Source organism: Microcebus murinus, chromosome 10, assembly GCF_040939455.1.
Source record: "Microcebus murinus isolate Inina chromosome 10, M.murinus_Inina_mat1.0, whole genome shotgun sequence".
In the NCBI taxonomy this organism is placed as follows: Eukaryota; Metazoa; Chordata; class Mammalia; order Primates; family Cheirogaleidae; genus Microcebus; species Microcebus murinus.
In genome coordinates this window covers 85,706,704-85,850,882 of record NC_134113.1, presented here as the reverse complement: position 1 = coordinate 85,850,882, position 144,179 = coordinate 85,706,704, and the positions used below count along the sequence as shown (strand labels likewise).

Here is a 144,179-nt window from a genome sequence, read left to right as displayed (position 1 = left end):
CCCAAATAGCCAAAACAATCTTAAGCATGAGAACAAAGCTAAAGGCTTCACACTTTCTAATTTCAATTCATATTAAAAATCTATAGTAATCAAAATAGTATAGTAATGGTATAAACATAGACACATAGACCAATGGAACAGAATAGAGATCCCAGAAATGACCCACACATATGTGATCAATTAATTAACAGTGGCACCAAGAATACACAATAGGCAAAGTATAGCTTTTTCAATAAATAGTGCTGGGAAAACCAGATATCTAAAGACAAAAAAAAAAAATGAAATTAGATTCTTATACACAAAAATCAATTCAAAATGAATGAAACTACTAAACATTAGACCTAAAACTATAAAATTCCTAGAGGACAAAAAGGGGTAAATTTCCATGATATTAGTTCTGGCAATGATTTTTTTGGATATAACACAAAAAGCATAGGCAATAAAAGCAAAAATAAACAAGTGAGACTACATCAAACAAAACAGTTTTTTCACAGCAGCGGTAGCAATCATCAAAATAAAAAGGCAACCTGTGAAATAGGAGAAAATATTTGCCAACCATATATTTGATAAAGGATTACTATCCAAAAAAATAAGGAAATCATACAACTTGATAGAATAATAATAATAATTTTAATCATATCTTGATTTAAAAAATGGGCCAAGGGTCTAAATACATATTTTTCCAAAGAAGATATAAAAATGACACAACAGGTATATGAAAAGGCACTTGGTATCACTGACCATTAAGGAAACACAAATCAAAACCACAATGAAATATCAGCTCACACTTGTTGGGAGGGCTATTATCAAAAGGTCAAAAGATAAATGTTTGCTAGGATGTGGAGAAAAGTGAATTCTTACACATCTTTGGAGGGAATGTAAATTAGTATAACTGTTATGAAAAGCAGTATGAAGTTTTCGCAGTGAATTAAAAATAGAACTACCATTTGGCCCAGCAATCCCACTTCTGGGTATATATCCAAAGGAAATGAAATCCCTATCTCAATGAGATATGTACACTCCCATCTTTTGCAGCACTATTCACAATAGCTAGGATTTGGAAACAACCTAAGTGTCTACCAACAGATGAATAAATAAACTATTTTATGCATTATCGACACACAATGGAATACTATTCAGCCTTTAAAAAGGAAAATCCATCATTTGCAACAATATGAATGAACCTGTAGGACTTTATATTAATTAGAATAAGACAGACACAGAAGGACAAGTACTGCATAATGTCACTTACATGTGGATTCCAAAAGAATTGAGCTCACACAAACAGAGAGTTGTGGTTAATAGGGTAGAGGAAATAAGGAGATGTTGATCAAAGGGTACAAACCCTAAATTATAAGGTTTAAGTTCCACAGACCTAATTCACAGCAATGATGACTATAGTTAGTAATAATGTATTATATACTTGAAATTTGCAAATAGAATAGATATTAAGTATTCTAATCACACACATGCACACAAAAAGGGTAACTATTATGTGAAGTGACAGATATATATGTTAATTGATTTGATTTTGGTAATCATTTCAGAATGTGTGTGTGTGTGTATACTTTTATACATACATACATATATACACACATAAACATCATATTGCATACTTTGAATATATATAATTTTTATTTCTCAGTTATGACTCAATAAAGCTGAAAAAAATTTACAGGATAGAAGAGAGAAATGCACAGTTCTACAATAGTTGGATACTGTAATATCCAATTAAAAAAATTTTAAAAACCCAGAAGTTTAATGAAAAGTAAAAGACTTGAACAATAGTATAAACCAATTGGAATTAACAGACATATACATTGACCCAACAACAGCAGACTATATATTCTTAAGTGGACATAAAACTTTCATTAGAATAGATCATGTCTTAGTCCACGAAGTAAGTCTTAATCATTTTCAAAAGTTTGAAATTATACAAAACATATTTTATAACAACATTGGAAAAAAAACAACAGATCAATAAAGAATGAAAACTAGAAAATTCACAAATATGTGGAAATTAAACAACATGTTCCTAAACTACAAGTGGGTTAAAGAATAAATCACAAGGGAAATTAGAAAATATCTTGAGATCAATGGAAATAAAACCACAACATGACAAAACTTATGAGATACAGTAAAAGCGCAGCTCACAGGAAAATGTATAGATATAAACAACTACATTTGAAAATAAAAAAAATTCAAATCAATAACTTTACACCATAAGGAAGTAGAAAAACTGGAGAAAACTAAATCTGAAGCTAGCAGAAGGAAGCAAATAATAAAGATTAGTGCATATATTAATAAAATATAGAGTAGAAAAGCAATAGTGGGAATAAATAAACTAAGTTGGATTCCTTGGAAAGATTAACAATATTGGCAAATCATTGACTACATTGACTGAGAAAAAAGAGAGAAAATTCAAATTACCAAAATCATAAATGAGATTAGAGATATTGCTATCAACTTTATAGAAATATAAATGATTATGGAATACTATGAACAATTGTATACCCACAAATTAGGTAACCTGGATGAAATGAACAAATTGTTAGAAATACACAAGCTACCAAAATGAGTCAAGAAGAAAGAAAAAATATTAATGAGAATAGACATAATAAACAAAGAGATTGAATCATTAATCAAAATCCTCTCAACAAAGAAAGGTTTATGATCAAATGGCCACATTAACTGGTGATTGTACATAACACTTAAGGAAGAATTAACATCATTCCATCTCAAACTCTTCTAATAAAACTGATGAAGAAATACTTCCTAACATGTTTCTGATAATAGCATTATCCTGACACCAAAACCAGACAAAGACAGTAAAAGAAAACTACAGACCAATAAACCTTATAAATACACAAACAAAAATTATCAGCAAAATACTATCAAAAGACTAGCAGCAATGCTGTATAATCAAGGGATTAGACACTATTACCAAGTAAGATTTATGCCAGGCATGCAAGGGTGGTCCAACGTACCAAATTAATCAATGTAATATACTACATTAGTACAGTGAAGGACTACATGATTATTTTAATTGATGCATAAAAAGTATTGGATAAAATCCAGCACATTTTCTTGATGAAAGCATTTAATAAGTTAGGAATAGAATAACTCTCTCAACATAACAAAGACCATATATGAAAAACCCACAGTTAATATCATGCTCAATGGTGAAAGATCGAAAGCTTTTCCCTTAATATCAGGACAAGGATGCCACTTCTATTCCATAGAGTACTGAAAGTTATAGCTGAGTAACTAGGCAAGACAAAGAAATAAAAGGCATCTATATTGGAAAGGGAGAAATTAATGTAAAATTATCTCTGTTTGTAGATCACACGATCTTATGTCTAGAAAGCTCTAAAAACCCCGCAAAACCATTAAAATTAACAGAAGACTTTGAAATGATGCAAGATACAAGACAAAATATACAAATTAGTTGTATTCCTTTATAGTTGTAAAAATTATCCAAAAAGGAAATTAAGAGAATCTCATTTATAAAAGCATGATAAATGAGATATTTAGGAATAAATTTAACCAAAGATGTATAAGACATATACACTGAAAAAACTACTTTCTTTTTTTCTCTTTTTCTGAAAAAACTTTCTTTTTTTTTTGCTGAAAGAAATTGAAGGGTACTTAAGTAAATGGAAAGACATTCTGTGTTCATGGATTGAAGGACTTAATACTGTTAAGATGACAATACAATCTAAAGTGATCTACAGATTCAATGCAATCCCCATCAAAATCCCAGTAGCAGTTTTTGCAGTAATAGAAACATTCATCCTAAAAATCATATAAAAGTCCAAGGGACCTGAAATAGCCAAAACAATATTGAAAAAAGAAAAAGCATTGGAAAAGTCACATTCCCAATTTTACAACCTACTACAAAGCTACAATAATCAAAATAGTATGGTAGTGGCATAAGTATAGACACATAGACCAAATGAAATAGAATTGAGATTTTAGAACTTAGTCCTCACATATATAGTCAATCACTTTGCAACAAGGGGAGCAAGACCATTCAACAAGGGAGAGAAAGAATAGTCTCTTCAACAAATAATTCAAGGACAGCTGACTATCCCCTTAGAAAGGAATGAAGTTAGAACCTTACCTTGCATGATATACAAAAATTAACTCAAAATTAATGAAAGACTCAAATTTAAGGACTAAAAGTATATGACTATTAGAAGAAAAAACACAGTCACATCTTTATGACCTTTGGTTTTATAATATTTTTTGAAATATGACACAAAAGCATGGACAGCAAAAGAAATAAATTAGATTTAATCAAAATTTAAAGTTTTTATGCATCAAAGGACATTACTGAGAGAGTGAAAAGACAACCTACAGAATGGGAGAAAATATTTGCAAAAATATATATTGGATAAAGGCTTAATATCCAGAATAAATAGTGAACTCCTACAACTCAATAACAAAAAGACAAACATTCCAGTTAAAAAATAGGCAAACAACTTGAATAGACTTTTATTCAAAGAGGAAATATACATGTCCAATAAACACATGAAAAGATGCTAAGCGTTTGTTAGGATAAGCAAATCAAAACCAAAATGGGATATCACTTGGCATCTACTAGGAAGGCTATCACAACAATGAAACAGAAAATAACTAGTGTCAGTTAGATGTAGAGAAATTGAAGTCCTCATGAATTACTGGTGGGAATACAAAATGGTGCAGGCACTGTGGAACACATTTTGGCAGTTCCTTAAATAATAGAGCAATTCCATTCCCAGGTATTATTCACAAAAGTTAACAGCAAAGTCTGGAATGGATATTTTTACACAAAAGTTCATAGCAGCATTATTCACCATAGCCAAAAGGTAGAAATAATGAAAGTATTCATCAACAAATAAATGGATAAATATATAATATGTATATGAAACATATACATATAATAGAATATTATTCATTCATTAAAAGGAATGAAGTTCTTATTATACGTGTTGCAACACGGATGAAACTTGAAAATGCGATGCTGAGTGAAATAAGCCAGACACAAAAAGACAAATGTTGTATGACTCCACTTATATGTAATATATAGAATATGCAAATTTGTGAAGATGGTTACCAGGGCCTAAGAAGAGCAGGGAATGGTGAGTTATTGCTTAATTGGTAAGGTGTCTGTGTTTGTGATGATGTAAAACTTCTGGAAATGGATAATGGTGATGGGTGTACAACACTGTGAAGGTACCTAATGCTGTTGAATTATATATTTAAAAAATGGTTAAAATAGTAAAGGTTTAACACAAAAATTTTTAAAAATATTATATAATTTATATAATTATAATTATTCTTATATCTATGAATATTTAAAAGTTTTTTGCTTAATTGCAAAATTTAAAGGCTTTTCTGAATATATTTTTGATATATATATATTTTTTTTATTTAGTCATGTTTTGGTCAAAGAACAAACTCTGTATGATTTAAACTCTGTTATATTTATTAAGAATTATTTTATGTCTTAGTATCTGATCTATCTTGACTATTGTTCCATGGCCAATTGGAAAAGATATTCTTGCAATGTTGAATATAGTGTTATATAATCTTCTACAAATTTAACTTTTTTTTTGATGACTATTCCTTCTATGAATTATGTGAGTTAATATCTCCAACTCTTATTGTACATTTGATTACTGTCACCTTTACTCTATTGATGTCTGCTTCATGTATTGTGAAGTTTCATAATTAAGCTAATTCATTTAAGATTGTTGATTTTTAATGAATTGACCCTATTTTGATTATGACATGACCACTTTATCTTTGATAATACTCTTGTTTTGAAAACCACTTGAATATAGACATACCAACCCTTTTATGATTATCATTTATATGGCATATTTATATTCATCTTTTTGCTTAAATAATGTCTATATCTAAAGTGTGTTTGTTGTAAACAGCATAGAGTTGAATCTTGTTTATTTATTTATTTTTTTAATCTTGCCTGTAAATCTCTGCTTTTTAACTGAAATGTTTAGGCATTTTATATTCAATGTGATTATTGAGATGACTGGGTTTAAGTGTATCCTATTGCTATTTGTTTTCTGTTTGTCGTATATGACCTTATTTTCTCTATTCTTTCTTGAAGGTGATTACTTTTTTAAAATTTAAAAATTTTAGGAAGTTTATTAATGAAAAATATTTGCTGTAATTAAAAATATTAGCAGTAGTAAATTGTTTTAAAATTTAGGATACTATGGGGGTACAAACATTTTGGTAACATGAAATACATTTGCCTCACTCAAGCCAGGGCCACAAGCATGTCCTTCCCCCATACAGTGTGCCTCATTTCCATTAGCTGTGGGTTTACCCACCCCAACCGCTCTGCCTACTCTCCACCTCCCACCCCCTACCTGACTACACTCAGTGAGTATTACTATTATGTGAGCACCTTAGTGTTGATCAATTAGTACCAGTTTGATGGCTAGTACATGTAGTGCATGTTTTTCTATCCATGTGATACCTCACTTCAAAGGATGGGCTCAATCTCTATCCAGGATAATAATAGTGTAATTACTTTTTAATATTTCATTTTTTTCTCCTCTACTGACTTCTTAGCTACACATCTTTGTGTTAATTTTTTAATTATTAGTCTAAAGATTAAAAGTTATAAATGCAAAGGAAAAGTGCCTGGAATATATAAAAGTTTTACTCCATGAACACATGAATGATAATAAAGCAAAACAGTTGAAGTGGAGAAAGTTTTAGAGGTTGAGATAAAAAATCAAACCAGCTACAACATTCCCTAAACCAAAGCCTAATCCAGAACAAAGCCATGACTTTCTTCAATTCTGTGAAGGCTTAGAGAAGTGAGGAAGCTGCAGAAAAAAATCTAGGAGCTAGCAAAGGTTGGTTCTTGAGGTTTAAGGAAAGAAGTCATTTCCATAACATGAAAATGGAAGGTGAGGCAGCAAGTGCTGTCGTAGAAGCTGCAGCAAGTTATCCAGAAGATCTAGCTAAGATCACTGACGAAGGTGGCTGCACTAAACAAATTTTAACATAGATAAAACAGTCTTCTATTGGAAGAAGATGCCATCTAGGACATTGATAGCTAGAGAGGAGAAGTTAAGGGTTGGCTTCAAAGCCTCAAAGGACTGCTTGCCTCTCTTCTTAGGAGCTAATGCAGCTGGTGACTTTAAGTTGAAGCCAATGCTCATGTACCATTCTGAAAATTCTAGAGCCCTTAAGAATTATGTTAACTCTATTCTTCCTGTGCTCTGTAAATGAACAACAAAGCTTAGATGACAGCACATCTGTTTATGGCATGATTTACTGAATATTTTAAGCCCATTATGAAGACCTACTGCTTAGAAAAAAAGATTTCTTTTAAAACACTACTGCCCATTGACAATGCACCTTGTCACTCAAGAGCTTTGATGGATATATACAAGGAGATTAATGTTATTTTCATACGCGTTAATACAACATCCATTCTTTAGCCCATGCATGGATCGAGGAGTAATTTTGACTTTTCAGTCTTATTCTTTAAGAAATACATTTTGTAAGGCTATAGCTGCCATACATTATGATTCCTCCGTTGGATTGGGGCAAAGTAAATTGAAAATGTTCCTGAAAAAATTCACCATTCTGGACACCATTAAGAACATTCCTTATTCATGGGAGGATGTCAAAATATCAACATTAACAGGAGTATGGAAGATGTTGACTCCAATCCTCATGGGTGACTTTGAGAGGTTCAAGACTTCAGCGTAGCAAACAACTGCAGACATGGTGTAAATCACAAGATAACCAGAATTATCAATGGAGCCTAAAGATGTGACTGAATTGCCGTGATCTCATAATAAAACTTTAACAGATGAGGAGTTGCTTCTTATGGATGAACAAAGAAAGTGGTTTCTTCAAATGCAGTCTACTCTTGGTGAAGATACTATGCACATTGTTGGAATGACCACAAAGGTTTTAGAATATTATATAAACTTAGTTAATAAAGCAGTAGCAGGGTTGGAGAGGATTGACTCCAATTTTGAAAGAAGTTCTACTTTGGGTAAAAGACTATCAAACAGCATCATATGCTACAGAAAAATCATTTGTGAAAGGAAGAGTCAATGAATGTGACAAACTTCATTGTTGCCTTATTTTAAGAAATCATCACAACCATCCCAACTTTCAGCAACCACTACCCTAATCAGTCAGCAGCCATGAACATGGAGGCAAGACACTCCACCAGCAAAAAGATTACAACTTGCTAAAGGCTCAGATGATCATTACCATTTCTTAGCAATAAAGTATTTTAAAATTAAAGTCTGTACAATGTTTTTTTAGACATAATGCTATTGTACAATTAATGGACTACAGTATAGTGTAAGCATAATTTTTATATGCACTGGGAAACCAAAAAAATCATGTGACTTGCTTTATTGTAATATTTGCTTTATTGCAGTGGTCTGGAACCAAGCCTGCAAGGGTATGCTTGTATAAAGCAAATAAGTGAGAATATTATAAACGTTTAAGGTTTTTAAATACAAACTGTCATATATATCTTCTGGTTAGGGCTAAACCATGTGAATAAGGTGATTAGAAGGTACAGGGAAAACGAAAATAATAGAAAAAGAATAAGGGAAACTACATAATACACATGAAACATTGTATAGTATTATGAACAAAAATAAATAGATTACAGAGAGATAATTCTATGTGACAAAGACTTGTGGTAAAGCATTAGTTTGGGACAGTGACAAATACAATTTTGAATCATGCCACTGCCATCTTGGAATTAATCCTGTTTGAGCTCCCCTTTTTTTTAACCTCTTAATAATAATATAAAAAAACTCATAAGATCTCTATTTTGGTGAATAACAAGAGAACATTTTAAGTGCTTCGAATAAATGAAAAGGATAAGGATGTAATAATAAGGGAGAAAGTTTAAACTTTATTTGATGGTGGAAAATGAAGAGAATTTGTTTACAGGACTCTTGTCTTCTCCCATTTTAATTTCTTTATTGTTTTGGTAATTGGTTAGTTACTAGCGCTCTCTAGAAATTCAAAGAATAATCTCAGGATTGGAAGCTAAGCCTCAATATTTACAAAGGTAATGAGTCTGTCAGCCATGGGAAGTCAAGTGCTCTTACTGTTTGGTGTTGCTCACCTCAAACCTAACCTAAAGGGACACCTTTCTTGGGGAATAACAGTTCATTTGTCTTCATGCTAACTCTATCAAGGAATTTTCCTGTGCAGAAAACAGCTAGTTTCACTAAGCTCTGTATGTGCAGTGTTTTTTATGTAGTGTACTGACAGCCAGTAACCGAACCTAATCCGTCAAACTCATATCACCTAAGACCTCAAGTATAACTCCAATTCTGATCCTTAAGGTAAAGGTGTCACTGAAGTACTTAGTTCCTGACCTTTTGCTTTTGGACACATAGTAGTCTGGAGTTTGGAGTAGAAGAAGTGTATTTCTCTTTGTAGTGAGAAATATAGTTGTTATTATTATTTTTGGGTGTTGCATATAAGTGTATTATGCTTGCCCTATAATTTGCCTATAATAGCTGCAACTCTGATCAAACAGCCTTTGATAGAGTCATTCTTTTGCACTAGTAGGTTTACAGCTTAGTAAGCTGAATGATTTTTATTTATTTTTTCATTTAATGAAAATGAATCTTTAAAAAATACTACATTATTCTTGGTAAGATTTAAAAATCTGGTATTTTAATTTTGTCTAAGTTTCAGAAGCTAACAATAATAAGTTGAGTGTATAGTATTGATCTTAAAAAGAAATCCAGCACTTCTGGACGGACATGGTGGCTCATGCTTGTAATCCTAGCACTCTGGGAGGCCAAGGCGGAGGACTGTTGAGTTTAGAAGTTTGAGACCAGCCTGAGCAAGAACCCATCTCTGCAAACAATAGAAAAAATTAGCCAGGTGTGGTGGTGCTCACTTGTAGTCCCAGCTACTCGGGAGGCTGAGGCAGAAGGATTCCTTGAGCCCGGGAGTTTGAGGTTGCTGTGAGCTATGCTGACACCATGGCACTTGCCTGGACAACAGAGACAGTGGAGCAAAGATTCCATATTGGCCCCAAATGTCTTGTTTACCTCTAGCTATGGCCCTTACGTTTCTCATTCACAAATTCCTCTTTTGTGGGTTGAAGCCATGATCCTCTGAGAACTATCTTTTATCAAGTACCTACCTGTAGGAATTTAGTTCAATTTAGAAACAGAATTTAGTAGTCACTCTGTTTCAAAAAAAAAAAAAAAAAAATCCAGCACTTCTAATTGTGCCATGTATTTTTAAAGCACTTTTTGTGCAATAGATGCATTTTAATACTTGACCAATATTATTTATGCCAGCTCTTCAATAATTCTTATTATTGAGAAGGCACTAAAACAGGCATTTGAGAACTATTTCTGCTCCACAAAATGGCTGGTGTTTTCTGAAGAAGGGGAACCATTTATACATGTAGGAAGATATTCAGTAATATTAAGAAATCATTAAAATCTAAGCATTATGTCTATCAGTAAGTTAGTCAAGCTTATTCTGCTGTTAATGAGCCTACTTCGGTAAGAACAGTAAGACTCTTACTATATGACACACCATTATTGTATGTGGGGAGTTATTATTAACTCCAACTTCAAAAGAAAACTTAAAGCTTTTGGTGTGTCTTAATTTTTAAAGCATTGTATTACCACAAAATATTTACTTTTATTAGTTTTGCTTTTGATACTCAAAACCACATGATGAACCAACTTTGACACTCAAAATTAGTCTAATATTGCTTCAAAGAAATAAGAACAGCAAACATTCCTAGATTCAAACAATTTTTAGAATTTTCTTTCAAAAAAAGACATGATTGTAACTAGCACAAATCATGTTGTAAAATGCTGTCTACTTAAATTTTGGGATTTGTAAGGGAAACAAGGTATTTTATTTAAAGTTCATGAAAGAAGAGAGTATTTTCATTTCGTGATAATGCTTAAATCTCTAAAAAAATAATTTTATGTGGGTATCAATACTTTGGCATAATGAATATAAGAAGTAATTCCTAAGACAACATTTGATCACAGTCATAACTTTTCTAACCAAGTTACATTACAATTATTACTTGTATCATCAAATTTCAATTAGAATTTTCATAAAATATCATTGATACATTGGAAATAAGCATTTGCAAAAAGTCAAATTTGAATTATGAATATGTGAACTCTTACCACATTCTAGCATTTCTGAATTTAAGTGTCTCATTTACGGTAGGCTTAAAGATAATAAAAGCATATATTATTTTTCTTCAATATGTGGGCTAATTTGGAAAATGTAAGAGGTTTATTTTAAGTATACATCCACTGTTTAATGAAGCACATGAGATTAAAACATCAAAAATCTTTGAACACAATTATTTACTTTTGGAGGCCCAAAAGATAGTAACATTTGCAATTCAGCCTTAGCAAAGAAGATGGAAAAAGTTTTCACTATGTTAAATCACTTTGAAAAGTCCCCCCAAATCATAGCTCAGTACAATATTTCTTGCCTTAAATACATAAGGCAAAAAATTCCACGTCTATAATTATTCAAATTCCATGTCTATAATTATTATTCTCTCCCACTGCCCCTGGATAACTTCATTTTACTGTACTGATCACTACATCACAAGAAAATAAAAGCATTTCCCTCCCTAAATAATAAAATTAGGCTTTGGTTCCTTGTTGGCTTCTCATGGGAGTTAAAAAAATAATTCAAATCAATTAGTTGGTTCTTCCTCTTAATTACAATAAAATATCACTTTAAATGATTTTTTACAGACGAACAGAATATTATTTTGATTGAACACACCCATTATTTTGGCATCATGTTAAACATAGCCTAAGAGTTCTTTACTTAAAAAACAAATCTGTACTTTTAAACTCCTTCTTAGGATACTAGTTTTCTAAATGTCAGGTTTAAAATTTTTTTCCCTATCTTTCTTTTTCACTGTGGTTTTGACTGGCTAGTTACAGTCTTGACTTTTACTTCTAATCAACCTCATTCATAAACTGACTAAATAATCCTCTCGGATATTTGGAAGACAGTAGAGAAAATATTCCATTGACCCAAAATGTCTTGTTTACCTCTAGCTATGGCCCTTATGTTTCTCATTCACAAATTTCTCTTTTGTGGGTCGAAGCCATGATCCTCTGAGAACTATGTTTTATCATTACCTACCTGCAGGAATTTAGTTCAGTCAATAAACATGTGTTGAGAGCCTTTTTGTATGTGTATGTGTGTGGCAAACACAGAACTCTGGGGAAATAAAGAATGACAGTTTCTGCCCTTAAAGCTCTCATAGCATAACGAAGAAGACAGATCTTTAAGTGAATCATTTAAACATTTGCCCATGTACTAAAAGAACACAGAGGAAACCAACTTACTACAGTCTGGGGCTGGAGACAGAATTGGGAAAGATAGTAGTTGTGAACATTACATAGGTTCTTAAAGAGAGTGCAGAAGCCAGCCTGGTGTCAGGATGTGTGTGTGTGTGTGTGTGTGTGTGTGTGTGTGTGTGTGTGTGTGTGTGTGTGTATGTTGGGGGGACAGGTTGGACTGATGGATAGTAAGGGAATGAAAGTTATTCCAGGCAAATTCATGTAACATATATTAACATGCTTTGAAAAGACATGAAATAATATTGTATATTAGGGATTGGATTAAAACATCAGTTGTGAGAAGAATAGTAGAAAAAGAAACCAGGGAAGTAGTTGTGGTCTTTATATTCCAGGGCTTTATATTCCATTTTAAGGATACTGGCCTTTATTCTGTAGGTGGTAGAGTAACATAAAAGCAGAATAATGACAAGGTTAGATTTGTAGCTTGGAGAAGGAGAAGTCATTTTAGCAACAATGTGGAGGAATGGACTTAGAGGAGGGCAAGTCCCAAGCATGGCAGGTATCAGGGAGGAGGCATTGGCAACAGTCCATCCTTGATTAAGGGCAGTGGTAAATGCAAGGTGAGAAGATGATAGATTTGAGAGGAAAAAAGCAAAATATGCCTTTTATTCCCACCATTAACCTTTTAATGTAAATTGATTTGTTATATTAGAGGAGCACAGGACATGGAGAAGGAAACTAGTGTGCATATGGTGGAATAATGTTGAAGATTCAATGAGTTAATGCACATGGAAAGTGCTATAAAGTGTTTGCTATTATTATTATCAGAGGGCAAGGAAAAATGCAAATTAGAATGATTTACTGACATCAACAGGCATCAGTGGTGAGCTGTACTCACGGTCAGACACCTGGGGACGTGGATTTTTTAGAGGAACGTGCACAGAGAAGGAAAAGCATGCAAGAGAGAGAGTCTCAGTAGCTTTGGACATATGGAACTGCCTTGCAAGATAGACCAATGCACCATGAGAACACAGCAGACATAGGGTGTGTTCTGAGTCACTTTGTATAGAAAAAAGATGTTCGAATTGGCCTCAGCTTCTGCTGTCCCTAAATAGCAGTAGGATACCTTCAGAATCCCCTGAAAATAAGTGTCATTGCATTCTTTCTTATCCTACCATTCTCTGAAAGTACCCTGGGAAGATGCAAAAGCATGTGGATAGAAATCCATGGAAGTGCCACATGTACATTCCATCAGCATTTTGCTTTGCTCAAGGATTTTTGTTGGACCTAAAAAAACTCTGATCTGTTTGGAAAGAGGATTTGCATTTGCAAATAGATTTGCAGGCAGATTCAACAAGCAGCACTTTGCCATTTTCAAATCCACTTGAAACATCTGGGTTGGGTTCCTGGCTAGTCCTAAAATTCTTATATAAATGGACAACCCTAAGATCATAGTTTGGACATGATTTTAAAAAATCAAGATAAATGCTAAGTAACTTGCATAATTTTGTTGGTTTTGAAAGCACAACCTATTTTGTTAACAAAATAAAAGAACACAGAGAAGCTAATCTTTTTCTGTTAACGGAGATTTAAATAAGTGAAATCAATAAAAAAAAAAAAAAACAACAATAAAAGCACCCTGACTTTGTTATCTGGGGAAAGGATGTGTGACATTTCAGTGAAACCAAGCTTGTTAATAAAGAGTTTTAATTTAGACTTAAATTCTACCTATTCTCCTATTGGTAAAAATAATTTTTACCAAACTGTATTCATGACTTATTTGTTGTGGATCTGAAGATATATTCTCTATGCAACTTTTTTATCTAAAAAAGTAAATCAATAAGGTTCTCTTCTAATACTAAAAAGCATTATAATATAGCCAATATAAGATTTACTTAGGCTAAATTTATACTGTACCAGTAGACTATAAGAATTCCATTAATGCTCCATTGATATCATCAATGAAGAAAAAGGCAAAATGGATGCATTGCTTCTGCTCCACTGGGTCTGTAATGAAGCGGCATTATAGCAGCTGCTGTCTTTTTAAAAAGCTTTGTTTTGTTTTTTTTTCCTTCCCCCAAGCCATCACTTGGTATATTGCAAGATTCTCCAGAAAAATATCTTTTGACCTTGTGGCCCTTTCCTTCTATTATTTGTATATTTTTCAAGAACCATGGCCTTCCATTTGCCACTGTGGTGCTATGTGGTGATTTGAACTGTACAATGGAAATTTCAAATAGAAGAGAAGAATTTGAGATTGATGCTGCGCAAAGCATTTGTGCCAGAGAATCCTGAAATTTCAGGAATGTTGGCCATTTGAAAGTCTCCTGCCCTTTAGTGATACGATGGCGTACCCGCTGAAGGAATGGAAATCTCTATCATTATTTTTTTCTTTTTCTAAGCTTAAAAACATATGGAGCTTCCTACGAAGGCAAAATTAATACTTTGCCAGACTTTAAAACTATGGCGATGAGCTGCATTCCTGTCCAGTTAACCTGTTCATTTCAGCTGTTGCCATGATACTGATTGTCATTGCCAAATCTGTCATGCAGCAATCCATGCTCATTGCTAAGGTGGTCTAAATGAACGACTAGGTCTGTTGAGTTTAGTTCAGTGTGTGTGTGTGTGTGTGTGTGTGTGTGTGTGACATTTGGCAACTTCTATACATCCACCTCAAAGAATAGAAGATAGTTCAAGTCTAAAACTTTTAAATGAGGGAACTTACACTTTTGAAATTGTGATGTTCTGGGCATCTATATTAATAAGAAGGGCAATATATATAAAAAAACAAAAGAAAAATATAGTGAATGCACTAAAATTAGCTGCAAAGAGGTAATGAAAGCAGTTCTTGAATAATAACACTAGAGCCACCTTTCTAAACTCCAAAAGCTGAAGTTCTGTGTTTCCGATGATCTAAAAATATCTGACACACTGTAGATATTTGAAACATACTCTCATGGTTTTCTAGCCACAATTGCCCTGAATTCCCAAATTTCACATTGATTACTTATGGGATATTACTCTTAGAAAATACAGCTTGGAATTAAGATGTCTAATAATGATTCTTCCTTCCTCTTTCATGCACTGAAACTCCTGTCTCTCTCCCATTTGAACTCTGCCGATAAAGATATACTTTTTCAGTGAATGGTACTGCCATTTATCTATTGCTGACACCAGCCACTTGGATGCCAGCCTGGATTTCTTCTTCATATTCTGTATCAAATCAAGTCATCTTGACTTATTAATTTTTCAACTGACACAGCTCTGAATTCCATTCCTTATTCCTCACTATCCTGTCGCCCTCTCAGCATTTTTCCTTTTGATTACTAATTATTCCATTTGATTATACTTCAAAAGTTTACCTTTCTTAGTCTTCCTCATTTCTTTCTAATTCATTTTCTATGCCATTACCAGTAATCTTTCTAAAATGGCACATCAGTATGTCATTCATCTACTTTAAAAGGTGCTAATGGTTTACCCTGCTGTTAAGGATGAAATCAGAACTCTTTTGCTCATGCAAGTCCCCTCATGGTCTGCCTTCTCACTCACCCCCAGTGTTACCTTTTTCTCTATCCTTATTGGTTCCATATCCAACTTTTCGCAGTCTCCCACATGTGCCATACTTTTTGTTTATTCTTTGCATTTGCATATACTATTCCCTATGTATGGAATGTTCTTTGTCTTCCTTTTCCTCATGATCGGTTCCTACATTTCCCTTCATACAAGCCATTGCATCCTTTATGGCATATTCCCTGATCTCCATGCTCTAGGGTTTGGTTTCCACATGACAACCAGTGTATAACTTTGGCCTAGCACTCACCATACAGCTTATTTACTTGTTTCTTCCACTAGACTGTGAGCTTCTTGATAGTGAGGATTTTGTCTTGAACCTCTACCTCTAGCAGCTATTGTTTATGCTTGACTTGTTGAATTCACTCATTCAACAAATATTCATGGAGTAGGTATTAGCTGTCAGGACTTCTTCAAGTCACTGGAATCGGCAATGAGCAAAACAAAGCTCCTGTTTTATAAGTAGAATTGTGTCTCCCAACGCTTGAGTAAGCTTCCTTGGTTGGCAATACTCCATATGTATTGTCACAAATCATTTCTGGGAGTAGATAGAGTCTCGCATGCACCACTGGGAGAGGGCATGGCTGGACGATCTGCACGTGGAACTCTCCTAGACTCTGCCCCTTGCATCTCTTCCCTTGGCTGGTTAAAGTCCATATCCTTTTGCTGCAATAAACTATAACCATTAGTATGGCAACTTTCAGTCAGTTCTGCTAATTCTTTTAGCAAATCATTGAACTTGAGGGTAATCTTGGGAACTCTCAACCCTGCAGGTGTTGTCAGAAGTGAGAGTGGCCCTGCAAATTCTCTAACTTTTCAGAGGCTAAGAAATGGGGCACAGTAAATATTTGGGAACATCACTGTGCCTGCTATAATCCTCCACAGTCTATTTTCCAACTAGCAGTGAGAGAAATCCTTTAAAAATGAAGTCATTTTACCTCTCTGCTCAAAACTCTCCAGTGATTTTCCAGTTAGAGAATGAAATCCAAATTTGTTAATATGGATTACAAAGGACATATATAATGCAGCCTTTTGCAAACTGTCTGATCTCACAGCCAACTGTTTTCCCTGACAACGTACCAGCTATAGCCCAACTGGCATTCCTTGAACATGCCAAGTGTGCATCTGTCTTAGGGATTTTGGACTTGCTGTTCCCTTTGCCCTTAATATTTTTTTTGCTGTTTTCCTCATGTATCATTTCCCCAATACCTTCTGTAATACCTCCTACTTTAATGTGCCCCAGAAATTCCCATAGTGATGTCCACAGGGCCATGCCCCATACCAACATCCCTTTTGTGATGCAGTTTTCTATTGTCCATCTGCCTAACCATATGGCCAAACCATTGGCCACCACTCATGAGTCAGTAAAAACCCAAACATACTGGGCTTTTATCATCATTCAATTCTTTCATCGCCACAAGGAAAACAGCATGCATATCAACTCATTGAACTGATTTGTTCTTATCGTCTTCAATCAGTTTTCCTATTTACTGGTTTGAGTGCAGGAGTCTTCCAAACAGGGTGCTGTTTTCCACCTCAGCAATGCCATCTGTAAATCAAGCATCTCTTTGTTGGTCAATAGACAGCTGTTCATAAGGCACTGCTCATGTGATCATAGGATCCATTAGGTACTCAGGTGTTTCCAAACCTATGGGGAAAAAGGCCACCTACTCATGAACATCATGACTACTTTCTTGCATTCTCTCAGTAGCATGCTTCTGCACAAACTATCACTATTTTATTAAGGAGTTCTTCTGGGCACTTCTCTGTTCATAAGAACATAAGAACATTTCTCCAAATCATTATGGGTATCTCAATTTTTAAGATTATCTTACATCCTTCAGTCATAGGGCTGGTTTCAATTAGTGTCCAATAGCAACCGATGTATTTGTTATATAAACAACTATACTGCATAGTTATGTAATTATACAAAGAGGAAAATGGTCTTTTAGAAAAAATAAGAGACTTATTCTAGACAGAGGGGTCTAAGAAGGTTTTCCTAAGAAAGTGAAATCTATGCTATTGTCAGATTATTTTGGCCAGCTGAAGAAGGCTGTTTCAGGCAGAAGAAGTACAGTGTGCAGAGGCCCTGAGCTAAGAAAAAAGAACATGTAAGGACTTGAAATAATAGCTCCAGTATAGTGAAAGTGGGAAAGTGGCTAAAGACATACAAAGGCTGAATGTTTTTAGACCTTCATTGTTACTGCTATTTTTTTTTAATATCAGCAACCTATTTTTATGTGCATTATAATCAATTCCAAAAAATATATATGCTTTTTAATAGAGTGAAATAGTATTTCTTATCTTACTTATCTTCTCCATAGCAGACATATTTCTACATAACCCTGATCAGTGAGCTAGATCAGAGAGCTAGAGAGAGAAGGGAATTTTGCAACACCAAGAATATTGCAGATTCTCCTAGTGGTTGGCATGACTCAAGACACTTTGTAGAATCTGGGAAGAGCTTTCTTCTTCAAATTTCAAGCTAGGAGGCATCTTTCAAGTGTTCTCAAAGGAAAAGGAAAATCTGAAGACTGAAACGTGATGCAAAATGTGTCAAATGGGTTTAATGCCTCTACTCTTCCTTTGAACTTCCCCGTGAATGAAGATACAAAGGGAAAAAATAGGTAATAAAAGATGCTAGGTATACTCCAACTTTGCAAATCTTATCTTCGCTCTATACACTTCACCTTCAGCTATTATAATATGCATCAATCAAAATGAGTCGTCTGTGAAAAAGAATACAAAAAGATTATCACTATTTAAGCCAATCTGATAAACTTATTCTATAATAGATATTGGGTTAAGTATCATACTGTTTCCCCAAAAATAAGACAGGGTCTTATATTTATTTTTCCTCAAGAAGACACTGTAGGGCTTATTTTCAGGGGATGTGTTATTTTTTTTAAGTACAGTACAACAATCTACATTTATTCAAATATAGTTAAGTCATCTTCTTCTGTAACATCATCATAACTCTCCAAACCCTGAATTCCATCCTGAATTTCTTGCGACTCTATTTCCTTTAGAACCATTGGCCTCAATCTCTCATGTCGAGCAATAGAGCTCTCATGGGGCAGATGAGAAGGACTGCTCGTCTTCTTTACTGCTCCTCGACAAAATGCATGGGTTGTGCCAATAAGCTGTGTAGCCACGCCCATCACTAGGTCTTATTTTGAGGGTAGGGTTTATATTGTGCAAATGCTTAGAAATCCTGCTAGGGCTTATTTTATGGGTAGGTCTTATTTTCAGGGAAACACGGTACTTGAAGCAAAGCAAAATTCTCTAAAATTATAGCCTTGAAAATATGTATCTCTTTTGCTCGATTACCTCAGCAAGTCCATGGGTGTTTTCCAAACATAAACATAATTCCCCTAATCCATAAACATGGATTTCCCTAATAAACATAATTACCCTAATCCAATTTCTTTAATTAATTATGCATCCTTAATTACTTTCCCTCTAATTAGCTATTTAATATATATGTGGCATGTAGATTAGATTCTTTACATCCTTTCCCTTAAAAAGTAGAAATATTACTAAAGTAAAACAACAAAAAACATTATATTATCTACCTAAAAATGGGGGATTATAGAACAGGGTGAACAACAAAAAGGAAGAAAATAAAAAATGAAGCTGTTTTTAGATGTATTACAATAAATAATCAAAAAGTTATTTGTATATCCTTAGCGTAAATGTGTTTATTCATTAAATGAGTGTTTATTGAAAAACTACTATCAGCCAGATACTGATCTAGGCACTTGGGTTAAGTCAGAGACCAATAAACAAAGATTACTGCCTTTGTGGAGGGTACCTTCTGGTGGGCAGAGATAGCCAATCGATAACAGATATATTTAAAAAGTAAATTATATAAGTATGTTATAAAGTGATAAGATAAGATAAGTTAAATTCTATGGGAATAAAAGTAGACAAGGCTACAGGGATACGTAATGTCAGACAGGGACCCTGTCAGGTAGAGTTTAAATACTTGGTAAGGACAGAATACATTGAGAGGGTGACATTGGAGCAAACACTTGAAGGAGGGAGAAGTCAGTCCTGTTCACATCTTGGGGGAAGAATATTTCAAGCAGTAAGAATAAATAGCTCAAAGGCCCTAAAATGGGAATACGTCTGGTATGACAGTGATGTGAAGAGCTATGGGGAAATGTGAAACAGAAAACTATGATATGGCTTATATCTTAAAGAATCTCTTTGGCTGCTATGTTGGAAATAGACTATGGGGAGTAGAACACAGGGAAAATCAAGGGGACCAGTTAGGAGGTGTGATGGCTGGTCTTGCGTGTAAACTTGGCTAGGCTATGGCACCAACTTAGGGATTCAACTAATCTTCTAGGTGTTGCTGTGAAGGCATTTTTGTAGATGTGGTTAACACCTACAATCAGTTGAATTTAATTAAAGGAGACTATCTTTAGTAATGTGAATGGGCTTCATCTAATATAGTGTGTGTGTATATATATTAATATGTTTATCTATGCATATGTGCATATGTGTTTATATATGCACACCTATGTATATTCAGGCATATGTGTTTATAATGTATATATATGCACATACATATGTGCATACTCTATTGGTTCTGTTTCTTTGGACAATCCTGTCTGACAAAGGGGGCTATGGCAGTAATTCTCATGAGAGAGAACAGTGGCTGGGTGTAGGATTGCAGTGGATGTAGGTAGTGAGGATCATTTGATTCTGGATTTATTTACCTCGGAATTTCCAGACAGGTGGAGTATGAAATATGAGAGAAATAGAGAACTCAAGGAGGGTTACAAAGTTATCTGCCTGAGAAAACTCTATCTCTAAGTTCGAGGACATCAGGAAATGACCGATTTAGATGTGACTGTCATAATTTATTTGATTGATTTGAAAAATATCTATTTGGATATAATTAAGGAAAACATCCTTGTGCTCAATCATAGAACAAAGAGAACTTGGACTAATTAAGTATAAGGCTTAGTTTTTTCATTTGAAAAGTAGACACAATAATGGCTCATAGAGTGATGGCTCATAGACCTAGAATGATAATTTAATCTGTGCAAGTTTTTTTAGTGCAGAGCCTGGCACTTAATATGTTCTCAATAAACATTTTAAAAATATATTGTATTCATCCATTGCTGAATATCAAACTATACCATGTACACACAACACTGGGCAATTAAAAGTTAACACAAAATAGTGTCCATTTAGTCACCAGATGCGGGAGGTCCCAGGGAGGGGGAGCACGACCTTTGGCGAGGCAGCCCCTTCAGTTAGAGAGCAAGTCTGAGAGTGGGATGTGATGGTTAATTTTATGTGTCAACTTGGATGACAGGGATGCCCAGATAGCTAATAAACCATTATTTCTGAGGGTGTTTCTGAAAGTGATTGGCATCGGCATTTCTATGCTGAGTAAAGAAGACCGACTACACCAATGTGAGTGGGCATCACCAATCCATGAGAGTCCAAGTAGAACAAAAAGACAGAGGACGGGGGAATTCACTCTCTCTGTTTGAGCTAGGGCATCTGTCTTCCTCTGCATTTGAACATCAGGGATCCTGGCTTTCAGGCCTTCGGACTGTGACCAGGACTTACATGCTAGGCCCCCATAGTCACCAAGCCCCATTTCTCAAGCCTTTGGACTAAGAGTAAGTTACCCCATAGGCTTTCCTTGTTCTCCATCTCGAAGACAGCAGGTCTAGGACTTCTCAGCTTCCATGATCATGTGAGCCAGTTCCTATACTAAATCTATCTACCCATCCATCCATTCATCCATCCATCCATCCATCCATCTTACTGCTCTATCCCTCTTGAGACTCCTGGCTATTACAGGAAGGTAGCTGTGGGCAATCTTTAGCCAACACTTTCAAAATCTGGGCTAACAATTTTCCTGGACTAAAGAAGTTCCTGTGGGTGGTGCCCCACCATATCCATTATACTGTGTGAACTGCTATGCTCACCTTTAACAGGTCAGGCTCTTTTAAATCAATTGCTGAAGGCAAACATTTAGAGTCCCTTATTGCTCCACTTATGCCCTGGGTAAACAGGGAAGCAGAACAAAAATTCCATTGTCTTTTTAAAGTTAATCTTGTGCTGGACATTTGATTTGAGGCTAATTAGATCATTCTCCCATGACCATGAGGAAAAAGGGCTTATCAATGGTTACAATTGGTTTTGTTAAGTATAAAATTTATTAATATATTGTATTCCATTTTACTGGACAGCTGAAGCCTTCTTGGGGATAATTTGTATTAATTGTACATAAATACACTGCTCATAAAGCAGACAGAATTTAGGAAAAGTCAGAATTGGCACAAATTACCAAGGCCCCAATGAAGTCCTTATTTAGATGATTCAATAGCTTATTCTAAGATCTAGTTACTAAAAAGGAAGTTAAAATGTTCAAATGCAGATAGGTTTATTTTTGAATTTAAGATCTATTTAATAACAGTGTAAACGAGAGTCAGAGTTATTAGAAAGAGTCAGGAGATGGTAAGAAATATCCAAAGAACTCTTTCATTTATTATATTTACCAAGACATGGGACTGATATCTGCAGAAAATACTCTAAGACTCATCTGTGGAAGTAATCCAACTGAAGTCTAGGAATAATTTACTATGACACAGCAATTCCACCCTTTTTTTCCTGTAGGGTGAATGTTAAGACAGTCTGAGCGCTTTCTAGACGGTAATTTGAAAGGCCCTCGGCATCCACACAGAACTGTTCGTCTTCCCCCAACCCCCTGCCACTGCTGCGTGAAAGGAAAGGGAGGGGCTGAAGGTATAACCTAAGAGTGTCAACTGTTACTTATTGAACAAGAACCTGCATACACGATGTCAGTGATGTGATTAATCATTCTCTGGTCCAAAACGAAGGTCGTTCATGTTGAAATTTTGATTTATGTGTGCTCTTGCATTATCTCCTAAACCCTAGCCACTTGCTAGCATGCACACTGTAATGAGTTTGGCATTTGTGTAGGACTTTAGAAACGTTAAATAATGAATCCCTCTAGAACATCTCCTTGTATTACTATATCCCACTCAGTTTTTAAGTGGAGAAAATAGAGATAGTGTATAATTTCACTAAATCCTCATATCAAGTTGGTAAAGTAAAGGAGTAGGGATAATTAAATGTGTTCAAACATTATATTATGGAATCATTAAACATGGCTCAAAGAGTCCAACCGGACACCATAGATCTAAAAAACTGATAATTCCACATTTATCAAGGAAATCAGGAGGATAGGCTGATCTTCAAAGGGGGTTTTCTTTTGCATTTTCTAGTGTTAATATTTACTAATATTTCTTCTGGCTTACCATCACCCTCCAGTTAGTATCATAGTCACTCAAAAATCGACTACTTTTTAAGGAATCATAACATGCAGGTACATTTTGACTCCATTCTTTAAAACGCTAAAGTGCTAAATTTTAGAATATTTTTTGTTGTTTTTAAAAAATGTATCTTTGATACAGAGTTAAAATTCTTTGCTCTGCAGGTGTGTATAAATGCCTTGTAGCTGTTGTGTTTGACTTTGATCACCAAATACTAGTAGACATATGTGTGTGTCTGAAAACTTCTCAAAGTTATGTTGTAAACCAAAATGTCTTACTGATAATCTATGTGAAGATGGTAGCTGCTGAGACAATAAAATAGATTTTCTTGAAGAAAGGAACAGGTTCTTTCAAACTACTAAAGTACCTTATAGTTCAGAGAAAAGAAATTTACATATTCATAGACTACTAGTATAAAGATGAGATTTTTCATGGTGGAATATATATATATTTCTCCATTACATTATATATGTATTTCTCCATTATATCTCTCTCTCTATATATATGTGTGTATATCTATATCTATCTATTCATCTGTTTATCTATCTATTTATTTATGTTCCTAGGGCATATGCTATCTAGTCCAACTTGGGCTTTGATTTTCACTACTTTGGTTTGGCGGTGAACAGATTTCAAGGTAACTAGGGGCAAAACAAAACAAAAACAAATAAAAGAAAACCAACATAACTGTCTTTGAAGATGATTACAAAAATGATGGAGATAACTTTGCACTAAATAGAGTAGAAGAAAAAAACTTCTAAATATTCCAAAGAGGTTTTGATTATGGGCTGGCCCTGTCGTGGGTTTGTAGCCTTGTTCACATCAGCTAAGGGTCAAGCCTTGATTTGTGGTGCTCCTAGGTTGGTAGTGCTCCCTAGCGCCCAACAGAGGGTTTGCATTTGCAAACCTAGTAAGGTTCTGTATTTTAGTTCTAAAAATATCTTTTCAAAAAACTTCATGAGAGCAGTAATAATGCAAAACAAACAAAGAAACAAAAACTAAAAAAAACTAATTACGTATCAAAAATATAAAGCATCCGAATGAGTAACTGGGAAACCAAACTTGAAAAGATATTTATTCCAGATTTTGGAAGTATCAGATATAAATAAGCATTTAAAAATTATAATGTTTAAAGAAGAAAAAGATAAGATTTACAATATCATCAGGGTACATGAAAGAACAAAAACTATATAGTAGAGTTGGAAAATAAATATAATTTCTAGAGATGAAAAGAAAAATAATTCAAATTAAAATTTCTATAAATGTAATTGCAACAGGTAAAGCATAGCTAAAGAGATAATTAGTAACTTGGAAGATGGGAAATGGCTTCCAGAATATGGAACAGAAAACAAACAGTCAAAAAATGGAAACCATCATGACTAATGTATCACTAATGATCACTAATCTATCAATCCAGATTTAAGAATTCAACAAATCCACAGCAGAATAAATAAAGAGAAATCCATACTAGACATATTGTATTAGAGAACATTAAGGCAAATAAAATGAAATTAAAAACGGCTAGAGAAAAAGGGAATATACATTCCAAAGACTAAAGACTAACTTCTCAACAGATAATGGAAGCTGGAAGACAGGAGAGTAGTATTGTCAACATGTTAAGGAAAAGAAAAATATGGAGTAATAACATCAATCAATGCAAAAGAAGGAAAGGAAGGAGACAAGAAGAAACAGAGATCGGGTGGAACATATAAAAATGAAAAATTAGAGCCAGTAGTTACATTACACTTAAAGAAACCCAGTTTCTACTTTAAAAATGAGGATTGCATGATGGGATTAAAAGAGATTGCAAGATATTCACAAGAGTCACATCTAAAACATATGGAAAGAATAAAAGAAAAAGGATAAAGAATATAGAGCAAGTAAATACTAATTAAATAATTAGTATTAGACCTTTGATATCAGAACTAAATAGACTTTAGGTAAAAGATTTTTGATTGACAAGATATAATAAATGCTAATTGTGAAAATATGTGAGGTAAACATAACAGATATATAAAGAAATAGAATAATATTTTTAAATTACTTCTCTCAATAAATAGGAAAATAGTCACAAATAATTCAAGATATAGGAAATTTGATTTAAAAACCATATCATAAACTTGATATTGCTATCATTGTATCTATATAGATGCATATCCATAAATAATGTACATACATAGTATGTACACACAAGTATTTGTGTGTATATATATATAGTGTATACACACATGTATATATTTAAATGCTCTATCTGTAACTGTAAAATAAACAATATTTTAAAGCATGCATGAACAATTATAAAAATAGATCTTTTTCTGGGCCATAAGTTCAATCTTACCTAATAGCTAAGAAAAGAAATAATGGCAATTAAGCTACATTTAAATAGAAAAAAGATAACTAGAAAAATATTTATTTGGAAATCAAGAATTGGACTTCTAAGTAATCTTTTTGTCAGAGAAGAAAATAGCAAAATGTTAGCTGAATTATAAAAATAGAAATTTTGGCTTATCTCAAAACTTGTGAAAAGCAGATAAAGCCACACATAGAGAATAAGTTTATATACATATTTATAATTTTATGTATATACTTAAAAGGTTTTAAATATATTTATACATAACGTTATAGATATAACTATATGTGTGCGTGTATATCTATATATAGAGAGAGAATGACAGCACGCTGGAAATTAGTGAACTACAAACTCAAACCCATCTGATACAGTCGAAACAGAAGAGGCAAAATCAAAAATAGAGTCAGAAATTATTACAATAGAAAGCATACAATAAAGATCAGAAAAGCCAAAAATTGCTTTTTCAAAAGACTCCATAAGTTGATTATTTTTCAGATTGAACTAATTATGACAAAAGAGAGAAATCCCAAGTAAACAATATCAAGAAGTAAATGGGGACATAGCTCCAGATCCTGAAGATATTAAAGAGATATTAATAGGATAATATGAACAACCTTTAGTAATAAATGTACATATTTAGATAAAATAAATAAATTTCCAAAAAAATATAATTACCCAAAAGTGACTCCAGAAAGAAGAGAATATATAAATAGTATATACATAGACATTAAGAAATTAAATCATTAATCAAAAGCTTTCCCACAAAGAAACGCTATTCCCAGATGGCTTCATTAATAGGTTCTGCCAAACATTCAAAGAAGAAATACTTCCATCTTCTCAAACTCTTTCTTAAAATAGAAATAAAAAGAACACTCCCCAACTCATTTTATGAGGTTAGTATAACCATGACAAAAAAACCTGACAAGGCTATTTCAGGAAAACTAAAATATATGCCACTTTGACTCATGGATATAGATGCAAAACTCCTAAACCAAATATTAACAAATAAAATTCAGAAATATCTAAAAGAAAATGATACATCATCCCTGGCAAAAAAAAAAAAGCAAGAGTGTACTGCAATTCACCTGTGACACTAACCACCTGAGTTAACACAGACCCTACAGGTTGGAAAGCCCTGGTTCCCAGTAAAACTGCCCTTACTCCAGACACCAGAAGCACTTTGAGGGTTCCAAGTCTCCCAAACCCACACTTCTGACTCACTGGCTATAAATTCAGGGGTTCCTCCAACCTTCTTAGTTTTGATAATTTGCTAGAATGTCTCAAAGAACTCAAGAGAGTGCTACCCTATTACACAGTGCGAAGGTCGGGAGGGTCTGCCACATAAAGAGACACACACAGAGACAAAAGGGAGGTTGGTTTACCATTAAATCCTTACTCAGTGTAATTTACCACAGTGATAGATTAAAATAGAAAAATCTTGTAATTAATTCTCTCAGTGGATGCAGAAAAAAATGCATCTTTTATTTGTGATAAATTCAACTTCTATTCATGATAAAACTCTTACTAAATTAGAACTAATGAAAGTCCTTCTAGATACTTTCCTGTCCCATGCTCAGTATGTACATACAAATGGTCATTAAACTCTATCTAAGTGACTTTTCTATGATTTTTTTTTTCTTTCTGTGCCTGGTACTGTTCTGTTTCAAGCCTTTATTATCTCTCATCAAGACTACTTGAATTGTCTTTTGGTTGATCTATTTCCTTTTAATGTTGCTCATCATTGATTCATCCCCAAACTTTCTAGAATATAAATCTGTTCACTTTATGTCCTTACTCAATATTTTTCAATGAGTGTCCATGGCTTACAGCATGAAATTTGACACTTTGGGGCTCCCTATACCACTGGACAAATAATCTTCCTTCGTATCAATTATAAATTAGAAGCATAAAACTTCCAATTTCAAAAGCTGTCATGCTTAACTATATTTTGAGGACTTACAATAGAAATAAATAAATAATGTTAATAGCAAGGAAAATAGCTTACATTTGTGTGGTACATAACAGTCTGTGAAGCGCTCATGTTTGTATTAATGGCATTTTATAAGAGAGAATATTATTGTCTCTCCTTGCTTGATGAAGTAACTGGAGACAGAAGATGTAAGTGATTTGTCTAACTAAATGGCAAAATGGAGTGGAATGTAGCTCTTGGACTACTAGTTTAATGTTCTGTCTGAATATAAGTAAAATTCTCTGCAAGGATTTGCCTCAAAAAGTCATTCCTCAATATCTCTTAACTACTGACATTTTGCCCATTCTGCCAGTTTTTTTGCTTTGTTTCATGTTTACTCTTTCTTGGCCCTACATCTTGTCCTCCCTAGCTGTTGCACACTTTCTCTTGTTGTCTTTCTTGTCTATGCATGTGCCAGCAGAGTGGTGAAATGGTAGGAGGCAGGAGTTGACTCTGCTCTTTGTCCTTCTCTTCTTAGTACAGCACCATAACATGAAATATTTTACTAGTACTCACCCTAGAGAACCTGTATAATCATGCCTGTGGCTAATAAATAACTAGATCAGGGGATTTTTATAATTCATCTAGACTAGTTCTCTTTCCCTGCTAACAAAACAAAGAGAAAATTTATACCAAAACATAAATTTAGGTTTAAAATAATTTGATGAAGTAATATATCTGAAGAGCATTTATTATCTTCCATAGAATTCATACCACCTTAGGTACAATTTGCTGCTCTTTCGATCTAAGAATAGTTTATAACATACTCATGGTAAATATACTCAAGAGAACTGAGTTCGTACTTAAAGTTATTGTGTGCTGGTATCATATCTCTAAACCATCCATTTTCATAGATCTGAGGAAAAGAGCAGTTTTTCCTCTGTTCTCATTCCACAACAGCCAACACAGAAAACTTCTGTGACCAAATGTGTAGGAGTTTCTTCCCACTCCTACCAAGCAAGCAATCAATTCTGCAGTGGACACCAGCTGGGTGTTATTCAACCCAGTTCAGTTACAACAGGATCTACCTTGAGATAGTGTCAGATACCACAGGGTGAGGGCCCCGTCCCACAAGACTCCCCCCCCCCCCACTTCTGATGCCTATAGCAAGCCCCAGGTTGTTTTACCCATGCTTCTGAGTGGCCAGTGATATTGGTAATCTCTCTACATCCTCCTTGCCTCCTTGGGTTTGATTAATTTGCTAAAGCAGCTCACAGAACTCTGGGAAATGCATTTACTAGTTTATTATAAAGGATATTACAAAGGATACAGATGAGTTGATGCACAGGGAAAGGTATAGGAAGGGGCATGGAGCTCCCCTGCCCTCCCTGGACATGTCACCTTTTAGGAACCTCCACTAATTTAGCTATATGGAAGCTCCCCAAAAGCTGTTTTTTTGTTTTGTTTTGTTTTGTTTTGTTTTTTTGTTCTTATGGAGGCCTTACTATGTAGGCATGACTGATTAAACTGTTGGCCATGGGTGATCAATTCAACTTCTAGCTTATGTCTTTTCTGCAGAGCTTGGGGGGTGAGGCTGAAAGTCCCAACCCTCTAATCTTGCCTTGGTCTTTCCAGTGCCCAGCTCCATCCGGAAGCTACCTCAGGGCTGCCAGCAACCAGTCAACTCATTAGCATACAAAAAGACACTTAGCACTTTGGAGATTCCAAAGATTTTAGGATTTGCATGTCAGGCGACAGGGACAAGAACAAATGTATATTTCACAATATCAAAATAGCAAGCATACTAATGCTATCTATTTTAATATTCTGATAATCAATTAGACAGATGTTCCTTGCATCTTTGCTGAAATTTTCAAACATGTAACTAAATTCACATTTGGGCTTTGATTGATCACCTATTGCCCAATGTATGCATTTCAAAGCGTAAGCCCTTTTCGTTGCTTAGATGATCTTTAGTGTTTTTGATGGTTTGCTGCCAGGTATTTATATTGGACATTGTTGTGTGTTCCAAATGGTAGAAAATAAGAACAGACATGAAAGGTGTAAACTTTCTAGAATTTACTTTGTTTATATAAAAATAGCACATTAAATTATCTATAAAGTACATTAAGTAAACCTGGATTGCACGTATTTTTAAATTGAAAATAAATATGAGAATTAATTTACTGAAAACCCCCAATGGGAAGTAACTGTGTGTCACAGGTGCCAAATTAGAAATCTCCAGGTTATAAGATCATAACCCCTAGAGGAATATTTATCTGTATGTTTACTTAATATCTAACAGCATGTGAAATTTATTTATTAATATGCCTGCAGGTTTCTCTCTAATCCCACTTCTCAAAGATGCACACACATAGATATAAAGCCAGGAGGGGGTGAATTGCCCTGGAACTGTTTCCATCTAAGCTGAAAAATATAGTTATAATGGGAAAAGCAAAAGTTGCTTTCCTTTTGACCTTGAACATTTATACAGACCCAAAGTAAAATATGGGGACAAATTCAAAGGCAATCTCCTCTATGATATCTTCCTTGCTATACACTTGGTCCAAACTAAGTCAGCACAGATCACATACTCTCTGATTATAATTTGCCTATAGGTTTTATTTTATCATCCTTTCAATTATAGTTTATTTATATTCCTCTATTTCTTTTGAATGCTCTATGTATAGCGATAGAAATCTTCTTGTAATAATTTGTTTTAATACATGGCACATTAAAAAGTGACCTTGTACATGGGAATCTATTAAATATTTGTTAAATATATTTGGCTTGGATGGAATTATACTTACATATGTGTGAACTTAAAAATGTAAACTGTTATCAAAGGTAATGGTTTTAGAAGAACAAACAGTTTCTACCCAGCAAAGAAATAAGTTTTTAGAAAGTTTGAGAATGTAATTCTCCAAGATATTTTTATTTTTCAAGGCAAGTTATGAAGCATGATTATATTACAAGCATGGTTGTCTGACATAATTTTTGTCTACACAAAATAAATGTAGAATTGTAGTAACTGTGTGAATAATTTAAACCAGAGCACATTTGCTTCAATTTTCTGTTGATTTGGGATATAACTATTGATTTGGCTTGAAATAGCCAATGATTGCCTCAGTGCTACATTTCATTTAGCATATATGGACTTAGCTACAAGGAAACAAATCTTGAGGCCATCACATCTAGGCTGCATGCAATAGTAATACCAGAATTTGTATAGTGCCTTCCACTTATCATAAGTACTTTTACAGGAGTTATTTTACTTGGTCCTCAGGTAGTGTGAGTGGAGGCTAAAAAACTGTGACTAAGATAGTAGAGCTATTATAACTTATTTTATAGAGATAAAAGAAAGAATTATAGTTGGTATTTTTTTTTTTTTTGAGACAGAGTCTCACTCTGTTCCCTGGGTTAGAGTGCTGTGGCAACAGCCTAGCTCACAGCAACCTCAAACTCCTGGGCTCAAGCAATCCTGCTGCCTCAGCCTCCCGAGTAGCTGAGACTACAGGCATGTGCCACCATGCTCAGCTAATTTTTTCTCTATATATATTTTTAGTTGTTCAGCCAATTCCTTTCTATTTATAGTATGGACACGGTCTCGCTCTTGCTCAGCCTGGTTTCGAACTCCTGACCTTGAGTGATCCTCCCTCTTTGGCCTTCCAGAGACCTAGGATTACAGGCAGGAATCATCCTGCCTGGCCTATTTGGTATGTTTTTGAAAATACCTAAATATCTTGCACAAAAGTCCCAGTTTAATTGTCCTAAACTGAAAATAAAGTTTGCAATGTGCAAAACCTATTTGTATACATATGGAACATGCTACTCACCTAATGTTGCCAAATACTTGAGAGTACAAATAAGACTCGTAATGCTGGTTTACAGGTATTTGTAAAAGTACCATGAGAATATATAAAGGAAAGTTATTCATTCTAACAAAGAAATTGAAGGAAGTTTGCACAGAAGAGTTGGGTTTTAAGAGTTCAACAAAGAAACTAGTAAGGCTCTCAGATGTAAAATTGCCTATTAAGCGGACACAGTCTACAGTGTGCTATATATAGCTGGCTAGTAAGTTACATGGGAGAAAATAATCAAAAATACAACTTAAAAAGGAGAATTGGGCCAGATTATGAAAAGCTTTGAATTCCAAGCTAATGATTTTGACTGTTCTTTCTAGGCAATGAGGAAGTTTTTAAAAGTATATATGTTTTTAGAGAAATGGTAGGAAGCATTACTCTGGAGATGAGAAGAGTGTTGAGAATGGAATCTCAGGGCATTTCTTTCCAAAAACCTCATAGTAGATACACCCAATGTTGCCATTTGCATGGCACATTGGGCAAAACTGACACAGCTGTTCGTGGCTGTGGCTACTGGCTCCCCAAGGCCTGCACCTCCAAACCTCCCAGAGGCTGGGGGAATCGACATAAGCTCGCTCATTCAAACCCATCAGCTCCGCAGTAAACTGCCTGGTATCCCTGTTGGAAAATACTGCAAAGGAAGGGGCAAGATGAGTTAATGAAGAAGATAAAAAAAAGGAGGGCGGAAGACTGATGAAAGAAGAATGGAAACAGAAGAATGTGGTTTCATAAGTTCATAAGCCAAGGGAGGAGAACCTTTTTTTTTTTTTGAGACAGAGTCTCACTCTGTTGCCTCGAAAGAGTGCTGTGGCATCAGCTTAGCTCACAGCAACCTCCAACTCCTGGGCTCAAGCAATCCTCCTGCTCCTGGGCTCAAGCAAGCCTCCCAAATAGCTGGGACCAACAGGCATGTGCCACCATGCCCGGCTAATTTTTTTATATATATATTTTAGTTGGCCAATTAATTTCTTTCTATTTTTAGTAGAGACGGGGTCTCTCTCTTGCTCAGGCTGGTTTCGAACTCCTGACCTTGAGCCATCCGCCCACCCCCTTCGGCCTCCCAGAGTGCTAGAATTACAGGTGTGAGCCACCATGCCTGGCAAGGAGAACCTTTTTAAAGAGGGAGTGAACCAAAAGGATTTGACTGCTATTGAAAAATCAAATTGTATGGGAGTCAAGAAGGTGGCACTGAATAGGGCAATGTCATCCTGGTCGCCTCTTAGAAAGCACTTTGAGTAGCAGAAGGGGCCTGGAAGGCAGATTGGGCAGTGACTGAGAGACATGGAAGTGGTGTGTGTGGTTTGCTGTGCTTATACAAAGCTCGACGGGGAGGAGGAAGAAAGCAATGGGATGAAGGGGTGACAAGGGCCCTCGGAGAGCTGAGGACCTGCCTGAGAATATATGTAGATCGAGGGGAAGACATAAGAGGAGAGAATGGTCCTGAAAACATGAGAGACAAAAGGAAATAATTGAAAAAGCAAAATTTGGGCAACTGAGAGAGAATGGATCCAAATGCATGAGTAGAGGGATTAAGCTTGGCACGTGTTAGGAATGCAGTTGCCTTTTTACCAGATGGAATGGAGAAATGTATTGATGAAGGGAGAGGGAGATTTTTTTTTTTTTTTGAGACAGAGTCTTGCTTTGTTGCCCAGGCTAGAGTGAGTGCCCTGGTGTCAGCCTAGCTCACAGCAACCTCAAACTCCTGGGCTCAAGCGATCCTCCTGCCTCAGCCTCCCGAGTAGCTGGGACTACAGGCATGTGCCACCATGCCCGGCTAATTTTTTTTATATATATATATCAGTTGGCCAATTATTTTTCTTTCTATTATTTATAGTAGAGACGGGGTCTCGCTCTTGCTCAGGCTGGTTTTGAACTCCTGACCTTGAGCAATCCGCCCGCCTGGGCCTCCCAGAGAGCTAGGATTACAGGCGTGAGCCACCGTGCCCGGCCGAGAGGGAGATTTTGAAGGGTGCTGAAGAACCATGGAAGTATTCTCACTCAATAGCTTTTGCTCTCTCTGTAAAGTAGGATGTGAGAAGGATGATAATCATTCAACAGTTCCTACTGGGGAAAAGGACAGAGGACAAGGTGGAGTGAGAGCAGGGTCAGATGACTCTATCAATCACGTGCTCAGCATTGTGCTAGGTGCCGTGTGGGACGTACAATATGTATGATGTGATTCCTGCCCTAATAGGGAAACGCACAGGCACCCACACTCACGAATATCTATAAAGATAAAGGGATCTTTAGGAAATTAAGCTATGATTTGCTGAAAAGCATAATAAAAGTCCTATGTAATAAGTGGCGGGGGGGCAGGGAGTGGTAAAGAAACTGGGAAAAGCTTCTTGCATGATTTGGATAAACAGAGGCACAGATTGTGGGAAGCAGCAATGCCCGGCACGAGGATGGCTTGTGCGCCAGCTAACTGGGAGATCATCGGATAACAGAGGAAGCGAGCGATGATTGAATATATAGGAAGGAACCAGAGTATAGAGCATCTGGAGAAAGGACGGAGATGTATGAAGATTAATTAGGTATTTACATGCAGGATGGAGGAAAGCGTGGAGATAATAGAGGTAGGAAAATAATAAGGCAAGGAAACGGTTGCAGCAAACCAGATGTGAGGCTATGTTAAGAGTAACGCCAGCGCCAGAATGAAGAGAAAAGGATGAATTTGAGAGATATTCTGAAGGAAGATTTGCTAAAATAATGCGACAGATTGGATATTGATTGGGGGGACGAAAAGAGTAAACTGTGCTTTTAAGTTTTTACTTCTGGGAGATAGAAAAATGATGCCGGTGCTGAAATGAAACATCTGGGAAAGCAAGACACACAGTTTGGGGCTTTTTGAAGTTCAGGGGGATAGCAGTGAAGATTACTGGTAGGTGCTTGACATTTCAGGTGTATAATGAGAAAGTATAGAGGCTTATAATTTGGATCATCACCAAGAGGTCATAAATGAAGCTTTGGGAACAGGATCCGTTTGCTGAGAAAGGGTGTGGAAAGACAGGATCAGAGAGTTCCAAGTTTGAGTCTTCCAGTTAGAAGTCAAGAGCAGGCATCAAGCTTGATGAAAATGCAGAAGAACTGGTCAGAGAGTATGGAGGGTCCCATGAATGAATGTGTTATGAAGTAAGAGAGAGAAGAGAACTTCGAGGAACAGAAGATTTAATTGCAGGAAAGTCTGCGAAGAAATAAAATTTATAGAAGTCCGTTGAATTTGACCAAAAGGAGATAATTTTAAAACCTTTCAGAGATCAGTTTCAGTGAAGTGATACAAGCAAGAATAAAGGCACCAGGTAGAGAGACAGTTGGTATATAAATGTACTTAACTCTTTCCCAAGGAAAGGCTATTAGAATTTCTAAGAGGGTCCTGAGGAAGTGCTTTCATGATCACTGCTGAAATTGATGGAGTGTTACACTAGACCCTGCCATTCCCAAACCCCTCCATCACCCAGAGAAAGTCCATTTCAAATTGTGTGTGTGTGAGCCCCTCTGCCTGTGTGTGTGTGTTCACATGCCCATAGACTCAGGAGTTCCATGTAATATTTTATTTGAAGATGTCCTTTATTCTTAAATAAAATAAATATTTAATAGTCTGCTCTAGCAGTTGGACAGTTAAAAAGACAAAAATACTAGATGGGTGTCAGAAAAGATAACAGGCTACTTTTAAAAGAGGATATTATTAACCCCCAATATGTTAGAGAAAACTGGAGATTCATTTGTCTCTCATTTTTCATTTTGGTTCTATTTACTGGTGATGAGTGTGAGTTCCTTAATCTCTCTCAATCTCGATTTTCTCCTATCTAAAATGTACTCGATGGTATTCACTTCATAACATGATTATTAGAGTGGAGCAGGAGTAGGCCAACGTTACCTGTTTCTTTTCTCTCAAATTTCTGTTTCATGCGATTACCCCTGGTTTCGTTTTAAGAAACAAGAAAGAAAAAGAAGAGAAATGAAAAAAATTCTGTTACAATGACTGTGGCTTTCACAAACCACACACTTAGGTGTACAGAAAATGAAATTTGCATGTTCCATAATTAAACTTAGTCTCTATCTTAGGTTACCATACCTATTTATGACAGAAAACCTAGTTTAGCAGCTATTTCCAGATGAACTCAACAGTTTTGTTTTCTCAACAGTAAACTCATGATCTACCTCTCCGCATGTTTCCCCCAATGTTCTGTTGAAAATCTCACAGATGCTTCTTGGCTTCTGGGCTAGGCATTTAGTCAGTTTGCTTGTCATTGGCATCCATGGGCTTTGCCCTCTTGTCTGTCCCTGGAGCTCTCATCGTCCACCATGCAGGCTCCGGTATACTCCTAAACACGTCCTGCTAGGTAATAACCCAGGCTGCGTCTTTTGCTGTGTGGCATCTTCTTACTCTGACCAAGAGTCTCCTATCACTTCACAAAGTCTAACATATATTTGCTTTTTCAGGAACATGTGAAAATGTGACTGTCTCTTGGCAACGAGCTGAGGTTTGCATCTGTTTGGGGGACTGCCCTGAGCCCCTTCAGATGTGGCACCTCATGTGTAGTCATCACACTCTGTCTCTCAGGTTCCCTGTTAGACACCTGTCTCCCAGACATATTGTCCTTCCAGATTGCGCTTCGGGAAAGTCTCTGCTCTTGAATTTACAAACCTAGCTGAGTTTTCCCTGCTGATCCCATCTGGGAAACAAAAAGAAAAATGGGGGAAGTTTATAGAGAATGTGAGGGTTTCTCAGAAACCTACACAGGTGCTCAAAATCTATTGCTCTTGCTGTCTTTACCTTACCCTAAACTCATTCCTTTCCTCTAGCCTTTAGCATATTCTTCTAGGGCGGTACAAAATACCAGTTGCCCCTGGTCATGCATATTTACAACACTTTCATGGCTTAAGTCTGGATCTACGGTCAGTGAAATGTCTTTGGGTGTTTTACTACCTTAGCAATCTACCTGTGACATGGCCTTTGATAGTGCTCGATGGGTCAGCTCAACTAGGTCCTGTCAAGCAGCTCTGGAGAGGCTGAGGCCAAGTGTGATGTCAAGTGATGGCTCTGAAGTCTTCCTCCCTGAACACCCTGCTTATGTGTTTCTTTTTGTTGTAGTTGTTGTTGTTTTCACATTAAGTTACTTACACAGGTGCAAGTCAAGAAGGAAATGAATTAACTTAGATCTGGGAGGTTCGAAAGGTGATGACGGGCAACCATAAGGCTATGGCAGCAGCCTAGGCCTTTCTGCCCACAGGGCCCCATCATCCTGGTATTATTTGGCTCCTCTCTCAACTTTTCAAGCACGAGTATGCTAATTAGTTTGATTAATAATCACTCAAAATGGAACATCTCCATTGGTTTGCTTTTAATCCAATCATAGTTTCCTGGTGTAGTCATTGGGCACCAGAATAGCTGAGAAATCTGCCAGCAGCAGCTTCCCTCAGACAGGCACACAGAAACCCATCATTATTTTGAAGCTTTCTGGCCAATGCCCAGAAACTGTGATGGTGGAAAAGAAGAAACTTATGTGATCTGTCGAAATTTCCCCTGATCCTGATTTCCTCTCTCTTTCTCTCTCTCACACACACAAGCTTGCTCTCTCTCTCTCTCTCTCTCTCTCTCACACACACACACACACACACACACACACACACACGCTCCTTCTCATCAGTTTCAGCAGTATAGAGTCATCACCTCTCTTGGTATAGCCCTAGGAGCAATTCACTCTTGGGTTTGGCCTTAATTCTAGTCTTCTGAAAAGTTTTCCCAGTGGGACATCCAGTTGACTATCTGAGGGTTAAATTCACTCTCCACCATGCTGCCACACCAGATTGCTCGATTGCTCTCTCTGTCTCTATCTTTGTCTCTGTTGTGTCCCTCTCAGGACTGACTCAAGGCCTACCTTAGAGATATCTATTTATATTTGCCCATCACTCTACAGTTCATCTACATACCAACTAAACTTAACTAAGTTTATGATGCTTTATTCTTTAGAAGTCCTTCCTCATGAAAGAGGCATGTGCCTCCACCATCCAAATACATAGTGTTTTCCTAATTCGCAGGGATATTGCTCTATAAAGGCCTTTGGAACTCACTTTCCTTATTGTTCCAGATTTGGCAAAAATATATGAAAATCTGGTCATGAATTTCCTAGGTTTTATTTTCCTGGAGAACCAGTGCATTCAATCTCATACGTTTTGATGTTTTTGGTTTATATAAGGTTGGTTTGTTAAGCCTTTTACAGAAAGACCACAGGCCTAAGTATGTTTAAACTCTGAGGATAAGACAATGAGAGAAATGAAGGTCCCTGGAGGAAGCCTCATCCTGGAGGAATACATTCTAACCCTCGGAGAAGGAGGCTCCTTTTCAAAAGAAAGACTATTTTCTTGTCTATAAATGGAAGAGTGAAAGCCCAGAAAAATGGGTTTTCGAGACAGAGGCAAAACCAGAGTGTTGGAGGCTCACCCATTGGAAAGCTTTATTCTTTTTTTCAGAAGAAGCATGAGAGAACAAAAAGAATATGAACTTTGCTGTCAAACTGAAACATTTTATATTTTGCATAACACAAATGAGAACAAAAACCATCATAATTTCCTGCCCTAGCGTTACACTACCCTGGACAAAAGGAATACCCACTTAGTTACATGCTCTATGAAGCATTTACTACTGGAAGATAAACCATTGACTACATGAAAATAGCTGACATCAAGAATAACAATTTGTTCATTAAGACTCAATTTAGGCAAGAGCCTCTCCTTGCTGTCCCCACAAATCCAAAGCCCTCATGCCATCAACTCTACCCAATCCCAATTAATTCTTCACCTTTTAATACTTGCCTTAAAATCATCCAATCTAGACCCTAAAAACTTAATTCTCCAATTAATTCTTAATTCTCTAATTGAAGATGCAACTGAGATTCTATCAAACTGATGTTAGTCCTTTCTGCAGTAGATCTAAGAAATTTAGCTTTGCTTTCTCAACAGGTTCATCTGATTGTCTTTAAGTGCTCAGTGGTTAACCCACCCTGGATTTCCATCACTTCTTTAGATGATTAACTTATTTAATTGATTCCACAGATAAAATGTTTGTAGACTCAAGGTTTTCTCCAATATTTACATATATGAATTTCATAGTAACACAAATAGAACTCATATGAATGAATCAGCAGTGCATTTATGAATAATGTTCAAATATTCTGAATTTACTCATAAGTTCAGTAAGGTGTTTATTATGATCTATTTCTAGACTTTGCATATAAAAGGACCTAGATGCTTGCCTGAGTCTCCTTAATGGGATATTCTCTAGACTGTACTTACTCCATTTGTAACCTCAGGTAATTTGTTTACCTTCTCAGAGTTTCACTTTTCTCACTAGTAAAATGGGGGTAATTACTACATCAGAAAGTTATTGGAAAGATTAAAAGGGCTCATGTAGGTAAAGATCCTAAAGTAATCCCTAGCATATGGTAGAAATATAGTCAGTTTTGGTTCCCTTCTTTCTTTGGTAAATTTTCTCTTTAAAATTAGAGATTTGGCATATGTCAGGAATGAGCAGAACTAGTTCTCATTTTTCTATATTGCTGGGCAAATAATCTAGGGACTCTCGGCCCTTGCCCAGCAAAAAACCACCATCCTTAAGTTTATTCTCACTGTGGGAGAGGAAGGCAGAATGTCAGTAGTGACTGAGGAAAAAGCAATAAATTATTCTACGGCCCCTGAACTACTGGGAAATGGCACCTCTCTCTTTTTAGTTTGGAGCTACTGAATTACTTTTTTTGTACTTGGTATTTTATATTGTTTGTATTCTTTATAAATACTAACAATTTGGGCTACAAATGATTTGTAAAAATATTTTAAAATTCAAATTAAGAATTTAACCCATTTCTGAATATAAATTTTAATTACTCTTATGTTTGAATTAACATAGGTTAATGGCCATTGGGAAAAAAGGGATGTTGCCAGATTTTTAACCTTCAAGTTTTAGACTGTTTTCTTTACTACAATTTCCCTTTCTTTCTTTCTCTGTCCATTTTTCTCTATCTGCCTCTTTCCCCTAAACACCTATCTGTGTCTGTATGCACACGCGCACTCACACACACATGCACACACATACACCCCTGACTTTCTTCCCTTCCATTCTTTCATGTCACTGACTTTTACAGAATCTATGCTTAGGCAGCCTGGACAGCAGCAATCTAAAGACAGATTCCATCAAGCTCCTATCTGTTAGAACCTGCAGTGCTTGCATTTGGATTCGATATCTAACAATAATGTGGTATTTTATAAACATTAGTGAGGATGATTTTGCACTGGTCAGCAAAGGTAAAAAAAATAGGTGCTTTGGGAAAACAAATAAAAAAGGAATTGGATCTGTCTCAATAAATTGCACAAATTGTAAATATCCCAAAGATGCAGCCGCTTACTCTGGCATAGGAAAATAAAGCTGACAATTACGCTTTAGAACGAATAGGCGAGTAACACGATGGCTAAAAATTTTCTTTACAATCATTCTTTTATTAAGTGCAGCACTGCATTTATTTATTAAGCAAAGTTTCTGTTTCATCTGCCTGTTCAGTTCTTCAGGTATTATTTTAATAATGCCAATTAAGATTTACATTCAAGTCATGATGTTTTCCCACTCTGGTTTTGAGTCTATAGATATACTTGTTCCATCAATTTAAACGTAATTATAGAATAATCTTTCACAAATATTATAGTTAATAGCATTAGGGCATTTATAAATTCTGGTCCTTAATTTATGCACATTAAAATTTCATTTGAAATTAAAGAACTTAGAATATTTGAGCATATTTTTAAGATATCCTATAATGTTTCTAGCACATTTGCACCAAAGCCCCTAGAATTGGCCATGGTTTGTTGGGATTACATGACCTGGACTAAGTCAGAAGCAACATGAAATGAATTATTTCTGGCTTTAGCGAGGTAAAACTTAGTTTGATTATGCACTACACATCCCTCTTTGGTTTTAGAGATCAGAACCTGACATTTTACTCAGGCTAGGATCTGAACAGAGTTTTGTCTAATGGGAAAAGTGACAGTTCTTTTAAGTCTTACAGGTACATGTTGTAATGCAGAAACTCTATGTACAGAAATTTGCCATTACACGATTGATAATTCAGGGCATTGTTTTGACATGAATTAACTAAATTATCACATCAGAGAATGTTTTTTTCTCCTCATTGAATAGCGAGGCCTAAATTTCTGCTGTGTAAATCATCATGCAATTGCCTATTACTTTATTTGCAGCTGCATATGCTCCAACAAATATGAATGGGCAAAGTAAATTTATTGCTATATTTTGAAGGGATGTTTCTTATTTTTGAATCTTTTCCAATGTATGTTCTACATCAAATTTTTTTATTTCTTTGTGCCAGAGCTTTCCACACATTATAATGAAACACTGTCTCATAACCCAAAGAGAAGAAATGTTATTCTGTTGTATGATGTTAAGTAGGAAAGATGATAGAACTTGTGATTAAAACAGTGTGGGCTGTTTGATTAAGATGTCATTTCATTTCCTTTATGCCTTTAAAATAACATTGAAAATATTAGGAGGAACTTAAGAAATTTTGCTCTATATCGATTGCTAATAGTAGTTTAGTAACATTCTAAGTAGATATATTATTTTTAAACATTTTGGCCTATATAGATGCAATTTTATTAGATGTATGGAACTAGATGTTTTCAAGACTCACATATCTGAGCTCATAATTAAAATCAAAGGATACTTAAATTCAGGAAACATTGAGTTCATCAATATCTTTTTAGAAATGCATTTATTTCTGCAAAACAAGATCCAACTATATGTCCCTAAAAATATCTTGAAGTAGCTCTGTAACTTGGTCAACATATTTTCACTTTATATGCTATGAATTTGATATTCCTTGGACTACCTACTGTGTAACTAGGTTGTTGTTTTTCTTTAAAAAACCATCTTTCTGACCTGTATTTTTGTATTCTCTGGGACACATTGATTTCATATTGTCAAGTGAAAGCATCAAATCATCAGTCTCAGCTTTATGCACTTCATGTATTTAACTCTAATACCATTTATTGGTAAGTGCCCATATATCCTATCTTGCCTGAGACGGTCCCACTTTACATTTTTTCCTCCCTTAATTAACAATTATGTACGTTCTTCCCTATCAAGTGTCCTGGTTTCAATAACAGTGTCACCTATTTTGTGCCTCTTAGGACCTCATCAAGAGGGGAACGATTTATATCTTATAACAGAAATTCTTTCTCTTTCTCCTTCTGGAATTTTTCTCATTTTTTTCTTTATAACTATCCCTCCTGCCTACTTCCAGCTGTGAATAAACATAGACGTAGATAAACATCGTTGATGCATGACCTTTGCCCAGATGTGATGGTAGGTAGAAGACATTGCATTGAGCAAATGAAGAAACTGCCGCCTGGATCAGCACTCACTTAAGAGGAAAGATCATTTCTCCTTTCTTGCTATTTAGCCAAGCATTTACTGTGGGGATTTTCAAAGACCTAGTATTAGGGTTTCTGTCAGAAAGTTGATGGTCATACACACATATCTAGAAAGCAAATAGTTTGAAGTCAAAGGGCATAACTCGTTGCATTTATTCCATACATGTTGTTAATTTAAGGTGTATTTTCCATTTCAAAAGGTCAGGAAATATCAATTTGATAGCTCATTCTTGTTATACCTAATATTTTCTTTACTCTACATGCAAACACATCCAAGAGCTCAAAAGGGGCAAAGGAAAATCATGTAAATTGCCTGATCTTTGTTCAGTGCAAAAGCTGAATTTAGCAGCTCTGCTCATCCAACTTCATAGGGAAATTAAACATCACAGAAAACTTTGCCCTGCTGAATGGCCTTTCTGGACTTACTATTGGTTAACAGAAGAGATCTAAAGGAGTGATGAGGACTGAGAGCAGAGATCACATATGCTCTGGCAATGCAACTCCCTCATCTTGTGGTTACCCCCAGTGATGTCCTGGTGCTGCTTCCTCCTGGCTTGGGAGAGCCAATTGTTATCATCTTTGTCTAACTCTGAATTCAGCAACATTAAATTGATAATGAGACATGAGCATGGTGGGAATATTTACACCATAGATATTGGCAAGCACTACAAATCAAGAATTATTTTTTTTTCTTTAGGAGCCACTTGTTGATCGTTTACCAGTACACCACTAGTTACCTGTCTCAATAATCTAAATTTACCAATTATTTTAATTCATCACATGAAATATATGACAGGTAATTTGTATTCAGTAGTGGGAGACGATACCTACATACTGTCCTGTATTTATGGATATTTTCCTTTGCACAAGTGAGATCATTCCATTCCCACTTTTTTGCATCTCACTTTTCTCGCCAACATATCTCAGGAGATCTTCCTAAGTCAGCACATACAAATCTACCTCATTTAATGTTAACAGCTTACGTTATAAGCCATTATATGGCTGTACTAAAGTTTATTTACCCAACTCCCTTTGGATGAAAAAATAGTTTTCAGTTTTTAGCTATTATAAAGAATGCTGCATTGACCATTTTTCATACTGTACCTTTGTATAAGCCACTTTTATATCCTGCTAGAAGTGAAATGCTGAGTCAAAATGTAGGTGTATTTTAAATTTTGATAGCTATTGTTAGTTTGCATGCTTAAAAATAAGGGTACCATTTTGACAGCATTTTAAATATCATTTACAACTGAAGTTTTCTTTTGCTCCTTTTTTTAAATGGCAGGTTAGATGAGATTTAAGAATGTATTGTTAGGCATGTCATTTTTTGTCCTTCTTTCAAAATATTTGTTGTAGAGGATAAGAAAACAATGATTTAAAAAAAAAAAGTCTGTGTTTTAAATATCAGCAAATAATTATGAAGTGCTTACCTACGTATCAGGCATTATGCTTCAAAGGTTGTAGAAAACCACTAGTTTAATAAGGCAGACCTGTTCCATGACCCCATGTAGCTTGCATTCTAATAGGAGAGCCACAGCAAATGTAGTCAAGGATCTGACAATTTCTCACCTCATATATTTGTTGGGCTATTCCTTCTGTAACACTGCTGTCTGCTTTTCTCAATTGTTCTAAACTAGTTGCACTCAGATATGACCCCACACTTTACCTCCCTGGGAATCCCTTTTTCTATTTTAATGCATTGCTTCTCATCTTCCTTTTTCTTAGTTTCTTTCCTCATTTTTCATAGAGCACATCCTTCAACAGCTTCTTGAGACAAGTGCATTGAAAATATATTTTTTGGACATTTGGCTCAGTTAAAATGTCATTATTCTTCCCTTTTTATATTTTAGCTTGGTTAAGAATTCTGGTTGGAAATACATTTCTCTTAGAAGTTTACAGAATCTGTTCTATTATTTCTTAGCTTGCATTGTTGCTGGTGAGTAATCTGCTTGTCAGTATATGGCTTGTGCTTTCTCTCTTAAATTTTAAGATTTTTTTTCTTTATCCTAAGTATTCTGCAATTTCAAAATGAGATGTCTTAAGAGGGGACATTTTTTTTCATTCATTTTTGCAGAGCATTTTGTAAATCATTTTAATCTGGAAATTCATACTTTTCAGTTCTGGCATCTGGAGTACCAAGAGTGGTCTGACGGGGCAGTGTTCTTCAGTGCAGGCAATTCATGCTGAAGAGAATTTTAAAATAATATCAAAGCTTACTAAAAGATACTTTTTCTTTCCTACAATGTGCCAGCAACTCTCCTCTCAAACCTACTATTATTCAAAGTTCTGAACAATTGCTGGGATTAGTGTTGAATTTTAATGATATATCTGTAAACTTCAAATTAGCACATTGTATTACTTATCCTATATTAAATATTATATTCTGCAGGGAAATTATGTGGAAAACTTTCAGCTATAGAGTTACCTCCCTCCTTCCTGACATGTACAACATAGCTGCACGCATTTTGAGAGTAAGTTCATAACAATTCAGAATCATTTGCGCTCTCTTTGGGTGCAGTTTCTCTTTTCATCCCCTAGTGTTCTATATTCCTGCATTTAAATAGAAGATTGAACATAAATAATAATGACATCGTGATTTTAAAGACACAGAAATTTAACTTGAATGACTTCAATTCTGTCATGCCATGTGACTACTGGAGTTTTAATTTGCAGTTTAAAATTTTAAAAAGTGACAAAAAAGTGGCATGTGAGGCATGAGGTGTTTTTTTTTTTTTTGTAAGCACAGATTTTAATTCATACAGTAAATATTTTATTAAATTTAAATAGTATCATATAAGTTGACTTTTTTTAAAGCTGTTATTTGTATTAAAACAAAATGAATCAATAAATAAAATGATTACTCATTATGACAAAAAATAAGCATGTTGATTATAGGAGCATGGTATTAAAAATGGTCTGTTCCATTGTTGAATAAACTAGTTATAACAATGATTCGAGGACAGTTTTATATTATTTTCCTTAATATTGTTTTCACTTCTATTTTTTTCTTTGTAATTCTTATTTGTATGTTGGAACTCTGGGTTTATCTTCTAATTTTGTCTATATTCTTTTATATTCTCTTCTCTTTTTTATTCATACATTTTCAGAGAGATCTTCAACTTTTTATTCCTATCCTTGATTGATTAAAAAATGCTATCACACTTTTAATTTCCAAAAGCTTTCTTTTATTCTCTGTGTTTTACTTTCTTAATAGCATTCTGTTTTTGTTTTATGGAAGATATATATATATATATATACATATATACATATATATATATATATATATATATATATATATTGTGTGTATTTTTCTTCCCTAAAATACACCCACACATAAACACACATACCCCACTTTAGGGATAGTAATGATAGTTTGTTTTCCTTTAAATTTTCTTCTGTTCCCTGCATTGTATGTGTTTCATTAGTAATCCTTTCAGTTTGTATCATCTTGTTTCTCTTGTTTGTGTTTGAGTTTTCTTAAATTGTGTGTCGCTCCATGTTTTCCATGCATGTTTAAGATTGGAGTTCTAAAAAGCTAATTTGAAGGTCAGCATGCATGAGGTGAGCTTATTTATTGGTGAGTCTCACAGAAGGATAATTGAATAAGAACCCAGCTGTTTTGTTTGTGACCTCAAATTGTCATATCTGTGGCCATTTCTTCTCAGCTGATCAATTTCCCCAAAGGGAAATCCTTTAATTTTTTGCTATTAGGAGTGGAGAAATAGAGATGTGAGATGTAATAAGAGGTCATCCAGGTTTCTGGAAGCTTTAGGCATAAAAAGTGTTGATAGTTTTCTTGACTGATGTCCCTAGAGTCAAGATAACTCTCATTCCAGATCTCCAGAAAAATCTGACTTCTATCAGGATGTGCAGTCTGGGAAACAGTAGATCTGAGTTCTAATTTCTCATACAAATTTCCAATAAGCCATCTGGTTTTAGCTTCATCTTCAATGGTTCCTCCAGTTCTTGAGTTGTGAGCTGTGAATTGCCTTGCTTCTCATCGGCTTCCCTCCTGCAGACATTTAGGTTTCAGCATTCTCTGCTCCCCTTGCATCCCCCTATTTGCCCCCACATCCACGAAAATTTGTCTTCCATGAAACCGGTCCCTGGTGCCAAAAAGGTTGGGGACCACTGCTTTATATAATTTGACAAGTGAAGAAAAATATAATAAGACATAGGTTTTTGCACTCTTTGTTCTAAGCTTTTGTTCATAGCTGTGATGGCATGATGTACAGTTTTCATATAATTTTCTCATGCCTACTGTATTTTAGTATATCATTTTTATTTGTTGTAAAATAACTACTAATAAATAACTACTAAAAGAATGCCTATGTAAAATTTAAGGACAAATTCATGGACCCACTCCATACCTTATGAATTAGAATATATTTGCATTACTTTATTGGCCAGATTATAACCTCCTTGAAGCTGTGTAATACTGGATACTTAGGTTTTGCCAGGTATTTTACAATTACATACATTGTTTAATTTAATCCTCAAAGCATCCATATGAGGTAGGTACTAATATTAACCCTATTTCACTGATTAGGAAACTGAAGCTTAGGAAGGTTAAGAATTGCATTCTAGTTAATAAGTGGCAAATATATGACTTATTTTTTTTTAAGTCAGAGTATAGTCAGGAGGCAAAACCAGTTATTTAAACAGAAAGAATTTAATATAAAGAACTCTTCTCTAAGTAGAGTTGTTAACTAGGTAATAAAAGGGTAAGAAGAGTACTCTTAAATATCAGGGAAGTAACAACTGCAGGAAACAGCTACTATTCCTAGAACTGGGGGAACAAAGGAAAGATAGTGCAAGTATTACAATTTGGAAACTTCTAGAAAGGGCTCTTTGGTTCCAAGACCCAGATCTCTTAGGGGGAGCCACTGCTTAGCTGGTTTCAGTGTGTCCGCCATAATAGTTGAGTCCTGTTGGACTGAGACCCAGAATGCTAAAGGTGCCAACCAGGTGCCAGTATCTCTGGAAATGTTGATGAGGCTCATTATGTAAGTGATGAAAAAACTGTGGGCTCACAAAAATTTGAGAAAAGGTCTTCAGGACATTTGATCTTCCTAAAAAATGTTCGAATAATTTTCTGGGGTGACTAAAATAAGTGGCTATGACTTGCCTAGCTCCTCTTTGCCTCTATCCACGGAATTAACACAGTATTAGAGGAATGTAATCTGTGCTTATTCAACTGCCCTATATTGCCACGTTTAAAGGTTATTTGCTGTTGAAATAATTAGATGTACAGAGGATTCTGCTTATTGCAAGCCCTTTGGGATATGGTGACTTGGATCTATTAACTAATTCATACAGTGACAAAGAGCCCTGAAAAAAAAAAAACATATTAAAGAGGCTTCTTATACTTTATAGTTTATCATCCAATTCAAATTTTGATTCTGTAAGAAGTATAACCTGAGAAGCTAGATGAAGAGGGTATTTTATATTTAAAGATCCTGCCTAGCCTTCAGTAATTGTCTGTTGTTGACTTAGCAGAAGCATAGATCCTTTGACTTTCTGTTTGGTCTCTTGGGACTAAGCTCTACAGAGATTACTTGAACTCTCAAGTTCAGAGATCAAGTGGATATATCCTGTAAATGCAGAATGACTTGGAACAATGGGGTCTTGGAATCCACCAAGAAGAGCCTTGAGCTCCGATCAGTTCATTCCCAACAAGCCCTCTGGGAGACCACCTAAGTGGCACAGTGACCCAAAGCAATGCTCTGTAGAAAAGAAACGCTGGTTCATTGCTTCAATAGGAAGTAATTATAGAAAGTTACCCAATATCACAAAACCTCTTAGAAACAGTATTTCCCTGAAAAGGAGAGCTGAATACTATGTAAGTTTATATAATACCAGATTCTAAGGAATAGCTTTCATCCATCAAACTAAAAATGTTTCCTATAAAAATCTTTTACATTAAAAAAAAACATACACAATTAATATTGGTGGAAATAAAAATATTTCAATGAACATATTTTCCAGTTTGGAATTTATCATCTTATTTTCCCTTTTTTGGACTTATTTCATCAATGTGAAAAACTGGATCAATGCCAGGCCCAATGTTGGCACCTGATAAATGTTTGATTGATAGGTGAATTGATTGATTCTGCCAACCAGGAAAACAATGGCTGATATGGCTTCACTTAAAATGTCTTTCAAATAATACAATCTGTGCCTATAATATTAGTCTTTAGCACCAATTAAAAAATATTAAGGTTACTGAAGAGTAAGTTTATTTCTGATTCAAAGAAATCATGATTTTATAAATAACACATCATTAAAAAATTATTTAAAGAAAAGTGGAATGATTTCGTTTGCTCTATTTGTTAAATAATAATCATGATGAATTCTACATTGGCCCAATAGATAAACTCTTACTTGGTATAAAGTTTTCCTTAAAAGCAAACTGAGGCTGAAATGAGAATTATATATATAAGTGAAGCTTACTTTATTATGGCACTTATGTATTTAGTACAAATACCTCGCATGGCCCATACAAATCTACAGTAGGGAACTGTTTTGTTCAATGTATTCATAAATCATCAGGAATTGGAAGTTAAAATTAAACTTAATAATTTAACAAATAGTATAAAATAAGATTGTTTAACAAGCACAAAGAATGATAGAGAGAAAATGAAAGCAGTATTTCCATGATGAAAAAATACATGCATAAATTGATTGGATCTGCTTGGTCTATTCCAGCTGGTGCCAGCACATTTCATATTATGATGATGTGCTGTGATGAAAACTTTAGAATATTTGGGGCATTCACCTAGGACTCTCTTCCTCCTTCCTTTACATAATTCTGATTTTGTCTTAGTCTGCCTTTAGTCCTCTGGACTTGATTTCTGTAGCTGTATAAACGAGACACTCATTTTGTAGGGATCCAGAGCCACTGAAAGATTTTAATTTAGGGAGGATCATGACAAAATTAACATTTTAGAATGATTTGTCTTGTTGCATTTAGGAAGTGTATTATAGGTGTAGCCTGGAGGCAGACTGACCAGTTAAAAAGTTATAGTAAGGCTAGAAGTGATAAAGAATTGAACTAAGGTAGTAGAGAAGGAATGGAAAAATGTGTAAATTAAGAGTTTGTAAGTGGAAGTGTTTACAAAACTGAGTTGTCAACTGAAAAGAGGAAGTGAGAAAGGAAGAGGATTCAAAGATGGCGAAATATGCTAAAACAGATGTAAGCAGATTTTCTATTTGCGTGTGTTTCTTCCATACACTATGGTACATACTCTAAGTGTTCAGAATAGTGCTTAGGATGTAGAAAACACTCAAGAAATATTTACTGAAGAATGAATAAATGAGTAGATGATGTAGGTAATGAGCTAGATTAGTGCCATGGATGGAGATGGGAGATACAGTAGAAATGGCAGAAATGGAGTTGGGATGTGGGGAAAACAGAATGTTTAATTTCAGAAATCTTAATTGTTAGGGAACTTGGAAATATTAATTTAGAAATTCTTACTGGGCATCTGGATAAACAGCTTTAAGCTGCATGATGGAGAAAGGTTTAGGCTGAAAAATTTGGAACTTACTAGCACATAGGATTGTTTAAAGTGTTGACCATGGATCAGATTATCTTAAAAAAAATATGATGACTGGGAGGAGTTGTGGTCAAAGTTATATCTCCAAGGAATGCTAATATTTAAGGAGTGCTTAGGTGAAAAGAAAATTGCAAATGAGAGTAAGTGTTTCAAGCAGTATGAACACCTGGAGTGCATGATGTTCCAGAAATCTAAGATAAAAGGGTTTCAGGAAGGGAAACTTAAACAATGGTGTTCAATGCCCAAGATAAGACCAGCAATATTAATGCTATATACAGAAATTAGGAAGTTCAGGCATTTAACAAACTGGAATTTTTGACTATGTACCAGGCATTTAGTTACGCATTTTGCTAGGAAAAGTTTGGGGCTATAATGTTATACAAGACAGACATGGTTACTCCCTCAAAGACTTTACAGTCTAATAAAAAAGAGATAAAATAGTAAGTAGTGAAATGCATTGTTTTTTTATTTTTTGAGAGTCTCACTCTGTTGCCCAGGCTAGAGGGCCATGGCACCAGCCTAGCTCACAGCAACCTCAAACTCCTGGCCTCAAGCGATCCTCCTGCCTCAGCCTCCCGAGTAGCTGGGCCTACAGGCACACACCACCATGCCTAACTAATTTTTTTTTCTATTTTTAGTTATTTGACTAATTTCTTTTTTGTAGAGATGGGGTCTCACCCTTGCTGAGGCTGGTCTCAAACTCCTGAGTTCAAGCAATCCTCCCACCTCAGCCTCCCAGAGTGCTAGGATTATAGGAGTGAGCCACCGCGCCCTGCCAGACATTGTGTTTTTTTTTTATATATAGAACACTTACTATGAAATAATACTTTTTAATAAGAAAAAATATGATAGAATAGAGTTCTGGAGGGATGAAGAGGTCAAATATACCAGATAGGAAGACTAAAAATGTTTTCTCTAGGTAGGTAACTGTAAGCCTGGAGTTGAAGCACAAAAAAGAGCCAGTCATGTGAAGACTGGGTGGAAGAGCAATTGGGGTTGAGGGGAAAATTAGTGCAAGGCCTCTGAGGCAGGATTGTGCCTGGTGAGTTGGCTGTGAGCATCATAGGCAAAGGAGCAAGTGATGGGAGAGGAGGTCAAGGATGGGTAGGAACAGCACCGCATAGGGATTTATATGTCAGGTTAAGGGATGTGAGTTTTATTCTAAATGCAAGAGGACCCAGGGGTAAAGCAGTTTTTATAAGGAGTTTTCATAGTATTTTAACATGATCATTAGGCTGTCATGAGGACAAAAGCTTTAAGAGAGGTAAGGCTGGAAGTGAGGAGTCTGGTTAGAACATGGGACTGTTGTCTCAGGAAGATGGCGGTGGCTTGGACTAAGGCAGCTGTGGTGGCGAAGGTGCAGAATGGGTAGAGTTGAGCTCTATTTTGGGATGGAACTCACAAGACGGATACATGTGGACTGAGGGCCAGATTCAATTCTGCAGATTTCTAAAAGCATATTTCCAAAGTTCCAATTTATAAATCATTAAAGGAATAATCAGCAGGCAGAGTGCGAGGCTGGTCTGGGCAAGGGATTCAGGATGGAGACCAGGGCAACACCACCGAGGCCGTGATGGTGGTGATGTGCTGAACCTGCGCTTCTAAGAAGCAGGTAAAACAGCACTTGTTGGTTAGATGGCTGAGTAGGTGATTAGATTACCTCCTTGCCAAATCTGCCCAGCAAATTCCATCACAAAATAAATACTCTAATGGGCTGTCTTCAACCTTACACATGAGTATTTGAGTATTGCTTTATAATACTTTACTGCCACTTGTCAGTACTTACAAATCTATGGTTAGAAATATCTGCTTGGCCCCATCTCTGCTCATTCGTGTTTAACTGGACCAACACACTCTCTGATTTTCCTCAAAGACTATTCCAAAAACTCCTCTATTTTCTTAATCTCCCTACTCAACTTTCTTTCCTCTTGCTGTTGACAATTCAAAGCTGAGGGCTTCAGGTATATTGCTGATCAGTTTCTCACCTCACTAGCAATAGAATTATCTGTATCAGAACCATTATCTCATCCTTCCCTATAGTCTCAGTGGCTGAGATGTCCTCTCCCCTGTTCAAAACCAACATCTCTATCTTTGTCCTTGACTCTTCCACCTCATGTCCTCTTTCGGATTCTGTTCCAGTTGTCATCTCCACTCCTTTCTATCTTTAAAGGCCACACTCTTGCTGCCCTTGCTCCTCAAACAATAATCATGTCAAGTTTTTTTCATCAACTGCAATAACCTCTCTGCTTAATAAAGTTAATTTCTTCAACAGTCATCTAAAAATTTAGAGAGATGCCTATTCTCACTTCATTCACAACCTGCTGCAATTCATTTCCTGTCTTGTGGCAATCAATAAGGGGTTAGTTTGTAGCCCTTATTATCTCTCTTTTTGTGTGTGTGTGCAAATTCTTGACTCTGCACATCATATCCATTCTATTTGAAATTACTGGAGTCCTTTCTTTGTATTTTATGATGCCAGTGTCGGATTTTTCAGTCCCCTCTTTAGTCCTCTCACTTTTAATATCTTCTTCAAATGATGATGTTCCCAACCTTGGACTATGACTGTTTTTATGTTACACACTATCTTTGGGTTACCTTGTGTGATCTCAGAGTTACAGCCATCCCCTATACATGGTTGACTCCCAAGTTATGTATAATCTGCTCCCTTGAGCTTTAGATTCTCTATGGGCTTTACTATCTCAATATATTTTAATTTTCTATTTATCACATCTGAACTTAACATCTCTCATAAACCTGCTTTCTACTATATGTAGGTACTATCTCAACTGAAGCCCTGTCCAGTGACATGAGACGGTAACTTTCAGTTCTCTCTTACCTTCATCATGCATCACACGCAGGAATTTCTACCACGTATATCTCAGCTTTGTTGCCTTCTTTCCATCGTCACGGCCGCACCGCCAAGCCAGGCCTTCATCCCTACTCCATGGCCTACCCACCAGGGCATTTCAGTCTCCCTGTGCTTTGACCCAGGACTTCAACTGCACCTTCATTCTTTGCTACTCTCTGCCTTATTCTCAATGCTGCTGCAACTTCAATTGCTCGTGTTCCTCACAGAGGCTAGTCTATAATTGTTGCTAACGGTTTCCCTCCACTTGTAAAACCACTTCCCATTCTTCATATAGGTCAGAGTTCAGATATCATCTCCAAGACAATTTTCCAACCTGTCCCATCATACTCCGGGTTTGTCGGTGCCTCTTCTCTGTATTTCCCACAACACCTTCTGCAGAATTCTATTTCTTTACTCACCATATTACAAATATGTAACACACACACACACACACACACATACCCCTTATACATCTTCCCCTCCTTGGAGTATAAGGGCCTTGAGGGTAGGGGGTGTGCATTTTTAACTAGATATTTGCATAATGCCTCAGACGTGAGAAAGGCTCAAACACATTAACTGAATAGACACATGAATAAATGAATATATATTTATGGTTGCTAGGGCTCAGGGTAAAAACTCTGCCAAAAATACCAACAAAAACAAAAATCTGTTATGAGAACTGTCTGATTTTTGCCCTTTCACAATTATAGGCTCATTCTTTCAGCTTATACTTTTATGCTAAGAGCGTCATGGGTGCAACAGGCAATTCGAGTCAGAAGGAAGAGCAGCTGGAAAAAGGAGGCACCCACATGGGAGGCTGTGACTCCCTGAGATGTGGACCAGTCCTAAAAGTAACAGCACTGGAGGAAGGAAGTATATGTTAAATCCCAGCATATGTGCAAGTGTGTCAGGTAATGCACTTTTCACTGGGCAAATTGAGAGGACTACAGGACCCCAATCACACCTCCTCCTAGGCCATTGTCTGCCTATTTTATCCAGGCAACAAGGTTCAAGAATATCATTTGTTTCTTTTTGATTGTTAGCTGCTGCACATTAAATTTTAAGCAGCCTGAAAGGAATGCAATGCCCTACTTCTTTCTCACTTTTTATAGGGCTTTCTATAGAAGTGTGGATTCAATGACAAGTCAATAAAGAGATGTCTCCCAGACAGACACCGACTGACTGACCAACTGACAATGGGATCAGACTGTGCAAGTTTGGAGGGAGGGAAATGAGGGCCTGACAGTGAGAAACATAAAAACAGAGCTGAATACCTGCACATAAAAAGTATATGCATACATATCTGGGAGAAAAAAAGAGATCCTCAGTCTAAAAACGTTTAGTCTTAAGTGCCTACACAAATCAATAAAAAATGTAGAGCCTGTGCTAACTAATGTCTTCCCCGAGACTCTAGTTTTTCCTCTCTTCTTGAGTCCCCAACCCCACCATCAATGGCACTAATGTCATGTATTCTGTCTATTAAATTTAGAAAAGAATTGTTCTGTCTACCTGCATGAAAAATTCATTGCTCCCTCTACTGTAAGTGGCTTTGTGTTTAATACAGGTATATCTTACTTGTCAAATTGCTTTTTGGGTTAAGAAAATTTTTTTTAATTCCCTGCTTTTATTTATTATCTTATTACATTTTTAACTGTTGATGTTTATTTTTTATTTGACATTCAATGAATTTTCTCTGGGTCTGCCTTTTTAGTCCTGGCTGATGTTTTATAACATATTGATTCCCAATATTTTAAACTGACCCACTGTTGATATGAGGATCACACTGGGAAGTAAGATGTTTACATCTCGCTATGAATAGCAGATAAATGAAATAATAAAGGTTGTCAAAAGCTGAGGAATAAAGTAAGCCAGGTTCTTGTTTGCTTTCAAGGATATATTGCTATGGAGTTTAGAACCAGCTAACTTCATAATGCACAAGAAATGAAGTGGTTCTGGGCAGCAGGCTACTATTTTACACATTTGAAATATTGAAGAAAAATTTTTACAAAATATACTATTCAAAACAGAGTCTTTAATATTTGTCCAACCTAAAGTACTTTATTGAAAATAAAAACCTTACTATATTGGGCTCTAGAGACTGACTGCTGAAGTTCATATCCTCTCTCTGCTGCTTTCTAGTTTTGCGGCCTGACCTTGAACAAGTCATTCAGCTTGCTGGTACCTCAGGTTCCTCAGACATATAATGCAAATAATAATAATACGTCCATGATTGTTATAGGGAGCAACAGAGATAATGCAAGTTAGCATTTAGAGCATTGCTTGGCACATAATAAGTGTGTAATAAATGCTAGCTATTGTTATTAATATTACTACTAAAGTTAGTCCTAAGGGAATTGCCTACATAAGATTCTGTAGCGGCATATTCATTTTACCTTATTTCTGTATTTTTCTTTTTAAATAAGCAACCTACTCAACCCATAGAATATCATTAATAGTCTACTTCCTCTAATTCAAGAAATGCCATATGTATTTCAGCAAACTAGCCTCAATTTTCCAGGTAAAGGTGAGTTTTCTCCTTTGTCCTCTGGGAGAACAGAGCTTATACTCTTTCCCGGCGCTTACTATTAAATACAATATAATTTGTCTGCTCACATATCAATTTCCCAAGTAGAATGTTGATTCTTTAAGTGAAAGGGAAATATTTTATTCTTATTTTTACTTTCAGGACTTAGGTGAGGGCTTGACAAAGTTCATTATATATTAGCTGAACAGTAGATGACTATGCCTAAATGAAGTGATTTCTGGTATTGCGTTTACCTGGACTTACATTTTTCCTGACCCCTTTGTCTATATTAGGTATCACTTTCAAGTTCTCTATGCTAACAAATGTCAAGTTTTTAAAATTTTCTTTAAGAAAACAACAATGCTTAAGATAAAAAGACTGGTTTGCATAGACATGCTCTGCAGTTCCCTGAGTACATACTGATTCCTACTCCTATCCTGGCCTGAACTTGTCACCTTTTTAACAAAGATCTTGTATTTTGTTTTTCACAGTGAATCTATTTTTATACTCTTCAAAACAGTTCTGAAATTCAGGTTAGAAAAAAAAAAAAAGGGAACAAATGATTGACTATGGCTTTTAGTCCTCTAAATCTGTAATCTGTATGGCAGGGAGTACTTTTGCTACTAAGCATTCTACTTGTTTTAATACCATATGATGTACACTGACTTAGGATAATCATCAATCACAGATTTTCTTTTTTTTTTTTTTGGACTGCATGCTATTCCCAAGGCATGAAAGTGAGAGGGCCGGATCAAGCAAGTGTCCCTACTACACAGATACGAATGCACAATTTCAGCCAGAGACCACCCTGTGCTATGATAAACCAGAAAAGATATTAATTTGAAAGTGATTTCATACGAGAATTGACTGATGTTGACCTTAATAAATTACTACTTATATACAACATGCATTAGTTCCTATGACATTAGCCTAAAACTCAAATATCTTCTTCCTATTTTGAAGGTGCTGGTGCCATGCATGTTCCTATGTAGAAGGAGGAAAACATCCATTATAGCTTTCCCTAAATTCTTTCTTGGAGCTGTTTTTTGGCAAAGGCATACGTTAAAACTTATCTCACTTCAAAAGCGAAATGTTCCAACCATCAGATATGGAATTTATCTGCATATCTGTGAAGACCATGTTTTAAGGAAATTATCTTCAAAAAAGAGGCAAGCTATGCTTATTATGTTTAGTTGCAGTTAATATGCTCTAAAGTAGTTATAATAAAAAAAAACTTTTGAGAAACTATAGGAGCCCATATATACACAATAAAAAGGCATCAGTACTGATTATGCCTAGCTAAAGTATATATAGATGTGTATAATGTGTACATACTATATACATTGAGGTTGATAGCTAGTTAAATTCACACTTGGCTTTATTCAGTGTTTGGTTGCCAGCTGCTTTTCTTTTGTACATTGTGATTAATTTCATTGTCACTAGATTTTATGTTTCTGAAAGAGTCTTTTTCTGAACCTAGTCAGAAACCAGGAAGGGAATTAGGAATCCAAGTTGTTGGAGCAGTCTCTATTGTAGTCTGATCTACTCACTCGAATTCTATGGTCAGATAAAGACCATGAAAGAAGAATAAAAATAATGACAGCATTCTTTTTTTTTTTTTGCTTTTCAAATGAAACTCCTTACAATAGGGCTGCAGTTTTTGAAATATTTTATTTGTTCTGTATTAATGTACATTTCCAAGCTCTTAAACTTCTGAGAAAATGAATTAAAAGGGATATGCTTTCTTGATTGGTATGTGAGAAACCCCATGGAATGTGTAATACAAAAAGCTACATAGGCAAAATGTTTTATAAGCATGTTTAAAAGGGGAATCTATCAAGCCATTTCTATATGCTCCTGATTGCTGGCTTGTGTGCTGTGAAGAACAAAACTTCAACTCAAAATGCAAATCATACAGGAATCGTAAAAAGGCGCAACCCAACCCTGCTATCACAGTAATTAAGATTTTCAAAGTAAAATTATTTTCTTCTTTTTTTCCCTTCTCCCTCTTAAAAAAAAGAGAGAGAGAGAGAGAGAGGCAATTTAACGGGTCTAACAATTTTGGGATGCTTTTAGTTAAAGATGTTGCAGGTAAAATTTATGCCACATTTGTCAAAAAAAATCCCCTTTTTGGTACATATTATTATAAGTCCCTCCCTTAATTAAGCCTTCTGGGGTTTCAATGTGTTGATCTCATTTTAAACCAAGCTCAGCACAATTAGACACACTGAGGAGATGGGAGATAAGTGGTATACACAAAAACATTTCAGACACAAATGTTTCATCCTGCAAGGCCCCGATTTTCTCTTTTCCTTTTTAAAAATCTGGGCTTCCATAAAGAAAAGGAAACAAAATTGATTATTTTCAGCTTGTCATACATCTCATTTGGAGTGGGTCAGACCTCCCCATTCACAATTACCACTAGTTAATCTTATCAGAGAAAAATTCAATTACATTTATCAAGGTTATTCCATAGACTCAAGCTATTGCTTTTTTTTTAAGAAAAAAAATGGATTTTAGTGTTAAGAATGTTAGCATTGTGTGTTCCCTCAATTTTAAAATAAAAATAAAAAATAATTAAATCTTGCTTTTACACCCATATTATTAATGTAGAGTTGTAATAAAGTAATATTTGACAGCTTTGTAAAAAGGTTTATTAATACATAGATTATGGAAGTTTAGGAGGGTGGCTCATAACTGTTAATAGACTTCAATTCTCAGCCTACACTGACATTTTAAAAAATCTAGTTTCAAATTTGATAACAGATTACCAGCTAGGCTGGAAGCCAACCACCTGATTAAGGCAATTTAAATGCTTGCAAAGTGGTGAGATTAAAATCAAATAAGTGCCGATTTTTTTTTCCTGCTTCACTTATCTTTCCCTGGATTCGTTCCTTAACTACCAGGTGGTGGAGGACTCTGGGTAATTTTCCTCTGCGCCAATTACCCCAGGATGGTTTTTAGGGTGAAGCAGAATAATTACTGCACTATCAATCCAAAATGGGCTGCTTAATGTGTTTAAGAGAGATTTTGAGCCTTAGCAGGGAGGCTGCCTGAAGCGTGCTCTGCTCACGGTGCCAAAGCCCACTCGGCCTAGTCGGATAGTTAACCGTTCAGTGAGAAGGCAGCACACACCCAAGGTGAAAGAAAACAAGGAAAACTCCTGGGAAGCTGTGGGAAAGTTAATGAGCTGCTTCCAACGTGTGGCAGGCTGCAGTCGCAGGTGGCTGACAAAGCTAGGCAGGTTAAGAAAATAATATTTATCATCCAGCTGCCAGGACTGTCTTTATCAAAACTCTTTCTAAAATCCATACAAGAAGAAGAAAAACGGGCTTGAAAAAAAAAAATTTTTTTTTGAAGAGAAACAAAAACAAAAAGCCCCAAGCAGCTGTGATTCAAATTCTCTATCCTTGCTGATGGGTTGGAAAGGAAGCAGGAGATAGCAATTGAATCTGACAGCAATTTTTTAAACATTTTCCTGCAAATAAAATGAAAAATAACAAACAACCAAAGCAGATTATTTATTTAAAAATTAAAATTAAGCCGCAACTTTCAAATGACACTGCTAAATTCTATTTTGTAGCAACCTCAAATTAAGTAACATGTTCCATCTGTTGAGCTTGCTCTGAATTTCCTTAATTATCATTATTTAATGTAAATTTTGTGTTTTAGCCAGTTTGTCCAAAGAAGCACAATGCTAATTTAAAAATAAAAATAAATCATTATCTGTAAGGGGATTGCTGCTGTTTTCTTCATTTAGTTGTTTCTTTATATCAGTCTTTAAATGATCTGTGCCTTCCCTGTGTTCAGTGTGGTGAGGGTTTATTTCTCTTTATTATTTAATCAAAGACTGATTTATGATTTAGCTTAACAGATGGTTTGTGATAATGTGAGTCAAAGTGTTTTATTTTGGAGAAATTCAGCATTTGAAATTGTGGGGTGTGTGTGTGTGTGTGTATGTGCGTGCGTGCATGTGTCTGAAAGCGTTTCTGTTTTCAGTGGCTCTGCATTCCTATCTTTGTGTGTATCTGGAAGTCAGAGCTTCTGAATGCGGACCCCAATAGGGCAGTATTCCATATGAAACTGATTTATCGACGCAATCATTCCTGGCTCCTTACCTTGGTAATCGGTTTCATCTGCAAGGGGAAAAAAAGAATAAATGAGAATCAAGGGAAATGCATGCTGTCCTGTGTTCTAAGTGCACATGTTAAACTACATGTTGGAAAGACTATCATGAACTTTATATTGGTAGGAAATGAACTCCTATCCGTTTTGACAGATGCTCTGGTTCATACAGAGAAGTATTTTGTAAGGCTCACACACAATCCATTGAAGATTATCACATTAAACCATATTTACTTCAGAGGTCTGTAATAATTACATATGCACTTGAAAATCCCCAGGACTTTGTCTGCTGTGTCACAGATTTATACTCAAACATTTTCATTTGATGTGCAAAGTGAGAAGTACTCTTTAGTGGCAAGACAATTATCTGATTCTACTAATAAATGACTGCACAAGTAGTCATTTTTAATTGAACAATTATAGGATATTGCACTGTCAGTTGATTATAGAAGTCATTTCATAAATGTCAAAAATCTCTTTAAATGAATTATGAAGCTCCAAAATAACTCCGGCAATCAGCCAGCAATAACACAATAATCTGTTTACCCTGTTGTCAGCTGAACTCTTACCATTTCGTTGAGGGGAAGAGGCTAAGAGGAAAAGCAGAGCACAGTGTAGGGAGCCCTTTTTTAAGGATTATGCTTAGCTTGAGCTGAAGCAACCACCTAAGCTTTGATTAGCGCAGATTTTGAGTGTTCTCAAGAGCTTGGCTATGTATAAAATGTATTACTAAATCAAAATCCTCCTGTGAAGACAGACATTACACACATATATGTGTCTGCTATACATTGAATATTCTCAAGATAAGTTGTTCCTTGAGTCCTGTGATAGAAATTGGGGGTCTGAACCAATGATTACCAGGACTCTGCCCTTCCCAGCCCTTGGACTTGGCTCACTCGCCACTTCAGTCCTTTCTTCCAATCATACTAAGTTGAATCTTGTAACTATTTCTTTAACATCCATCAAATTTTATTTTTAAAACACACCCAGAGGAAGTGTCATTCTTCATATCACATAACAGCTAAAATGCTGCCCTGCTGTTTTTAGTTTCTCCTACTTTGCTATTGGCATGGAATAAGTGTGGACGCAAATCTAGATATACTAATATTACATTTTCAGCTGGTAAGAGTGAAACCGGAGATTAATTTTCACTTAAAGAGCAGTTGCATTGATAACAGAATAAAAGTTTCTAAGATTTAATAGGCAGTTTTATCATAAAATATTTTTATTTAACATGGCATACATATCCTTACAAAATATATTCTAATTTTTGAAATCAGGTTTTTGTTATTTAATACACAATTTTTGATATGGCATATTTCATATTTATTGCTTTCCACTTAATAGCACTCTTTAATATATTAACCATGCATGTATTTTTCTATTGTTTTCCAACAAAGTGAGTTAGATGCAAAAAATGTCAATGTTTGTTTTCAGATAAAAATATCATTTATAAATTTCTTTGTGGGATAAGTCTTTATAATACGAGAAATAAAACTGTGATTTGCTATTTCATCAGTTTGGGATTATTTAGTTTAAGTTCTTTTGAGTGGAATCCACTCACTAATTTTACCTCAGAGCAATTAGAGTAATCTTAATTTTGCTTTCCCTCACTTAACATATATGGAAGGCACAAGGTAATGCCTCCTTTGTTGTTTTCAGATAGTACATTGATCAGTGGATGGTAATACAGCAGACAAATTTCTTAATCTCTAAATATTCCTTTGAGTTGCCTTCCTTAGCAGGTCTTTTATGCTGTGTATTCCCAAATCTGTAAAAGAACCAAAAAGATTCTATCATAAACCAACTGATAATACATAAAGAAAACACTAAGAGCCGAGAATGGAAAATTACTCAGAAACCTATAAAACTTGTCTACAATACTTACGGATAGGATTGGATGACATCCTTATTTCTGAGAAGACTAGATCAGACCACCTGTGGTCCTTATCACATTTACTGCTGGCAGTGTAAGCAGAGAAAACTCAAAGGAGCAAAGAAAAACCTCTGTAAGGCCTATATGTTGTCTTGAGAGAGCTGAAGGAAGAAGAGAAAAACAAAAAACATGTAGTGTACGGTAGTTAGAACTGACTCAAAACTGAATGGCTTTGCTAGTGACAAGGGTCATGACCTTAGATGACATGTTACTCATCTGACCTGTTCTTACATTTTATCCAATGTTATATAAAATGACTATTGCCTCTGAGACACCTTTTGAAATTGGTTGCTTCAATAGTTCTTGCAAGGTTTATACAAACTTAGATGAAAAACATCACACCTAAAGTATATTCCTATTTACCCATAATAAAAGAGGGATATTCTACTAACTGTTACAATACCACATCATTTTTCTCCATTTTCAAAGAAATAAAATATATTAATATGGGATTTTATTGAATCTGAAAACATCATTGTTAGATATACTATTACTTTATATATCCCTAAGAAGGGAAAAAGGCTGCTACTTAATCACATCAGTTGTACCATATCTCAAATAAAAGATGTTACGATCTGAAAAATTGTAGCCCTTTGTTTCCCTGAAATGAGACAGCATAAAAATTACATAAAATATTGATGATATAAAAGTCATTTAAGTCTTTGGGAATGCATTAAAGTCAACATTATCACCAGAAAAATTTCAAAATTGAGCACAAAATGAAGTTTATATACATTTTTGTAATAAGTAATAACTTTGCAAATAAACTTTGATATTCTCTAAATTATGTTTCTGGTCTCAAATTATAAACTCTATTTTCCCTTACTGCCATTGGGCAACTAAACATTACAAACACACACATACTTATGCAAACAGACTTATATATACTTATATACATATAAGTATATAATATAAATATATATAAATGCAAATATATATACTTTGCCACAGATTTTTAAACTAAAATTGAATGAAACAAACCAAGAGTTAATACTTAGCTTAATAAATCTTTATTGATAAATAATTTGCAGAAATAAGAATAGAAAGTTATTGGCACACATAGTAATTAGAAGACAAAATTGAAACAAGTGAATTTCTAATATAAATAATATTTGTCTGATTTTCTTCTTTACAAGATTTCTTTTCTTTGGTATTTTCCCCCTCCATCTCCACCTCCTCTCATATAGTACTCTCAAATAGGGACCAAATTTATGCTTATTTATGTCACTATTATATTTCTAGACATGCCAATGAAGGAAGAAACATTTTAAGGCCTGGAATGTAATAATAAAAATGTTTAAAAATAAGTAAAATCACATAGAGTGTTTCCTTACAGTTTTGGCATTAAAATATCATTTGGGGATTCAGGAAACAGACTGATGCAATCAAATGGTTACTATCTAACCCTTTCCCTAATCTTTTAAGGGCTGAAGAAAATGTATATATAGAAAAAGTTATTAAGAAGAAATAGCTAGGATAGATGGGATTTTCAAGCATTTGTAAGGAGCTAAAATGCAATGAATTGTGTATTATAGGCAATGTTTGGAGAGCCTTCTGCATTATTTAAAGCTACCATAAAATATTTTCTCTCTAAAAGCCCATTTTTCAATATATTAGTCATAAAATTGAAGAATAATTAAGACGATTGGGCTGGTTGGTTTTCAACTTTTGAATGTTTAGAAACTCAGGTGTACCATAGTCTGTCTTTCCAAGACATTTTAAAAGGGAACAATGAAAACGCAAAAACAAACACAAAGAGAAGATTTGATACATTCAAAGAACGGGTCCAAACTGGGAAATGAGTAGGCTTTGCCTTTCTTTACTTTCCGTCTTCACTTTTTATGACCTTCTTCCCAGATTTTCTGTTCTCTGTTCCCTTTCTCTGGCCGTACCGGGCTCTCTGTTTTGGGGTGATGCCACCTTCGTCTCATCTCGTGGTACCTCCTGTTCTTCACTATTTTTCCCATTATGTATCATACTCTGTGTCCTAGATCCTGTGTTTTTTTAAAGCTTTCATTAAATGATTAAAGACTATTAGTAAAATAATTTAAGAAAATATATGAGTATGAATTAATATGTTACTCTTACAACGAGTTTAGCATTTTGACAGGGGATCTAAGAGACTATGTGTTTTATCTCAAACAGGGACAAACAAGTGGTTGGATAACTGTGTCCTCAAACCAATCCCATAATATTTATCAATCTATAGAGAAATTTCCGTATTCTAGTTTCTACCATAAGCACCATTTCAGGATTTCCACTTTTCTCCTGCACATTTTCATGGGTCATCTTGAGTGCCTTGGCATTTCAAGTTTAACATATTCATAAATAAGCTCATGCATTCTCTTGCTCCCAAAATCTTTTCCTCCTTTTGTGGATGATTAATTTCTTAATTAAGGGAACTGTTGCCTGCTCTGTCAGCTTTGTCCTCTACTCACTCTCCTCCAGCTCCCACTCACTTTTGGCTAAGTCTTGTAGAATTGTCTTGGAATTATATCTTGAGTCTGGCTCCTTCAATCTGCTGCCACTGCTGCTGACTTCATAGAGGCAAGGAATTTCTCTTAATAGATTATTGTACATATCTTCTAAATTTTGCCTATAACAAGTTTTTCCCTCACTGTCTGATGGACTCATATCCTTTAATCTGTCACTGTATATACCTTTTATAAATACCAATCTTATATATCGCCCTTGTTTGTAAATTAGGCTTCTCATTATTTTTATTATGAAGTCTAATTATTGAAGCATGGAGTTAAAAACAAAACAAAACAAAGTGCTCATATCCAGACTTAAACACAAATAAAAAGTGATCGCCGACTGGATTTTGCAATGAGGTAGTTGTTAGTGACCTTAGAGCAGTAAGTTTCAATAAAGAATGAGACAAGTTAGCTGACTAGAGACATCAGCTGCCAGATTGTAACAGAAAGAAGGAAAAGTTTTAGATGAAAAAGAAAAATAAACCAAACAAACATAGATCAGGTTTAATTCTGAGGGAAAGTCCCAGAACCTACCAAAGATTCCATGGGAAGAAGTTGTGGAACAGAAAAAGAAGGAAGATATCAGTGGAGATCAACCCCCAAGAGGCTTGGAGCCTGTTGAAAAGGGTAGGTGGGGTGCCTTTTTCCTCCATCACATCTCTAGTAGTCAGCAGGCTCCCGAGCTACTGAAGAGCCTTTCTACCCTCATAATCCCCAAAGCAGCTGCCACCAGTGAGCTTCTTGAGGACAAAGCACCAGGCTGCAAGGTCCCTTGGGATCACTTCTCATCACCACAGACCCAAACCAAGATGGCGGACACCATACTGTTTCTCCATGCCTTGTGTGCTTTTGTCCTGCCTAAGTTGTCATCTCATTTGTTCTCACACAAACATTTCTCAGCTCCGGCCTAGACTGTGGGAGCCACAGGAGCCAGTGGGACCTGGGATTTCTGTGTGACCCCAGAGCCTGGACATTCTGAGTGGGCTGCCTTCTGAAGAAAGGGACAGAGACAACCAGAGTGCCAGCTTTCCTCCATCTAGACTCTTTTCCTTCCCTGCCCCTCCCTCCCATGACTGCCAATAGAAATGAGCTGGGGGTCTCAGAAGTGGCTGCTTCCCCTCTATTGGTGTGTACACCATACTTAGGCTTCCAAAGAGAGTGGGGCTCAAACTTTTCTTCTTAAAAACCTGCAGCAGACTAAGGGATATTCAGACTGTGATCTCCCTGTTCACCAGCCCTCCCCATTGCTGCTTGCCTGTCTTCTCCCTCAGAGCAGGGTACACCCCATAGTGGAGGGACATCAAAACTGCCTGAGCACTCCATTGGCAATTTGCAATCATTACACTTCTTCCTGGCATAATCAAGGATTGATTTTGAAGGCCCAGAGCCTGGCCCACAGGCCAAATCCTGTACTCCCAGGACTCCATTATGTTGCTTGCAGGAACAGAGGGGAGATTTGTGAACTAATCTTGGGAGTTGAGACAGCCTCATGGGCAGAACTGAAAAGAGAGCGCAGTGTGGATCACAGCTGCATCATACTCATGGAGCACCATTCCCCCACAGAAAAGCCATGCTTTCATCACAAACTGTGATCCTGGACAGGGAAACTCCCACCTCACAGCACAATTGTGAAAAATTTCAGCTGGTTTGAGCTTCTGCCTGCAGGCAGATGCTCGAAGGAGACCGCAGAGCAGGAGATGGGGAAGAAGAGAAAAACCTGTTCCTGACAGCCAAATTGTGCATCTCAGACTGCCACATACCATAAGCAGATTTTCTGGCTTGGTGGGGCCACTTCAGTGCTTCACTGGTGGCTTTCCCCAACAGATTGGGAATAGAACTTTGACCCCTGCCAAGACAGCTACCTTAATGGCTTTTGTGGAACCTGAGGGCAGGCTCACCCAACCCAGCTCCACCCAGCCTCACTCTCTCACCTGCCTCTGCTGTGATGGAGAATCAGGACTCACTTGGAAGTTTCAGGGCCTTACCAACCACCTGGGGCATTCAAGTGCTTATCCTTAGGGGCTAGAGCCAGTTTCAGGTCCCAAAAACAACACTGCAGCTGGTTCTTTCCATCAAGCACCACCCACCGGCAAGGAGGTCAATTTGTACAGCCATTTACAACATGTACTAAGTCAGTCATACAGTGTGGTTGATGCTTACCTGTAAGTACCACCTACTGTCCCAGAGGTTGAAATGGGTGCACCAATGTAATTCATAATGTTAAGAAGTCCAGTGGGCTGGGGAAAGAGAAAGGATCTCAAAGACCTGCATCCTCTCTTATCAACAAAGTATAGAGAATCTGCCCACACACATAGCTCACCACTACTACAGACAGCAAACAACTAGTAACTAAGAAAACCACCACACTGAGGATACCTATAACCAAGGCCTCCATAGAGAACCTAGATGGCCATCAAACCACCCACAAACAAAGCCAAAGGTTCTTACCCAACATAACCTACAGATACACTCTTACAAGTGAATGGGGAAAGTCCCCTCTAAACAGAAGAAAATCTGAAAATAAGAAGCAACAGCTGTTCCAGATGAAAAGGAATCAGTGCAAGATCTCCAGAAGTATGAAAAATCAGAGGGAAAGGACACCTCCAAAGGGCACACCTGTTCCCTAGCAAAGGATCTCAACCAAAATAAAAATATTGAAACGACAGATAAAGAATTCCAAATATGGATTGTAAGGAAACTCAATGAAATCCAATATAAAAATGGAAAACCAACTCAAAGAATCCAGAAAACCATTCAGAAAATGAATGAAAAATTCCCAAATGAGATAAATATGTTATATATATATATATATATATATATATATATATATATATATATATATATAAAATAGAACTTCTGGAGATAAATAATTCATTTAAGGGAATAAAAACACAGTGGCAATCTTTAATAATAGATTAGACCATGGAGAAGAAAGAATTTCAGAGCTCGAAGACAACTCTTTCAAATTAATTCACTCAAAAATAAAGAACAAAGTATTAAGAGTAATGAGCAAAGCCTACAAAAAAATGTGGAATTAAATGGCCAAATAAGAATCATAGGCATCCCAGAGGGTGAAGAAGAAAATGCACAAGGGCTAGAAAACCTATTTGAGTGAATAATTGAGGAAAACTTCTCTGGTATTGCTAGATATTTACACATCCAGGTACAAGAAGCTCAACGAATACCTGGGATGTTCATTGCAATGAGGAAATCACCAATACATATAGTCATCAGACTGGCCAAAGTCAACACAAAGGAGGGACTCCTGTGAACTGTGAGTCAAAAACATCAAATAACCTACAAAGGAAAACTCATTAGACTAACTGCAGTCTTCTCAACTGAGACCTTACAAGCCATAAAGGATGGGGACCCCCTCTTTAGTCTTCTTAAGCAGAACTGCCCACCTACACTTTTGTATCCTGAAAAACTAAGTTTCAAATATGTGAGAGAAATAAAGACTTTTCTAGACAAACACTGATGAAATTTTTCAAGACAACCTGCCCTACAGGAAATACTCAGAACTGCATTATATCAGCACAACTGTCACCTACTAGCATAAAACAAATCAAAAGTTAAAGCTCAGCGCTTACAAAAAAAAAAAAAAATCACAAGAGTGTAAGCAAAGTAATAAGGTACTACCCAACATGATGAATAGAATAGCATCCCAGGTATCATCCTATCAATTAACATGAACAGTCTGAATGTCCCACTGAAGAGAGATAGGCTGCCTTAATGAAGGAAAAAGATACAACCCAAGTATCTGCTGTCTCCAGGAAACACATCTAATCCACAAGGACTCATACAGACTTGAAGGTGAAGGAATAGAAAAGAAAGTCCATGTAAATGGAAACAAAATGAAAGCAGGTGTAGCCATTCTCATATCAGATAAAATTGATTTTGAATAAACAACAGAAAAGAAAGACAAAGATGATTATTATGTAATGGTAAAGGGAGCAATTCAATAAGAAGATATAACAATTCTAATTATTTAAGCACCTAACACAGGAACACACAGATTGATAAAGCGAATTCTACTAGACCTAGGCAAAGAGATAAATAGCAGCATCATACTTGCCAGGAATTTCAACACCCCACTGAGAGAGCTGGACTGGTGATCTAAGAAGAAAATAAATAAACACTGGACTTAAATGGGACTCCAGAACAATGGGCCTAACCAACATCTACAGAAAATTTTACCCCAAAACTACTGAATATACATTCTTTTCAGCAACACATTGGACATTCTCTGAGATTAATCATGCCTGAGGCCACAAAACGTGTCTCAACAAATTCAAAAGCAAAAATCATATAATGTATCTTCTCAGACCACAGTGGAATAAAACTAGAAATTAATTCCAGGAGAAACACTCAATTCTACACAAAGTCATGGAAATTAAACAATCTGCTACTGAATGATTATTGGGTCAATAATGAAATTAAGATGGAAATCACAAGATTCCTCAAACTGAATAACCAAGGAAACACAAGCTACCAAAATTTGTGGGATTTATCAAAGGCTTTCCTAGGGAGAAAATTCATAGCCTTAAATGCCTACATCACAAAATTGATAAACCTCTTGCTAGATTAACAAGCAAAAGAAAAGAGAGGATCCAGGTAAGCTCAATCAGAAATGAAAAAGGAGATGTTACAGCTGATACCACAGAGATGCAAAATATCATCTGTTGATAATATTGGTATCATCTGTGTGGATTGTTCCCCTGGTGTCCTAGTTCCCAGTGTACTGATACCAAGTCAGGCCAATGATGGAGTGATCACAAAACAGAGCAATTATACACAGTTTATCACATAAAAGAACAAAATGAGAGTAAGGAAGGAAGCTATGCAAAGTGAAAGTACATCCCAGAGAGGATGGAATGGATCAGTCTCCATGAGTAGAGAAAACCTACCTAACAGATACAATGAACATTATTTGGGTGATGGGCACACTTATAGCCCTGACTCAAGCATTACAAAAGCAATCCATGTAACCAAAAACATTTTTACCCCTGAATATTTTGAAATAAAAAGAAAGTTTCAATAGAATGTGGAGCAGATGTCATTATGCAGTGGGTTGAGGAGTCAATCCAAACATAAAAGGGAAATCAAGGAATGCTAATTCCTCTCCCAAGGAACTTGCCTCAAGTATTAATAAAAGCCTGGCAGCCTAGTTCCAGGGAGCAAGGGAGATGTGCAACGTTTGGGGGATGGTCATGCTTAAAGCTCCGACTCGAGGGAGGAGGGGGCATGAGCAATATATGTAACCTTAACAGTTGTACCACTATAATATGCTAAAATTAAAAACACAAAGAAAGACTACATCTAAACAACCTATAAAATGGCACACCTGTGTCAATGCCCTAATTGTTTAGAAGACTACCTTTCCAGTATATTTTATCTCCTGCCATTCAAAGAAATATCTATCACATAAAAGCAATCACTATAACTCATAGGAAGAAATTTAATTAACAAAAATATCAAAATAACATAAATAAATTAGTATTAAGCATGTAGGCAGTCAACAATATTGAGATTTCCTGAAGACATATCAGTCTTTAAAATCGTGTTCACCTCATCAATGTCCCCACTAATGATGGGAAAAATCATCCTCATTACCTTAACAATGGTCTTAGTTACTTTTGCCTTTCCCAGTGTAAACATGCTCTCCTGACTTTCCTATCACTCTGCTGAATAATTGACAGTAACGTGGGTCTCAAGTGAAGGGTGAGATATGGGGGTATGTTGCCTAGCTACATGCATAATCTGGTATATATGCTCACTCACTTCTATGGCCTCTGCTGGCCTGAAGTACATGTGTACCACAGAGTAAGTAGAGAAAACTTGCTGTAGACCCATCTCAGTGACTTTTTCTTTCCTTCCTTCCTCCCTCCCTTCCTTCCTCCCTACCTCCATCCCTGCTTTTCTTTCTTCTTTCTTTCTTTCTTTCTTTCTTTCTTTCTTTCTTTCTTTCTTTCTTTCTTTCTTTCTTTCTTTCTTTCTTTCTTTCTTTCTTTTCTTTCTTTCTTCTTTCTTCTTTCTTTCTTTCTTTCTTTCTTTCTTCTTTCTCATTCTTTCTCTCTCTCTTTCTTTCTTTTCTTTCTCTCTTTTTTTATTTCTTCTTTTCTTTTCTTTCCTTCTTTTCTCTTTCTTTATTCCTTCCTTCCTTTCCTTTTCCCTCCCTCCCTCCCTCCCTCCATTCCTTCCTTCCTTCCTGTTATTCTTTCTTTTTTCTTTTATGTTTTTCTTTTTTTCTTTTTATAACTTCCTTATAGGAGTCTTTATATGTCTAGGAAGGAAAACTATTCTCTGGGAATCACTCTCCCAAAGAAAAAGACCTAATAAACTATAATGTATTTATTCTGCATTACTTCAAACAGAGTAATATAGGTTTATCACCTTTATATTCTAATATAAGGTTATGTGCTTTTTTATCATCTATAGCTGAAGATTGCAGGAAACTGGTGGAGAGAAGAATGACCTTCTCAAAGAAGTGCACAAGAGGAACCAGAGCATTGCACAGTAAATAAAAGATCAACAAGAAATAAGGAATAAACTGGAAATTTTGTGGTCAGTTAGGTGGCTGTGACAGTGAGAAGAATGGAAATCAAGAAGGAATTTATTGAAAGAAGCCATACCACATTCTCAATATTAATAGGTTCAAAACCAAAGCAAATGACAATATGACAATAGTTTTGCACATTGATGTTAAAACAGAAACACTAAAGCGAAGACTCATATTGTATGTGTTTAAAATCTATAAAAATTTAAAAATCAATGAAACTAAATATTGACATACATTTTAATTAAAAATGTGTGAATATATTGCAAAGTCTCAAGAAACAATGTAAAGATATAAAAATATAAGTGGTAAACATATATTATCATTATATCATAAACTTCTGGCAAACTCTGAGCCTGCTGCTGCTTTGCCTCCAATCCCCTCCTCTGAGTGATGCTCTCAGAGCTGCCACATGCATATTGCTGGTCACTTTCACCTTCAGCCCTGTGTAAGTCCTCTTGAGCTTCTTGAGGAGAGCATCCAGTCTCACCACCTCTGCGCAGCCTCATTCCGTAGTCCCTGCCTTAGAATTTGGTAATTTATATTTTACAATTATCAACGTGGAAAGGTGATGGCCCTGTCCTGGGTTCAATTTTTGGTGTGATTATTCTCTACATTTCTAATAGCATCAGGGAATTTTTCTCCCCAGATCCAAGCTCAACCTTTAATTGAATGAGAGAAGGGGAGCAAAATGAGGATGAGGGAATGGTAGTAGAAGGAAATGAATACTAAGAAGGAGTTAGGAGGGTATGGAAAGAAGGTGTTTTGAGAATGAGAAGGGGAAAAGTGTAGAGAGAGGAAGCTGAAGCAAGAAGGGTGAATAAAACTGTTGCTCTATCACTAATTGTCTGGAGTAACATATTGCACGTGAACACGCCCAACTTGTACATATTGGCATTTCAATATTTTAAGATGACACATCTTATTAGAGTATTGAAAGGTAGTAATGCAATCAATCACTAGTTACAAGATATTAAGGCAGAAATTTCAAAAATGCCAAAGATTATCTGAGGTTTTAGGCTTTAAGAACACATGTGAGAATATAATATTTGCTGATTTGAAGGCTAGAGAAGATTTAATGCTTTGGGCCAATGTGTATCTTGAGAATTTTTTTACAATCAAAGGATAGTTTAAAATAACAGTGAATATTTCCATGTGATGATGATTTTATAAAACAATTTCCCTATAATGAGAGAAGGAGGGAGAGAGAAAAAGTGGAGAAGAGACATTGTACAAGAGCAGGAGCACATGGTTAATTGGCATTCACATTCCTGAGCAAACTTGTAAATAGTACCATTCTCACAGGAATTAAATCAGTTGCACTGTGGGCAACTTTAGATTCAAAGGTGCCACAGTTCCTCATTCTGTGTTGATGGAACTGAACGTCATTAACCTTTTCACTTGCACTAACAAAGACAAGTGAAGACAAGATGTGCTATGACTCCTGCACATCTATGTTTTGTTTTTTGCCCAAGGCCCTCTACAATTATCCCACACTTCAGAACTAATTTCTCTACATGTTTACCTGTATTGTTTTTGCACTATTTCTGCAATACTACAATCTCATTAGCTATTTTTTTTTTTGCAAAAAGAGGAAGAACATAGAAGAAATAATTATTCGGTGATATAATATTGAACAAATCTTTGTGTTTTTTGCAAATAAGTGGGTGAGGACTCAAAATAAATATTTTTTCCTGTTTCAGTCTTATAAATAAGATAACACTCTACTGCTTAAAGCATACATGCTGACTGTTCTTCTCCTAGTCCTGAATTAAAAAATCAGACTTTTTATTTTTAGGTTAGGACAAAAAGGAAAGAGAAACCCAATTGGAACATAGAAAGTGATTAAATGTTTTCAATAATAAAAGTCTTAGTGCTTAAATTGCTTAAATTATTTCTTGCTTTTAAAATTAAAAATACATTTGTGTATATATGTGCACAAAAATACATATACATATGCACCTTATATGATTATATTTTTGCTTTGTTTTACAAGCGTGAAGTAGAGCAAACAATGATTTAGCACCAATAATCTGCCATTTTATGTATGGAAATAAATACATGCCTTTTTTGTATCTAACAAATAATTGGATCATTGCAGAGGGATAGAAATTTGCATTTAAGGGGTCCCATAATATGTGATTCTCTTGACTGTTATGATAAAGGATTACCCACATAACTTTAGTGAAAAATATTAATATTAACTGTATAAGTGCAGCAACTTTGGTTACAGTTGTCATTTTCCTTGACCATAAGCAAGTTTGATAGTAGCCAACAGTATGCTTCTACAAAAAATAACACAGCCTAGATAAAAATTAATGTCAGTGTTCAAATTTCAGTAAAAGGAGTTGAACATCATATTCAAATAATGTATTTTAAAAGGGGCATTGTCTGACTCTACTGCACACTGGGAAAGACAGCTTATAAAATGTGGCATTTGGTAAGTGCCTTAAATGTGGTAAATTTGTGAGAATGAGATGTGTTTATCTGGAAGAAGAAAGAATCTAGTAGAAGACAGGTTAACTGTCTTCAGGTATTTGAAGTGTTGTCATATAAACCAAACAGATGAGGAGCATGAGTTGTATGTGGACTTAATAAATGGAAGAATTTATTAAGAATAGATAGGTTTCACATAGAATGTAGTATCTCAAAATGGAGACATTAAAACACAACATGAATGATCATTTGTCCTAGGTGTACTGAAATTATTATTTTTAAAATTTTTTTGCATGAAGGTTGTCCTACATGGCCTCCAGGATCACCACCAACTCTAAATATTATGAGTTCCTTTCCTGCTATCATTCCAGTCATGAGAATTCTACTAAAGAATGTATAGAGCTTCTGCAATATAGGTAATAGTTCTTCTTTGTAAGTGTGGTAAAATTCGGGTGTGAAATCATCTGGACCAGGACTTTTCTTTTTAGGGAGATTTTTAATTGCTATTTCTATTTCAGCTCTTGAGATTGGTCTGTTCAGGAAATCTATTTCCTCCTGGTTGAGCCTAGGGAGGCTGTGTGTTTCTAGAAATTTGTCCATTTCCTCCACATTCTCTAGTTTGTGTGCATAAAGATTTTTGTAGTATTCATAAATTGTATCTTGTATCTCTTTGGGATCAGTTGTGATATCTCCTTTTTTGTTCCTGATGGAGCTTATTAGAGATTTCTCTTTTCTGCTTTTCATTAGCTTAGCCAATGGCGTGTCAATTTTGTTTATTTTTTCTATCTTGCAGAAACTATTCCACAACATCGAGAAGAACGGAAATCTCCCCGACACCTTTTATGAAGCGAATATTACTCTGATACCAAAACCAGGAAAGGATAAAACAAAAAAAAACTACAGACCAATACCCTAATGAATATAGATGCAAAAATTTTCAACAAAATCTTAGCTAATTGAATCCAGACGCTTATCCAAAAAATAATCCATCATGACCAAGTGGGGTTCAACCCAGGGATGCAGGGATGGTTCAACATACGTAAATCTATAAATCCAATTCACCACATAAACAGAAGCAAAAACAAAGACCACATGATTCTTTCAATAGATGCAGAAAAAGCTTTTGACAAAATTCAACACCTTTTCATGATACAAAAAACACTTAATAAAATAGGCATAGAAGGAACATACCTAAAAATGATACAAGCCATATATGACAGACCCATAGCCAACATCATACTGAATGGGGGAAAATTGAAAGCATTCCCACTTAGAACTGGAACCAGACAAGGCTGCCCACTATCTCCACTTCTATTCAACATAGTGCTGGAAGTCCTGGCTACAGCAATCAGACAGGAAAATGGAATTAAAGGTATCCAAATAGGGGCAGAAGAGATCAAACTTTCACTATTTGCTGATGATATGATATTATATCTAGAAAACCCCAAAGATTCAACCCAGAAACTCCTGGAACTGATCAATGAATTTAGTAAAGTCTCAGGATACAAAATCAATACACAGAAATCAGAGGCATTCATATACGCCAACAACAATAAAATTGAGAACCAAATCAAAGACTCAATTCCCTTCACAATAGCAACAAAGAAATTAAAGTACCTAGGAATATACTTAACCAAGGACGTAAAAGACCTCTACAGGGAGAAATATGAAACACTGAGGAAGGAAATAGCAGAGGATGTAAACAGATGGAAATCCATACCATGCTCCTGGATTGGCAGACTCAACATCATCAAAATGTCTATACTACCCAAACTGATCTACAGATTCAATGCAATACCTATTAAAATCCCATCAGCATTCTTCACAGATATAGAAAAAATAAATTTACGCTTCGTATGGAACCAAAGAAGACCCCGAATATCAAAAGCAATTCTGGGCAACAAAAACAAAATGGGAGGCATTAATATGCCAGATATCAAACTATACTACAAAGCTGCAGTAATTAAATCAATTTGGTATTGGCACAAAAATAGGAATATTAACCAGTGGAACAGATCTGAGAATCCTGATATAAAACCATCCTCATATAGCTATCTAATCTTTGACAAAGCAGACAAAAACATACACTGGGAAAAGGATCCCTTTTCAATAAATGGTGCTGGGAAAACTGGATAGCCACCTGTAGAAGGCTAAAGCAGGACCCACACCTTTCACCTCTCACAAAAATCAACTCACGCTGGATAACAAACTTAAACCTAAGGTATGAAACTATTAGAATTCTAGAGGAAAGTGTTAGAAACACTCTCCTAGACATCGGCCTAGGCAAAGAGTTTATGAAGAAGTCCCCAAAGGCAATCACAGCAGCAACAAAAATAAATAAATGGGACATGATCAAACTACAAAGCTTCTGCACAGCCAAAGAAATAGTCATGAAAGTAAACAGACAACCTACAGAGTGGGAGAAAATTTTTGCATCCTACGCATCCGATAAGGGGCTGATAACTAGAATATACTTAGAACTCACGAAAATCAGGAAGAAAAAATCAAATAACCCTATTAAAAAATGGGCAAAGGACTTGAACAGAAACTTCTCTAAAGAAGATAGAAGAATGGCCAACAAACATATGAAAAAATGCTCAACATCTCTAATCATCAGGGAAATGCAAATCAAAACCACAATGAGATATCACTTAACCCCAGTGAGAATGGCCTTTATCAAAAAATCTCCAAACAATAAATGCTGGCGTGGTTGCGGAGAGAGAGGAACACTCCTACACTGCTGGTGGGACTGCAAACTAGTTCAACCTCTGTGGAAAGCAATATGAAGATACCTTAAAGCGATACAAGTGAATCTACCATTTGATCCAGCAATCCCATTGCTGGGCATCTACCCAAAAGATCCAATGACACTCTACAAAAAAGACACCTGTAATTGAATGTTTATAGCAGCACAATTCATAATTGCAAGGCTGTGGAAACAGCCCAAGTGCCCATCAATCCAAGAATGGATTAATAAAATGTGGTATATGTATACCATGGAGTATTATTCAGCTCTAAGAAACAACGGTGATATAGCACATCTTATATTTTCCTGGTTAGAGCTGGAACCCATACTACTAAGTGAAGTATCCCAGGAATGAAAAAACAAGCACCACATATACTCACCAGCAAACTGGTATTAACTGAGCAGTACCTAAGTGGACACATAGGTACTACATTAATAGAGTATTGAGCAGGTGGGAGGGGGGAGGGGCGCAGGTATATACATACATAATGAGTGAGATGTGCACCATCTGGGGGATGGTCATGCTGGAAACTCAGACTTGTGGGGGGAGGAGGGAAATGGGCATTTATTGAAACCTTAAAATCTGTACCCCCACAATATGCTGAAATTTAAAAAAATGCTAGTCTAAAAAAAAAGAATGTGCAGAGCTTTTTTCAAACTATGTTTTGCAGAATACTAGTTCTGCTGGATGTTAAAAGGTGCTTTGTAGAAAAAAATAAATGACTCGGGGGTAAAATTAGTTTAGGGAACATTATATACCTTACCCTCTTCTTGGAGAATAAAAATGCACATTTATATAGTAAAAGTTCTGAGCAGTCTTGCATTAAAAATCCTGTTTAACTTGGAATAGGGCTACACACTCTGACCTTAATTGAATATAGAGAACTTTTCTGGTATACTTATTTGCCACCTGAAGGCATAGTGTTCTTTGGAGTATTAGCTTTGAAAATGGCAATTAATATACAACCACGTAAATTAATGCATAATGCACTTTGAACATTTTTACAAATTTTAAATATACAATGGAGAAAATTTACATGTGGAGAAAATATTCTTTTCCTGAAAAATTAAATACTTATTACAAAGATTTCCCAAAACTTACCTTTTGAATACAAATTAAGCATGTATTTCAAATATTTTGTAAACATTTGCAATTTATTCTTCTTTCTCATAATTAAATATCCAATTAATAAATCTAATTTCAGAGTTTCTGAGGGTACAGAATTGTCACTTTCATTTTTCCTTTTGATTTTTACCTCTATAAATCAGTTTTAGTAAATTTGTAAGAAATACTCTTCATTATACTTATATCAATACTTTCACTTTTCCATTGTAAACTCATTTTTATGAACGAGGTAAAATCTGTAAAATATTCAAATAATTACATGAGCACTGTTTAAAGATGAAAATGGTAACTCTATTGACACTGAACTGTTGTCTGGGAGACAGTGCCCCCATGTGATAGATCAAAATTCCCACTCGTAAAAAATGTGAAATATCCATATTTAATGTATAAAAGATGGTTTGAAGCTGTCAATACACAATAAGTAAATTTTACATATATTAAGTTTTGCCAGTATAACATTAGAATCAAATTGAGTTAATTTATTATGATCATATAAATTTAAAGCTGATCATATCAGTCTCAGATAATATAGATTAAAGGAATTTATTGCCTCACTTATAATTTTCATCCTACCTGCCCTACACCCTGGTCTGTCCTTTGGATATATTCTCAGAGCTTATAAATGTGCTTAGCTCATCTCATTAAAAAAAATTCCTTCAATAATTCTACTCCCATAATCTCATAATTCTATAGATATTCTTTTTCATCACTTTTGAACTCTAAAGGGAATTTTTAAAACTTATCATCCTTTGAAAAATTAATTCTTTCCTCCATCATGCCATTATTCAAGTATTTATATTGAATCTTATTTTTGTCCACTGACCTTCTTTATTATAAGAATGGAAACTCCACTGAGATAAGGATCATATTTTATTTGTTTCTTTTATCTCCAGTTACTGGCACATAATAATGTTTGTTGAATGAATGAATGGATAAATGAATATGCGATTGAAGAGAGAGCCATTCTCTCCATTGAATTCCCAGTGCTCAGCTCAGACTCTCATACATTGCTAGGCATTCATGGTTTTTATTAATTTTCTCAAGGTAAGGATTCACATATGAGTCACTTTCATATATCACCTTATCATCCCTATTGTTCTGGTATGCACTTTGTATGTACTCAATAAAATTTGTTGAATAAAAGAATGAAAAAATTAATACTGTAATCTATATTTAGTGCTTCCATTCTTCATTATGTAACTCATGCTGGAATACTGGAAACTGGATTCTCCACACACACTACTTCAAAACATTTCCTCTGTGAAAGTCACAATAATTTCTTAGTTCTCACTACCATTAATCTACTGTGTATAACAATGCTGAGTAAACCATTCTTCTTGCAACTATTTATGGTTTCCATGAAAATGAACCTTCTGGTTCTCTTAACTTTCTGATAGCACAATATTCTGCTTTGTAGCTTATTTTCCTTATTTTGCCACCTAAATGTAGGTATGTTTTATGGTTTATCTCCTTGTCTTGTTTTCTACGTATCTTTGGCAATGTCATCTAACTCTGGCCATAAATGCCATTCCACATTTTATTCCTGTAATACCACCTACCTGTGATACATTTGGCTGTAGTAGGATGGTGTAGGGTCATAACTCAAAGCATCTAAAAGCAAAATTTCCAATATATCTTCACTTTGTTCTCCTATTGTGGTTTCTGATTAATATCGGCAGCAACACTATTTTAGTCACTAGGGTTCGTTGGCTTTTTCTGTTGTTCATTAATCCGACTGATATTTCTTGAGTGCCTACTATATTCTAGGCTCTCTCTTAGGTACTAAATATGCAACACTGAGTAAAACAAGTCCTTGTATTCATGACGCTTATATGCTGATGGGGGAGACACACCATAAATATACAAACAAGTAAATACAATAAATAAGAGGAGGACAAGTTCTATGGAGAAAAGTAAAGCAAGATAAGGGAAATAGGATGTGATGCTGGAGACAGCCATTTTATATATGGAATCAGAGAAGATCTCTAGGTTAAGGTAACATTTGAGCAGAGTTCTGAGTAAACAAAGGAGAAAAAAATAGATGCTTATGTGGATATCTAGAGAAAGTTATCCAGGCAGAAGGGAAGGAATAATACAGAGTCCCTAAAAAAGAAGCATGTGTGGCAAGTTCAGGAATAGCAAGGAAGCAGAGTAGGGAGCAGAAGAAGAAAAAAATGATATTGAGTAATAGAAGAAGCCAAGTACAAGGTCTTTGTTGGCTATTGTGAAGAATTTGAATTTTAGTCTGCATGAGATGAGAAGTTCTGTAGAACATTTTGAACAGAGTTGTGATTCTTTTGTCTTAGCTGCTGAGTGGAGATAGACAACAGGAAGATCAAAGTAAAAGTGGTTGGGGAGTTGTGCTAATCCAGAAGAAACATGATTGTGGCTTGGATGAGGAGGTGGATGTGGAGATGGTAAAGAAGTGATGGATTTTGAATTTCCATTAAATATAAAGGCAATAGGATTTTGTTATGAAATCTGACATGCAGTAAGAAAGAAAAAGTAAAGTCAACTCTTATTTTAGTCCTCAATAACTGAAGGGTGCAGTGAACATTTACTGGGCTGAACACAACTGTAGGAAAAGCAGGCTTGGGTGAGCCACATTCAATGTGATGTGACTATTAAGCATGCCCAGTGGACATGCAGAGTGAGTAGCTGAATACAAGAGTCCGTAATTCAGTTCAGCACAAGTTAAGTCATTGGGAGATGCCTTTAAAATCATGAGACTGATTGAAAATTCCTTTCCTTCTATTGCTTCAATCTTACTCTTATAAATTTTTTTTATATATTTTCATTTCTTCTTAATTTCCCCTGCTATTACTCTAGCCCTAGGCCTCATGATCTTTATTCTAAACTTTTACAAAAACTCCCTTCTCTGGTGTCTTCCCATCTGCAATCTTACCTATTTTATATGTTGTCAGATTAATCTTTGTGTCTCTCTCTTAAACAAAATTTTCACTGGTTCTTAGGCTTAGAGTAAAATCCCCAAATCTTAGTCCTCCATAATATATAACAAGCCATATTATTCCCTACTTTCTTCCATATACTACAGTTGACCCTTGAAAAACATGGATTTGAACTTCCAGGGTCCACTTTTATGCAGATATTTTTCAACAAATATATCAGAAATTTTTTAGAGATTTTCAACAATTTGAAAAAAACTCACAGACTATCCATATAGGCTAGAAATACTGAAGAAATTAAAAGTTTAGGTGTGTCATGAATGCATAAAATATATGTAGATACTAGTCTATCATTTACTGCCATAAAATACACACAAATCCATGATAAAAAGTTAAAATTTATCAAAACTCATGCACACAAATTTTACGGATCATCCATGATGCCATTCACAGTCAAGAGAAAGGTAAACAAACATACAGATGCACTATTAGATAATAACTTCATAAAATTAACTGCAGTACATACTGTGCTACTGTAATAATTTCATAGCCTCCTCCTGTTGCTTTTTCAGTGAGCTTAAATGTGAGTATCCCCTTAAAACGTCATGTGACACTAATCGACTCAGTTTGAGCTGTTCGTGTCTCCACAAAATTGTTTACCACAGTAAAAAGTGATCTCTCACTGTTCTTACGGATTATGGTGTTTCATGCAATACTGTAAACCTTGAAAAACACCATCCCACCCATACTAAGTGCCACTAGGGATGCTAGATGTGCTCACGAGAAACAGAATAGTCATGACATTACAAGAAAAAGTTGAATTGCTTGATACATATCACAGATGGAGGTCTGTAGCTACAGTCCCCCACCATTTCAGTTGGATGATTCAGCTTGTAAACAAACAACATAAACTAAGTTTCCATAAATACAGTACAATACTGTAAGTGTATTTTTTCTTCCTCATGATTTTCTTAATAACATTTTCCTTTCTCTAGCATACTTTATTATAAGAATACAGTATATAACACATGTAACATGCAAAATATGTGTTAATTAACTATTTATGTTATCAGTAAAGCTTCTGGTCAACAGTAGGTTATTAGTAGTTAAGTTTTGGGGAATCCAGCACTGTAGGTGGATTTTTGACTGCATGGAGTTTGGCATCCCTAACCCCTACAGTGTTCAAGGGTAAATTGTATATGCTTTGTCCAAGCTAAAATTTCCAATGTTTTGTAATAGAATACGAAACATGTGCCCTCAAGTACCTTATTTCTACACATATAAATCCTACATGTATAGTATGCTTTCCCTCGAACATCTAGATAAATCTTTTCCTGGTATGCCCCTGAAAGAAATGTCTCCTTCATATAACTTCCCATCATACATTACTTCTAGCAACATAAATTTTCTTCCTTGTATTATTCTTATGTGTGTGTGCATGTGTGTTTGCATACCTGTGAGTGTTTTATCTATTCTAATAGATATAATATACTCCTTATTCATACTTACTCTAGTTATATCTTTTACTCTTTTAAAATGGTACTGATTTTTTCAAAAGAACCTAAAGTATCTAGCATTGTATTTTGTATATAGTGGGCATTCTGTAAATAATTTTTGAATGATCTCTGAGTTAGTCATGAAAGACTTTGTAAAGAAAAGGAGCTGGAAGCAAGGTTGTTACCAAAATGAGGAACATAAAATAGGGAGAAAAGATGAGCCAGACATTCTAGGTAGGAGGAGCAGCATGTTAAGCTTTGTATCTGCATGAATACATACATACTGTGTAGATGGTTTTAGGTAGGTTTTACTCAAACTGTATAAAGACACAGGTCAGAGAGTCTGAGAAAAATGGTTTGCACCCCAGCTTTGAGCTGCTGAAAAAATAAATCAAAATAGCTGGGTTTCAAAGGTTGATAATAGGACTCCTTATTGGTGTTGGCACAGTGTCATGGCCTGATGAAAGTAGAAATTGGAAAAGATTATTTTTCAATTTGAATATTTTAAAATATTATATATAGTGATGATTAGTACTTATAACATACAAAAGTAAAATGTATTCCTTTTTTAATACCTAAATTCCTACCAGACACTGGTGAAAACATGTTTATTTACAGTAACAAGTTCAACATAATATAATCTTAATAATAGAGAAAAACAAATGTTATTATTCTCTAATGTATACATGAGTTCTCATTCCCAAGACATATGATAGTTGAAAACGAGGAAATGCTCCATGGTTTGACCTCATGGGAAAGTTATAGCATGACATATATGTTACTTTTATGACATAAAGAGCCCAAATATTTTTTTTGAATTATTTTTTCTACTACTGAAATATAGTCATTGATCAGAAGAAAGAGAATTGCTGGTTTGTAGAACAGAGCATCTTAATAAGGCAAAAGTGATGAAAAACTCTATGGAAACCAAGTCCTTATAAGTGATATGGCTCCTAATAAGGACATTTTTAAAAACTAGATTTTCTGATGGTGTATCCCTTTTCCTAGAAGTATCCAGCTGAGGAACAGCATCCTTTGGCAGACTCAAAGTATGTTTTTTAAGTAGCTTGCACTTCTCAGTCAGATTTGTTCAACTTTTGAATTGAATCTAAAAGGCTCTGAGCATTTTTTAATACTTGTCATTTCCCTCCCTCACAGGGTCGTAGGCAGGATTAATGAAATAATGTTTGAAAGAAGATTGAGCTCCTTGGCAGAAAGAGGCTAAATATAGAACAATGTTTTTGTTATGATAAGCTATGTAAGAATGAGCATGGAATAAGTTTTGCAATTTAACCCATTTTGGAGAAAAATGACTAAGTAGAGCTTGATTCCTTTTTGATGAAGTTATATGTTGGTGAGACTACCTCAAAAAGAATGTCTTGCATTTAATTTTTCTGTATTCTGAAACAGTCTTGAATCTTTCACTGTAATAATTTCAAATCAAACGATTTAGTATACGTGTTAACAGAGGTTGGCACAATGTAGTGTTTGGGCCAAGTCTGGCCAGTCCTAAAAAATTTGGCCAGTTACCGGTTTTTGTAAATAAAGTTTTATTGGAACACAGCCATATCCATTTGTTTACCTATTGTCTATGGTAGCTTTCGCAGCATATAGTGAGTAGTTCAGTCATTCTGACAGACATGATAATGGCCCACAACCCTAAGAGTTGTTATTTGTTACTTGTTATCTGGCCCTTTAGAGGAAAATTTTGCAGAACCCTGGTTTAAGAGCTGGGGTTTTTATATGACAGCCATAAATGAAGCATTCACATGTTCTCTAAGCAAAAGTATGACTTTTTGCAAATTCCCTATCATCTCCAAACCTCAATTTATTCATTTGTAATAATATCACCCTGATAAAATTTTTGATAATGAATAAATTTTAAGAGTTTATAATAACAGCACAGCACCTAGCAAGTAATAATAAACTAAGTTGAAGTAGTTATTATTGTTGTTGTTCTGTAATGCCAACTTAATAAGCATACTGAACACTGTAATTCTTAGGAATGTACTTTAAAATTTTTCATATATATATATAACTTTTTCATATATGCTCAGGTATGATTTTTCTGAGTTCATAATTTAGTAGCCCAATGCTCATATAAAACTCTAGATTTAATGTATGAGCCTTGAAAGAGTTTTTCCTCTAAATCCAGCAAAGTAATGGTAGACTGGGTTTTGTGAGACTGTCAGTGATAGTGACCCTCTATTGAAGGTAAGGTCAGAGGAGTGTTAAATAACTGGGGTAAAATTGACCAAAAAAAAAAAAAAAAAAAGTGGGGCATCAAAAAATCTCTTCTTATCATAGCAACTTCAAATAAACACAAAGATCAAAGATTTTGATAAAAGGAGCTAATATGAAATAGGAAGTAAATTCTGTGACATCCTACAGACACTCACAAGTGTATATGGATTAAGTGATGTACATAAAATGCAAAGGAGATGAGTTTTGATGGTTGAGCAGCGAGACAGTTGGCATGGCACATCAAATGAACTTGAAGGATACCAGGAATTCAAATTTTGGATGTACCCATAGGAAATTTGCCAGTAAAAAGCACAGTCAGAGGTTTTTCTGGGTCTTATTTTAGGCAGGAATTTATCTGAAGGAAGTGAGATGAACTTTGAAATAGCTGTGTATACTATACTCTAAGGAACAGGTGACAGACTTTCACTGAATGTGCCTTGAGCATTATAACTTGAAGGAATAGTGAACTGAGTTCATGTGGGGCTTTGGATTGTTGAAATTTTTGTTTTAGTTACAAAAGAACCAATAGCTTTTGGTTAAATAAAAAAATAACTGGTCCTTTTTGATATATTTAATTTATACTGTTTAAAAGGAAGAAACATGGCATCAGTGTGCTGGATTGTTTAATATAGATATTCATCTATATTTAAATGTAAAGTTTATGCCAACAGAAGCTCTGCCTGTTCTATTTTATTTATGACTACGTGAGGAAAAGGACTATTTTATTTTACTTATTTCTATATTGCTAGTACTTAGCACATAGGATATGCTCAATAAATATCTGTTGAATAAATGAATGCATGAAATGATTGGATACTCTTGAGAATAATCAACCCTTAGGAATATGTTGAGAGTGCTCACCAAGAAGGAAGGCATAGTAAAGTGTACCATTCAAGAGAATCAGAAAGAATAACTTTCAGTAGAAAACTTCACAATTCAAATCTATGTTCAGATAACACACATTACATATTTGTTCTAGGCAGCAGTTAGACAAAATAAATCTAAATTGAGAGGGATAAATGACATTTAAGGAGACTAAGTAATGGACTAAATGCACTACCCAACTGAACATAGATTTCCCAGAAACAAGGCATTTGGCCATTAAGGTAAACTCTCTATAGAAAGAAAATGAAATGATTAAGTCAGATGTCCAGGAGTAAGAGTAAGGTTAAACAGAATGTGCACCAGCATTCACAGGAAATGAAGTATACTTTGAAATGGTTCAGTTTATGAAATTGGAATGAAGCAATTCTGGATTACTAGTCTAATTACCTGACCGCAGCAAATATAGAGGCCTCTGAAAAAAGACACCACCATCCTAGGATTCCAGGTGCTATTTTAAATGTGTGTGTTTGTGCATGTGTGTTTCACAATTTTTATGTACCACATCTGACACTCCATCAAAAGTAGCCAAGCAAATCAGGAGACAAGATTGTATTAATAAAAGGCAAGGAAAACATCCAACAATAGAAAAATATCCAGATACTGCAGTTCAGACACATAATTAAAAATAAGTTATCTGACATATTCAGGGAAATAAAAGATAGAATTTTGAATTTTGACAGAGAACTATATATAATAAAGAACCAAACTGAAGTTGTAGAATGTAGATTTTTGTGATGGTGGTGTGACCTTGGTGGACCCTCTCATTGAAGCTTAACTGGTGAGATTAAAAAACACAACCATTTAAAGTTTCTGGAAATTACCTTGAAAGAATATATCAATGAAGAAATATTTATTTAAGTAAATCTATTAGGTCTCAATAAAAGTAGTGAGAATTGGTGGCATTTCAGCTCCAGCTTGCTCCCTTTCCCCATCCCCAATGGTGTGACAGAAACTCTAAGCCAAGTAGGTGTAGCTAAGAACACAGGGTTCCCTATCCCCTAGGTTAATATAGTTTTATGATATGCCCCTGTGAATCTCCCTGAGAAGATCAGCTCACCAGCATTTCTTATTCACTCCATTCCATTTTGCAGAAGCTCAAGAATGGCTACGAGGTGTGGAGCTCTCTTCTTTCACATACCCCCATTCATAGGATGGAATCTTTACAGTACAGTACTTGGCCTACGGTACAGTAGGCCAAGAATACTGGGTACTGATTGCCTCACTCTAGCTTGTCCTTGAGGTAGAGGTTCCCCATCTGGAAAAGCAAAATGAGAAGACCAAGCACCCAGTTCATAAATAGGCATGCTTGTCTGGGAGAAGTAGGCCATTGTCCATGGTCAAAGCTCTAGAGAAATGGCAGAGAGTTTTACCCCAGAAGGGAGACATATAGGCCTTCAAAAAAAAGACCTCCAGAGTTTCGACTTTATTTGTAATTACAACTGAACAAGAGCAGGGACATGGCACAATTAGGAACTGAGACTGATATTTTACCTACATGTTTACCTCAACCAAGATTTAAAACTGCACTAGTATAGCCTATCAATGAAAGTGTAAAATGTCAAGTTGAAATATGATAGTTAGAAATACTTTTGCCATTCCTCTGAAAGAGATAATTGTCTAGACAAGATGCACTAAATATTAATGCTAATTATAATCATTCAGAAAAAATTATGTTTTATTGACCATATCTTTGCTCCTGTCTTCTGGTCTTGTTATTAGGGTAGAAAGATGAATAAGGAAATGATAAGGGAATGATAAGGGAAATGATATGGGAAAAACTAGGATATTGAATCATCCTTCCTACTGTGGATACCTAGACTGTCTGGATGAAACATTTAAAAAATATTCTTAATGACATCAGAGAGCTAATAAAGCAGTTAAGAACTATGGGACTAATATTTGAGAAGAAAGGAATCTAGGATGTAAACCTGGTATTTGAGGGCCTTCTTACCATAGAGACAGTTGCCAAGTCTGGAAATAGTAATTGAAAGATTGAAAAGCTGAGAAGAAATTTCTAACAAATGTATCAAACATACTCCCCAAGGGGCCTGGCTTTATTTGTAAAAGGGACATCATAAAGTTCAAATTTAAGGGCATTGTTGAAAACAATGGAGGTTTTGGTGTCAAGCAAGTAAGAAGTACATAGTAGCTTCATGAGAACAACAAGCTGGTTCTCCTATAGATTACCTTGATATTTAAAAAGAATACTCAGTGAAGGAGACAGATAAGATGAGCCTTCATGGAGTCAGAAAAAGCCTCACTTAGTGCAGATGCTACCCTTGCAAAGAGTATTTAATTGGAACAGACTCAGGAGCAATTTATGCCCCCAAGGCATTGTTTAAAGCAATACAGCAATCAACTGGTGATTACCAGAAGCTAATAGCTTGGAATAAAATGAACAGAGACAGATAACTTAATAGAGAGATCACAAAGACAGTGTCATCATAGTGTAATTGTGCACATGCCCAAGGCTATGACGTCTGAGAAGTGACATCAGAGGCTGTACACCTTAAGGGAAATAGATATCACTGAAATAGTATACTTAAGTCACTAAACAAATAACCTGCAAGGAGACTTAGCTGATGGGGTAGGGTGGATCAATATTCTATGTTTGTTTCAAAACAAAATTATAAGACATGTAAAAAGATAGTAAAGTGTTATGATTACATAGAAAAAAACAGACAATGGAACTGCCTTTGAGAGAATCCAGATGTGAGACAAAGACTTCAAAACGGATATCATAATTATGTTCACAAAACTAAAGATAACTATTCTTAAAGAAGTAAAAGAAAGTATGATGACATTATGTTGTTAAATAGAAAATAATGATAAAAAGATAAAGCATATGAAAATAACTAATGGAAATTCTGGGGTTCAAAATTTGAATAGCTCAAATGAAAACATTTGCTAGAGATACTCTGCAATAAATTTGAGGCACAAATGAAATAATCAGTAAATGTTAAGATAGATTAATAGTGACTAAATATTCTAATGACATGAATAACCATACCAACATCCATACATAGAAGTAGCAGAAAGAAAGAAGACAGAGAAAAAAGTGGAAACTATATTGAAGAAATAATGGCTAAAAGATCCCCAAATTTAGTAAAAAATTATTAATCTGTACATGCAAGAAGTTCAAAAAAATCTAAGCAAGATCAACTCAGAGACAAATACTAAGACATATCATAATAAAAATTTTGAGGAAGAAAGACAAAGAGATAAATTTTAAAAGCAAGAAAAGAAAAGCAACTCATCATATACAAGGAAACCTCAATAAGAATAACATCAGACTTCTTATCAAACACAATGGAAACCAGAAGGCAGTGGGATGACATAGTACTGAAAGAAAATAAAACACTGTCAGAAAGAATCTTGTTAGATCTGGAGCTGAGAGAGACACACAAAGCCTCGTGTGTAGCAAAATGCTGTTGATTTTGAGCATCTGGGTTCAGATGGGTGGAGGCAAAAAGCATCCATGATAGAAAAGGGGAAAGCCTTGGGTTTAATAGAGGGTTTTTCTGGGAAGAGTAAATAAATTCTTTTCAAGCAACCAGGAGGATAAGGAAAGTAAGCTGCCCTCTTGCATTCCATTCCTTTATCTCCCTAGAGGTCTGGCAATGGTTACTGCCTAAAACACCCCTAGGAAGGGAAGAAGGATAGGTTTTATAGGATGTTTGGCTGGAAGTTTGGGAAGGGCGAATTCTTTAAACCTAACAAATCTTATGTTCAACAAAATTATCTTTCAGAACTGAAGACAAAAGTGACATTCCTGGAAGAACAAAAAAAAAGAAAGGATTTTTTTCTAGCCACCTGCCTTACAAGAAATTCTAAAAGAGATTTCCAGGCTGAAACAACTGACCTCAGATAGTAACTCAAATCTATAATTTAAAAAAGTGCCAGTAAAGGGAATTATGTAGGTAATTACATAGACAATGTAATTGCATATTTATTCTCTTCTCTTAACTTATTTATGAAGAAACTATATAAAACAATGTGAATATAATTGTATATAATTCCTTAACACATAGAGTTATATATTTGACAATAATAGCATAAAGAAGGCAGGAGGGAATAACGTTGTATTGGAGTAAGGAAATGACACTAGATAATAACTCAAATCCATCAGAACAAATAAATAATAGATAAATAAAAGGTCATCATAATTAACTCTATCAATATAAATTTGCTTCCCTTCTCCCTCTCAACTTCTTTAAAGGTCTACAAAGATATTAAGTAATAATTATAACACAATATTTTTGGATGTAATATATATATATATACATCATAGTAATTGTACAGTAAAGGGGAAAAAGAAATTGAATAATATTTTCTATTATATACCTCACTGAGCTTAAGATAGAATAAATCAAAAGTAGAGCTAGTAATTTTAGATATATATTATAAGCCCTAGAGTGAGCATTAAGAAAATAAGTAAAAACTTCAGTAAAAATTCACTAAAAAAAATTAAAACATTACACTAGAAAAATATTCAAATAATGCAAAAGAAAGAAACAAAGGAAAACTTGGGAGATACAAAGTAGACATGAGGGATATTGAAACAGAATAGATATAAATATAAGCCTATTAAAATATAATTAATTAAGAATAAACTGAATATAATCCAATCAAAAACAGAGATTGTTGTACTAGATAGAGACACAGGATCTGGCTATGTGTTATCTAACAAGAAACAGGTTGATTATACCAAAATGTTGAAAGTAAAGTGGTAAAAGAAGCTTACCATACAAAAAAGGAACCATAAGAAAGTAGAGTGAGTATACTAATACATCTCAGATAAAATAGAATTTAAAACAAATAATGTATTAGAGGAAAAAAAGGTCAAATTTATAATGATAAAGGATCAATCTATCAGGAAAATATAACAACTACAAACATATTTGCACCTAACAAAATAGTTCCAAAATATACATAAAAAAAGTACTGACAGAAATGAAGTGAGAAATAAACAATTTAACAATAATAGTTAAAGACTTCAATATACTGCATTCTATAATGGGTAGAACCCCTAGACAGAGAATTCACAAGGAAAGAGAAGATAAACATTATAAACTGAGTAGTTCTAACGGATATCTATGGAGCACTCCACTTAAAAACAACCAGATACCAGATACACATTCTTTTCAAATGTACATGGAGAGTTCAACTCAATAGATCATATGTTAGGCCACAAAACAAGCCTAAATGAATATAATAGTAAAAGCATACAAAGTATGTGCTTCAACCATAATGCAATAAATTTAGAAATAAATAACAGAAATTTGAGAAATCCACAAATATATGAAAATTAAATAACATACTCCCAAATAACCGATGTGTCAAAAAACCTAGAACAAATAGAAATTTCTTTTTTATGAATAAAAATGAAAATAAAACATATCAATACTTATGGGATGCAGCTAAAGCAAAGCTTAGGTGGAAATGTACTGATGTCAGTATCTATGTCAAGAAAAGAAGAAAGACTTTATATCAATCATCTAACTTTCCAAATTAGAACACTGGAAAATGAAGCACAAACTAACTGCAAAGCAAGCAGAAAGCAATAATAAACATTAAACTTAAAATAAATGAAATAGAAAATAGACAAAGAACAGAAAGTAAACAAGACCAAAAGTCAATTCTCTGGAACTATCAACAAATTTAATAAACCTTAAACTAGATTGATGGAGAATAAAAGATAGAAGACTCAAATTACTATGGAATGAAAAAGGAGACATCATTAATAATTTTACAGAAATAAAAAAAATTAAAAGGAGAAGCTCTAAACAAGTATATGTCAATAAATTAGACACCTAAAAGAGTTCAACAAACTCCTAACCTACCAAAATTGACTTAATAATAAACAGAAGATGAGAACAAACTTATAACAAGAGAATGAGTCATTAATGAAAAACATCTCAAAAAGAAAAATCCCTACCCAGATGTCTTCAGTGATGATTTTTACTAAACATTTAAACTTGAATTAATAACAATTATTCACAAGCTCTTTAAAAAAAGAGGACAGACTTAACTCTTTTTATGATGCCAATGTTACACTGGCACCAAAACCAGACAAAGGCATCACAAGAAAATAAAACCACAGACTAATTTCTCTTATGACCATAGATACAATCTTCTTAAATAAACATAAACAAATCAAAACCAATAATATGTAAAAAAGAATGTACAGCATAACCAAGTAGAATTTATCTCAGGAATGCAAAGTTAATTTAGCATCCAAATACCAATTAATGTAAAATATCATCTCAATATTATTAAAGACATAAACCACATAATAATATCAATAAATGTAGAAAAACATTTGACCAAATCCAACAACTTTTCTGATAAAATCACTTTACAGACTAGAAAACGAAGGGAACTTTTCAAACATATTAAAGAAAGTCTATGAAAAACCCACAGGTATCATCATACTTAATGATGAGACAATGTTTTACTCCAAAAATTAGCAAAAAGACAAGGATATCTGTTGTTATCAACTCTATTCAACATTGTATTGGTAGTAAAATCAAGGCAATTAGTCAATTAGCACTAAAAAATTAGTTAAGCAATGTTACAGTATATAAAATAAATATACAAAAATTAACCATATTTATATAAACAACATATGAATAATCCAAAATTAAGTTAAATTTATTAATATTTTATTGATGATAACATCAAAAAGAATAAAATAGGAATAAATTTAAGAGAAGTAGTAAAAGATGTAATATTAAACTACAATTTTTTAGGGAAATTTTAAAATATGTACATGAATAAACATATTAATGATAGGAAGACTTAATATTTAGAAGATGAAAATAATGTTCAAAGTAATCTATAGACTCAATATATTTCAATTCATTATCTTGAAGAGTAGATTTAAAATGTTCCCAACACAAAGAAATAATAAATATTTGAGGCTATGAATATATTAAGTACCACAAATTGATCATTACATATTGTATTCATGCATTAAAATATCACACATACCCGATAAATATGTACAATTATGTATCAATGAACATTAAAATAAGTAAAACAAAGCAAAAAAAGTAATATAAAAAGAGCTGAAACAATTATTTTAAAAAATCCAGGATGGCTTTTTTTCAGAAATTGCCAAGTGGTACTACAATTAATATGGAAATGTAAGGGACCCAGAATAAACAAACAATCTTAAGAAAGAATAATGTTGATGTTTTCTGATTTCAAAACATACTATAATGCCACAGTAATCAAAACTCTATAGAACTGTCATAAGGATAGTGACATATATTAATGGAATAGAATTTCAAGTACAGAAATATTAGAACTACCTGAGACTTATAAAAGAAAAAAAAAAGAAAAAGTACAGAAATAAACCCTTATATTTATAGTTAATTTTGATTTTTAATAAGAGTGTTAAGTCAACTGAATGGGAAAAGAATAATCTTTTTAACAAATGATAGTGGGGCAACTAGATTACTGATCAAAAAGAATGAATTTGGAGCTTCTACCTCATGCCATATATAAAAATTAACTCAAAATTGATGAAATATCTGCATGTTAAAGCTCTAACTGTAACACTCTTAGAAGAAAACATAGGAAAACATAGGGCATATTTAATTGATCTTATGAATATATTAGGAATGATTTCTTAAATATGACACCAAAAGCAAAAAAAAAAAAGGAAACAGAAAACTTAAAAAAAACCCAGAAATATGGGATTGCATCAAATGGAAAACTTCTGTGTTTCAGATGATAACATAAATAGGTTGAGCAAAAACCCCACTCATTAAGAGAAGATATTTGTAAATTATATATCTGATAAGTGATTTTTATCCACAATATAGAAAGAACTTTTACACCTCCACATTAGAAAGATAAAATATCCAAATAAAAAATGTACAAAGGATCCGAACAGACATTTCTGTAAATAAGATATAGAAATAATCAGTGAGCACATGAAAGCATGTTTAACATTATTGTCTATTAGAGAAATGTAAATTAAAACCTTATTGTGATACCATTTCACATATACTAGGAGGGCAATAATTAAAACGTCAGATGATAGCAACTGTTGGCCAGAATGTGGAGAAATTGGAACCTTTATATTCCTTACACATGCTGGTGTAAATGTAGATAACGTAGCCATTTTTGGAAAACAGTCTGACAGTTCCTCCAAAACATCAATACCACATGACCCAACAATTCTACTCCTAACTATATATTCAAAAGAAATTAAGACTTATGTACACATAAAAACTTGTACACAAATATTCATAATAACATTATTCATAATAGCCTAAATAAAAACAATGCAAATTTTCCCCAAGTGATGAATAATAAGGAAATGTGATATGTCCATACAATAGAATATTATAGAGCAATAAAAGTCAATGCAATGAGTACTGATGCATGTTGCAACATGGATGAACCTTAAAAATATTATGTTAAGTGAAGAAGGCAGTCACAAAAGACTACATGTTGTATAATTCTCTTTATATTAATATAAAATGGCCAGAATAGGCAAATCTATAGAAGCATAAGGTAAATAGTGTTCCCTAGGGCTGGGTGAGGTATGGGAAAATAGAGAGTGATTGCTAATGGATACCAGATTTCTTTTCATGTTGATAAAATCAATCTTAAGTTGATTATGGTGGTGGTTGCAGAAGTCTGTAATATACTAAAAATCAAAGAGTTATATATACAGTTTAGATGGCTAAATTGTATCAGTTGAATTATATTTTAATAAATCTGCATTTAAAAGGGAATCTAAAAAATTCAAAATAAATTAAAATTTTAGAACTAAAAATAATCCAAAAATAAGAATGATACATTTAGGAGCATAAATAAATAATGGTGAATAAATAATTAGTGAATTAAAAGTCATAATCTTTGAAAGACATACACTCTTTGTTTAATAATCACCAAGAATGTTAAGAAAGAGAAAGAAAATAAAAACAACACTTAGTACATCATGGTAAAATCACTAAAAAAACCACAGATAAAACAAAATTGCAAAAGCTCCAGTAGTAGTAAAGGGAGATTACTTACAAAGGGTTAGCAATAAGGTGGACAGATGACTTCTCAATAGAAACAATGAATGCACATAACCATGGACTGCTATCTTCAAAATAATAAAATAATAAATAAATAATAAAATAATAATAAAATAATTTCCAATCCAGCATTCTATACCAAATAAAAATATCCCTTAAAAATGTGATTTAGACTGTTATTTTGAAGGTTTAATAGTGTAGAATAAACATTTAAGTATAATAGCATGAGTTGAATGTGAATATAACTGTAGGAAGTCTAAGAATGGAGTTGTAAATTATGTATGGAAATATTAGTGTATAAATGACAGCCTCATAATAATAGTGACATGTAAGTAAAATCTGACAAAATCATCTATGTTCAAGGAAGCCAAACGATGTCACAAAAGTGTGCATGTGTGTTATGTGTGTGTGTGTGCCTGAGAGAGAGAGAGCAAGGGAGCAAGCAGAGCATTCATGGAGTGGTATATGAAAATGATTGAGAAAGTGAAGACAATTTGCTAATGAATAGAAATATAAAATGGATTTATATATTCAGAGAAATGCTTTGATGATTGACTAAAAATAAAATCAAATGGAAGAATGAAAACAGATGAATATCAAATGAATAGGCAAGAGTCAAATTCTAATGAATTTCTTAATGATTTTCAACTGGCTTGTGTGTATGTGTGTGTATGTGAGGTGGATATTAGTAACAACTGGTACTTATGTTAAAAATACATTTATGTTATTCATTCAGATACTCAAAATAATTCTGATAGTTTTGCGGTATATAAACTTTGAAAAAGTTTCTCAAGTAACTCTGATAATATTATAATGATGATGACATCAGTTATGTATAATTAATATAAGGTGGGATATATTATTTTTAGTTCAATTAACATTGAGTATTTACTATATGCCAGGGCAATTGACAATGTTGGTGTCCTGTTCATATCCCTTATCACACAAATACTACGAGTATTTTTTGCAAATGACTCATATTTACTTCCTTCTATGGTGAATTGCTCTCAGCCACTAATAGCTTCTTCACCTCTGATGCTCCACAAGTAATGACTGACAGATGTGAGGAGAATTGTTCTCTTTTTTCTCACAGAGGAATAATACTGTAGTGTGATTTATATTTGTAAGGGAAAATGAATTTGTGTAGGCAACAGGTTTCTTAGGCCAAATTAAGATGACTGCTATAGTGTTTTCTCTAGCCTACTACCCCACCCCCCAACCCCTGGCTAGTGGGCCTTCTGGGAGGCCTGAGTCAGCATGTTCATGTAACCAAGGTGTTATCTCCTATGTTAACCCATATGATCAGGTTTTCCCATGGCATGTTGCCACTATAATTCAGAACCATATATAAGCACTTGACATGTTCTCAGCCATGCTTTTCACTGCTAATGTATCCCCCCCCCCGACAATAAAGAGCATGTCTCACCTGCCCACTGCCACACATCTTTCCTTCCAATTTCCAAAGCCTGCACCAAAACACAGGCTAGCCACAGAGCATCCTCCTCACGATGTTCAAGAGCACTGTGTGAATCAAGAAAAGGCTAGATATTACTGGAGACCTCATTCTTGTTTTTCTAAAAATATTTTACTCCTTTACAGGTTTTCTTGAAGATAATTCCCTAAAGAAACCATGTGCACGTAAGATCTTATCACATTTCTGCTTCTAAAGCATACAACCTAAGATATTACCAGAAGTGTTCCTAATTCGATGGGAAGCACTGAAATCAAGGAGAGAGAGGGAAACAAGGGAGTAGTTCAGCTGGAATTGGCTGGGAGTCTGGAGCAGGTCCTTAATGTGGGGAAAGTGTAAGTAAGTGAGAGACCCCCAGTGGTCCACATTTCCACCAAATGCCTAAAATCCTAGTCATAGGAGAGCCCCTTGACCTTCTAGGACTTTGGACTAACACAGGGAATTGCCTAGAGACTGTGTGAAAGCATTGCTCCAGAGAGAGAGAGATCATGTTGGATCCCATAAATTTTCAAGTCCTGAGGAGCTGCAGAACAATATTATTTTGAGATTACAGCTCCCATCAGACCATGACACCAGGGCCAACATGGGGGCAACAAGCCGTGATCTTGCCCCTACCACCAGAGGGGCAGCTACATTTTTTCACAAACTCTGAGAACAAATTCTACTGCCTGCAACTGCAGTTGCTACAGGCTGCTGCAGGTCCAAGGACTGAAAGAATCCCATGCTCCCCCAGCTGCCAGCTTATAGCTGCTCCCAGGGAAGGTGGCCTCATCCTCCCCAGTAGCAGGGTTGCAACATAGCCTCTGCTGCCCCCACCTGAGTGTTCTGTTAGCAGCTTGGAGATTATCCCACCCTTGCCTACTACAGTCAGTACCTGCCCACACTACTGAGGTGATCTGAGGAAAGGTCTGCCCAGGCCAGCTCCACTCATCCCAAGTAGCCAAGCACACTGTTAGGAACCTGGGGATTACCCATTTATGCCATCCAGAGACCCAGATGCCATCCAGGGACCTAGCTCGACTCATCATCAATGGCAACTGAGCACTCTTTCTGGGGTTTGAGGTCAGATCCACTCAACTTGCTGGTACTACGGCAACTGGCATCAACGTGCATGCACCACCTGAAAGACTAGACACAAGCCCACCCAACTAATTGCAGCCACTATCAACACCATCATGGACCACTTGGGTCCCAGGTGGTTGATCCACTATTGTTACTGTCATCATGAGCACCAGGTCCAAGGGCTTGAAAACACATCTACCTGCTGGACTCACCAATGCCATTCCAGACATCCAAACAAATAACCTAAAGGCCTAAGAATTGACCTGCCTGAAACTGCTAACACTGGGACCAGTGTACAATATCTTGGGGCCCAAGAGCAGGCATGCTCGGCCCACCACTACCACCACTGAGGCCAATAGACTGGCATGCCAATCTCCAGCAAAACTTCACCAGATCCTCCAGTAACAACCAAACCCTAAGTCACCAAAGAAATCACAAGACACCACTGACACTGTTAACAGCCAAAAAGATCATAGGCAGACTACACTACTGGTTTAATAATAGACTAGATCAAGCAGAAGAAAGAATTTCAAAACTTGAAGATGAATCTTTTGAAATAACCAAGTTAGACAAATTTTCTTTTTTAGGAAAAAAAATGAGCAAAGAAATAATGACATACGGAACACCGTAAAGCAACTAAATATTTGAATTTTTGTCCCAGAAGGCAAATAGAAAATGAAAGGGTTAAAAAGCCTTTTTAACAAAATGATAGGTGAAAATTTCTCAAGTCTAGTGAGAGATTTAGACATTCAGATACAGAAGGCTCAAAGATCCCCAAATAGTTACAATAATTCAAAATGGTCTATTCCGTGGCATATTATAATCAAACTATGAAAAGTAAAAGACAAAGAGAAAAATCTAAAACAGCAAGAGAAAAGTTTCTAGTCACCTATAGGAAATCTAAAAACAGCAAGAAAAAAGTGGCTAGTCACCTATAAAGGAAACTTCATAAGACTAACAGCAGAGTTCCTAGCAGACATCTTACAGGCCAGGAGAGAATGGGAGGATATATTTAAAATACTGAAAGAAAAAAAAAAACATGCTCAATCAAGGATACTATACCCAGGAACATTATCCTTTATAAATGAAGGAAAAATAAAGTCTTTCCCAGGTAAGCAAAAGCTGGTAGAATTCATCATCATTATTAATAGGCTGGCCTTACAAGAAAGGACTTAAGGGAGTACTGTACCTGGAAGTGAAAATATAATAATTACCACCATGAAAACACACGAAAATATAAAGACAACTGGCACAGCAAACACACAAATAAGGAAGAGAAAAAACTCCAATGTTACCACTACTGTATACCATCAAACTACAATGATAAACAATAATATAAAAAGAAAGGGACAAGGGATATAGAAAACAATCAAAAATCAAGTAGTAGAATGATAGTAATACACTCTCACATATCAATAATAATGTAAAATGTAAATAGATTAAACTTTCCTCTTAAAAGATATAGACTAGAACAATAGGTTAAAAGGTTGACCCAAATATATGCTGCCTACAAGAAATTCATCTCACCTGTAAAGACACATATAAACTAAAAATAAAGGGATAAAGAAATATATTCCATGCAAATGGAGAGCAAAAGTAACAGAAGTAGCTATACATATATTACAAAAAACAGACTTTAAGTCAAACACAGTAAAACAAAACAAAACAAAAAAGATAAAAGATAAAAAAGAGCAATAAACAAAAATGTTATATAATCATAAAGTGCTTAATTCAGCAAAAATAGATAATTCTAAACATATATACACCCAATGTCAGAGCACCCTGATATATAAAGCAAAGATTATTAGATCTAAATAGAGAGATTGACTCCAATATAATAACAGTTGGGGTTTTCACCACCCCACTCTAACCATTAGACAGATTATCTAGACAAAATAATTAACAAATAAACATGTCATTTAGACTCCACTTTAGACCAAAGGGACTTAACAGACATTTAGAGAAATAAAAAGAGGAACTTTGGAAATTTTACAAATACATAAAAATTAAACAACATGCTCCTGAATTGCAATTGGATCAAGGAAGAAATTAAGGAGAAAATCAAAAACAGTCCTGTAACAAAGAAAATGAAAACACAATGTTCCAAAACCTATGAAATTCAACAAAAGCAGTGCTAGGAAAGAATTCTATAGCAATAAATGCCTCCATCAAGAATTAGAAAGATTTAAAGTAGACAATCTAATGACATACCTCAAGGAGCTAGAAAAGCAAGAAAAAAACAAACCCACAATTAATGGAAACAAAGAAATTATAAAGATCAGAGCAGAACTAAATGAAATAGAGAATAAAAAAATACAAAGGATCAACAAAAAGAAAAGTTGTTTTTTGAAATGATAAGCAAAATCAAGAAATAATTTACTGCAATTACCAGGAATAAGAGAGACAGAAGACCAGAATAATACAAAAAATGAAAAATGAGCCACTAAACAGATACCACAGAAATACAAAAGACCATCAGAGAGTATTATAAACAACTATACACTAACAAACTAGAAAACCTAGAGGAAATGGTTGAATTCCTGGATACATACAACCTACCAAGGTGGAATCGGGAGAAATAAAAAACCTAAACAGAGTGATAATAGGTAATGAGATTAAATCAGTAATAAGAAATCTATCAACAAAGAAAAGTCCAGGAATGGATGACTTCACTACCAAACTCTGCCAAAGATTTAAAGAAGAATTAACACAAGTTCTCCTTAAAGTATTCCAAAAAAACTGAAGAGGAGGGAATTCTAGCTAACTCATTCTATGAATCCAGGATTGCCCTGATACCAAAACAAAGCAAGCACACAACAACAACCAAAAAAGATACTACTAGCCAATACCCCTGATGAAGAATTTGTTTAATTGGGGGTATGCTCCCCTGGCCAGTGCCAAGAAAGATGGTTCCATTATAAGTTTTGAGATGATTATCCATGTTAAGTGAAGTAGAAATGCCATAGATATCATGTAAGACTATGGAAAAGGGATCAGAAGGCTCAGACAAAAAATCCTCAACAAAATACTTGCCAACTGAATGCAACAACACATCAAAAAAAAAAAAAATAAATCATGATCAATTAGGATTTATACCAGGGATGTAAAGATGGTTTCACATATGCAAATCAATAAATGTGATACATGACATCAACAGAATAAAGAACAAAAAACATTTGATCATCTCGATAGACACAGAAAAAGCATTTGATCATTAATCATAAGGAAAACTCATATCAAAACCAGAATGAGATAACATCTTACCCCAGTTAGATTGGCTATTATTAAAAAGACAAAAAAAAAAAAATACCAGATGCTGGTGAGGATGTGGAGTAAAGGGAACTCTTATATACTGTTGCTGGGAATGTAAATTAGTACAGCAATTATGGAAAACAGTATGTGTATGTAGTTTCCTCAAAAACTAAAAATAGAGCTAAAATATGATTCAGCAATCCCACTACTGGGTATTTATTCATAGGAAAGGAAATGAGTTTATCAAAGGAATAGCTACATTTGCATGTTTACTATAGTAGCATTCACAATAGCAAAGATATGCAATAAATCTAAATGTCTATCAATGGACAAATGGATACGTAAAATGTGATATAGATACACAACTGAATACCATTCAGCCATCAAAAAGAATTAAGTCATGTCATTTGCAGCAATGTAAATGGAACTAAAGGTCATTATGTTAAGTGAAATAAACCAGACACAGAAAGAAAAATTTTACATGTTCTCATTCATATATGAGAGCTAAAAAAGTTGATTTCATGGAACTAGAGAGTAGAATGATGGATACCAGAGGCTGGGAAGGGTTTATGGGTGGCGGTGGGTTTATGGGTGGCGGTGGATGCATAGAGTGAAGAGAGGGTACTCAATGGGAACAAACATATAGTTAAATAAAAGGAAAAATTTCTAAAATTTGATAGCAGAGTTGGGTGACTATAGTTAACAACAATGTATTGCATATTTCAAAGTAGCTAAAAAAGAGAACTTTAAATGGTCCCAACACATAGAAGTAATAAATATGCAACATGATGGGTACCCCAAATACCCTGACTTGATCATTACACATTCCATACATGCAACAAAATATCACACGTACCCCATAAATATGTAAAATATTATGTATCAATAAAAAAGAAATCTTATGAAATTGGGTTGCTATGGGTAAATAGAATCGATGATTTGAAGAAGGAAAATAATAGGCTTAGGCTGGTTAATCACAAATTTAAAGCAAAATATAAGTTAGACAGTGTACCTGGCAGCATTTAGAGACATTTATCTCCTATAGTTGGATGATAGACAATATAGAAATCTGAACCCAAGACTTTTTTTGTAAGATTGGCATAAATTCTTAGCCTCAGCATGTCTCCAATGCCACAGTCATGTTCCTGATATTAAAAAGGTTAGATCCTGATATAGGATGGGGATATTGTGATAGATAACCATGAAGAATCTTGAGCTAAATCCAAGATCTCCTGAATTCTTGGATCCCAGACAAGTGACCCACTGTCCTTTGTTGGAAGATAGAAATTCTTTCTTTCTTGAAGACTGTGTGGAATTACCATACAGTCAGGTACCTTAAAAAACTATGCTTGCTCTCCTCAATGTCTGTCCATAAGACCCTGTAGTCACCAGACCAACAACAAGGGTCAAATTTTAACATGATTCAAATGGAGTACTGCTGGCCTTACTTAAGGAATATAAGGGTATATGCTAAGGAGTTAGAGTAGTTGCCTAACATATAACTTTGAACTATGAGGGAAGTGTTCCTGGTGGTGGATTCTGAGTAGATTTGGAGGAATGGCATATAAATTTGGATAAGACTTTGTTGATGTAGAGCTACTATCCCCTGGTCAATGCCAGGAGAGATAGTTCCAGTATGAATTTTGAGTTGATTTTTGAAAAAAAAATGATGGTCCATATTAAATGAAGTAGAAATGCCAGAAATGTCATGTAGACTGTGGAAAAGGCATCAGAAGACTCAGAGAAGTGGGCATGGTTCAATGAGTCTACTAAGGAAACCAAGGAAATCTACCAGTTGACTGTGCTTCCAGAGGTGCAGAAGTCGACAGAGTACCATGCAAAAATAAGGGGTACATTGTTCAGGGTAAGACCAGCATTGTTGGGAAACTCATTAATGCCTATCCTCTATGGGCTAAACAAAAAAGCTGCTATTATAGGACCAGCCCTCTTTATAACAACAGAGTCTGATACAGTTACAGAAGAGCAGGGACTACCTGGGAACACTTAATCATCCAAAGCAAGATGGGAATAATTATAGCAATGGGCAGCAAGATTGGAATGGCAGTTTGGCACCTTGACCTGCAGGGAGACAGTTAATAAGTACTAGGAGTTCCTATGGGCAAGATATTACAGAAGCTAACCAGGGTATTGTAATCCCTTGCACATTTCCTGAAACTTGTGATTCCTCAGACATATAATCCATTAACTAAAGGAAAAGTCATGTTCTTTTGAGGAAAAACTTTCCTCTTGAGAAACATATTGCGCTAGACCAAATGTATACAATAATGGTTCTATCAGCTCATCCCCACAGACATCTATATCCATAAGCTGGGGAAAAGGAAAGTCTCAGATATTCCAAGGACTCTGGACACAAGAGTCTGAGTTGACACTGATAATCAGGGACCAAAATACCATGATGGTCCTTAGAGGAGGGACACATTAGAGTTCAGAAAATAAATGAATTATTGCCCCAGATTTATCTTGCACTGGGACTACCAAATCCTCAGACCCACCAAGTGGTGATATCCCTTGTTCCCAGATGGATAATGGTGATAAACATACTAAACTAGGCAAATCCCTCAATCTGTTCCTTACCATGTGTTGTAAAAGTTACGCTAGTCGGAAAAAACAAGTGGAATCTCCTGAAACTCTTCCCCCTTTATAAAAGATAAGTCAAAAATGATATTGTATTCCAGAGGAAATGGTAAAATTAGCGTCACTGTTAAAGATATAAATGATGCAAACGTAATGGTATTCATCATATGTCCCTATTTAATTTAGCCACATAGGCCCTGAAAAAAACTAGTTAGATTGTGGCAGATGACTACAGAATACCAAATCCTAGTCATAGCCCTGATAATATCTGCTGTGCTGGATATAATATATTTCCTAGAGAAGATTGCCACAGCCTCAGGTACATAATATGTCACTTTTAATCTTGTACATATATTCTTTTCCATACTTATCAGGAAAGCCATCAAAGCAGTTTGCATTTACATAGGATATACAACAATATGTATTCACACTCTTGTTCTAGGTCTTTGTTAATTCTACTGCTATCTGTCACAATAGAAAAAAAGTGAAGAAATAAATTGTCATCTCTATTAGTTTCTTTTTTAGGATCTTGGAGTCTAATGTGAGTCCCAGTGGCAAAGTCCTTGTCATACACCCACACCCACAACATTCCCAACAAGGCCAATGGAATTCCAATTGATGCCTCTCCTTTGCTTTTATACACTGTGTACACACACACACACACACACACAACCATATATACATACCCCTGAACACCTCACCCCCACCATATATTTATTTATATGTTACAGTGTTTTATATTTTTGAAGCAATGCCATATATGTTCTTCCTTGTGGACAACTTTGAAGATTAGATATTTTTTTCTATGCATATATTTGGAGAATAGGGCTTAGAAAACTGTAACTTGCAAAAGTTATATAAAATATAAAGCCATTACGATATTTATTTACAATCCATGCTCCCAGCCTTCTCCCTCCGTGACTGAGGCTGTTACTAACACCTCTGAGAAGTATACTCTAACAAAGGGATTTTAAACTATGACTATGGGCATTTTCAGAAAATATTGCACTCTAATGTTCAGGAAAGAGAAGAAGATAATTATGTTTTAGTTATTCATATTGATCTTCCACTTTGTTTGAGGTGATTTGATTTCCTTAAACTCTTCAGTTCACTTGTTTCCTATCAATGTGCCTCTGTTTTTACATAGTTAGAAGTAGGATGATATTAATTCTTCCAATTAATGAATGTGAGATATCTTTCCATTTATTTGTATTGTCTTCAGTTTCTTCATCAATTTTTAATATCTTTTACATTCTTTGTTAAATGCACACCTAAGTATTTTATTTTTTTAATACTATTGTAAATGGTGGTGTTTTCTTAATTTCTTTTCTGGATAGCTTGTTATTAGTGTATAGAAATTAATGTTATTAAAGTTTCTGTATATGCAAAGCAATCTACAGATTCAACATAATCCCTATTAAAATTTCAATGGCATTTTTCACAGAAATAGAAAAAAATTTAAAATATGTATGAAAACACAGAAGACCCCAAATAGCCAAAACAATCTTGAGTAAAAATGACAAAGCTAGAGATTTCACACTACCTAACTTCAAGATCTATTACAACTTATAATATCAAAACAGCATGGTGCTGGCATAAAAACAGACATATCAAGCAATGGAACGAGACAAAAAGCCCAGAAATAAACTCACACATTTATGATCAATTGATTTTGTGTTATTTCTTTGTTCCTCTCTTTCTCTCTTGCTGTCTTTCTTTGTGACTTAATGATTTTTTTTTATAGTAGTATGCTTTGATTTTCTTTCTCTTTATCTTTTGTGTATCTATAACAGGTTCCTTCATTGTGGTTACTTCACTGTGGTTACATAAAACATTTTATAATTATAAGTCACTTTAGGCTGGTAACAAATTAATTTTGACTGCATACAAAAACTCTACACTTCAAATTCTTATCCCTCCTCATTTTATATTATTGATGTCACAATGTACATCTTTTATACATCACATATTGATTGGCAAATTATTATAGCTGTAGTTATTTTAATACATTTTCTTTTAACTGTTATACTACAGTTAAAATGATTTATACTCTACCAATACAGTATTACAGTGTTCTGACTTTGACAATATTCTTACCTTTGTGGTGATTTTTATACTTTCAGCATTTCTTATAAAGCAGTTCTACTGATGATGAACTTGCAAAGCTTTCTTTTTCTTTTATTATTGTCAGAGAAAATCCCTATGTCTCCTTTATTTCTGAAAAACAGCCTAGTAATTACTAGGTATAGTACTGTTTTTGTTGGAATTTTTTCCTTCATTTCTTTGAATATATTATCACAGTCTCTCTAGCCTGCAATGTTTCTGCTAAGAAATACACCATAAGACTGATAATCTCATTGAGATTCCCTTGCACATGAAAAGCTGCTTTGCTTTTGTTGTTTTCAAAATTCTCTCATTGCTTTTGACTTTTGAGCATTTGATTATAAAGTATCTTTGTGAAATCTTTATATTTAATTTATTTGGGGATTCATGGATTTGGATATTTATTTCTCTCTCCAGATTTGAAAAGCTTTCTGTTATTGTTTCTTTAAGTAAGCATTTAGTCAGTTTTTTCTCTCTGATCCTTCTGTAATTTCCATAATATATATATATATGGGTTTGCTTGATGTTGTTCCATAAGTCCTATAGGCTACCTTTAGTCTTTTTTATCCTTTTTAATTTTGATTATTTCAACTGTAAAATTTCAAATGACTTGTCTCTGTATTTACTGATTCTTTCTTTTTTCCTGATCAAGTCTGCTGTTGAAGTTCTCTGTGGAAGTTTTCAGTTTAGTAACTGTGTTCTTTAACTCCAGAATTTCTGTTTTATTCATTTTTATTATTTCTCTATCTGTTAAACTTGTCACTTTTTTCCTAAATTGACTACTGTTTTTTTTCTTTTTCTTTTCTTTTTCCTTTTAGTTGCCTACCTGTATTTCTTGTAGCTCACTGGGTTTCTTTAAGATGCCTATTTTGAATTCTTTCTTGGGCAGCTTGTAGATCTCCATTTCTTTAGGGTCGATTATTCATGTTTAATTTTTCTCCATTGGTAGTATCATAATTCCTTGATCATATATGATTCTTGTGGCTTTTCACTGATACCTAGACTATTGAAGAAGTAGGCACCTATTCCAGTCTTTGCAGTCTAGCTTTGGCAGAGAAAGCCCTTTACCAGTCAATCTGTCCACAAATTCTTGGTGGGCTTTCTGGAGGGATCTATAGGCAGATTTGCTACTGGAGTACTCAAACAGGCTAGCAGATGGACAGGGGCTGATCTTTTGCTGGAGTTGGCTATGAGTCTGAGTCCATCAGTACTGAACAGGCACAGTGATAGACCCGGTGCCTGTCTCTACAAGGAATTTAGAATGTAGAATTCCTGTCTCTGGCATTTGAGTTTTGCTTTACAAAATCAAATATTGTCTTAAAGTTTATGGAATCTGATTAAGATGCTCTTAAGGGACATACTATTCAGTGGAAAAGGGGATTACAGATCATGTATTTGGGGTGGCAGTTATTTATAAATGGTAAGGCCACTTCATGCTTATTCTTCAGTGACATTAAATTATGCAATAAACCAATTAAATGAAGAATCTATTAGAAAGTAATTTTGTATCATATTGAGCTGATGAAATGGCTAGAGAACTAGATATAGAGTTAGGATAGTTGGAAGAAAAAGCAACAGGAACACTACAACTCTTGTGACATCATCATGAAAATGAATGTTCTCTAATTATTTCTTACTTTTTTATGTGATTTAGCTCAAGATGTAAGTACTAGGAGAAGTCCATTTGGCTGAAATTAGGTCACAGATAAAACTGTTGCCCATGTGAAATGTCTGCCAACAAGAATTTATTAGAATATCTGAGGGTCATTTGTTTTTGTAGCAGAAGAACATGACATTTGAATTTACTGACCTACAGGACTGGACCCAATGGCATAGAGTTAATTTTCTAAAATGAAATATGGTTGTCAGAAAGGGGGAAGTAAAAAATAAATGAATAAACAAACATCTATTATTTTGAATTGGACACAAAAAAGGACCAGGCTTGAGCAATAAGTCAGAAAACAATTTAATAGATCACTAGGTCCTCAATGTATGATGACTAGAGAATACTGAGTCTAGTGTGTTTACAGTTAGAAGTCTGGTAGCTTTAGGGAAAGTAAATTGGGCTGGAAGGGTGACAAAGCAGGGCCTGCCAAAGATTGTGACCAAACTCTAGATCATATCTAACCTGTGTTCATATTTCAGTTTATTTTCTTGTGTAATCTGAACATAATCTCTATCTTCAGATTTAAATTTAAATTCCCTTTACTTAATTTTCACACAATTTTACACTCAAGCAAATAAGATATTTTAATATAATTTTGCCAAAGAATGAGTGGATTAAGAAAAATTTATGTAGTTAATTCCAATATGCATTTGATTTTTACATTGACCAGTTTTTATGTTGTCAAGGACTCATAATTTCCGTACCTTGTGCTATATAGATCAATTTCAAAAAGACATTTTTGTAATTTACTTCATATTATCTATTAATAATTTTGATATTTCATGGTATTACCATGTTATTTCTATATTACATATTTATCTCACATGTGGCAGTCTAAGAATTGTGTATGAATTAGCTCATGTAAATTTAGGGGGACAGGTGACTGGAAAAGGCATCTAGTTGGATTGATAAGGTATGAGGAGCCATGTTACTCTAGGTTCTTCAGAGAAAGAGAACCAACGAGTTAACTATCTATCTATTAAATATCTATCTATCTAATTTATTTTATGGAATTAAAGAGATTGACTCATGCGATTGTGGAGATTGAGAAAACCAATATCTACAGATAGGCCAGCGGGCCTGAGTACAAGGGAAGCTTTGATAATGCAGCTCAGGTCCAAAAGCAGACTACAGGCAGAACTCCCTCTTCTCTTTATAAGGCAGTTTTTTATTCTTAAGGCTCTCAACAGATTGAGTGTAGTCCACCTACATTATAGAGGATAATGTGTTTTAATCAACTCTCCTGATATAAATGTTAATCTCATCCAAAAAAAAATATCTTCACAACAATATTGAGACTATTGTGTGACCAAATATCTGGGTACTGTGGCCTAGCCAAGTTTTCACATAAAATTAACCATCACAGGAAGCCTTTACCACAAAAGGGAATTGTGGAGAGAGATGTTCTCTGATACCACTGTAGGACATTATTATGTCAGAACTAGGAGAGGCTTCATTCAGAATCTCAACTTCCGCACTTCGATGATCTTATTAAGTTTCTCTTTTAAGTTTCTGTATCTACATCTGTAAATTGTATGAAAATATATCCTTTTAGAAATTTTATAAAAAATAATATATATGCAATGCATGCCATTTAAAAATATTTAGTATCCACTAACTTGAACATATTCCTTCCATCACCTTCTAGTGATAATCACTTATAATATGGATAACAAAAACAATCAAAATAATCTATTCAGGAAAATTTATTTCACATAGTCTCCTCTCAATACTCTAAAACATTCTGAAGAATATAAACTATTTATTAAGAATGTCTTAGTTTGCATTTAAACTCTGTTACAGAAAAGGGGTAAGTAAATGTATTTTTTCAAGACAAATACATTAACTATTTGTAAAAATCTTTCATTCTTTATCCTATATTGCTAAAGTAAATGTTTTATGAAGTGATTAAATGTATATTATTATCTGAATTTGTTTTCTTAAAGGAGAACAACAAATTATATTTGTATGTAACAAAAGATGTCAATATCTAGATAACAACTTGGAAATCCCGCATATGCATTAAATAGCATTTTACCAAGATAAATTGTCTTTATTTTAGCACTGTGTTGAAAGCCTACTGTAAATCTATTATCCATGCCTCATAATCCTGGCTTTTTATCTCTGCAATATCTAGTTTCAACATTGGTCTCAAGTATGTTTTACAATCCATTCCTGTTGTCAGTCATTGCTGGGATCCATGATTTTTCAACTTTGAAAATACATGAGATAGGTGTAATTTGACTTGTTGCTTCTGACAGAAAACTAAAGATTTTCCCCAGGGACTGCTCTAAATCTGAAAAGTATGTTTGTGATTTCCCAGGAGGTGCTTAGAGATATTTTCTATAATGCTCACATTGCCTATTCCTTATTGAAAGATGTCTTGTTGAGTGTAAGAAGTCTTGTGGCATTGTAAAAAGAACACTGTGGTAAAAATCTGAAGTTTTGGTTTCCTGTCTAGGCTCTGTCACACTGAAATTAGGTAAGGGAATTCACAACTATAAGTTTTCATTTTATTAGTCTGTAAAAGTAGAGGGTGGAAATGGTGGTGTTTGGAAAGGTTCATGTAGAATGATCTCCCTGTTAAAGGATTATATTATTTTCTATTATAATATTAGTAAGTTCTGGTTTTGTTTGTCATGTGAAAGCTTTGACATCAGTGCCTATGTTTGGAAAATCTTACATTTATGAGGGATATTTTATCATTAGCATTTTAATATAAATGTAGCTGAATTGGTACTTGAGGAATCTATTTTTTTCCTGTATGCAATATTGGCTGTCTGTAATATTACATAGTAGTAGAGGTTTTGACCATAAGTGAAACAAACCAAAAAAATCCAATTCCCTTTCTTCAACTTCATTTGAATACAGATAATGAATTTACTTTGATCTGTTGGTTTGGTCAATAACATTGCTTTTTACCTAAGAACTCTCTCCCCAGCACTCTTGCACATACAGTTTCACACATATCACAAAAGTCTTAGTTTGTGTGACTCCAGTGTATGACCATTCAAAACTACATTATTTATAGTCATCTGCTTATGAAACAGTCACTATTGCTTCTACTCAGTTTCTAAACTCTCAATTATTCATTGTTACATTTATTCATTCATTTTTCACTTATTTATTCAGATCATATATTTTAGGAAATATCTTAGACTTGCCTTTTGAATCATTAGCACATCAACATTCTTGAATTATGTATCAGAGTAGATGTCTAAGATGTTTCCTAAAATATATGATTAGTACAACCCCTGGGGAAAGTAATTTAGAGATACCTCAAATAGCTAAAAATAGGAATAATTTATTTTTACTTTGAGGTTTAGTAAAATTTTTTTACCTTATTGAGATACAATTGATATACAGACAATTGCACATAATTAACATAGACAATTTCTTTATTCATTCTTCTGTAGATGGACATTTGGATTGTTTCCATATCTTGGCTATCATGAATAATACTGCAGTGAACACAGGAATTCAGATGTCTTTTTAAGATCTGGATTTCAATTTTTTTGGATATATACCTGTAAGTGGGATTGTTGCATCATACTATTTTTAATTTTTGAAAAAATTCTATGATAGTTTTCAGAGTGGCTACACCCATTTTCTATTTCCACCAACAATGTTTCAAGGTTCTAAATTTTTCACAAACTTGTCAACACATTTTTTTAATGATAGCCATTCTAATAGGTGTAAGTTGATATCTCATTATTGTTTTGATTTTATTTCCCTGATGATTACTAATATATTGAGCATCTTTTCATCTGTTGGTCATTTGTCTTCTTAGGGGGAATGTCTATTCAAGTCCTTTGCCCATTTTTAACTGTTTTTTTTTTTTTTTTCTCTTGAGTATTAGGAGTTCCTTATATATTTTGGACGTTAACTTCTTATCATATGTATGGTTTGTAAATATTTTCTCTCATTCTGTAGGTTGCCTTTTTACTTTGCTGATTTTTTTCTTTTGATATATAAAAGCTTTTTAGTTTGATGTAGTTCTACTTATCTATTTTTTCTATTGTTGTCTGGAAATTTGTTGTCATACTCAAGAAATTATTGCCAAGACCAACATCAAGAATCTTTTCCCTTATTTTTATCCTAGAAGTTTCATAGATTTTGTGTTCAAATTTTTAATACATTTTGAATTAATTTTTGGCACATTTTAATTTATATTTCTAATTGGTCATTAGTATTATTTAAACATAGTTTAATTTTGTATATTGACTGTTTATTGTGATATTGCTAAATTCTATTTCTTTTTCAAACTTTTATGCTTTAATTTTCTTCTCTATTGTCCTGGTAAGGATTTTCACTATGATATTTCTTACAAGTGGTGGCAATGAATATTATTGACTTGTTCATGATCTTAGGGAAAATATTTAGTCATTCATCTTTATGTGTGATGAAAGTTGTGCAGATGCCCTTTATCTACCTAGTTGGATGGCAGGCTTTTGGTTTTTCAAAAACATGAATGAATGTTGAATTTTGATAAATGCTATTTCTGAATCTATTGAGATGGTTGTGTATTTTTCATTTTTAGTCTTTTAATAGAGCAAATTATAAGGATTGATTTATAAATATTAAACCATCCTTGCATTCCCAGGATAAACGCAACTTGGTTGTAATATGTGACCTTTTTATATATGGCTGAATTCAATATGTTAAATTTGGGACAAATATTTTTGAATGTGTGTTCAGAGATATTTCTCCATAATTTTGTTGCAATCAATTTCTAACTTTGGCATCACATTAATGCTCCTTTATAAAAGGAGTTGGGCTATATACCCTCTTATTTCCCAGAAGAGTTTGTCTAGAATTATATTATTTTTTAAGATGTTTGTTAGAATTTACCAGTATAGTCCTGTGGGCTTAGAGTTTCTTTGTGGGAAATTGTAACTGCAAATTTAATTGCTTTAAAATACAGTGTTATTTAGGATATGTATTTTTTTCATGACTGAGCTTTGGCAAATAGGTTAATTTTGAGATGCTTCTACAATATATATCAGCTATTAAATTGCTGGCAATACTTTTTTATCATTTTAATATTGAGGGAGTTGCAGTGTTTTTCCCTTTTAAAATTCTAATTGGTCATCTGTGTCTTCCTTTTGTTTTTTCTTATCAGTTTGGCTAGACGTTTATAAATTTAATTGAACTTAGAGTAATTTGGGGCTTCTTTGATTATCTGTTGGTTTTATTGTTGTCATTTTCATTTATTCTTTTTTTTTAATTTGTTTTTATTTCATGAAATTATGGGAGTACAAACATGTTGGTTACATGTTATGACTTTGCCACATGCCAACCATGATTTGAGATGTGTTCTTTAGCCCCCTACAATGCTCACCGCATCCATTAGTTGTGAGTTTACCCATGCCCAACCCCCACACTCCCAAAGAATATTACTACTGTGTGAGCACGTTAGTGTTGATCAGTCAGTGCCAGTTTGATGGTGAGTACATGTGGTGCCTATTTTTCCATTCTTGTGATACCTCACTTCTGAGGATGAGCTCAAGCTCTATCCAGGAAAATATAAGAGGCACTAAATCACCATCATTTTTTATAATTGAGTAGTATTCCATTGTATACATACCACATTTTATTAATCCACTCATGGCTTGACAGACACTTAGTAAGACTGGCCTTTATAAAAAAATCTCAAAGCAACAAATGCTGGCAAGGATGCGAGAAATAGGAACACTCTTACACTGTTGGTGGGACTGCAACTTAGTGCAACCTTTGTGGAAAAGAATTTGGAGATACCTCAAAGAGCTACAAGTTTTCATTTATTCTTGCCATCATCATTGTTAATTCCTTCCTTCTGCTTATTTTGGATATTTTTTTTTCAATTTTTTGAGAACTTTCTCACTATAAAAGCTATAAACTTCCCTTTCAAACTACTATACCTGCATCCTACAAAATTTAAAATGTTATGCATTCATTTTTATTCAATTGTATTGCATTTTCCTTTTCATTTCTTTATTAACCAGCAGATTATTCAGTAATATAGTGTTTAATTTTTAAATATTTGATTTTCAGATATTGTTTCTAGTTTAATTTTACTGGATTCAGGTAGTATACTTTACATAATCTTTTTAAATTTATTTTAAACTTTTGAATACTTTTATTGCTTGGAATAGGTGTTTATTGTATTTGAACTTGAAGATAATGTATACCTGCTTGAAGCTCTGACTCAAGGGGGGAGGGAGGGCAAGGGCAATATATGTAACCTTAACATTTGTACCCTTATAATATACTGAAAAAAAAAAGAAAAAAAAAAAAGAAAAGAATGTGTACTTGCTGCTGTGTGGTGTAATAGCCTATAAATATCAATTTATTTAGTTAAGTGTTGTGTTATTGAATTCTATTATAGTCTACTGATTTTCTACTAGCTCTCTGAATTACTTAGAAATAAGAGCTGAACATTTAATTTTTAAGAATAATTTCAAGGTTTATTGAGATTTAATTGACAAATAAAGTACTATTTTTTTAACATATATAATGTGATGATTTGATATATACATTTTGTGAAATGATTACCACTATTAAGTTAGATAACACATCTACTACCTCATCTAGTTACCCTTTTTGTTTTGTTTTGTATTGTATTTAGAATATTTAAACAAATTTCAAGTATACAATTTAGTACAAAATGTAACTTTTTAATGGATGAGGACAACATAGATTTTATATTGTTGGATGCTGCATTTTGTTGTATTCCTTTAAAAAGTGTTTGATTTCACTCTGAAATAAGGAATCTATTATATTTTTAGAGTCTTGATCTTAAGGCTTGCTATGGCAAATGCAGAGCACCCTTTAATTTAGGACTAATTTAATTCCATTACTTATGCATTACCATTTTAAATCTCTTCTTATGTCTCTTACACCTTTCCTCTCTGGCTGGTGGGAAGAAAAACCATTTCTAGCCTTCTGTGAACTCTGATAACAGTTTGGCCTACTATTTTCCACTATTTTTTCTTTTATAATCTCAGATGGACTCATGCTTTCTCTAATAAATGTCCAGAGAAGTATGAAGCCAAAGGTTAAAGTGGATCCTTCTGTATATGTTTAGATATCTCTCTCTTCCTCTTTCTATACATATTTTTTAGTCTTATACTACAAAATACAGCAACCTTGGCCTTCCCAAGTTTCAATCTGTCTCTACAAATCAGAGAGTTCCCTGGGTTCTGTTTGGAATCTGCTTCCCTACTCCTTAAATTGGTAATTGCCTCCAGGCAATAAATTGGCATAATCAAAAGCCTCACCTCATTTGTTTTTCTTCTTTCAGGAATCACAATCTCATGTTGCTTGTTTCCAATGTTTGAAGATTGTCATTTAATATATTTTTTTCATGTTCTAGTTGTTGAAGATAATAAGGTAAATCCAGTCTGTTACTCTATCATAACTAGAATCAGAAATCACAAATTGGAATATATTTTTTATACAATTATATTTTTTGCAGATTTATTTTTCTTGTGTATCACTTGTAATAGCAAGAAAAAATGGTTCTAATATTTATATTAGAAGTAACATTTTTAGGTCATATTAGCACAGCCAAATTTATCCAGGGGAACATAATCCTTATCCAAATAACAATGCACAGACAATTTATGTAACCAAAGCATTTATACAACCATAATATTCAGGAAAAAAAGTTAAAAAACCCAAAACAACACATTGTATGCCTGTATCAAAACACATGTACCCTACAAACATATAGAACAATTATGTAGCCTTAATAATTAAAAAAAATTTTAAAGAAATTTAAGTCATTGTTATTGGCAGTTGATGTATAAATGTTAATGGCAGGAGAAGTTATGAGTTGAAGAATTGTCTCATATAATTTCCCAAATAAAATATTCCCATGGCTAGAGTAAAAAAAAAAAAATTACTTTTTTTATTCCAACTTACAATGTTATTTGAAATGTCTTGTGCATTCCATTTTTCTAATGACTTACAAACCCAATTTATGAAATCAAATAAGTTGAAGAGTCCCTTGAAGTTGTTATTTGATATTTTAAAAGTTCTCTGGTTAACAAATCTATCACCCTTATTTAAACATATTAGCATAGGTATAGTGATCATCACACCAGAATTTTTTAAACTATGAAACACCTCTGGAATATGTAATATTATAGGAATAATATATTTATCATTCAATAGTGATTCATTTTTTTCACAAAAATGTCTTTCTTAGATAGATTTATTTATTTTCACATTCATTCATTTATTCATTCTTCAATCACTGTTTGTTTATTTACTATGTGGTGCATAGTGCCAGAGAGTGCAAAAATAATACAACATCTGTGAATTTAATTTATATCACTTCTTTCACTTTTCATTTTAAATCTTTTATGTTGTCAATGATCATAGTGGCCGCATAATTTGAAAATAGTGAAAACAATGTAAATGTGTAGTTCTCCCTCTTCTTTCTACATGGCTGGTTCTGATTTCTCCCTTCTTCAGTGTCAGAGTATGTTGCAAAAGTTTTGGGTCCTATGGCCTTCCAGTTACTTTCATTTCTTAAAATTTCTTGTTTCTCACTGTGGGCTTGTAGTGGTCAGAAGTAATGTCAAGATTCAGTTATGATAGTAGAAATATGAACAAACACCATTTACGTTACCCACTCAATGGGCTGTTCCTTCATGATAGATACTGATAGTTGTTGAAGATGGTTCTGATAAATGTGGAAATTCTAGCACCAGTAGGTGTGGACAGCAGGCAGATGGAGGGGGTCATCTCAAGTGAATTCTTCAAGTACTATTTCCTAATCCAAGGATATAGAGTGTAGGAATTACTTTGCTAATTTTGTTAGTATTTCCTGTCTCTTAGTGGTTCTTGAAAGTTATTTCTTTGCATCTATAAGAGGATCTTTCCTCAGGAATCAGTTCTGCCTATATCCTCAGCACTTTCTAGTCTCTGACATTCTTCCTGACCAAGACTCCTTAATCTCCCAACCCCTGCTCTTTGTAAGACAATAGAGAAATCTCTTGATCTGGTTTACATCTGGAATTTTGCTTTACTTTCAAACCTTATTACATACTGTTTTATCTATTTAAGGCTGCAGGTCAGGAACAGGACAATATACATTTTAATCTAGTGTGTGGTAAAGATATGTGCTTATCATCCACATGAGTGTGTTGTGACTTGAGTAATAATTTCCTGTTAGAATTCAAATAAAAAATTTGAAATTTCAGTGTGTTAAATATAATATTTTTGCTGCTATTGCTTTACAGTACCAAAAACTTTAATCTCTATACTTCATACATTTGTTGCATGCCTATTATATGTCAGGGATTGTCTCACTTTTGGGAATACAATAATGAACAAACCACACATAATTAGACATATAAAAGGAGTTCATTTATTAGTTATTGAATGAAAATAATAAATACATAAGTGAATGCAGAGTTTAGAAGATTTGACAATGCTATTTGTGGGGGAAAAACAGTTTCTGTTCTGCTCCACATGCATACCCTAAAATAATCATATTTAGGAGAATAACGATATGGAATTTCTAAATTTTAAAATAAGTTCACTCTAAGGAGCCCCTATAGTTTAGTTGCCACGTAGCATCAGTGAGAATCAGAGCACTTTTCCTATGCAAACACTTTTACCAACATAAGGTTGATAAAATTTCAGAATTAAAATAAAGTGCAACTTTAAACAACTGTTAAATTTGGTATTATAAAAAAGATTATTTGCCCGGGCTTAGTAGGATCAATGATGTGCTTGAAGAAGTATCTTGCTGTACCTCCAGTTAAGTGCAATGCTGTAAAGGTCCCCAGAACAAAATTGATGTATCTGAGATGTTATCCAGGATGTACTCTTATGCTATTTTTGCAAGCTGCTTTCATCATACTCAGAAGGATTTGTCAAGATGCTTACCTGTTGTGAAATGCAACATGATTTCTTGAGGGTGCAATCTAAAGCTGAGTTATGTCGTCTCCTCCTTAGCACTGCTATATCAGTGCCTATGAGATTGTAATTCTTTCTGGCTACTCTTTATTCAGTGGTTGCTGTACAAAATGGGGGACAAAACAAATGTATGTCATGCTCTAAGACTACCGTATGTCACATGTATTAACCAAGAGTTAAAAAAAGAAAATGTACAGAATGTTTCTTTCCCTATAAACTCTTCTATCATAAGTCTTAAATACAATTTTCATTTTTGGCTCTTTTAAGTTGAAGCACAGAAATCTACTTCTCTTATTTTTTACATATAGTAAGCCGATTTACCTTAAGGAGTTTAAAGTCATGAAGTTAATGCCTTCTTATTAACATTAAACATTTTAAAATGGAAAATCATTCAGTTTCCACAATAAATTACCTACAAATAGTCTGGTGTACCATTCTTATTTTATATTCTTTTATAAAATATGCTTTTGGTATATAAATACATGCCAGATAAGAAGTGTTAAAGAAAATGTAGTTAACTCTCAAATATATAGAAATTATTGGTCAGGAAAAGAGGGGATGACATTTTAAAAGAATGTAGCTATGGTGGAGGGGTCGAAATTTTGCCTGTATTGTCAGTTTGTGGAATATCCACATGTTAATCAAAAAACCAATTGCAAAATTATTATTCTAGGTTTATACAGAATTAGACTATAAGTGATTCTTCTCAATATTTGCGAATTTTGATTGCCTGTTTTCAAGGAAGTCCTGAATTTCCAAAAGTAATTTTCTTTTAATAAACTAGATTTTATATCTAAGAAAGTGATGAGAAATCTGTGACATGCCAGCATTTGTAAATAGTCAATGCATAAAATTTGATATCGTATCATAACTATGTGCATTTCTATTTCATTGATGAAATAGAAAGCATTTTGGGATGATGTTGCTGGCACATAAGCAAGTACTGCCCAGCATTAAAAGTTGTCGCATTTCTGGATGGTAAATGAAATTAGGCTAATATTTGAAAAAATAAGGGGATAGGTAATGTAAAACAGGTTCAATACATTATCCCCATCCTCACTTGCTTTCCTTTCAAATGCATTCTGCTCCTTTCATTCTCTTTATTCTTCCATTCCCCATCCCTACTGGCTCTCTTTACTTCTTACTTCCCTTATCTCTCCTCCCCTTTCCCTCTGCATTGAAGTACACTACTTTGAAACATACCTTGTTCTTATCTTATCTTTTATCTTTTCTTTCTCACAGCTCTTTTCTATTGCATGTTGACTAAGTTTCATGGGAATCTTTATTTGTTGCAGAACTCTAAATATACCTGCCTACGGGATGCAGTCTCTCCATATAAACATACATATAGCAGGAGATATGAATGCCCAGTCCAGGACTGCAGGGTGGGATTGGTAAAAGTAAAGATATTGGTCAGTCATTTTGTGAGCTAGCAGATATAAATAAGCTTTACTCACAATGAGTTTTCTTCATATGGGATAAATTTATTGCAATAGTTTTCTCTTGTGTCTGTTGTAATCCATTTCAAACACGCATCTCAATGTGAGATGACTCTCTCCATTCCATTGCTTTTCTTTTCTTAAGCATGCCTACATTCTTTTTTATTCATCTGTGCCTGAGGTCAATGACCCACATATCCCTCTTCTTGCTTCTGGCTATGTGTACTTTTTTATGTAGGCTGTTATTGATTTTATTCCCTTATTGTTTTTTCATCTCCATTGTTGACGTTGGTGTTTTATAAGAATGACTATATTAATCATAATTCTAAACATTTAATATCTCATATTGTGGCCCAAACATATTAATTTAAGCTCTGTGTTCACTCTTGACTTTCATATTGAACATTGGCATTAGGACCTTAAAGTGGAATCCAGAATATGAAAGTATAAAACTATTAACTTTTTGATATCAACAATCTCATTATTTATTGCCATTTATTTTTATTTATTACTCAAGAAAAAAAAAATCTATCATTGCTCCACGCCAGCTTTAAGTGCAGTAGCAGATTTAAAGATGAATTCAGACTTCAGACTTCAGCTTTCCCCCGAGGCTGATGGACTTCTTCTTTCAAAGTAGGACACTTCTATCTGATGGCATTAACCATAAAATCCCCCATTTCAAGTCTATGATATCCTGAAGGACAACGGCTCATTTCATTTCTTATCAAGAAATCGGGCAGATCAGTCATATTTCCCGAATCAAATGACATTTCAGAAAATTCATTTGAACCAAAAATGAGGTTTCTTCTCTGCAGATGCCAATTAGTTTAAAAGTGGTTTCTGATGAAAATTTTCAAAATAACTGAGTGGCTCATAAAAAAATCCATATTTGCATGCATATGACTATACCAGCTCATATTTCATACACACACACCCATATACATGCATGTATACACACATCCATCCGCACGCACACACACACACAAAGGTTCCCCAAGTGCTACAGCTAGCCACCCTGTCATGCAGTATAAATCTTTAATTTTAGTGATCCACATTAATAGTAAAATACTTAAGATCTTTTTTCCCTCCTTTTTTTTTTATCCCATTACCCTGGGTATTCCAGTGGGAGTGTACTTGCTCATTTGCTCCCTAAGTACACAAAATTAGCTGCTTATCGGTTGATCTTCTTACATGATCCTTTAAAAACCCTTTGTGTGTGTGTACAGACACCTATGCAGCATCCAAGGCCGCTTTTGCCTTTAGAGGAAGCCTAGACAAGCCACCCCCAGCCTTTTTCTTACCCATTCACACTGGGCTCAAGCCTAATTAAATTGCTCTCAAAGACAAGAAGGGATGAATTTTCTTCTTTCCATCTCCCTTGTCACCCATTTAACTCAGCTGACATTCACTGACTCCTTTTTACTTATGTTCAAAAAAAAAAAAAAAATATGCACACACACACAAGCCCCATAAAGACAGGGTTTAGAGAGCTGGGAGAAGGAGGGAGGGACAGTGTTCGTGGATAAACTCTTAATCTGGTTAGTCCGTGTGATTTATAATTTCAGAAACAAACAATAGAAACGAGATAGAGAGAAAGTGCCAGAGGAGAGGTTTGATTTTTCTCTCTGGCTTCGATTTTATTCCATTAAACTAACACTGAAGAAGACTGAAACACACAACACGCACAGACACACAAACATACACCTCAGTGCTTCTGGTCGGTCTGTACCCCTCTGCTTCTTTTTCTTTTCCTTGGATTAATCTGATTAATGAGGGAGGGTTCAGGAACTAGGATGAGCAGAGCCTGTTAATGTAGCTCTGCTCAAGAGGGGCAGAAGGGAGCTGCAGCCACTTCGGCCGGCCTGCTATTGATTGGACTGGAGGTCACCCGGGAGCAGTGCTGCATTTCTGAAGCTGGGGTTCAGGGAGGGGCTGGAGAGCTTTGGTTAGGCCGGACAACAGGAGCCCTGTGCAAGTCAAGCTCCAGTAAGGGCCTGGGAAGAGCCAGGCAATTAGCCTTTGAAGGTCATGGCAAGTTCCCTCCCCCTCTGCTCTCTTTTCACCACAGTATCCAGCCTTCCTTCCCTCCTCCTCCTTTCTTCATCACCCATACTCCAAACACATCTGAGGAATCCATTCAATTAAATCTCTCTCGGCTCCAGCTGGCTCCTGAGTGAAAGGTCAGTAGAGTCCAGGAAAGAGAAAAAGACACGAGGAGGAGCTAGAGCTTGTGGCTGCCTCTGACCCTGCCTTTCTGCGGCTCTCTCCGCACCCCTACGCCTTGCCCAAGCTCTGGGCTGCCCACTTCCTTCCTACCTACCATATTTAATGATACCCAATGCTCAATCGCTCCCTAGCAGTGAGAGACATGCCCTGAAGCATCATTGTGGTAGGGAGGGATCGATCAGGTTTAAGGGGAAAAAAAATAATAATGATAACCCGCGGACATAATGTCAGTTTGTTTGCTGTGCTTCTTGGAGGCCTATCACTGTTTGCCTGGGCAGCCAAGCTGCTTGGGGGTGCTGTGTAGTCCTTGGTATTTTTCCCTTCCCGCATTTTGCATTTTGTCTTGCCTTAAAGAGACCTAATTAGACTGAGGCATACTCTGATGGTTTGTCTGTTTGCTGGCCTGCTTGGCTCTATAAATAGTATAGAAGAGAAAAAGTAAAGATGACTGATTCTGTTTCTGCAAAGCTTATGTTTCAAGTTAACCAAGAAACAGCATATTTAAATATCTGTGCTAATAAGAAAATCGTATTTTGTTTGAAGGATTCAGCTAGGCATATACAGAGTTTTTTTTTTTTTTAATCATATTATAGCTGTATGGTTTAAATTATAAAGATTAACAAAATAATTTAATGAAAGGTTTTACTCAAGGAAAAGAGTTCAGAATGAGAAAGTTTGCAGAAATACATATATACACATTCATACTTATACAACAATGTGTTTTTTCTTCTTCTTCTTCTTTTTTTTTTTTTTTAGGAAAGACCATGATCTTAGAGTAATTATTTGCTCTCATTATCTGCCAAATATTTATTTAAAATAAAGTGGAAGTTAATATGAACACAGGGCTATCATTAATAACAATTTGAACAAGGTGTAGTCTTTTCCTCACATTACTTAGAATTTGTCACATTGACGATTTAGCCATAAATATTTTATATTATGTTATTACTCCTGTATATTTTAAAAAACTTGATGGTCTTACTGTGTCCATACACTTCTAGTCTATTTATATTCTCAAGGCCCTGTACTTTTTTCTTTTTTTATAAAGAGTGCGGATACAGATTCTAACACAACTAATATCTTACTTGCAATCAGATTTTTTTGTTGTCACATTATTTTCTGCATCATTTGGTGAACCAAACTACATTTTCCTATATTCCTATTAAACTATTTGATGATGCTTTTTATTTTGTTGTATAATTGGGTGAGCAATCATGTGATAAACATAAGTTTGGTATGAAATCAAAGAAGCAATGTTAAAAACAATGAATATATCTTCAGGAAATTTTCTAAGATGTTAAATCTTTTGGAAAGAAGGATTGTAGAAACAATATTACTTCTTTGTAGATTTTATGACCACAAAGATAAAACTTGCAAAGATATCTAGTATAGTTAATGTACGATAGTTTTCTTTTATAACCTAATGCTATGATTTTTGAAATCTGTGTTAGAAGTAGAAGGTTGTATGCTTAGCTAAATTAAAAATGAGTGCGATCTGAATTGGGGTTTTGTTGTTTTTGTTGGGGGAAGATTGTGTAAGTAAGACACATGGGAAGAAGTGACATATGTAATAGCACTTTTAAATACTTTAAATTTAGGGCTTTCTTTATAAAATTACACAAGACAATACTCAGTGCCATTTGGTGTTTTTATAAACCATCTGTCTAGAATGCCTCCATGTATATGTACATAAACTAGAAAACAGCATATCTTATAAATATAGATGTTTGTACACATGTGTATATGCATGTCCCCACCTATATAGAATAATATGATCTTGCCAATTAAGGAATGTGATTATCCACTGTGGCTATGCCTATCCAATTTAATATCTTTCTGGACATCTTTTGATAGTTGAAGGAATTCTTAACTCATTAACTGAACAAATATTTATGAAGCAACTATTATATGCCAGACATTATGTCAGCTGCTGATCCCACAAAGATGAAAAACAAAGAAAGAAACACATGTGTCCTCTGCCCTCAAGGAGTCAGAGTCTAGTGGAAAGGAAAGACATTGCACAAATATTTATGACTATACTAAGTCAAAAGAGAAGTTTGAGGTATTATGGGAACATATATCAGGCCAACTGAATCTACTGAAAATATATTTCTTCATTACCAGTCATTAACTGCAGGTCCAGAATTATTCCCAGGTAACTATGAACTTCTACAAGTCAGGCAAAATGGCTTTAGTAGCCTAATGACACAATTCTTTTAAGAATTGAGGTGTGAGTCATTGGACACAAAAGTATGAGGAATCTGGAGAAGGACACAAAGAAACAGGATCAAAAAAGTGATTTAAGGTGATCTGAGAAGAACACTGACAGTGTCTGCTACAGAGATCAAACAGGATTCTGTGGTTTATATCTTTTTATTTGGATTATAAAAGTGGGTGGTCATTTCCCTTGCTGATATAAGAAAAATAGGGGAAAAATATATTGGGCAAAAAATGTGAGATGATAAATTATGTCTTAGGTTGATTATATTTTAAGTATATTGAGACACCATTAAAAATGTTCAATAAGCATTTAGATATGCAAGTCTAATTCTCAAAAGAAGTCTGAATAAGCAATTATAGTCAGGTTGCAGGATGTAAAGTCAATATACAAAAGTCAATTGCTTTCCTATATACTAGCAATGAGCAAGGCAAATTTGAAATTAAAAATACAATACCTGCAACTTATTTTGTTGATATCAACAAAATGATTCTAAAGTTTATATGCAGAGGCAAAAGACCCAGAAGAGCCGACAAAATATTGAAGAAGTAGAACGAAGTTGGAGGACTGGCACTCCTGGACTTCAAGACTTCCTATAAAACCTCAGTTTTTAAGGCTGTGTGGTAGATGTGAAGGAAATAGCTAGATCAATAAAATAGAGTAGAGAGCACAGAAATAGACTCACATAAATATAATGAGATGTCCTTTGACAAAAGAGCAAAGGCAATACAATAGAGAAAAGATAGGCTTTTCAACAAATGATGCTGGAACAACTGGACACAGACCTTACACTCTTGAAAAAAATTAACTGAAAATGTATTACAAACATAAATGTAAAAAACACCAAAACTATAAAACTCCTAGAAGATCACAGGAGAAAAATCTAGATGACCTGGGGTTTGACAATGACTTTTTAGATACAACATCAAAGGCACTATCCATAAAACAATTGATAAGCTGGACTTTATTGAAAATTAAAAATTTCTGCTCTATGAAAGATATTGCCAAGAGAATGAAAAGACAACACTCTGGGAAAAAATATTTATAAAGACATATCTGTTAAAGGACTTTTATCCAAAATATACAAAGGACTGTTAAAACTCAACAAAAAGGAAACAACTTGATTAAAACACAGACCAAAGACCTTCACAGACACTTCACCAAAGAAGATATAAAGATGGCAAGTAAGCATTTTAAAATATACTCTACATCATATGTCACCAGGGAGATATAAATTAAAACAACAATGCGATATTAGCATATACTTAGTAGAATGACAAAAATCAAGAACGCTGACAATACCAAATGCTAGTTGAGGATGTGCAGCAACAGGTACTTTCAGTCACTGCTCATGAGAATACAAAATGGTTCAGCCACTGTGTAGGACAGTTTGGGAGTTTCTTACAAAAGGAAATGTACTTTTACCATACTATCGAGCAATGGTGCTTCTTGGTATTTACCCAAAGGAGCTGAAAACTTATGTCCATACTTGCACACAATGTTTATGAATTTATTTGTAACTGTCAAAACTTGAAAGCAATCAAGATTTCTGTAGGTGAATGGATAAATAAATGGTGGCATATCCAGACAGTGGAATATTATTTAGCAATAAAAAGAAATGAACTATCAAATCATAGAAAGACATGGAGGAAACTTAAATGCATATTACTAAGTGAATGAAGCCAATCTGAAAGAACTAAATACTGTATGGTTCCAACTATATGACAATCTGGAAAAAGCAAAACTACGGAGACAGTGAAAAGATCAGTGAGTGGGGAGGGTGAAAAGGATGAATAGGCAGAGCACAGAAAATTTTTAGGGCAGTGAAACTACTGTGTATAATAATAATATAGTGGTGGAGACCTGTCATTATACATTTGTATAAATCTATAGGATATAGAGTACCAAGAGTGAACCCTAGTGTAAACTATGGACTCTGGGTGATAATGATATACCAATGAGTTTCTTTGGTTGTATTATTTCCATATCATTAAATATAGTTCATGTTTCTGCATACCACAATAGTCCACTTTCTGGAATAACTAGAAGTAATGTTAATTGTACAAGTTATTTGCTTTTCTGATTGTAATTTTTAGCACTTTACCACTAGACTTTCTGCTTCTATCTCACTGCATTGTTAGTATATACTTTTCTCTTGTTCTTCTTATGTCTATTTACATTCCTGTTGGACATATCCAAGCAAGCAGGAACTGAAAATGGAAGATACTCTCAATTATATAGTTTCTTTTAAGTACAAACACTCTTTCCTGTATGGTAGAAAAAGGAAGAAGTAAGTGCGCAAGGATTTCTCTAAATTTAAGTGACTGATTAGAATACAAACTGAAAAACTTTTTTCTACCCAAACCTAAATGCCCTTTTTTATGTCATTTTCATGAATTATATTACAAATGTTTTCCCTGCAAAGTAATAATCTATACTCAAGAATGAGATTTGTCTGAAACCCTGAATCTTTGCTTTTTATTTGTATTATATGTATAAATATAGATTACATTTATGAGTTTAAATATATTGAGTGGTTGGCTGGCCATTTTATGGTTAGCATTTAAGAAAAACAGGAAAAGAGACACTGTTTGCATGAAGCAACCCTGAGACATGATGGCTCAATTTCAAAACCAGCCTCAAACAAAAAGTGGGGATTAGAGATCTATAGTCAGAGGTAATTCTAAAAATAAGATCGCAAATAGATACAAATGATAATTTTTAAACTACTATTTTATACACAGAAAATGACACTAGTAGGAATTCTTTATTTATAAAATTATGACACTTTCTAAAGCATCATATTTGTGAAGGCCTTTGTACCCTTACTCTCTGTAGTACATTTAGTAGCATTTCCTTCCTTCCTTTCTTTCTCCTTCATTTCTTTTTTTTCCCTTTTTCGGCTTCTGTCTTTCCCTTCCTCCCTCCCTTCTTCATCCCTCTCTTTTTTTCTTCTTTCCTTACTTCCTTCCTTGTAGTCAACACTATCATTTTTATTATTGAAGTCTACTAATTTCTTAATGTTTGTTATGTACTACATTTCTGTGTTCCCCCCAAATTCACATGTTGAAGTTCTTATTCCCAATGTGATGTTATTTGAAGGTGAGATCTTTGGAAGGTAAATAGGGTTAGATTATATCATGAGGGTGGGACCCCTATGATGGGATTAATGTCCATCATTGTTAGGGGAAGAGACATGAGATCTCTTTCTCTATTCACCTACATGTACCAAGGAAAGGCCATGTGAGCACATAGCAAGAAGATGGCTATCTACAAGCCAGGAAGAAGGCCCTCTCTAGAACCTAAATTTGCTAGCACCTTGACCTTGGACCTCCTAGGCTCCAGAACCATGAGAAATAAATGTCTGTTACTTAAACCACTCATTGAAGTTTTGTTATACCAGCTCATGCAGACTAAGATAGTATCTTTATAAAGTTGGGGGGTCTCTAAACTGAGTATATGACCATGACAAGTATGAAGCACTTCACAGAAGGGTAAGGGTTTTTTTTTTCTTTCTGAAAACAGCATACAAGCAATAGTGATGATAATTGTAATAGAACAATATTATAGGGGTGATATTTTTAATATTGTGAGAAATTGAGAGAATGTTAAAAATGTGATTATAGTCTTAACTTTCAGACTATTGGGTTGATGTCATATTAATGGAGATAAAAAACGTTTATTGATAGATATCTAATCCTTCAGATAGGCAGGGCAAAAGTGTTTCCATTTAGTGAAATGTATTAAATATTTTGAGCCAGTAGATTGCGTTGAGAATTTTCTCTGTATTGTTTAAACCATCTATATTCCTCTTTCTTGAAAGAATATCTGTCACATAGCAATAACAATAAAAAATACTAACAGTCAATAATTATTCAGCATTTTCTATGTGCCAATAATTATTCTAAGGGCTTTTATAAATTTTCTGATTAAATCTACACATCTCACAAATGTTTATGCAAAAGCATTTTTTTCTTAAAATTGCAAGTACATATAGTAAAATTTCTTCTAAGTGGACAGTGAATATGTTTACAGCTTTCTAGCATCTGTAAACATTACTCAAGACAAACTTAAAAGAAAATAAAATTCCCTTGATCAGATTCAAGGTCTTGTTTATTCATTTCAAAAATATCATTGTAACTCTACTCAGGTTTCACTGTGGTAGGCTTTAGAGCCAATTTAAGCTTCTCATGTTTGTGTAAAGTACTTGCTTATTTAATATAACATAATAAACAGGATCTTTTGCTTTAATACTAGTGACAGATTCATGAACTCTATTCTTGGATTTAACTCTGAACCTTCATGTAACCCTGTAGTTCCCAACCCCAAGGCCATGGCCAGGTACCAGTCCATAGCTTGTTAGGAACCGAGTGTGCTTGACAGCCTGAGCTCCGCATCCCCCCAACCCCACCCGCGTCTGTGGAAAAATTGTCTTCCACGAAACCACTCCCTGCTGCCAAAAAGGTTGGGGACCACTGAATAACCTATGCTACTTTGATATAGCCATTCAAAAGTATTTTATGAATGAGTTTCACACAAAGATCACCTAAATAATAATATCAGAGCTAAGAATCTAACCATGTATTGGTCAGACAATACATTGCTACAAAAGTAGTTCTATCAGGGATATGGAAGTGTAATCCTTCTAGGAAAATGAAACAAAATAAAATAACTTCGTTGTTTTAATGTTTTAGCACAAAATATTCCAATGTTTTATTTAATATTTTGAAACAATAGCATTTAAATCCTTGTCTTAAAAATTAAATCAGTAATTCTTTTCAAGAAATATTGCCAATGACCACTAGAGCAACAACAAAATAAAGTTTTAAAAGCCTAGAGTTTCTTTCAAAGATCACCCAGGCAAAGCTATATTTCACTGTCTCCATGTTGGACATATTAGACTAGATATCTAGTATCTACACATCTAGCTTCCATATCCATCCCTGCTAGCGTGAACGGCAGACCAAAATTTGGGAAGAAAACCATTCATCCCTATTCTCAGTCATGTAGTTTGGAAATAATTTATTCACTCATTCAAAAACTATTACATGATCTATATGTATCAGGCAGAATATATAGATTCACAAGATATGGAAATAAACAGCAGACAAAAAAATACGACACATTTTATTTATGGATGATAAAAGCTTATAAGATAAAAGGTGCTGTTTGTTGGGGTATATGAGTAAGAGAAGCCCTTCCACTAGATTTAAAAGTGTGGGGATATGAAGTTTGGGGCTTCAGCGGTCATCTCCCCACCACATGGGGAGCCAGCCCACTAATAAAGACAACATGGAAGAAGACAGAACAAGCTAAAATAGTCAGGTGTAAATGAACAATCCGACCAAAAAAAGAAAACTTTATGGCATTTCCTGAGATCTGGATTAAGCTGTGATTGAAGTTGGAACTAGACTTGAAGACATGTGAGCCCATGAATTTCATTTTCAGGCAATTCAAAATTGGGTTTTCTAACACTTGCAACCGAAAGAATTTTAATTTATACATTGAATTTTTCAAAATTCTAAGAGATAGACAAAGATGATCAATATTTCCTTGTTGATATCTAAGAGTTAAGGAGAAAAGCTGATGTCCAATAACATTATTTGTATTAATGTCTATAATAATAATAATTTAAAAAATAATGTGACGCACAGCATAATGATCTACTCAGAAGTCTACTATATTTCATTTCCATTTTTCACATGTCAAAATTGAGTGAAAAGCATTGGCAATTCCTTTTGATTATTTATATGCAAGAGGAACAATTAGTAAAACTAGAATATAACTGTCCAAAATTATAATAAACTTCTTTGTTTAAATTTCTATTGCATTATATAATTTCTGATTTTTTATTCTAAAGCTATGGTTTAGATTGACAAAATTAAAGCTCTTAAAATTTTAAAAATCATCCATCTCTTCATATCATTGTATCCAGAATAAAATAGCTAGATTCAGATTATAGCTGTAATATATTGTTGCCTAAATTAACTATATTTAGACACACATACATTTGTTGAGCCTTTGATTTGATGTCAATTTCTACAATTCTCTGGCCTCTCTATAGTTTAAAGCTCCCCTATATATTAGTGCCTCATTAAATCCCATTCATATTCGAATGAAATCTGACCACATATTCAGGAGTGTATTCTGTCTGACATAACTAATAAGTCTACTATGAATGACTTAAAATTAACCATGGTACCAATCATTTCATGATCTCATGGATTTTTCACTATTTCTCTCCCCCAAAAATATGAAGCACGTGTTACTTTATACTTAAAACTCCATTGACCTTGATATGTCTAATTGAAAATTGCAGAATTTGGAAACGTTGAATTACACATAAAATGGGACCAGTGGTGAAATCGTGATTACAAAATTTTCTGACATACTGTTGTTTCCATTTACAACATAAGGTTCATTGAATAAACGTTCTGAATGCTTACCATAATATTTGCATCTTGCTTATAACAAATTGCTAACCGGTAAGTTTATGGGGTAACATATGGGTCTCAGTTCTTTAGTTGGCGGCAGTTAAACAAATCCTACATTTTTGCACACAAATAAATGCTTGAGAAAGAAACTACCCATTTTATGAAATCATATGTCCATTTGGATGTAGGTCAGGAAGGACTTGCTAGTGTGCAAGTAGCCATAAAAACCTGCCCCATGCTAATTACTATTTAGTGGCAGGGGTTGGTTCAGCTAGCTATGCATACATTATGGCCCATATGTACAAACCTTCACATTTGTAGAGAGGCCAGATGGGCCCTCCCTAAGCAGGGACCTTTCCTGCTAAATGGATTAGCTATGAAAGGTTTAAATTGCTTGCTTTTTATAAAAATAAAATGATTCACTCTAGTGCACATATTTTTTATAGTTATTAGAAACTTTTAGAAAGAATAACAAATACCATTTGTTTATGCAGAATTTCTGCAAATGGACTATCATTTTACTTTGAAATACACATGAAACCATCATTCTTATTATTTCACAGATCTTTTTTCACATATTATGGATTAATTTGTTCTAACTGGGTACTATGAAAGGGTACTATATATACTGGTTATTAGTATTGATAGAAGCTCGTCTCTCCCCAAAACAATAATATAAAATTAAAGTTCATTTCTGTGGAAGAATAAAATATTGACATTTTTATGAAAATAAAAATTATAAAGTCATTATTGTTTCAGATAACTTGTCTGGGAAAATATTTCAACTTTAAAAGTAAATAAATGAGATAAATAATTTTCATCCATTTTTTGCAGCAAAAATTATGCTTCCCAATTTATTCTATGGCAAAATGCACATGAAAAGTACATATTCTTGGCTTAATTCTTGCCACTATATTTGAATATATTGTATATAAAATATTATGAATTAATCCTTTAAAAAATTTTGAATCAAGACTATTAGTCTTAATTAATATAGAGTGAATTATAAATTTGATGTTCTTATGGTCATGTGACAAAATCTGAAAATTCACAATTAAATAGAGTAAATTTGTAAGGATGTCCAATTTCTGAAATGGCAATGTCTACAGAATCTTCCACATTAAATACTCAAGTTTAATTGAAAACAAATATAATTTTTTAAAATTTCTATAGAGAAACAGTCAATTTCATTAACCTATTCAAAATAGTTCACCAAGCTGAAAATAAACCTCTAACTATAAAAATTTAGTTAAAATTTGTATGTTTATCAAAATTCTATCCATTATATTATCAAGATTCTGAATTATGAGATACGATGATCCACTATTACTCATTTAATATTTTTATATAGGGCTAAGAAAATGCAAATTAAAATTGATTCATTCTAATATTGATGAGTTCAGAATATAAAATTTATAAATTTCAAAAAGTTTGTGAAAATATGAATTTAAAGGAATAAAGGAACAAGGAGGAGAGGGAGCTCCAAAATTAACTAGTAAGACAAATCTAGAAACGTCTAGTGATTGTGTAATAATCTATTATGAAGCTGAAATGCCTCACCTTTAATGAACCATTTACCTTTTGACATTATTTTCTAACCTTTAACCAAGAAGGTTCCTATTTCTTAAGTATTATTTTAGAGGATAGATTAATGAAATATTATAAGCTGACATAAATTAATGATTTTGCTATAAGAATAAAATAAAAGCAACAAGAAGTTCATGAACCAGTTATTGAAAATTCTAAGTATATAGAAAAAACGCTTCCTTTTTTGTAATATTATGAAAAATGTATTAACGAGAATTAGGTTCATAAGTTAGCTAAGTCAAATTATGATGTCACTGCAAATTCTATATTTCTGTACCCTTTATAGGAATAAAAAAATTAAGTTTTTTCCATAGTGTATAATTATAATTTGATTAATAAATTTAATTTAATCCATACTTTAATACTTGCTATTTATAAGGAGAAAAATAACTTAGTTTTTAAAATAATTCTTTTTACTCATATATAACAGAAAGGATTTTATGAAAATAATTTTTCAATCATCATGTCTTCTATTATCTTAGAAATAATAATAAACGGAATTCACATAAGTGATTCTCAACTTCAGTACTATGGACGTGACAGGCCAGTAATTTGTTATGAGGGGCTCTCCTACACATTATAAAATGTTAGCAGCCCATAACCTCTAACCATTAGAAGCCAGGAGCACGTCCCCGGTTATACAACCAAAAGTATCTCCAGACATTGCCAAATATCCCCCAAAGGACAAAAATCAATCTCATTTGGCCATTAACGTAACCATAAGTACTGATAAACAAAATGTTGTCTATTTCATGTTAGATATGAAAAAAGAAGTTAATAATAGTAAAAAAGTCTTTTAAAATTTTTGATTTTTATGAAATATAAAGAAAAATCTAGTATATCCTCTATTTTTATAGAAAAACAACACAGAACATGAGGATTTTTACTTATACTACTTTTTAAGTAAAGTTCTTAAGTCATCAAAAAATTCAAAATAAGCCTCATTTATCATAGTATACTGATTAAAACAGAAAAGAAAAATTAAAAAAATTTGCACATACACAATTTGACACTGTTAGAAATTAAAATTGTTTTTTGCTCATGCAGATAAGTATTCATGTAGTAATGTGTGGGGCTTCCTTTACCTTCATATTTTAGTAAGATTTAAAACACGTTAGCATATCCTGTGGAATCAGTATGCAGATAGTGGAAATCATAGAAGAAAACACAAAATCACCCTCCTCCCAGTTTGTTTTTTAGGATTCTTGACTCCATGCCTGTTTCATTTAGTTGCAGAAGTTGGGAAATGCAATTATCAAAGAAGTTTTTTCTAGGATCTCATGTATTTCTGTGTGGTGGTGGAGGGATGGTTGCACTACTTTAATGCTAATAAAGTACAACTTTACAAGAAAAATATTTATATAGTATATCTTTCTTATTCCTATTTACTACCAAGTATTATTCAAATGACATTATAGCAGTCCAGTCCAGTCATTCCTCCCCATTCACCAGAGGTTGTTTCCAGGAACCCCCATGGATACCAAACTTCACAGATACTCAAGTCCCTTATATAAAATACTGTAGGATTTCAATATAACCCATGCACAACCTCCCATGTACTTTAAATCATCTCTAGATTATTTATAATACCTAATACAATGTAAATGCTATATAAATAGTTGTTAAACTGTATTGTTTACAGAATAATGACAACAAAAAAAAGTATGTATGTGTTCAGTATAGATTTAACCATTCTTTTTCTCCTAAATGTTATAATCCATAGTTAGTTGAATCTGTGGATACAGAACACATGGATATGGAGGGACAAATGTATTTATTAATTTGTGGGAAGTGACATGGAATATAAGAAAAGAGGAAGAGATATTTTCTAACATTTAAGTCTATTTTTGATCCTTTCCACCCTTTTCATTAATTAATAAAAAATCTTCCACACTAAATTTATAGTATCTTCAAGACAGACACCAAAGTTTAATAACTTTTAGTATTTTGTTTATTTGGATTGGCAGCATGACATTTGTAATGTGAAAAACAAATGAATAATTTTCCATTAATATTTTTAGGTTTGAAGCTTTTTATATTTTGACTTTTAGCTTTTACTATTTAGACAACTATTTTCTTTAATAATCTCTTTCCCAATTTCTCTTCAATGTAATGGTTTGCATTCAACATAAAGATCTTATCAGATGACTAACTGCAGAGAGCAGCCATAAATTGGGAAACAGAATAAACGTAACTGCCAGAACCACTGGAGCTAAATTAGAAGCAAAAACAATAATATAACAATAAACTCCAAAATACTTAGAAGTTAAACAACATACTTCTAAAGAATCCCATAATTAAAAATGAAATTATATAAGAATTTTTAAAGATGTGAACTAAATAATAATGCAAATCCAACATATAAGAATTTTGAGACACAGTTAAAGGACTACATGAAGGCAAGGCATTTTTAAATGAAAAAAAAAAGATTTAAAATCAATGATTGAAACTCTTAATTAAAAACTAGGGGAAAATATAAGTTTCAAAATAAGTAGAGAAAAGAAAATAATTGAGATAAATAGAACTCAATTAGATAGTGTAAAATGTAAAGAAATTCAGTGAACTCAAAAGCATCCTCTATGAGAAGGTCAACAAAATTCCTAGACCTCTAGGTAAATTGTCCAAGAGTCAAAGAGAAAATTCAAATTGCCAATATCAGGAAAAAAAGAGTGGCCACCACTACAGATTCTATATAGATATTAAAATCAAAACAAAGATATATTAAGACCAACTTTATGTCAATAAATTATACAGCTAGAATGAAATTGATAATTTTTTTTGAAAGACACAAATTACCAAATCTGAACAAGGAAAAAAATTCAAAATTTTAAAACCCTATTTCCAGTTAAAGAAATCAAAATTATAATTTCTACAAAGAAAACCCTAGATGGAGTAAATGGTAAATTCTATCAAACATTTAAAGACAAACTATTACCAACTCAGTGCAAACACTATCATAAAAAATAGAAGAGGAAGAAACATATTCCAACTATTTTTATAAGTCTAGTATATTCATGCAAAATGATATAATTTACAAGAATAAAGAACTAGAAAATCCTTCATAATCATAAATGCAAAAATCATTTTAAAATTTTAGCAAATTTAAGCCAATGATATAAAAAAAGATAATACATAATAACCAAGGGGATTTATTCTGGCAATACAAGGTTGCTTTAAAGTCCAAGATATCAACGTGATTCATCATATAATAAAATAAAAAAGAGAAACAGAGCACTTTAAAACATACAGAAAAAGCATTTTAGTAAAAGTCCCTACCCATTCATGGCTAAAAAAACAAAGAAATAAAAAAAATAAATCTCTCAGCAAAATAGGAATATACAAATAGAAGGAAAACACTTTAATTTGATTAAGGATGTTTATGGAGTGGAGGGAGGGGAAAACTCTAGGTAAAATTAGACTGTGTTCTGAACAGTCTACCTAAGACCAGGGAGAAAACAAAAACATAAGCATTGACATGTTTCGGGTCTCATTACCTATCTTCAATGGCATACTAGTAATCTTAGCCAGTGAAATAAGATAAGCAAAAAATAAATAAAATGTGTAAAGATTATAATGTAAAGAGTAAAATTGTTTAAATTTGTAGGGAACACAACTGTGTATACAAAAACACTAAGAAATCCATATAAAATATTCTGAGCTAATGAATCAGTTTTGTCAGCTCACAGAATATAAAGCCAATATATAAAAACTAATGATATTTTTTACATACTACTAATGAACAATTAGAAAAAGAAATTAACCAATCCCATTACAAATGACATCTAAAAATAAAGAACACAAAAACAAATTTAAGCAAAGTTGTATAAGATCTGTACGCAAAAAATTACAAAACATTATATAGTGAAATCAAAGAAGACCTAGATAGATAAATCATTTTCACAGTCCTTAAAACTATTCTGTGTTACATGTTTATTTCCTAGGTCATTTGTAGTCTGACAATGGTATTATCTTCTATTATAGATCATCTGAGATCTGACAATAGTATATCTCCTATTATAAAAGCTAGCAATAATGAGCTGATTGTTAATAAATTCAATTAATCTTTTATACTCCCTATAATCCACATGAATATAACATTGATAAGCACTAGAGTAGCCTCCTAAAATATTAGAATAATACATTGCTGATTCTACCTCCTTCAGCTATTTCTGGTTGACATACCTTAGTAATGTATTAAGAGTTGAATCACAGAATTCACATGTTTCCAAAACAGGATCATCTCCTCTGAGCTACTTGCTGTATAAGGATAAAGACAAAAGAGATAGAAGGTTATATGTACTTATTTTTTAAATTAGCAATTCCACACTGCTATTTTCTGTGGATGATGCATTTTTCCTTCCCCTAACATCAACTTCAGGCCAGCCTACTTGGTTTCATATTCTGGGTGGCCTTCCAGCAAAAAAGGGGCATAGGGTACTCAAACTTAACTCTGGTTTAGTCAATTGGTTCTCTTATTGGATTGGTATGGTTCTAGATCATATGAATAATGACAACTTGGTTGAGGACACTGTTCATTGAATCCTTCTATAGTGACCTTTGTGGAACAAAGTTGGGGACATAATGGGTCTCTATAAGTTTTATAAAAATGCCTTTCTGCCTCATGAATCAGAACCTTTTGGATGAAAATTCTGGGTATAAATGGGAGATGATTATAGAAAAGATGACATCATAAATGTTTAAACAGCATACACCAATTTTGTGTAGGTGGAGAAAGAACAACAACCCAGGTACCTAGAGTGGAGAAGGTGGCATTAATGAGATTACTCATTCAGAATCTTCCAGAAGCCTTCTTCATGAAGAAAAATAACCTTGTGCATTTCTCCAAATTGTTACAAGTTCATATTGAACTGGCACTGGGATTTGTCATCCATTAAAAAAAGCTTTGTCTAAAATCTAATTATCATTTCTTTTAAAATTATGGAAGAGTCTTGGAAACAACAGAAATGGCTCATGCTCCTATACTTTTCTCACAAGACACCTATCCCATAATTCTGAATATCTTCCTTACCTACATTTTCAATCATTTCTTGAAACAGATGAAAGCCTCCTGGTAGCCTCCTGAAAGCCTTTCTGGTAGTATATTTTATTTCTGTAGATTTTGTAGTAATGTCTTTTTAAATTTTAGCATTTATTTTTTATTTCTGATTTTAATAATTTGAGCCTTTTTTCTTAATCAATATAATGAAACATTTGTCAGTTTCACTGATCTTTTCAAAAGACCAACTTTTGGTTTCATTGATATTTTTCTATTTTTTTATACTCTATTTCATTTATGTCTTCTTGAATCTTCATTACCTCCTTCCTTTTGCTTTCAGTTATTTTGTTTTTTTTCTCATTTTTTTAAATTGTAAAGTTAGGTTGTTGACTGCCAATCTTGCTTTTTAATGTAAGCATCTATAGCTATACATTTCCCCCTTATCACTGCTGTGTTGCAACCCAAAAGTTTTGGGATATTTTGCTTCCATTATCATTCATGTAAGTATTTTATAATTTCCCTTGTTATTTTTTCTTTGATCATTAGTTGTTTTGAATGTGTTATTTAATTTCCCCAAATTTTAAAATTTTTATTTTTTTCTTCTGTTACGGATTTCTAATTTTATACTATACTGGTCAGAGAAGATACTTTGAGTTATGTCATTTTTTAAAAAATCAATTGAGACTTAATTTGTGGCCTAATACAGGATCCACCCTGGAAATGTCCCATATACACCTGAGGAAAAATGTGTATTCTGTTATTCTTTGGTAGAGTGTTTTGGATATGTTTGTACAACTTAAATCTAGTCAGTTAATTGAATTATTTAAGTCCTCTCCATATTTATCTTCTGTATGGTTATCTTATCTATTCTTGGGAGTATTAAAGTCTCCAATTATTATTGTAGAAATGTTTCTTTTTTCCTTCATTTTTTTCTGTAGTTCTGTATGTATATTGATGATAAATTATTAGGCATGTGTTAATTATTGTTATATTTTCTTTCTGTATCAAACCTTTCTTTAATATATAATGTCCTTCTTTGCCTCACAACATGTTATGATTTAAAAGTCTATTTTGTCTGATTTGAGCATGAACACTTCTGCTTTCTTTTGGTTGCTATTTGCATGGAATTTTTTTTTTTTTTTACATCCTTTCACTTTCAATGTATTTGTGTCTTTGGATCTAAAATGAATCACTTGGAGACACCATATATAGTAGCTGGATTATGGGTTTTTTAAATCTATTCTATCAACCTTTGGCTTTTGATTTAAGAGTTTAATCTATTTATATTTAAAGTAATTATTGATAAGAAGGGAATTATTGCTGTCCTATTCATTTTGCTGTTTGTTTCTTGTATGTATTATAGCTTTTTGGGCCCTCAGTTTTTGTATTATTGTCTCTTTTTTTTGTTTACTTGATTGGTTTTTCATAGTGAAATATTTTAATTTTCTTCTCATTTCCTTTTGTGCTATAAGCATTTTCTTTATGCTTACCATGAATATAACATTTTATATCCTAAAGTTATAAAATACTAATGTGAATTTATATCACATTGACTTCAATAACATACAAAATCTCTTCTACTTTACAACTTTTCCTTACCCCTTTGACTTATTGATGTCAAAATATTCTATCTTCATACAATGTGTGTTCACAAACAAAATCTTATCATTTTTTAGATCATCAGTCTCTTAAATGATGTAGGAAATAAACTGTGGAATTACAAACCAAAGTTAAAATAATACTTGCTTTTGGGCTATTATTTTTGTTACAAAATGTATTAGTCTCTTAAATCATATAGAAAAAAATTGAGTTACAAATCATTGTTAAAATAATATTAGCTTTTATAATTGCCTACATATTTAGCTTTACTGAGATCTTTATTTCTTCACAAAGCTTTGAGTTTCTGCCTAGTGTTAATTTACTTCAACCTATAGGACTATCTTTAGCATATCTTGCATGGCAGGTCTAGTGGTAACAAACTTCCTTAGCTAATGTTTTTTTGTTGTCAATTTTGAAGGATAGTTTAGCAGGACATAAGGTTTTTGGTTGACAGGCTTTATTTTTAAATTTTATTTTAGCACTTCGAATATATTAGCCCAGTGCCCTCTGGCTTCCAAAATTTTTGATGAGAAATCTGCCAAATAATCTTATTGTAAATCCTTTTGTCTTTCAACAGTTTGATTGTAAAGTGTCTCCCTGTGGATCTTTTTGAGTTCATTCAACCTGTGGTTCATTGAGCTTCTTGGTTGTTCATGTTCATCAAACTCGGGAAGTTTTGGCCATTATTTCTTTAAATAGTCCCTCTGTCATTTTTCTCTCTCCCTCTTCTCCTACTGGAACTCCCACATTGTGGATATTTGCTCATTTCATGGTCTCCCAGAGGTAGCTCAGATTCTTTTACTTTTCTTCTTTTTTCTTTCTGTTCTTCAGGCTTGATAACTTCATTTGCCCTATCTTAAAGTTCACTGATTTTCAGCCTTTGAATCCCTGTAGTAAATTTTTCATTTCAGCAATTATTTTTTCAGTTCTAGAATTTCTTTTTTTAGGTTCTCTATCTTTTTATTTATATTCCCATTTCCATTTTGCTCATGTATTACTGTCTTGTTTTTTTCCACATCATCCTTTAGATCTTTGAGCATTTTTAAGACATTTGTTTTAAAATCTTTGTCTTGTAACTCTACCATCAGGTCTTTTTCCAGGACAGTTTCTGTTTTTCTTTTGAATTGGTCAAACTTTTCCATTTTTTTTCATGTGTTGTGATTTTCTTTTTTAGACAAAGTCTCACACTGTTGCCCCGGCTAGAGTGCTCTGGTGTCAGCCTAGCTCACAGCAACCTCAAACTCCCGGGCTTAAGGAATCCTTCTGCCTCAGCCTCCCAAGTAGCTGGGACTACAACCATGTGCCACCATGCCCGGCTAATTTTTACTATATATATTTTTTGTTGTCCAGATAATTGCTATTTTTTGTAGAGACAGGGTCTCACTCTTGTTTAGGCTGGTCTCAAACTCCAGACCTCAAGTGATCCTCCTGCCTTGGTCTCCCAGAGTGCTAGAATTACAAGTGTGAGCCACCACGCCCAGCCTGTTGTAGTTTTTTTTTGTTGTTGTTGTTGAAAGTTGGACATTGCTTCTAATATAATGTAACTCTTGTAATCAGATGATCCACCTTCCTCAGGGATTTTTCTTTTTCATTTTTGTTTTGCTTTGTTTCCTAATTATTATAAATTGTCTTCATACAGTGGATCAACCTGAATTGTAAACCTGAGATCTTCTCAGGTCTTTTCTGGGCCTGCATCTTTCTCTGGGTATGTGTGGTGACCAAATTTATTCTGTATGCAGTTCCTTTTGAATATCCTAGTCACTAATGACTGGCTCCCAAAAGAGATAAACAAAAAAAATGAAAGCAGGGGGAGGGGGATAAAACACCAGCCATTTAAATGCCTGGAAGTTGCTTCAGCCCAAGGGGAGGAGCTTGCAACAAAGCTATGTGTTATGAAAATAGCTGCTAACTTCTGTGTCTGCACTATATGATCAGACACATGAGATCAGAATATAGCAATCAGAATATAGATTATTGATATTTTGAAGGCAAGGCCCTTATTGCCTACTGTAGTAGTCAGGGTGCTCCAGAAATGGAATCAATATGATATGTCATATTGATCTATCCTATATCATATCTATATTTTTGTTGTACTCATGCCTTCAGCTGACTGAATGAGGCTCACCCACATTAGGGAGGGAAATCTGATTTACTTTATCTACCGATTTAAATGTTAATCTAATCTCAAAACAACCTCACTAAAACACCCACAATAATGTTTGAACAAATATCTGGGTACCACGTGACTCTCCAAGTGGACACATAAAATTAACCATCACATCCACCCTGGCTTCTATAATCTGTGTGCAAATTGCTCCAGGAACACTTGCAGAGCTGCATGCCAAGAGGCTGGGGGGAGGGGGGGGGTAAGGGATGAGAGCTGAATTTGACGAAAAGTAACTGCAATTTACCATCTAAGCCTTACCCTGGAAGTTGTGAGGCTTCAATAGGCTCCACAGTTTCAAAAATAGTTACATGAGACATATTTTGCTAGTGCAATTATTATCTATGTAGAGAAATAGATTTTTGGTGCCTCCTACTTCATCTTCACAGAATCCTCTTTCATTTCTATTTAATTTTTGACTGGAAATTGTGTGTAATGGATATTACATTATTTCATGATCATTATTTGTTTTCTCTCCATAACACTGAAGTTTGTTTTGGAAAGCAGTTAAGTTACTTGTTGGCCAACTTGTCCCTTTAAAGATTTGTTTTTAAGCATTTTTAGGTGAAGAGTATAATAATATTTGCTCCAGGTCTGGTTTAGTCCTATTACTGAGACATAGCCCTCTATGAATCTCTGAAAATCTACTTGTATATTCAAAGATAGTGTTTCAATTGAGTAGTGGATAAGAAACATGGATGGTATAATTTTACCAACATACTTTCATATCAATTATTGGTAAGAATGAAGTGAAGATACTTTTAAAGTAAGTATTTCACATAGCAGTGGAAGTGCAGAACGTTCAAAGGAAAGACAAACTTAAAAAGTAAATTCATGTGTTTTAACCATTTCTTTTCATATTATCTATTACTTAACTTTTTGTGCTGCATGGTTGATGATTGATTTGGATCCATGTTTCAGGTCACAGATTTATTGAATTTATTTTTGATTTTAAGAGCTGTCATGGACTGAATTGTATTCCCTCAAAATTTGTATGTTTAAGCCATAGCCCCCATATGACTATATTTGGAGATAGGATCTTTAAGGAGGTAAGTAAAGTTCAATGAGTGGTAGGTCTCTGACCCAATAAGGCAAGAAGAGGAAGAGACACCACAGTGCTTGCTCTCTCTGCACACATACACAGAGAAAAGGCCCTGGAAGAACATAGAAGGAAAATGCCATTTGTAAGCTGAGGGGAGAAGCTTTCCCAGAAACCACCTCTGCTACCATCTTGATCTTGGACTTCCAGCCTCCAGAGCTATGAGAAAATAAATGACTTGTTTAAGCTGCCCAGTCAGTAGTATTTTGTTATGTCAGCCTGAGCAAACTAATAAATTATGTTTGTAATTTCAATGTTTTTGGTTCTTTCTCAAGCTATTCCAGTTCTAATTTGACATTGTCTTTTTCAGGTGCATTATTGAAATTTTGAGTTCTGTTTTAGTTTCTGAAAATTGTGGATTTAACTTTCTTTTATTGTTGGTTATTTCCTCAAATAGATTTTGCTATATTTCTTCCAATATATCTAAGTATTTATTGAGGAGGAAAGTTTCCCTCCATGTTAGCTCAATCTCTCACAAAGAATAAAAATCTATTTAATCTCTTTAGGTCTATGTTTCTAGATCTGTAAAATGGGGACAATAACTCCTAGTTTACTGGATATTCATGAAAGCAAATTAAATTAATGTATATTTATGACTTAGTATATTTATTGGTGAATCATTAATATTCAGTAAATGTGGTTTATTAATATTATTCTAAATAACATATATTTAAACAGCATACATTTAAATTATAACATATGAAGCTACCAAAAGTCAACATTTGAAGCAATTTAAAATTGTTCACTTTTAAAATTTTTCTAGCAACACTGTTTCTTAAGTATTTTTTCTTAATATCCAAAACATTTTGAAGTTTTGTGATATGGTACTATATTATTTGCTTTTGCCTAATTTCTATATGTTGAATTTCCTGCAAGTGGCATTATGTTTGGGGTTACTGTCAGAGCTTTGCAATTTTATATAAGGATTTCATTCAGAAAAAGCTTCAGTGTTCTGTATTCTACAGGAAGCATTTTTAAGTAAATGTTTTTTAAATTTTCCTTATACAACATTGATGTTTAATGAATGGCTTTTAAACTCTTTTAATTGTTAAAAGAGGTAGTTAAGACTGAGAGCAGAGGATTTGTAATTCAGAACTTCTGACAGTTTTGATCCAGTTTAATGCATCTAAAAAATATATATATGCTATATTTATTTTATTGATCAAAATAGTTAAAAATCATTTGAAGCATGAATATGATAACTTTGTAGAATATTTATTCTTAGAAGAATTAGAGAAAGAAATAAAGAGAGAAGAATAAAGAGAGAGAAAAAAGGTGAATCCATTGAGTTAAATTAGTAAATAATTAAGAGTGGTTAAAACAACAATGTTCACACATTTTTAATTTAAGGACTGTTCGATCCTTTTAAAATTCATTTGAATCTGCAATTATTTAAGCTGTGAGCTGTGCATTGAAGAGGGAGTAAAACTATAGATTTTAAGATTGTAGCTGGAGGTAATATATAAATCCAATTGATCAGTCTGGCAGAGAATTGATGCCACAATTTGTACCCAGTGGCATTTTCTCTCTCTTACTCAACTGGCTTTAGAACATTATCAGAAAGTCAATATGATACGCCAATATAGTGATATACTTTCAGTCATAAGCCCCTTGTTCAGATTAAAACTTAGGCATTCACATTGTGGATAATAATGGACAGACAGCCTGACTCCATCTCACTATGTGTCTCTCAGAAAGAACTTGACTCAACTTCACTGCAAATTGCCATATAGTTATCAATGTTCCCAAGAGACGGTCAAACCAGTAACAGAGGGCGTCTGTCTCTTCGGCACACACACACACACAAAAAAAAAAAAAAAAAAAAAAAAAAAAAATCAAGGGAAAGGATAATATGTACCCAGCGCTGCAGTTTGGCTTCAGAGTTTTCTCTAGCCACCTCTTGTCTCTAACTGCCTTCCCTGATGTTCTGATCAAGTTACCTTTAAAATTCACTCTTGATTTCATGCTTTGATTCTCTTTCTCTTTTAATTTATTAATGCGTTTACCACCTCAGCATTATCTTTACAGCTCATTCCCTTCCAAGCCTGCTCCTTCCCATAAAACTATTGGGAAAGTTTTACTGTCTTTCATTTCCTTGTATTGGAATTTAATTCTGAAGGTTATTTTATGTCGCACAGGTTTTTATTCTCCTAACAGTGCAAAGTACTTTGAGAAAATCCCTATACATGCATTTTATCTTCAATAAATACTTCCAACTTATTGGCAGGTTTCAGGCAGAGTATGTAAATATTGTTCAGTAAAATCATCAGAATTTTTGATTTCATACACTGTTATACAGTGTATTCCACACAGCCCCCAACTAAGATTGACTAAGGCAACATTCTATAGCATGGGCTGCTTATCAGGTTTATAATGAAGATAACAATTATTTCTGCAATCAATTCCTGAGTGGTACATATATTTTTCAGTAATCATTCATTCAGAATTTCTTTAATTTTGGACATTAGACAGGCAATAAAAATGCTTAATTATAGAATGAAAAGTTCATTCAGTTTCCTCTGTAGTTAAGTTTTGCATAGTCATTCATTTCATTTGAAAACATGTGCTGAATGCCTGCTATGTAATGAGGCTCTTTGTAAGCTGAAATGCAGCTGGGGATTGGAGAGGAAGTAGGTACTCCACATGGGACTATACCCTGGTGTGGAATGAAATCAATTAGCAACCATAAATAGATGGAGTTGCATGCTATGAAAAACTAGAATAGTAAGGCAGAAAGGAGTATGGACTGGGATGGGGTCAAGTTATGAAGACCTCCCTGATTAGGTGATGTCTGAGCAGAGACCTGAAGGAAGTAAAGGCATGAACCATGTGGATATGTGCAAAAATGGCATTGCAGGCAGAAAGAAAAACATCCACAAGTCTTAGAGGTTGACTAAAAATTCACTGTGTCAGTTTTTCTTAAGAAAAGCAAATGGCTTACCATGGAGAAATATTTTATAATTTTCTGTGGTTACATTATATCTCACTCAGTTCTGACCTTGGGATCATTTTATTCCCCATAGTTAATGACTAAGTAAATTTTACAAGGTTTAGAATATTGCCACCACTATAATTTCCCTTTATTTTTGACATAAAGAAAAGGGCATTACCCTCAGAAAGTGACTGTAAAAACTGTACATACGACTGTACCAGTGGTCTAGTTCTCTCTCTTGTTCTGGTACCACTTTATCTGTTTGCTATCCTACATGAAAGTTTCTAGGGTCTGGGCACAAGCGTGGAAAATTTGGATGTGGAGAGTAATCAAAACAATTCTGAGGGCTGAAGTACATAGTTAGATGGTTTCATACATGGGCAGATTGAGGGCAGCACAATGGTAACTGACGTCCACAAAACTATTGGAGAATGAGAAATGATACAGAGTACTATAATAAGGACTGTTTTTTTATTCCCCAGTAGGGATTAGAGTGCAGAAAAAAATGAATTCTCCTTAGAGATAAATCTGGTATAGCGAGTACTTATATGGTGATTTGACTGTGTTGTAGCTTGAGCTCCCCTCAAGGAAAGTCAAATTTGTTTTTAGGTGGTATTTGTAAAGTAACCTTAAAGAGCAGGGGTGAGGGTCAAAAGAAAGAAGAGAGTAAGAGAAGGAAGAAAAGCTTCATGAAGGTAACCAGTCAGGGAAACTAGGGCTTGAGCCACTCTAAGAAGTATATACAAATTGTCCACCCAAAGGACAGGAGGAAGAGTTAGAAGTTCACCATTAGAAGTTCATCATCCCAATAATTCCCCCATACTTGCAAGTATTTGTGTGTGGGTGATGAGAGTTCAATGCAGAAAACTAAAATACTGGTAGTTAAGGCAAAACATTGTCAGTGAAGAGTGAGTTTAAACCTGCACAGAAAGTGTCCAGGCTTGGCTGAAATCAGAGGTGAGGCCAAGATGTGGGCAGAGCAACAGAAACACCAATACAAATGGTGATGACAGTGGCTCATGGCTCACTGGTGTCTAGGATCCAAGGTGCTTGAGTCTGTGTTTCAACTTTTAGAACCTCTGATAAATTTTTTATATATTCCCTGGGGCTGTACAAATGCCCGGTTTGGTGGCAGATGCATGAATATGGCTCCCAATTTGTTTCTGTATAAATTCTATCAAAGGTCAGAAATAAACAAATAGTTGTTTTGTGAAAATTACTCACTTAATGTTTCATTCCAAGTTAATCTTAAGGGGAAATTTTGTTTATTTTTGAAGGGTGTTTTCCTAAATATTCATATCTCAAGTTTCCTAAATTTAAGTCCTGTGAATAAAGCTAGTGACATTTTGTGAGAGTTAAATGACTGGCTCCTCAACATTTTACAAAGCAACTATTTTCACTGTCTTTTTGATATATTACTATTTAACTATAAGATTGAAATCTCAGAATAATCTCACGCCTGGGAGATTCCCATAAGAAGTTATATATTCGCTGTGTCTCTAGTAGGCTACCTTGACCTTTCATGTTTCAAATTGCAGCCCTTTTCCATCATTAGATTTTAAAGTTTTCAAAGATCTCTGGAGAAGGGGTTTTCTTTCTCATCCTCCCTTACATTGCCTCTGGGCTGGGGAAGAAAGTAGGTAAAACAAAAGATTTTTGTTTGCCTTGAACCCAAAAGTAGTTCAAATGGAAGCCTCAAGTGCAGTGACCTTAATGACTATTGCTCTTTTATCATAACTGTAAGCTTAATAGTTCATAGAATATTCAACTCAGAAGGGCACAATTTGAAACTCACTATAGGGAAACTTACCTTTCCATTGGGGGTAATTCCTTTGTGCCTAAAGTTTAAGCAGATTGCAAGGGGAAAAAGCAATGTTTGAGAATATCTTAAGGATGGCCAAACTGACAGTATATAATAAAGTCCATATCCTCTAACTTGTCCACCTCAACTTGAATGAAACTAGAATAACTGACAATTCAATTTCTTTTCATGAATTAATTTGCCTGTCATTGCAAATATAGTTAGCAAATACACTGAAATACTGAAATACTAATAAAATAATATCAGTATAACATTTTAGAAAAATTGAAGCAGTAAATATTGATCATGATATTATATTAGCACTATATTTTATGCATGTGTTTGTGTTGACCTTGTAAACATGCATAAGTGTGTATGTGTGTGTGTGTGTGTGTGTGTGTGTGTGTGTGTATGTGTCTGTATGTATACATTTAGAAGCCAACTTATACCAGGTAGCAAGAACCTACTGGTAGATTTTCAGAATTTGGTGAGGTGGATGTTAGCCATAATTAAAAATGAAATCATATAAGATTATAATTAAATAAATTATATTAAAACAGAGGTAATTACAAGTACTCCAAGCTCATTACTCTCTAATTATTTTACTAGATTTTACTATTACCTATGTTCTTGAGGTTATTTATGTTTATTATATTCCAGGAACACTATGCAATGGTATAGCACATCTCTTCCTAACTACATTTTAAATATAGTCAAGTTGAAAGCTTAAAACTGGATACAGTACAAATGCTATACATGGAAATTTATGCTACAAATCAGGGCTTGCATGTAGTTTTGTTGATTGACTAACTTAAAGCATTGGAGAAAATGTTAAAAATATAGGTTAAAGTGTATTGTGTCTGTAGCAATTGCATTGTCAAAAACACAAAAATTTGATGAAATAGTCTCCTTGCATTTGAAAC

The 144,179-nt window shown here is 34.3% G+C and overlaps 1 long non-coding RNA gene across 1 annotated transcript; it reads right to left on the bottom strand.

Moving 5' to 3' along the window:
• Positions 1–60,103: 60,103 nt before the first annotated feature.
• LOC105877386 (uncharacterized) lies at positions 60,104–114,848 on the bottom strand. The gene is made up of 5 exons (XR_001156944.3): positions 114,732–114,848; positions 94,127–94,221; positions 91,507–91,568; positions 60,740–60,888; positions 60,104–60,622 (listed from the first exon to the last, which is right to left on the bottom strand). It is a non-coding gene; the product is annotated as an uncharacterized LOC105877386 (long non-coding RNA).
• Positions 114,849–144,179: the final 29,331 nt, after the last annotated feature.